Source organism: Onychostoma macrolepis, chromosome 07 (assembly GCF_012432095.1).
Source record: "Onychostoma macrolepis isolate SWU-2019 chromosome 07, ASM1243209v1, whole genome shotgun sequence".
Classification (NCBI taxonomy): domain Eukaryota; kingdom Metazoa; phylum Chordata; class Actinopteri; order Cypriniformes; family Cyprinidae; genus Onychostoma; species Onychostoma macrolepis.
The window spans coordinates 7,875,186-8,015,599 of NC_081161.1; the positions used below are offsets into that span (position 1 = coordinate 7,875,186).

The window sequence follows — 140,414 nt, forward strand, 5'->3', positions numbered from 1 at the left end:
GCATTCAGTTTGCACTTATAGTCCAAATCCAAGAATGTTAAAAATGGTATTATAACCTTTCCAACTTCTTTTCTCTGCAGTTACGGCATTTCCTTTAACTGAGACATTATCTAGAAGTTTTGAATTGAGCAGCATATAAAGCTTCCATATACCGTATGTCCAGTTTTAACTCAACTGAACATCCCCTTTTTCGTGAACAGTTTACAATTTGTGAATAGAACAGTAATATTATTTTCCCAACCTCTTCTCAATAGTCTCTCAATTTGTTTTTAAACAAATTTAATTTACTAGCCAAACCAGGCACCCAGAGCTCAATGACAGTCTGTTGAGTCCACAGCCTTTTCTGAGACACAAGAGGCCAGTATTGTCTCTAGGGCACCACATACTTCAGTTGCAGCGATTAGACTTCACTTTTCAGTATTAGGCATTGGTCCATGTCCTTCCTGACACCATCCTTTGTTACAGCATCGCTATTCAGCCTCCCAGTTTGAGTGGGCTTAGCGCTAATGAAGGTCCTCTCCCATTGGCCACAGGTCAAAGCAGCAGCCTGTTGTCTTATAGCCTGCAGACAACTTAAAAACAGTATAATGTCTCTTCCTGGTGGCTTTGTCATATTTAGTTTTCATTATAGGTATAATTAATGAAAAGATACTTCAGAGGATGATTACTTGAAATGAGATTCCAGGGTATATTAAGTTAATATAAATATTCAATGAGCTAATTCAACAAACCCCTCTGAACAAAACAAAACAAAACAAAACAGAAAAACTTAAGAATATAGATAGGAATAAAACTGAAATGTTTGGTATGAGTGCAACTGAATTTTAGACTTTGAAAGGTAACACTTAAAAAAAAAAAAAAATAAAAAAAACTTTACAAACAATTTACAAAAAATGTCTCATTAGAGTTAATGCATTAATGCATTTACGAACATGAACAAATAGTGAACAATATATGCATTTTCAACTGCATTTTCAACCTTTGTCAAAGTTAGTTAATAAAAAAGTTCATGTTAGTTCACAGTGCATTAACTAATGTTAACAGATACAACTTTTGATTTTAATAACGTACGGAATATGATATCAATGAGGAACTATAACAATATCAATAAACATTTTCGTTATTTTTTTATTTTTTTAAAGTTTGTTGCCTCATTGTACCACAACGGAAAAATGTAAACATTTGACATTTTCATGCAGAAAAAAAGAAATATATTCATTGAAAACATCAATTTCTTTAAGCAAACACTTGAACAAACAGAATTATCTAGTTTTTAATGTATTGCACATCTCATATTTAATAAAAAGTAACATTTCATATCCAGCTGTTGCTCTCAGGCAACATTGGACCATTGTGGATCACAAGTATTAACTAACTAAACTGTAACTAAACTTTCATATCTGCTGTCATACCAAAATATTATAATCAGTGTTGTTTCAAAGTAAAAAATTAAAAATCATCATAACCTTATACTAATATGCACTTTATCCTTACAAGCATGCACATAAACACACAAGCACATGCATGTAAAATCTCTTACTTCACTAATGACACCTCGTTGCTTGTGAAAGCTGAGGAAACAATTAAACTCTACAGAAAAATCATAATATGTGCAGATATAGTATGATAATTACTATTCTTACAAATGCATTACAAAATCATGCAAAAATTCTAATACATTTAGATAATTTGAACTCTTTTCCTTACAAAGATCATATACTTGTATTATAACCTAATATGCCTGCATGGCCTTATGCGATTCTATTACGGTACAATGTTGCAAAGTTTTTGAAAATACTTCTTTACTTTCCAGTGAAGGTGACTAAGATTTTCTGTAGGCAATTACATGTATGGAAATTGATGAAAAATGCACTTTTCATTGGACAAAATACAGAGTCATGTGACATGTGCACATGTCCTGAAAGTGGAAACAAAATGGACCCCTGTGGGTCATGTGACCACTTTTTTGTATGTTCATTTATTAGTACTTGACTTCTACTTCCTGGAGACAGCATTAATCAATTAAATGAGTGTCTCATTTTATTAAAAAAAAAAAAAAAAAAATGTGTGATTTTTGCCTGGAGGCAACACGGTACCATAGAGGGTTAATAAATGTTCAACATACATTAACTAAGAATAATACAGTAAATGCTGTATTGTTCATGTTAACTAATATAGTAAACTGATTTTAACAAATGAAACTTTACCTTGTTACCCAATAAAAATGATCATAATTAATCCACGTTTATAAAATGTTTTTTCCATCCTTTTTATGACTTTCTTCTTAAAAACACAAACATTTTGAAGAACTCTGAAGCTTGTTTTCTTAAGCAGTAACAATGGATTTAAGGCATAAAATATAAAGATCTGAAGCCTTATGATCTGAAAAATGATCTGAAAGCTGTAAAACCATGAATTCATGAACTTATGAACTACATCAACCAATGAAAGATTGTTCAAACAATGCTGCCTTATATAGGGAAAATCCATTTTTGGCTTTAAAAGACTTGTAAAGCTTGAAGTCTTCATTACAAGGTTAACAAGTGAAATCTTCAAAATTTCTTCTTCTGCATTCCACAAAAGAAAAAAGTCATACCGTTTTGGACCGAGATTGACTAAATGCAGACAGAATTCTTCGTTTAGGGTGAACAAATTCTTTAAATTAAAATCATTAGTTTAGTTTTAAATCAAGGTTGTTTAAGATCTAACGCCTTAAAAGAATTGCTGCATCACTGCAGACAAAACAGCAAAAACTGTGGGGAAATGTTGAAATGTTATTGTTCCTCCCCTTGCCAGAATAAACCTCTTCATATGCTATCTAGTTTTATATTTATCTTAAGGGCAGCATATCTTGAATCAGGCTGGGTCTGGGTAGGAGGCATGTTCATTTTATTCATTACTGCATCAGAATGGCTCTCCATGCCCTCCAGATACAAGCACACAGACAATACTGAGGCTGACTCACTGTGTGCTTTGAGCCAATCTGATGAGAAGGCTTTCTTTGGGGTTTTTCTGCAATGTGGGTCCCACATACTCCTTACACATTGTGTCAAGCTTCAGTGTGATTATTTTCATTTCAGAGATGTGATGCATAGACGGTGTGTGTATGGGTGTGCGCTTAACAATTAAGTAACTGTGTAAGTGAGAGAGTCTATTCAATAACAGAGCAGTCGTGAATTATCTACTGAGATTGTCTAGACAGATAAAGATGAATTCATACCACAAATCATAACACAAACCTTTGTTATACACAAATAATGTGTTATATGATGTATTACTGTACACAAATGTCATAATGTCAATACCATTTATCATCACTTTGGAACTGAACTACTGTTCTATGCTTGCACGTCTGCTCTTGCAGTACGCTTTCATGACTGTTTCTTAACACACTTAAGTACACTTTTAAAATTGCACTTTTGTGAATTTAACATTTTTAAGAATGTTAAATTAAAAGTTATACATTAAAGTACATATTAAATCTTTGTCGTGCTTTAAAGAAGTTTACTTATTTTAATGTGTTGACTAACATATTAAAGCACACATAAATACTTAATTGTACTAGTGTGATATTCGCTAGTACATTTTAAGTTATTATATTTTATAATATATAATAAATAAGTCTGATTTCACTGGGTAAAACAGTGTTGTAATTGTCAGCTAACTGAAATTAATATAAATGTAAACTACAATTTTTTTTTTTTTTTTTTTTTTTAATTTAACACACAGTTAAGGTTTCGAGAACATTACATTCAGTTAGCACTTAAGAATATTCTTTTTCACATGGGATATACCTGCACTGGGACAAACTACTAGAATTGATCATAAATTCATCCTCTTCTGTATTGCAAGGGACTGTGGGGCAATATTAGCCAAAAAATACAAAATGTGCGCATTTCAAACTTTTGCCATACTATTTATAATGCAGTATGTTTTGCACAAATACTAATCTTACATACTATTTAGGACAACTAATGAAATGCATCCTGAGATCATAAAATTTTAAAGCATTTAATGTAATATTTTCTCATTGCTTTCTATGGAAGCTTGTTTCCAACACAGGATAAAATAAAATAAAATAAAATAAAATAAAATAAAATAAAATAAAATAAAATAAAATAAAATAAAATAAAATAAAATAAAATAAAATAAAATAAAATAAAATAAAATAAAATAAAATAAAATAAAATAAAATAAAATAAAATAAAATAAAATAAAATACAATACAATACAATACAATACAATACAATACAATACAATACAATACAATAAAATAAAATAAATTTATAAAATTGATTGATTGATTGATTGATTGATTGATTGATTGATTGATTGATTGATTTTGCCTTTTTATCATAATCATGACTTTATATCTCACAATTTGGACATCTTTCTAGCATTTTTGAGTTTATATCTCACAATGTGGACTTAAGTTATAAAGTCAGTTATAATATTCATTATTTATAATAATAGTTATTAATAGGAGTTATAAAATCTTAAACTTTATATCTCGCACTTTTGGGAAGAAAAGTTGGATTTGTGAAATATTAACTTGCAATTGAAAGAAAAAAAAGTCAGAATTCTGAGGTAAAAAAGTCAGAATTTTGACATACTGTATATCGACTATATAAACTAGTAATAAGTTTATATATGAAGAAGAAAATGACAGAGTTCTATGTTTATGTATTGTAATTTATATCTCCAAAGTATTTGTAAAATACATTTTGCAGAATTGTAAAATAAAAAGTCACACTTACATTGTTTATTTTTCATTGTGGAAACGGGCTTCCATAGTTTTGTCTTTCTCCAATTTTTTTTCTTGCCAACATTTTAAAAGCATATCCCGTGGAAGCAGAACAATGTGTGAGCACTGATGCTATCTGAGTAACAGAAGGATGCGGCTCTAGGCAGATGAAAGGCAGTATTGTGTGTGTTGTCCACAGGTCTGCTGCAGTGAAAAGCCGCTCTCAGAGGCTGAGAAAGTGAGCAGGCACTCGAGGCTGCCAAAGCCACCATGATTGCAGCACTGCAAGCACTGCCTTTCAACACTCAAGTTTCTCATGGAGGTAAAGTTGAAAAAAAAAAAAAAGAAGAAGAAGAAGAAAATTCAAAACATCAAGGCCATTATGTCAAGTGCAGAAATCTATGAGAGCTGAAGACTACCTTTATTTAAACACCTAAGGAAACTGTGTAGACTGTGAAATAGATCTCGTATATGCATACATCCTTCTCAAAATACATCAAAACAATCTCATTTCATTGAACCTGTGCTTTGAGCTTTGAGCTTTTTGCATACAAATGCAAACATAGAGGCAGCTTTGTACGTCCCTCCCGTGAGAGCATGTCCAAAAGGCCTTGACAACTCTCTAAGAGAATTCAGCCATCTAAAGCACTGAATAGAGTTTATTGAATGTCCATCTTGACTCTGTGGACATCTGCTAAAGGATGAGGCGTGGACGACAGACAACGTCTCCCCTTACACATGTCAGACATTAACACTTGACCCTCAATCTGCTACAGATGGATCTGGTTTCACTCACTGTAGTGTTTGTGTGTGCAACACAACCTGCTGTGAGCGTACAGAGGAATACAGGCCTCAGATAACTACTACCTGAGCAGATTAACTTTCCCTCCATTCACCGTGATACCGGATAGTGTTCACACATACAAAGTATGTGGCTGCATGCAGTCTGCATGAACATTCTACAATTGGTCTTTGAGCAATGCAAGAAGTGCAGTATATGTGCCAACATTAATTACATCTTTAAAGTAGTTCTGCTCAAGAAATAGTTAAAAAATTTCTAGTTTAATCAAAGGTCAGCATGTACAACAGATGAATTAAAGGGCTCAAATCATCAAGAATTGTATTTTTTAGATCTTTTGAAATGCATTTTAATTTAAACAAGGTCCTTGATTCCTTCAGTCTGACCTTTAACGTTTGATTAGTTCATTTAAAGTCAGCATGAAGTAAAAATTCACTCTGTTTGTTTTCCAAATATATGCTATAGAATGTTTCAACCTTGCATATGTTTAATTTCCCTCACAGCCTTATTCTCATTCATGACAAATAAAATAATGTCAGTTCAGAAATGAATACAGACTTTCTAAAGAAGCTACTACTGCTGAAAAATGGGGCAGAACCAAATATGCCGGATATATCCAAACCTGCAACACCTGAGTAAGCACTGACACTCGTTAGCTTTGCTTAGACAGTTATAATACAGGGACATAAAGGTCTTATATACATAAAGGTCTTAAAGGTAACGCAGCGTAAATAAATATATAAATAAATGTACACATGTACACACACAACTCTTTTGCCACCGTTTTATATGTGGACTTCAGAAATAAGACACTGTTTTGTTACTGTTTTAATATGATAGTTAGGATTCTTTTGTGCTTCTCTACTGCATACAATCAAAAGGAGCTTATATGTAATGGTAAGGACCGGGATCAAAATCAAAACTGTATTTCATGGATATGAAAGTGTTTATGTATTTGGTCTTGGCAACTGCTGCAGCGCAAGTATGGACTTGTTATTGCCAATAGATACACAGATGTGTTGCTGAATAGACATACATAAATTTACATTTACATTTACGCATTTTATCCAAAGCGACTTACATTGCATTCAAGTTACAGTTTTTACATTTTATCAGCTCTTGCTTTCCCTGGGAATCGAACCCATGATCTTGGCGTTGCTAGCGCCATGCTCTACTATTTGAGCTACAGGAAATCCCATAGAATATCTAGACAGGTGGTGCTGGGGGAGGTGGAGAGTCTATTTATGAACAAGGCTATATAAATGTTGAGAAAGCAATATTTAGGCTGCAGAGGCCAATCATTTTAATATATCCTGTTGTCAGAAATCCAGATTTTTTAAATATATATATATATATATATATATATATATCACTAGAGACACTGACAAATTTAGTAATATTAAAGCTTCTCTGTGGATGGCTTTTATACTCAGCTAAACCAATTTTGCCTAATATGACTGGAAACATTTTGAGACATTTGAGCATATGGACAACGGTCTTATGATCCACATTATTTATTGTGCCTTAGCCTGACTGAATAAGACAATTAGTGATTGCGCACTAGTGAAATACAAGGTCATCATCTGCTGTGAATATGGCATCTGAATTTAACAAACTTTTCCACATCAAATCCCTATCAACTCCCTGACCTGATTTCATACAAAAAGTTTCTACTTAATCCCAGCTATCATCTCTGCTGATCCAGTATGGCTATATTTATTAGTTTTTATGCCCTGGTTGCCTTTAGAAACATCAGTCAAGAAAGAGATTCACTCTGTGTGTGGGTGTTGGAAGAGAGATATGACCACTTTAGCTCGCAGGTTTGAAACTGAATCCCATGTTTTAAAAGAGGAATCCATTTAACCATCATATTTCTGACTGCTATTTCTCTGAAGCACTGCCAGAATTCCCATTCCTAGTCACTGCTGTATGTCGTATCCACAGAAGTACGCTTCAAGGTGACATACATGGGCATTCCATCCAAACAACCTGAAGGAAGTTATAAATGATTTACACAGTGTTATGAAAACCCACGACACTATGTGCTGTTGTAAGATGAACTAATTCAGAAACACTTAGAGCTCATAAAGCAAATGGTTCAAATGAAGTGATATATCAACAAGAACACAGTTATTAGTCATTTTGCATGGCTAAGTACTCTCAGGAAAAGAGATACAGTTCATGCAGTTCACAAGTTGTCACAATGGCAACCTACCATTTATTCACACTAATTTGAAAATACCCTTTTGTATAATATTGGAATATTATCTAAAGTGAAAAAACTACTACTACTCTTTATTATTATTATTATCAAATGGAATGGGAATCATCATACTGTACATACATACATATATATATATATATATATGTGTGTGTGTGTGTGTGTGTGTGATTGCTTATACAATTTTACATTTTACTCAAAACCTATGAGTCTTGTTATTGAGATAACTTGTGACAACTTTCCCATGTGGCACGGAACCTCAAGCTCTGCTCCTTAAACCCAAAGCTGAAATTATATGTCTCAAGGGATCTAAACATATTACATAAAACCCACAGCTTTACACATGACATGTGCTGTAATCACGCAGAGACAGGTACACATTAAATAAACATGATTTACGGTTTACTACCATTGTATTCGGTGACAGAGATAAGTACTGCAACAATTTTACTCAGGCTTTCCAACACAGGAAACTGACAAGGCATGAGTTAATGAATGATGCATAACATTGCATTTGCAACAGTAAACATTTCGTTTGTGGTCTGATCCCAAAACTGGAACCCAACATGAACATCTGCAGTAGAAAATGCAGAAACAATCTAAGAGCGTTTGTGAGGGTGAAGACCACTAACTTTGTTAGAGACCCATCCCTCAGGAAGTAAACAGATGCCTAATAGGAACTAAGAAGTACTTATGTTAGCATTTAGTTCAATGAAGCATGACTGACATGCTTGGATGTACAGCCTTTGTTCTAAATCAATTTAAGGTGGCTCAGTGGCTTTCAGCTGGGGGGCGACCAAATTAGCTGCCTGATCGAGACACATTAGCAGAACACAGCATGCTTGTAAATCTCTTTTCAGAATAGGCCATGTTTGAGATGTCATTAAAATATGTGAAAGAAGAATCAAGTTAGAAAATGCAGCATCAAATATTAAACTAGTTTTTGTTACATTTTCTGAAATTAATTTTGAATGATGCTCGTCTGTGCAAAATTCACCACTATGCTGCTAAGTTGAATGGTTGCTGAGATATTTACATAAGGCTATGCAGCTGCTTGGGTGTTCTTGGTATTAGCCAGGGTGTTGCTAGGGTCTTTAAGGGGTGTTACTTGCTGGTTCAAATTAAATAATGGTACAATGGCCCCTGAATATGGTTCAGGTTGTACTTAGAAACTAATAGCATCCATAGATACCAGCTAACAAAAAAAAATGTTCATCAGACAGCTTTTGCTAACATTCCAATTCAATTATGAAAAATGTTATTTCTGAATGTTCTCTGAGTTCTACAATTTGGCTGTTTTTTTGAGAACTTTATATGACCTAAGATGGGATTCAAAAAAACGACGTTCTGTTAATGTAACTGGACATGGGAAAATTTTGAGAGAACCTTCCCAGAACATTAGCAAAGGTTCTGAGAATGTTCCCATGATTATGCACACGATATGATCTATCATCATGTCCAGAGTAGGATTGGTATGACAAGTGACACGCCAAAGTTTAATACTAAGTGTAAGGAGTGTTGCAGGATGAAAAATGACAGTGGGTGTGGTGTGGTGTCAGACCTGGGAGAGGCGTTTAAACATAAAACAAACAAAAAAAAGTGTTCATGGGGATGAAAGTGTACAAAAGAATAGGGTATCTGATGTCCTTGCCATTTCAGGAAATAGTGAAGGCATGGAGTGTCAAAGGGATTCAGGCCAAGTAAAAAGGGGCAAGGTCCTGGCAGCCGCACAAGCTTCAGTCCAGGGTCCGTGGGGTCGTGTCTTTGTAGCGGTTGTGCTTCTCTGGGACTGTCAATTCCAGCCCAAAGGTGGCAATGCATGCTGCACAGGACCATAGGTCCGGCAACTTGTGGATTGCCTCCTCCTGGATCTACGAGGACATCAGCATTCATGAACGGAGGGAAAGACACCAGTCTCTCGAGGAGAGGCACATTCTGCATTTACCAGCAGGGGAGAGGAGCGGGCCAGAACAGGGACAGAGAAACCCAGTTTTAGTTGACAGCCTCAACAAAACCACAGGATAATTGATAATATAAGAAACATCACTTCCCCCTATTGTGGTCGGGAGGCCGTTTTCATTGACTATCCATCCAAGTTCAGATTTTTACGAATATCCACGAGCAAACATCCTACGAACATTCACGAAATTAGCTGGTGCCCAACTGCACTGTCTAAGCTCGTCCTTTGCCCGCATTTTCCATCACTGTGGTGGGCTGAGCAATGACAGACACAGTGGGTGTGGCATCAGGTCTCAGAGAGGCTTTTTATTGAACATAAAAAAAAACAAAATAAAGTTGCAAACGTATAGGTTTGGGAGGAACCCAATCATTCAGTCCTGTCAATCATCATTATGTTGCTATATAAGCAGCAGTCATTGCGCTGACAGGGGTGGCCCTGATAATAGGGGTAGGGGTCACAGGAGTTTGTTCTATCCCTAAGTACAGAATGAGCAATATAGCAACAGTGATGCTTGCCTTAGCAAACACCACTAATGAGGTTGCTGTGGGCTAGAGTAAATTTTAATGAGATGACAAAGCACAGCCACATTAATTAATGTCAAGGAGATGAGTGTTGATAAATAAGAAATTTCTCATTTCACTTCTGCTTCATCATGAGGTTCTTTTTTCTTGACAAGACAGAACTTGTCGTTTAGCTCAGCATCAGTGGAGATACTGCATACTGCACAATGGGAGTGGAAGCTAATTGCAAAGAGTCTTATCTCTGCCTCATTGACCAGGAAAATAAAGGTCTGGCAGTTTCATTTGAGCAGCATACCATCTGTATCTCAACATTCATAATCATCCATTATGATTTGTTTACCTAATGTGCATAGAGATCTCACCGAGTGGAACCAGGTATGCAGCAGGCTCACATTTAGTGTGTTTGTGTGTGAATATGTGTGTGTTTGTAACCCACCCTGTGTAGTGACCACAGCTGGCTCCCACACTCCTCTTACGCTTCACTTCCTTCACTTCATCCATACAATACGGCCCACCTCAAATACTCTCCCCACACACATACACTCCGACCACAGCTGCCCTGCAGAGAGAAGGCCACAAGGCACAATGAATGACAGCTTGACCTGCCGTCTCCTCTGCATGCTTCCCTTGAAGCACCTTTACAGCCTGACCCATGAAATTTCATTTGAATGCTGCTCTCCCCCTCATTGCTCACCATTAATAACAATCCAAATGGAGGAATGCTGGGTAACTGAGCGAGAGTGTTTTTACAAATAACTATGTAAAAGATTCATCAATTCAGTATTGCCTGTATATCAGTGTTTCCTGAACTGCTGTTCACCACCACTGCTGTAGTGACATCAAAAGAAATCATTTTATTTATGTTTTTTAGTTGTGAGGATTGTGATGAAATAAAAAAAGAGCTTAAGTCTAAATTGAATGTGATGATGAAGAAAGAAATTATCTTTGCTGGCACAGACAGCATGACCACAATGTCTGATTTGCAAACTAATGACTCTTATGAGCCTTTATGTTCTTTAAATGAAATTCGTGAGTCAGCAGACTGAATCAGTCTAACAAATCCTTCACTGAATGAATCATTGAATCTGTCTGGCTGGTTACTGAATTAACACCTGACTGAGTTGAACGTGAACTGAAAGTATTGTCATTTCAGTTATGTATGACTCAGAATAAATTAAGATGTGTTTTGACTGATTGTTCATATAAGATGACAATTTATGGGGACATCTTCAGTAAGAGTATGGAGTTCAAATGTATGGCTCAGATAATTTTTTTGAGAAATATTTGTGTTGATATTGACATGTCTTTTGTAAAAGGTTGAGATAAGTGAGACAAGTAAGATTACTAGGCTTTTTTTTCTCTGGAAAATTTAAGAAATATGTCATTTTAGTACAAATCTTCAGTTGACCCCACAGCATATGAGATCATGACAGATATTAAAGAGATATTAAAGAGATATTTTTTTCTTTCCTACAGGTATTTAGCCCTCTGAGGGTGTAAATGTGCAAATTATGATGGTTACATTCCTTTCCACTTCATTACACTCAGACTCACAGAACCTGTGTGGGCATCTTTAAATCTGGAACCCCTTCCTTAAGATGTGGAAATACTCTAGTGTCCTCTGAAAGCAAGAGTACTAAAAGGTGAAAAGAGCACAAGCGTTTATTCATTTCCAAAAAGAAAAAAAAAAAAAGATTTAACAGATAGTATTCACCAAAATATTTGTAACAGTGGAACAGAACAACAATGTAACAGCAATGGATACACACAAAAACTTTTTCAGAAAACTAGTAAACTTACACTGTAAAAAGTGAAACTTAAAAAAATTTAGGAAACCTGTTGCCTTAAAATTATTAAGTACATAATTAAAAAAAAAAAAAAAAAAGTTAAGTGAACTTGACTATTCAATTAACTTATTTTTTTAATTATCATTTACTTAAAAATTTTAAGGCAATGGGTATCCTCAATTTTTTAAAGTTAAGTCAACTAATGACTTTTTACAGTGTATATAAAGATGTGTTTCATATAATCTGACTGAAAATGAGTTTTGTGGGGAAACCACAAAAAGGGAACAGAAGGTTCATTAGAAGGTAACCTTAAAAAAAGATACTACGATGTGTACCATTAGGTATTATATGTACATTTTAGGTAAAAATATGTACCTTTAAGATACTACACTGTAAAAAGTGGTTAACTTAACTTTAAAAAATTGAGCAAAAACCCATTGCCTTAATAAGTAAATAATAATTGAAAAAAATAAGTTAAGTGAATTGTCAAGTTCACTTAAGTTTTTTTTTTATTATTATTATTTAATTAATCACTTTTTACAGTGTAATAGGCACCATTTAGAGGTAAATAAGGTACAACAGTGTACCTTTTGAAAAAATACTGTCCAAATGACAGCTTTTGTGCATAGAGTTTGCACCTTTTTTTTCTGAGAGTGCACGTCAGTATTGCTCAATATGCCAGTAAAAGTTTGCAGTGACAGATATTTAGCTGGCACAAACACTATGCAATTATGTCAACTGCAATGAAGTAATTAAAGTGTTTTGTGAAATTAGAATGTACTGTGTACATGGGAAACTGAACATTGAACATTTACACCATTGTCCAGGCAAAAAGATATAGTTAAAGGGATAGTTTATTGAAAAATGAAAATTCTCATGTTTACTCATGTCATTCCAAACCTGTATGATTTTCTTTCTTCTTTCTCATAAAAAAGAAATACGGTATTTTGAGAATTAGGCCACCTAAGTGTTTGTTTGTCCATACAATAGAAGCCAAAACTGTCTGGTTACCAGCACTCTTCAAAATATCTTTTGTGTTCTGCAGAAGAAAGAAAGTCTTACAAGTATGGAAATACATGAGGATAGAATTCTCACTTTTGTGTGAACTTTCCCTACAAATTTTATGAAAACCATTACTGTCTCTCACATGAAACTATATTAATATAGCCACAAAAACTTGTTTGTAAATACTTCTGCAGCAGTTTACACCGACAATTACCTTTGAAAAACAGCTGAGGTGAACATTTTCTTCGTTATGTCACCAAGCAGATTTACTACAACCTAATCGTATTGCATAAAGTTGAAGCACAAAGGCCTCCAGCATCTCAGAGTGAATGAATGTGCCCTCAGGCTTATGCTTCAGGGAGAAAACCACTGGCACTTGAAACTGTGGGAACACACAACTGGTTGAACAGTGTGTGCTCAAGTGTATGTTGGAGCACAGGTGTTTGTACACAACTCATGACACGTCTCTACCCTCACGCATCACGGGACGAATCAACAATATGTCCGCATTTCAGAGTTTCGCAATTTGCCTCAACAAACACAAAGGTATCTAGCCAGATGAGGCCTGTGTGCCAGGTCCTCTGTGATATGAGGGCTTCATGGTTTTATCTTTAACTGCACTCCTTCCTGCTGCAGTTTAACAGCACTTGACTTTAGGACGCTCACACTGTACTGCCAATGATTCCCTCACAGACATTAGTGAGGAATTAACAGCCTGTACCATCTTCTGTGTGGTCTTCTGATAGTTTGATTGGTTGCGATGGATGGATTCATCTAATTCAGCTTTTATGAGTATTTTTGTGAAACCTTTTTTGGAAACCCTGGTGAAAAAAGAAGAAGAAGTACACTGTAGCATGCTTTTAAAAAGGAAATAATATGGAAATAATATACTACTTTAAAAGATTATACATAAGTGCAAAATGCATGTAATGCATGGGGTCTTGTCTGTTTCTGGGGTCCTTTGTGTCCTTAGATGTGAGCACGTGAGAGGAGGTTATCTGGGTTGCGTTATGTAAATGTCCTGCTTTCACAATGGTTGCGCTCTGTGAAAACCTGTGTAAAATATATAGCTCACCTTCCCAATTGTGCTCTGCCTGCTTTTCCTCTGGGACGGAGGATTGCGTAACGCTTTATGCCACCAGCATCTCGCCTCCCCAGTTCACACAACACTCACAATTATTTTACCATGCACGTTTCCTTTCTTTACCTTGTAGTCTGAACAACATTTAGAGCTTTGTAATTATACAAGCAGTGAAACATCTGTGTTATTCCTCAATTAAACATCAGAAAAAAAGAGTTACATTTACATGATGTGTCAGGTGCAGATGTAATTGTTTTATAACACCTAATACTCCTATTAAAATCCACCCTAAGCTCATGAACACACATGTGACATTTTTTTACTGAACACAGACAAATAATGAGCATTATTTTCACTCTGCAACACTGCTGAAAAAGTTAATTTATCGCGGAATGTTGCCTCATACACTTTTGTGTTGTGTGAATTTATGTTGTTAACACTCTGGTGAATCTCACAAAATAATAATAACAAAACGTAGGACCATTATTATTACTATTATTATTATTATTATTATTATGACAATTAAGCCCATTTCTCTCAGCATTAGAGTAAAAACAATTATTGTAAAAAATGTTTATTATGATTATTTAAATCGGCATATAATAAAAAAAAACTCCATTAAAACAGCATTGTACTATATATTGTATTATAGTAGTTTTGTTCAAGAATTTTGTGAGATGATGGTGTGTTTCAAAATCAATAAATGAAGCATTCTTCGGTATTTCAGTTTATAAGACAACATTGTGTTATGATAGATTCTCATATTACACAAATTTTACATTTGTACATTTCTAAATACATGGATTCTCTGTTAAAAACAGTATAATAATAATAAAAAAAAAAACTAAAAAAAAAATTATATATATATATATATATATATATATATATATATATTCTGTATCATCAAGCTCTTCAGATGTCCACCACTTGCTCACGTTTACTGAAAAAAAAAAAAATATATATATATATATATATATCTCTTGCGGTCATTCAAATTAGTTTTCCCACATACATAACTATACTGCACCTTTCTTGAGCTCAAGCAATCCTTAATGCAACTTAAAGCTGAAGTGTGCTTCTTTTATGCTAAAATGCTTTCTCTCAAGGAAGTATATAATACAGAGATGATGTTATAATCCCTGTCATCTCAAAAAGACTATTGTTTGGCTTGCCACTATTTCACCAGAAGTGCATAATTTAATATAATTTCTGCCATCAGTTCCGCTCATGGGTTCCGCAAGCAGATTTTTGAGCCAATTACCTGAGTTGTAAACATGTGACAAACAACTCTGGAGCACTAAAAATGTCACAACAATGCAGATTGGCAGCAGACAGGTACATTTTGTTTCATGTTTATTTCATGCTTTTGCACTGCCAAAACATCTATTAAAATATCATTAAATATTTAAACACTGAAATCAGTCTGATTTAAAATTCCATTTGGTTATGCACAGAAATCACACACTTCAGCTTTAAATAGCTTATCGTAATGCATAATCCATACTGTATTGTAAAATTGATCTGCAAAGCACATCCTACATAATGTTGGAAATGATGCCTCGTGCAGGAAAATACAACCACCCTGATTTCAATCCTGAATGTTTTTCTCAAAATAACAGTGCTATAATCACAAATACATGAAGTTAACACTGATTATTGGAAGCTTATTTCTACCACGGAACAAAAATATAAAAAATAAGACTGTGACTTTTTATCTCAAAATTCTTACTTTTTTCGCACAATTGCACGTTTACATCTCTGCAATTTTGACTTTTTTCCTTCAAAATTCTGTTTATATCTCACGATTCAGATTTCTTCAGAATTGAGTTTCCATCAAGAAATTCAGATTTTGTTATATATAATTTTGAATTTACATCTCACAAATCAGACTTTTTTCTCAGAATTTTCAAGTCTTCATTTCATGTTTTTTTCTCGGAATTCTGAGTTTACATCTCACAATTTTCTTAGAATTCTGAATGCATCTCACAATTCTGTTTTTTTTTTTTTTTTTTTTTAATTTCCATACTTTGCGGTTTTTATTCTTTTTATTCAATGGTAGAGAAAAAGCTACCATAAATTCTTATAAACATCAACATGAAAAAAGAAATGACTAAAAATGCTCAGTAAGTGCATAGTTGTGTTCTTAATGTGATTTGATAATGTAATTTCACTTTGATTTGCAGGAAAGTACCTTTTTTCCCAATTACTTCTGTTTGTCTCTGCTTTATGCTTGTTTACTGTATGCAAATGTAAAATGTGTTAAATTAAGACATACATCGTTCAATTGAACTATCCAGCAAGGGATAACATGAACGTAGGCCAACATGTTTACACCAACGATTCGCAGATGGGTGTGATATCTGAGTCTTGACTATGCATTGAGCTGAGTCCTGTATCTGAGTCGTCATCATTCACATCACATGTTTTTGAAAGCCCTCTTGCCTGCTCCACCCACACACTTTCCCCCTTGAGAGGCATCAATCTGTCTGTTTCTATTGTGTTTTCCTCTTTCAACTCAGCTTCGGCCTCACTGTCCTCCTCAAAATCCAAAGAGTTGACTTTCTCCATTAAATCCCTCAGTTCTTTCTCTTTTGCTCCCCATATCTCCTGGGTCAAGTCCAAATCATTCCTTATGGCCTCCAAATCAGTGTTGAGCCGCAGACCGATGTACAAACTGGTGTCGAGTTGGGTTCTGATCCTCTCTTCTTCCAGAAGTAACTCATTGTCAGACGATACATCCACCACTGAAGGTCCATCGTCTTTTTCTTGAGTTGTGACTCTGAGAGACGTCTCGCCGGACGTGGCTTCAGAGTCTTTATTCGCAAGTTCCTCGTGTCTTCTCTTCATCCACCTCTGGTTGAGTTCCTCTTGAATCTCAGTTGTAATGCTCTCCATGAGGGCCTCGTGGTTCGCCAGCTCTTCCTGCAGTTTGATGACCTCCTCGCATCTCTGAGAATATTCCTCAAACTGGGCGAGAGCTGTTTCTGGGCTCGGTTTGTCCCCCTCACCAACTTTATCTGGGTTGGCGTCCACTAAATACGTATCCTGGACATAGTTGATCCCATGCATCTTCATTCTGTCAAAATGAACTTTGGCCTCATACCTTTCGATTTCCCTGTCGAGCTCTTTTATCCTCTGAATCTGCTGGCGGATAGTGTGATCTTGAGAAATGACCAGGTGCACAAGGGTCTCCATCTTCTCCATAGATGAGCCATCTTTAGACACAGCCTGCGCCCGTTTCTTATTGATTTTATCCAACTTTCTGAACGCTTTCCTGACTATCCGTCTTTGTTTCTCCTGTGACAGAGCCATGGTCACTCTTGCGGTCCCCTTGTAGATACAAGGGCTCTCCTTGCTGAGAACGACGCGCGCCTCTGCGCTCCGCGGCCCGTTGCTGGGTAAAGACGCCTCGTTTTTCACCAACACAAACCGGACGTTTTCCTGTTCCTCTCCCCACGCGCTCCACAGTCGCAGAATCTTGGTTTTGTTCGGTAAAATCCGTTCAAATCCTCTCCATTTCTCCACGATGCAGTAGGACTGAGGAGAGCCCGGGAGAGAGACGCGCTGCTCCAGGTTCTGCTCCTCCAGTAAAACCCGGATCACATCCGCGCAGGTCGTGCGCTTGGACAAGCCCGACACCAGCTTCTCTTCGCGACAAACCCACACTGAAATTTTATTCTCCTCTGCCTCCATCTCTCAGCAAGTCACTGTCCCAGCAAGTCTCTAAAAGTTTCCTGGTGCAGGGAATTATTCAGGTGAAGTAAAGAATATGATAAAAACAGAAATATTCTATGAAAGGTTATGGGTTAGTCCTCAGTCATAAAGATAAATCAGACTCGTCCCGTCTGAGAATGAAAGAGTTCGTCATAGTCCAGTGTTGGCAGGTTTGTTGTGTGTGTCTCAGTCTCTGTGAGTGAATGAGCGCAGACGGGACAGCGCTGCTGCTGCGAGCACACTACACTGATCACGTGACCTACAACACTCTCCTTAGATCACAACTTATATGATAGTGCACTTCTGTTTAGAAATAAATATTTAATTTTATTTAAAATGTAAAGTGTTTAGTATAAACAGAAAAGAAAAAAAAAGTTCTAATGTTTTTTTTGTTTGTCTACTAAATAGATAAATGCATAAACAAAAATAAAAAAGATGGTGATAAATGCATGTCTATTTAAAATATTTAATAATGATAATCATCATCATCATCATCATCCATCCATAAAAAAAGAACAAGGACCTGACATGTTGTTTTGGTTGTTTACACACACACAAAATGACAATGACAAATCATCTCAGATAATCATATTAATTTATTACATACATAATATTGTCTTTTATGGGTTTGATTTTAATTTTAAAATAAAGGAACAAACAAATGCCATGATAAGCTTTTTACACAAACTTTCTTATGACATGTTTGCTTGTTTATTTACAATGCTTCAAAAAAATTACAAACAAACAAGGTATAAAGTTAAATCACTAATGACAAATCCTTTTATATTTATGTTGCAATGACAAATATTGTTTTGCACTAAACCCTGTGGATGCAGCATTGCACAAAAGAAAAACTTCTCAGGCTACTTATGATGCTATACAGTCAGACATCATTCATTTATTTGAGACAAAATCAGTAGTATTTTGCTGGTCGTGTGATATCAGTATGTCAGCCCCCTATAAGGTCCCCCTCCATAAATCATCTTTTATCAGGCGACTGATATGACAGAGTCCACTGCTTAACATTTAAAGAATGTTTTGCAAAAGCACTATTCACCTTTAACCCGAGTGCATCTTTAACCTGATGTTGCCGAGACAAAAGTAGCCTCTCCCAACCCATGGTAAACTGGGACTGCCCTCTGAACAGAGTCCACTGCTTAACATGCCTGAAACACACCTTGTGATGGACACAGTATGACTAAAGTTATTTTAATAGTAGCATTTTTGTGTTGTTTTAGTTTTGAAAGCCAAAATTAAGTAGATTTACTTCTTCAGGCTTATAGGGTATAAAAGTGCTTCATTAGAAGTATTGCATGTTATTAAGAAATTGTGCATCACAAATCAAACACTTATGCCTATCTGCACTAGAGTTTATATGCTATTTTATGGAAAAATAAATTCTAATTGCATGGTCAGAAGAGATCCAATTTAGGTTAAAACACCATAATCCTTGAAATTAATAAAACTGCATGATCAGTGTAAAAGCATGGTTTCAAACTTCATCAGTCACTAAAACAAAGGGATATGCAATGACACAACAGTCTAGCTCTCTCTCTCTCTATTAAATTAATTATATTTTTCATATATTCTATTTTGCTCTTCAACATTTTTTTTAAAGCCTTCGAGTAATAAAACGCTCATGGTTCGCCACTTTCTGAGAATAATCCTGCAGTGACCCCTGCTGTCCACCTTCATTAATGCTACATTCACAAATAATAGAGGAACAATCACGCCCCCTAGTGTTCAGTGCTATTACTGTAACTACATGTAGCGTACGAGAGGATCTACATTACCAATAAACCATAAATATTAAAGGAATAGTTCGCCCAAGAATGAAAATTTGCTGAAAATGTACTCACCTTCAATTTGTGAGTTTGATATGTTTGCTTCTTCATTTGAACAGATGTGGAGAAATTTTGCATCACACCACTTGCTTACGACTGGAACCTCTACAGTGAATGGGTGCCGTCAGAATGGGAGTTCAAAATGTAACAGTATATTTATTTAGAACAGTTTTGATGCTTATAAACTGTGCATATTTCTCTTCTGGTTTGGATGAGACAATTTTTTCACTGAAGAAAGCAATATTACTGATAAAGGACTCATATTTGAGCCAGAAGCAACAGTATGAAATTTAAAAATGTCTTAATGATGAATTTGTTTATAACAAACATGCAGCTTTTTACTTCACAAGACATTAATTGATGGACTGAAGTAGTGTGGGTTACTTGTGGATTATTGTGATGTTTTTATCAGCTGTTTGGTCTCTCATTCTGACGGCACCCATTCACTGCAGAGGATCCACTGGTGAGCAAGTGATGTAATGCACAATTTCTCCAAATCTGTTCCAATGACGAAAAAAACAGTTCCTTTAAACACTCTCATTTATATCTTTAATGGCCTGAGGGTGAATACAAGACATTTTTATTTATTATTATGACGAAATTATGCATTAAAATGTGTTTATTGCCTCCATAAAGTTCAGAACACGTTATTAAACAGCTGTACTAGAGTAAATAGTAATTTTGTGGATAAAACATTTAGTTTCAATGAGCTTGCACAACAATGTGTGTCATACATGCTTATAAATAAAACTGGAGAAAAAAAAATGCATTGGGGGAAAAAAACTTAATTCGATTAAACTGTTTTCAAAGTCTGTTCCTAGAAGTGACAACAGATGGCGCTGCAGATTTGAATCAGAATCAGAATCAGAATGAGCTTTATTGCCAGGTATGTTTACACATACGAGGAATTTGGTTTTTGTGACAAAAGCTTCCATAGTGCAACAGAATGACAGCGACAGAACAAAAAAAAAAACAGATAAAAAAAAAAACAAGAGTAAATAAGGTACAGGTAAATAAGGAATAAAAATACACAAATTGACAATTGCATGTACAGGTATATAACAATAGACAGTTGTATGTACAGGTATAACATGTGCAAATTGAAATGTAGACTTAAGTATGTGTGTGTGTTAGATAAATAAGTGTATAAATAGTGTGTGTTCCACAATTATTGTCAGGTGTTCATGAGATGGATTGCCTGAGGGAAGAAACCGTTTCTGTGCCTGGTCGTTCTAGTGCTCAGAGCTCTGTAGCGTCGACCAGACGGCAGCAGTTCAAAGAGGGAGTGTGCTGGATCTGAGGGGTCCAGAGTGATTTTGCTAGCCGTTTTGCTCACTCTGGATGAGTACAGTTCTTGGAGAGTGGGGAGGGTTGTACCAATGATTCGCTCAGCAGTCCGGACTACCCTCTGTAGTCTTCTGAGGTCAGATTTGGTAGCTGAGCTGAACCAGACAGTTATTGAAGTGCAGAGGACGGATTCAATGATGGCGGAGTAGAACTGTTTCAGCAGCTCCTGTGGCAGGTTGAACTTCCTCAGCTGGTAAAGGAAGTACAATCTCTGCTGGGCCTTTTTAACAATGGCGTCTATAGCCGCTTTTCCACTATCGGGCCGAACGGTTCTAAGAACTGTCAGGCACGGTTCCAGTTGTATTTCCACGTGAGCCTGGTACGGTAGCTTGCTAAGCGCGCTATTTTGAGCAATGTAAACACAAATTAGTAATAAAATCGAAAGAAATTTCTGATCATCCTCCATAACGCGGTGGCTATTTACACCTCATATCATATGTAAACACTTGTGTTACCACGGCAATGACTGACACATTTGAATTGCATTCCAAAGAGATCCGTTATCAGCCCTGCAGTGGAAAATGAAACCATAACCGTACCGGCCGGCTAGGATTGGCACGGAATGGAACGGTTATGCAAAGAGAACCGTTCGGCGCGATGGTGGAAAAGCGGCTTATGTGAATTTCCCACTTTAGGTCCTGGGAGATGGTTGTGCCCAGGAACCTGAATGACTCCACTGCAGTCACAGTGCTGTTCATGATGGTGAGTGGGGGGAGAGCAGGGGGGTTTCTCCTGAAGTCCACGATCATCTCCACTGTTTTGAGCGTGTTGAGCTCCAGGTTGTTAAGACTGCACCAGACAGCCAGCTCCTTAGCTTGACAGAGGGGTCTTTAGATGTGCAGTCATTGGTGTACAGGGAGAAGAGCAGTGGGGAGAGGACGCAACCCTGAGGAGCTCCAGTGCTGATTATGAGGGTGCTGGATGTGTATTTTCCCAGCCTCACTAGCTGCTGCCTGTCTGTCAGGAAGCTGGTGATCCACTGACAGACGGAGGTGGGCACAGAGAGCTGTGTGAGTTTGGGCAGGAGGAGGTTTGGAATGATCGTGTTAAAAGCTGAGCTGAAGTCCACAAACAGAATACTCACATAAGTCTCTGGTCTGTCTAGATGTTGCAGAACATAATGCAGTCCCATGTTGACTGTATCGTCCACAGACCTGTTTGCTCTGTAGGCAAACTGCAGAGGATCCAGTAAGGGTCCAGTAATGTCCTTCAGGTGGGCCAGCACCAGTTTTTCAAAAGACTTCATGACCACAGACGTTGGAGCCACAGGCCTGTAGCCATTTAGTCCTGTAATTTTAGATTTCTTTGGGATGGGGATGATGGTGGAGTGTTTGAAGCATGAAGGGACTTCGCACAGCTCCAGTGATCTGTTGAAGATCTGTGTGAAGATGGGGGCCAGCTGGTCAGCACAGGATTTCAGACAGACTGGTGTAATACAATCTGGGCCTGGTGCTTTTTTCCTTTTCTGCTTCCGGAAGACCTGGCGCACCTCGTCTTCGCTGATCTGAATTGCAGGGGTGGGAGAGGGGGTGGGGGGTGGGTTTCCTGGAGGTGTTAATGGTTGTGTGGAGAGGTGTTCAGGGCAGGTGTGGGGTGTTTTTTCAAACCTGCAGTAGAACTCATTCAGATCGTCTGCCAGTTGTTGATTTTCCACAGTGCTGAGGGATGGTGTCTTGTAGTTGGTGAACTCTTTCAGACCGTTCCACACTGATGCTGAGTCACTGGAAGAGAACTGAATCCTTATTTTTTCAGAATAATTCCTCTTTGCCTCTCTGATCTCCTTTTCCAGTGTGCATTTGCCCTATTTATACAAGACTTTGTCCCCCTTCCTGTAAGCATCTTCTTTGGCCTGACGGAGCTGTCTGAGTTTTGCAGTGAACCACGGTCTGTCGTTGTTGTAGGTTAAATGAGTCCTGGTAGGAATGCACATATCTTCACAGAAACTGATATAAGATGTTACAGTCTCTGTGAGCTCGTCCAGATCGGTGGCAGCAGCTTCAAAAACACACCAATCAGTGAGGTGGAAATATATATATATATATATATATATATATATATTTTTTTTTTTTTTTTTTTAAACAGTTTGGTGACCATCATTCTGGTGTTCTCAAGAAGAAAGTCAGTCGGTCATACAGGTGCATCCTTTTCAATGAAACATGAAGAAAACAACACATGACCAGACAAGCTGTTTTAATTACTTATTTTATTCAATATTGTATACATACAAAGTATCTAGAAAGCTACAAAATATCTACCACTTTATCAAGAAGGCATCAAAATGTTACGGAGCAAAGACAAGACCATATGCGATAAAGAACACACACATAATAGTTTTTTTCTTTTCTCTCTCAGCCTTGCTCCAATGCTTTTTTTCCATCATCAGGGATATTAAAAGATATCACACCTTTGTACCAAGAAAAGCCAGAATATATAATTTTATACAAAGCACCTTTTTACAAAAAAATCTCTGCACACAAACCCAATATCTTTTTATGATACTATCTGAACTAGAGAAAAGTTCACTTTAAAGCCAACATCTTAAATGGTAATGAACATAGGAGGTACCAGTACCTACACATAGACAAAATACAAACATATAGATCAAAAAACAGAAGCTAAACTGCTGACATACTGTAGTCCGGATTCCGCTCAAATCCGTGCTTAGTGTCCGTTACTAGCAAAATAATGTCCGTTTAACATTCATCATATTAAAGGCATTAGTTCTCAGATCCCTGGAGAAGTAAAGGGGACTGATAAGGAGGAACTGACGTAGCAGATGCACCAGCAGCGCAGCAGTAACAGTATCACCACCCAAACGGGCTCTGAATATACTGACGTCGTCACAAAACCATCGCGTACATGTAGAACAATACAGGAAGATCTCTATATGAAACGTGAACAAGAACAAAGGGGCGAAGGTACGGCAAACACGAAACAATCAACATCGTCTGCCGTTTTGATATCGCGCGTACTTAATAACTCCACAGTTTACTTGAAACGCTACAACATACACAGCTGTAAATCTAACTTAGTCTCTCACGCTTTGAGGGTTCAATCCACTTAAATGAACAACATGAATAAATTATGCAGTGAAGATGATATGGTTTGGTGAAGCCAGCTTTGTCCGTAAAGGACTTACATGTGACTCTGCGGTTAATATCCTTGACTATCTTTAAGGTCTGAGGAGCAACACACTTTGACGTCACTTCATATAGAGTTTCTATATTCAAAATAAGACATTGAAATGGCTTGAAAAAAGGAAAAGCAAACACCATTCAGCAATCATAATCTCCACGGTGCTGTGAGGTTTTCCGCTTTTACAATTCGATTATGCACTAGAAAAGTAGCTAAAGCTCTATGTCAAATAAATCTCTCACAGAATGGAACCGAAGTTCATAGCTCGAAAGAAAAATAATAAAATATGACAGTTTGCCACATCCACCAAATCAAATGCTGATAGAAGTTTGTTATTTATAATTATTACATAAATTTATTTCCACTCACTAGCCCATGTTGATTTTTCTATAAAATTCTTATGAAGGCAATGTGGTGAATATTTGACCTACATCCACTTTTTTTTTTTTTTTGGTTTTCGATCATCTTAAGAACGCAAAAAAAAAAAAAACACATCAGTCTTTTCTAAGCTGGAAAAATCAGAACCAAAGGCACTTTCATGCTACAGTGCAGGAAATAAAGAGGAGCTCTATGCGTCTCCTTCAACTTTTTGGTCTTTTCGGATAAGAAAGGCAAGATCTGTATGTCTAAATATGTCTTCCGTCTCTGAGAGTGAAAGGTCAACCGAATGGCCAGTGCTCTTTTATAAAGATGACACGTAGGATCTTAAGGTGCGGTCACATTTGTGAAACTGCGGCAAAATTTAGTGGGCAAAAAGTCCATTGTTTCTCATCAACAGTGTAGCGATGTGTAAAGCACAGCTCACACAGAAGTCACTTTCAAACCAAGAATCTCTCAGCTGGTCAGTGCGGCAAACTCACTTGAAACAACTTAAAAAACGAGCAAAATTTCTGCCTTATCGCGAAACTCCCAGTCAAACAAATTCCTATTGGAATGACGGATTCATCTGCACTAATTTCTCCGCCTAGCAACAGTAAATGTGACCGCACCTTTTTCACGAAAATCGACTGCGCTCGTCCATGTTCGCTTCATACACTAAGGCACTGTGCTGTATATTGTTACACTTTGGCAGGTTTGTACTGTACAATTCCTACAACATGTGACAATAAGAAAGTCTTCCAGCTTAGGAAAGAGTTCACAGCTTTAGTGGCATCTTTTGGAGTTCACACAACCATTATTAAGGCTTGCAGTCGTAGAAATCGATTAGGCCACAGAGACATGGGCTGTGTGGGGATGTCAAAGGCAGCGAGGAACTCTGGGACAGATTCTTACAGATGATGAAGGAGTGCTCCGTGACGTACGGGCGTACAGCACGTTCAGGGATGGGCTTCGTGAAAAGTGTGGCTTTCCCAGCGGCAAACACGCTCTAAGGCTTGTCCGACGAGTGGATCCAAGTGCTCGGGTCAATCTGATGGATAATCCATCAAGCCCTGGTAGTTAATGCAGTGCTTCTTGTTTCTAGAGTTACCTTTTACACAAGCTGTACAGTCAACAGTAAGGGGTCGATTCTCTGCGTTTTCTTATTGCAGGTGATGACACATGACAACAGACACAGGTTGGTATAAACGTCTCGTATCACAGTGCAGTAATTCCTCAACGAAAAAGAAAAAAAAGTAGTGTGTACAAAGTAATTGTTTTCAAGGGCTGGGCTTCAGAATTCCCTGAATTCTCGGAATGCAGGAACGTTTTGTTTTCCGATGGCCACAAGATTCTTTTTTTTTTTTTTTTAAACACCTACAGTAGCTTTCTTTTTAATAAATCAATGTTACAGAATGAAATTTCTCAAATACTTTTTCTTTGGGAAAAATACCTACGTACAGTATGTGAGAATGTATATACATCTGTACACCTACATCCTACTCACACACACATTTATGGCTGCACCCATACGCTTTCAGATGTGTGCGCTTCCGAGATTAAAAAAAAAAAAAAAAATTGAAATGAGGTCGTTTTCAGATTCATTCTAACTCAACCTAACCTTTAAGTTGAATGATACTGTCACTTTATATGTATAGTCTACGAATGAATGTTGATTCGGCATTCTTTGACATTCTTTCCCGTATTAAAACATAATACAACTGTACCGCAATTCACAGCTGCAGTTAAACGTCAAACACATATTAATAAAGAAAAAAAATATATATATATAATTATAAGCATCACCCAAATGTGACGGAAAATCATCTTGAGTGAGTGTTGAGCTAGAGGCACTGCCACTGTACTGAGGTCCAGAGTCTGTGTGAAAGAGCTGCTTCATTCCTTCACTAGTCTGTAGATGTGATGCTGGGCTCCGTGCTCGCTGTTTGACACTTCGAACACACAGGCCATGCACAGCAGGGTCTCCTGTGTGTCTCTGTTTGTTACCACCTGAAACAGAGAGACAGACAGAGAGATTGCATTATTGTACAGTTCACGTCTGGGCCTAAATCTCACAAACTTGTCAAAAAATGTCCAGGTCATATTTTCACAAAAGGTTTAGATAAATTAAGCCTACCGCCCCTCAATTCTCATTACTATGATGCAAAAAACATAATTCAGTAGTGGGCAAAAAAGAGAGAAGAATTTATACACTACCGTTCAATTTATTTTTTTATTTTTTTAAATAGATACTTTATTCAGCATGGACACAATAAATTGATTAAAGATGACAGAAAAGAAAGACATTTTTAATGTTACAAAAATGTCTTTTGTAATCTTAGATCTTTTGAACTTTCTATTCAAAGAATTTTGGGAAAAAATATGAATTTGTAAAAATATGAAGCAGCATAAACTGTTTTTAACATTGATGAGAATAAGAAATGCTTTTTGAGCACCAAATTAGAATGATTTCTAAAGGATCATGTGACACTGAAGACTGGAGTAATGATGCTGATAATTCAGCTTTGCCCTCATAGAAATAAATAATATTTTGTATTTTACATATTTTATAATATCTTCAAATAGAAAAGTTATTTTAAATTCCACAGTATTGCCGTTTGTACTGTATTTAACTATAAACATTAAAAAAACAGTATGTCTAACTTGCAAATTGTACTGTACAGCATGGTAATATGTTGAACTGACATTACCTAGGCTGACTTAAAATAAAACATTACAATAAATGTATTTATAATTTAATATAAAAAATGACCCATGAGAAGTGAAATAAAATAATATTTAAAAATAAAAGTGCAGATCATTATATTTATTTTTCTTTTGTTATTATTAATATTTATGGACTTCACAAGTTAGCAGAGCACAGTGATTTGTATCTTTCATTAAAAAATTTTTTATTTTATTATTATTATTATTTATTATAGTAAAAAATATTGTACAGCAATAACAATGTAATGAGAATCACATCTACACATAACAGTAATGAAAATTTGATGCGAGGAAATGTGCTTAACTGTCTTAAAATTTATGGTACAATGCAAACAATATTTAAAGTTCAAAAACACTTAAAGGGCAGATTTTCATGGGCATTCTTTTTTTTTTTTTTTTTTTGGAATTTTGGATGTATTTTGTGAGATTTACCTGTGTACTGATTTGATTTGTGAAAAGATATCATCCAAAGGAAGATTTTTGATTTTTGACTGCATACATCATTTTATGTCAGTGTCAAACTGCATGTCGATTTCAGGCACATTAAAGTTTTTTATTAAGTCTTGTGCATTTATATTGGGCTTTTCCCCCCAGAGTCAATCTGCAATGCATCAAGACAAGGTAGTGTTTAAAAACTGAATGATCGGATCATTTTTAACATATTGGATCCTGTTTTTTAATCCAATATTAAAAATGCAGTGCTGTATGTGATCGGATCACCTGAGATGGATGTTAATACCAATGCCACCACCCTTCAACAACATATACTGAACACAAGCATTCACTATAAACACACACACACATCCTCCCTCAGTCTATAATAACAACTAAAACCACCATGGCAGGTGAGAGTCGCAACCCAGGAGAGCAGGTTTACAGATGCACAGCACCAGGATGTGAGGGATTTGAAGGAAGGGAGCAGGGAAAGTGCATTAGTAAGACCCTCACTATAGGAGAGAATAGGGCTCTAATCCTTGTGTGTATGAAGGTTAGAGAAAGGGGTTCCTCCCCCTTTGCAGGAGATTATCAGGCTTTGCACAGCGCCACAGGAATGCCAGGAATGCTGGGTCGTCTCTGCTCAGAGGCCACAGGCTCCGCCCTGCACTGAAATCTCTCACTGATAGGTTAAAACATCACTGACGCACATGTAGACTCACCAATAAGATGGTGAAGTTCTCCAGGACGCTGTTCATCATGTATTTCTCAGGCAGGTGTTTGAGTTTGTGGATGAAGTTGATCATGTATTCACACATGGGAGATCGACTTATCCGGTAAACAAAGCGTCCATTCTCAAAGCGAGCATACTCCGTCTGAGAGGACAGATGAGAGAGTTTTTGTTTTTTTATTCAATTCAATTCAACTTTATTTGTATAGCGCAATTCATGATAGAAATCGTTGCAAACCAGCTTTACAGAAAATGTTAAGTTTCTACATTATATTTAGGAGTAGGTTATTAGTGGTGACTATGACAGAAATGTACAGCAGAAATCATGCAGTTAGTTACAAATTGCATGTAATCAAACAGACGGTGAACACTATTAACTGCAATGATTATATGTTGCGATTAAACTTGTAGCAAAATTTGGTAGATTTGTATGTTGTTCCAGAGTTAGCATCATCTGAGTGAAATTAAGTTTGTTTTTAAAAGAAATATCTTATGTTCACCAATGCACTGTAACAGCAATATTTGGAAATATTATTACAATTTAAAACAACTGTTTTCTATTTTAATATATTTTAAAATGTAATTTCTTCCCCTGATGACAAAGCTGGTTTTTATATGTACATTACTGGTCACAAGTTTGGAATCATTCAGATTTTTAAATGCTTTTGAAAGACCAAGGCTGCATTTTTTTTTATCCCAAATACAGTAAAAACAGTAATACTGTGAACTATTATTACAGTTTAAAATAACTGTATTGTTCTAATATATATATATAATTGTGATGTTAATGCTGAATTTTTTGCAGCCATTATTTCATTCTTCAGTGTCACACGATCCTTCAGAAATCATTCTGAATATGCTGATTTGGTGCCCAAGAAACATTTATTGTCAATGTTGAAAGCAGTTCTGCTGCTTAATATTTTTGAGGAAACAGTGATACACTACTACTCAAAGTACGGGGTAAGTAAAAAAAAAAAAAAAGGAATAAAAAGAAAGAAAGAAATACTTATATTTAGCATGGACCCATTAAATTGTTCAGAAGTGTCATTAAAGACATTTAGAATGTTACAACAAATGTTTCAAAGAATCCAGAAAAACATGTTTCCACAAAAAATATTAAACATTATTTATTAGCTTGTTTTCAAAAGTAAGTATATACCATTATTAATAATTGAGCAGCAATTCAGCATATGAATGATTTCTGAAGGATCATGTAACACTGAAGACTGGAGTAATGATGCTGAAAATCTACAATGATACCACCATTTAGTACAGACTTTTTTTGCATGATTTAACATTTTAAAATGTTTAAATTCACATCACTGATCACAAAATCTCAATGTCTCAAATTGTGCTTAGATGAAGATATCATAGTCTTCGATTAAAATTTTGAGACTTCATTAAATTCTCTCAAGACGATGTGTACTAACAACTAAGAACTCCATTAAGTGTCCTGAATAATAAAAGAGCAATTACATTTTCCTCTGGGAAACTCATATTAGAGGAAGAACATTTATTGCTCCATTTATACAATACAACTGTACTCAAAAACGAACGCTTGAAATGTACCTCCACTTTCTCAACAACCTGTTTGCCAAACGAGCAAACCTTTGTGGAGCAGGTGATGGTCATGTTCTCCGGGCTCTCGTACTGACTGCTCACTCCATAGAAAGCCCCAGTTTCATCCTGAATGTTGCAGTTCAAGTCAGCCTATGAAGCAATGAGATTGCAGCTTTAATTCTCAATTTAACTGTCAAATACTTCTATTACAGAGAAATCTACAGCAGAACAAATGGATAGATCAATCAACATATAACATTCAATACAAAACTGCCATCTAGTGGACACTGTAAGCACAGCTTAAAAAAAAAAAAAACTATATGGAGGATTTTGAATGAAGACTGACCCCTGATGTACACTGCACGCGTAAACAGGGCGTATTTTTTCGGCGCCCATGTTAACAGATTAGAGCATTCACACCGCAGGCAGAGGCGGCGCGGCAGCGCGTAGCAGGAGCAGAGCAGAAGCGGCAGTGCCGCGATAGTTTCGGCGCCGAGTCTATTTCTGCTGCGCCGCTTACGCTGAATTAAAGCCACAGTGCATTTTTCTTGATCAAAATTGACACATTTCAAGTAAAATCATGTGAGGTGTTTCTTGTTTCACAATCACGGGGTAAAAGGCACACTGCTACTTTAGCTAAAAAAAAAAAAAAAATGTATACTAATGTTAATACTTGTTCAAATCAATCAATTTAGCAAAGTTAGGCTATTTTCTGCTTATTTTGATAAATAATGCTCAATAAATATGTCATTAACATGTTAATATAAAATATATATTTTAAAATACAGAAACAAAATAAAAAGTAAAGATTCTGAAAGCATTGAAGGAGATCCCATAATAAGATAATATAGATTTACAGTAGTAACAACAAATTTTATTTTATTATATGATATGATTAATATCATGTTTTTAAATATGATGGCTTCATTATAAACATGGTGATTATCTCTAAGGTGGACACCCAACATAATAGGCTATATGATACCATATGAACCATGTCATGTCAGCAATTGGAAAAGTCAGCCATCTATTAAATATCATGTTAATTATTGTGCCTTTCGCCCCAACAGCAGGGGCGCTTTTTACCCCAAATACAATGCTTTTACATATTCTTCTAGTTATTGAAAAACTGTTGCTTTAATTATCTTAAACCAAACTGGTAATCATTAAGAAGACCTTTGTCTCAAAATATATTCAATAATTTTAGTGATTCTCATTTTCTACTTAAACCTACAACATTAAAAAAAAAAAAAAAAAAAAACATCAAATATTAGATTTAGCATAGAATCAACTACACAAAAACACATCACTGCCAGGAGTTATTGCCCATTTCAAAGGCCTGTTTAAATTATTAAAACTAGAGGCATTTATTAACTTTAAGATTACTTTTTATCATGTAAACTATATATACAGCATGTTATACACCACGTGACAGAGGGGAACACGGCACTGCCCATATCAAAGCACATGCCAGACAGCTGTAGGAGAACACCTGAAAAGCGTGACCGAATGAACGATACTCGTCTGTATTTGCAGTACACAAGCCGCGCGGTTCACGCTCTGCATACGCGCCGCTTCTGCGCTGCCTCTGCTCTGCTTACGCGTGCGGTGTGAAACCGGCGTTACACTTCAGTTTGTTCCTCACATAGACATGAAACTTGTATGAAACTTTTAAAATGCTTCTATAGTGCTTTTTTGTCATCCATTCACATTATGAAAAGACCACTGTGGACCTTCTGCAGTATATTGGTGTTACATGTAAGAAAAAAGTCAGTTATGGAAGACCATGAGGGTGAGTAAATGTTCATTTATGGAAACTATTCCTTTTAGCTTGCATTATACCTACACAAAACTACCAACCACTGTCAATTCTACATTTTAGTCTATTCGTGTATTAAAGAAAAAGGCTGTGTCTAAGGTTAGAAAGAATAGATTAAATAACTTTGAGTAAAAAGGCACTCAAAAAAATTCTGAAAAAGAGTGGAAAAAAGAACAGCTCGCTCTCCGCTCTCTCAGTAAGCTAACACGATGTTCATTACCGAGAAAGCTCAAATATTCATTTCTGGCATACTCTCTTTTCATTAAGACAAGCCTGTTACATTTTCACATCATATTCAAGAGAGGCATTATTGTGCAGATCCAGAGTTTCATTTGAAATTCAGATCCCTCTGTCACTTCAAACGGAATTCGAACAGCCTCGCTCCAACCACGATGAGGCCCACTTTGTTGGTTGCCGCTAGTTAGCATTTCACAAAATGCATGCAATGTTTGAATAGCTATTAGAGGAGCAACCAGGTCATCCAATTGTTTGGCGATATTAAACGGAATAAGTGCGAGCTTTGATCATGGACACTTCAGCTATGCCATGCCAAATATAGCGGCGGCGGCGGTTTGGACGCGTAAACAGAGACGGCTGTCTTTAAAACTAAAGTGGCCCAGTGTCTTTAGGGAAATGCACGATTATTCATGCATGTAATCACTCGGTGGATAAATATTTGCGTTAAATAGGCAGTTGTATGGGTGGTAAACATGAACTGTGGTAATTTCGCTCTCATTAATGTAGAAACCTTGGCACAGGCTGGGCATACATTACACAGCATACTACATTTATGTTTATTTTTAAGCCTAAATAAAAAAAAAATACTAAGTTTTTCTTGCACTAATTGTGTGCTATGATGTCTTCTTTTGTGGATAATTGTCCCGTGCATGTTGGGGGGGAGGGGTCTGTGAATTGCTAAACAGATGCTCATTCTTTGCAGAGATTCACTCACCCAGAACTTTATGAGAAAGAATGAATTCTGAGGACCCTTGCCAAACAATTCTTTCAGCCCTCCTTTCTTCTCAGGAAATTTGTCGTAAATCTGACGAATGTCCACTGACTCGAGCAAGGCATCATTGTAAGAGTGATTTGTCTGACCGATGTGCACGAAAAGATGCTTGTTATACTGCACAGAAAAAAGAGAGAAAACAAGTTAGAAACTTGTCAAAATGACTGAAAGCACTTGATTTTTTAGTTTTAACTTAGTACTATCCATCTATTCACAACTGTTAATTTATAAATTTCATGATATGTTGATTAATAATGCTAATTATTCACAATTAATGACATATATCAATATTATATTTGGTGAGAAAATTCACATTTGTACATTTTATTATTTTGGCAGACAAACAAATGACTGAATAAACATGACAAAGGGTTAATGATCATTTATTTAAAAAAAATAATCTTGCTTAATGGCACTAAATTATGCATACTATTGTTCATTGATACTTCATGCTTGTTCAAAATATAAAAAATAATGATATATCCCCAGACATATTAAAAATGTATTAACATATGTAGAAATTAACATGACATAAAGTGTTCATTGGTAGTTCATGATATTTAAGGTATAATTCTGAGATATTCACAAATGTACCACAGCATATAAAAGAACTATAACACATATTAGCGATGGTACTTTAATATAGTAGAGAAACAATGCTTTTTTATGTAAGCATGATAACATCTGAATTATGCTATAAATTTAAAAATTAAATTAAAACAGGACACTGTATTTTGACAGTCCTCAAAGTCAACAGAAAATGTTATTCACAACTAATTTTCACTGCATTACAGTTATATTAGGGTATGATCATATTTCTAAGTAAAACATTTATTTGAGATATTCAAAGAGCCAAAAATGTAGGGCGGGTATTTTTCCCCATTGGAAAGAGATTGAATTGTGAGAAGTACGTGTTGCATACTAGAATGTGCGTTTTCAGTCAACTGTGGCGGACTTCTTTCTAAAAACACTCGCTTTTAAGGAGGTTTTTTGACTAGTAGGCTAAAGGTTAATGATGACTCATGTGCAATAAGACCAGGAATGTGTATTAGTGTATAAGTTAATTTCATTTTGACTTATAGTGACATAAAGAAGCGACTCACGGAATCTGGATCTCTCTGGTGCTCAAGAAAAGCGGAGAACTCCACCAGTCTGAGTTTAGATGTGCCGATAGATCGGCCCTGCCAGGCGGGCACTGTGGGAGCCGGCGCTGTCGGGGGATCATAACCTACACACACATACACACACTGAATATTAGCTCTTCTAAACAAACAGAATGTTAAATCTGAATGTGAACTGGAAAAAAAAAAACATGGCAAGCGGCGACCGACATACTTGAGATTGTAGTCGTGACTGCTGGCTGGATAGGGTACGCTTGCTGAGCAAATGGCTTGATGCTAAAACATAGACAAAGGAGAATTAAGAACAGGAAAACGAGCAGCCTGAAGTTTAGCGGCACTACATACTGAAGAGATTAAGAGGGTTACACAGCAAAGAAGAAACAAAGCTGCACAAAGTATTCAAACTTGGAATCAACCCATCCCTGTTTCTGGAAAGGCTTCCTCTATCTCTGATCCCTCTGAGGAAAAGAGAGAAAGCTGGAAGGGACGGGGAAAATGCAGACATCAAGAAGAGGAGAACGACAATAAAGCAGACAAAACAGAGACAGGAGGAATAAAGAAGATCTGCATTTCCTGAAGGAAATGCCAGTGCTTTCAAGGCAGCAAAAGAAACACATTAAAGTTTTGGGCTATAAATTTAGTTCTGTGAAAATTAAATGCTGAATCAGATCATAGTCATGACAAAAATATGAATGATTTCCCTCCTGCTCTCACATTCTCTTAATTTCATTGGATATTGCAACTTTATTGCTAGTCAGGACTGTGTGCACACCTGACAACTTGCTGACTAAATTTCAAATAAGCTCACTAATTTACAAGTGCGCATACTAGACAGCATTGGCAGCATGCATACACTATAAATTGGCCATAATCCAGGGCTTTTTGCTGCACACTAGTTGTGGAATTAAAGAATTTGTCTTGTAGTGTACACTTGTCTTAAAGCAGTGGTAGATGCTTTAAACCAAACCATCTATATATATATATAATGCAAACTATATTAAATAATTATAATTATACATAATTAAACTTATAATTTTGTAATATTAAATTAGACAAAAGACCTAAGCATGAAATTAAGAGCATTAAAGTTTGAGTATAACCACCCCATTATGGTAAGAATAAGCAGTTAATTCATTGCAGAAGAAGAAGGAGAATATGTAGAAGGATGTGCAGAAGAAGGTGAAGATGGTGGTGAAGAAGAAGGTGCAGGAGATGCAAAAGAAAGTGCAGAAGAAGGTGAGGAAGGTAAAGACGGTGGTGGTGGTGGTGAAGAAGAAGAAGAAGAAGGTGCAGAACAAGTGGAAAGTGAAGAAGAAGGTGGTGAAGACAGAGTTGCATAAGAAAGGGAGGAAGCTAAAGACTGGTGAAAAAGAAAGTGCAGAAGGTGAAGTGGTAGAGAAGAACAAGAAGGAGGAGGTGCAGGAAAAGGTGAAGGCGGTGGTGAAGAATAAAAAAAAGGTGAAGAAAAAGGTGAAGAGGGTGGTGGTGAAGACAGCAACGGTGAAGAAGATGCAAAAGAAGAAGGTGGTGAAAAAGTGGGTGAATACAATGATGAAGGCACAGAAGAAGAAGAAGAATGTCTGACTAAAGAAAGCTTTAGTGGGCCAATGGGAGCAGAACTTCTAGTAGATATACTCACTCTTGTGAGGATCCAGGCTGGCCCGTGGATATCATGCCCTGCCAAAACTAGAGAATTAGATAAATAAATAGACAACAAAACACAGCCTATCCACAGGCACACACACGTCTGTGCACTCTTGATACATCAGTTATCACATGTCCATTGAAAAATGAGGTGGACTATGTGCCATGCAGTCTAGTTATCTTGAGTGTGGCATTAGTGGGCTTATCTGATGAAGGCAGGTGATGTGGGTGTGTAATGGGATTGGAGCTGACGCAGGCAGCCCGATGGCCAGCCGTGTGGCTGAAGTAAGTGTACTGATAGGTGGGTGCCAGAGGGCGGTCTTACCCCTGCTGCTCCGGGGAAGGCAGGACGCGGGATGCCCGGAAGACCCAGCTTGTTGTGGATGGCGGTGGCAGAGACGATCTGGGCCGAGGACATGGAGGCCATACTCTGAAGAGCTTTGTCCTTCACGCTCTGATCCTTCAATAGCATTTAGAGAAGAAATTAGGATCCAGAAAGGATATAGACATAGTGAGCTAGGAGTTAAATGGTTTCTGTTAACAACACGGTTCGGGATACACGTTTGTACCATTGTTTTATCTCAATGCCAGAAGTATGACACCACTAGTGTATATGCTTCTTGAACTGTTCTCTAATTTATAACAAAAATGTGCACTACCAGTCATAAGAAAGAAGTATTTTATGCTCACCAAGGATGCATTTATTTAAAACAGACATACAGCAAAATGAGTAATATTATTAGAGTTTTTAGCAGCCATTACTCCAGTCTTCAGAGTCACATGATCCTTCAGGAATCATTTTAATATGCTCATTGGGTGCTCAAAAGACATTACAATTAATGCTGAAAACAGATTTAGCTGCTTAATATTTTTGTGGAAACGGTAATACACTACCATTCAAAATGTTGGGGTAAGAAACGAAATAACTTAAAATAAATCAATATATAAGCAAGCAGGCAAACCAATCAATCAATAAATAAAACTTTTATTCAGCAAGGACACATTATTTTGATCTCAAGTGAATGATATATTGGATTTCTGTTTCCAATAAATTATTTTCATTTGAACTTTTTATTTACATAAGAGTCCTGAAAAAGGTATCACAGTTTTCCCCAAAATATTAAGCAGCAAAAATGGTTTTCAAAATGTATATAATAATAAGAACCATTATCTGGTTTTCTATTATCTAACCATTACCAACTGAGACTCAATACAGAACCGTGATACAGTCCGAACCGTGAGACATTCGAAACCATCACCCCCCTGCAGTGTACACAGAACAGGACAATAAAGCAGCCCACACCCTCACACACAAAGATCCACAGACAGAAAGCATGTTAAGAGAATCTTCAGAGATATAAAGCCGTTGATCTTAAGAGGAATGTGCTAGCATTAAAGACGAAAAGTCTGAAAAGAGCGAAAGCCTCCAGCACAGAGCACGGGAGATGATAATGTTTAATATCGAGCGCAGAGCTGAAAGAGAACTAAATCCAATGAGAAGTGACATTGATGTTATATATTATCTAGCTCCTATATGTCTAATAAAATGCATTGTGTCTGTCGGGAACAAGGGTTAAGTAATACTAACTTTCCTTTTCCGCAGTGTGTAATGTTCTCATTCTAAAAGCTCCTATCAAGGTCATCAAACCGAGCCGAAACAGTACAGATGAACGCGTCAAAGAAAAGGGCCTGAAAGACACGCTTTCTCCTTTACACAACCTCCTTGTTATTTTCACAAGAAGGCTAAAGACGATTTCTCAATATAGACTTTTAATAGCACAAAGAATGTCCGTGCATAGATGGATTTCTAAAACCGGTCATTTAATTAATCGAGCTAAAGTGTGTAAGCCTGAACGCTACAAAGACAAACATTCCCCATGCAGATTGTATAGCATGCACGACCGTAACAGGATGGAAGTCCTGCCTCTAAACACTTGAAACAGCCAGAGAATGAAGCACAACTGCATTGAAAAGACAGTGAAAAGCGGGCACGGGTTGAGGATAAACATGCTGGGAGCAGCGGCTCACGTATGGCTTAGAGAGAGGCAGAGAGGCTCAGAGCTCAAGCAGGTGTTTAGCAGCTGCTATACTGCGACGGCGACACGTCGATGCACGGTCAAGAGCACTGAGAACTCGTACTTACCATGCTTGTCACCTAAACGCAAACAAACAAGGTTGCATTGTCAATGTTCAATTTGCACTTTTTGCCAAGTTTAATTCAAACAGTCTACATGAATGCTGAGAGATTTGAGGCAAGTCCACACATTTATACATCTGATACAGATTTATTCCTGTTGAAAAGACCAGCATATGGTGTGTTTTGGATGCTCAATTATATATATATATATATATATATATATATATATATATATATATAAAAACTTTTGGCTTTTCGGCTTGTGACCACTTTTATACGCAAACAGTTTTAGTTTAATTTTATACAAAAGTCTCGAGCTGGGGTGTGTTTCTCAAATGCATCAGAAGCCAAATATGATCACATATTTTATCATTACTAACGAAACATTTGCAAACAGTTTGGAACTACAGCTCTCAACTTTGTCTTTTGAAGCATAGCTTCTTGTTAGTATGATGTGAATTTACATAGACAATTCTCTTGAGCAAAATGACATGCTAACATGCAGTACATTCTGCACACTTTACTCCATTTTAATTATATTATACACATTTCAATTTATGTATTTTTTGCATGTCAACAATCAGCACTGTTTATGTGCATAAATTAATATGGGAACCCCAGGGTATTACATAAGAGGGACCCTGCAATGAATCAAACATCAAATAAAGCAAAACTACAGGGATTAATATTGAAGTATCTTCAGATGCCATGTTTCTATACAGCAGCATCTTGGAGAAATGACATTGTGGAGAAAGCTGATGGCTTAATGAACCACATTTATATGGGAATAAAGGATACTCCATTTACATACTGCATGTTAACATTATTTTAAAAAATCAATTGCTTTCTTTTTTTATACCAATAACCTATATACTCCGCCATTAATTGTGAATCGATTAATTAGCAGAAGGCGACCATGTTACTATACAGTTTCAGGAAACGGTCATGACTAGTTAAAGGCAGGGTAGGTGATTTGGTTCAAAAATATTTTTGTTATGCTGGTTAAAAGTCTTTTTACATCCCAATAGCAATTACTAAGTTAAGTGGTCTAAATGTATTTATATCGTCTGTGGAAGGCGTAGGACCATAAAATGTTCGTCCAAACATCATATCCCTCGGTCCGAGGGCTACGAGAGGCTGCATTTACCTGCCTGTCAGCATATGTATTTGCATACCTTTGCGCAGACGTGATACGCCATCAGTGCTTTCCATTAAGCTGTTGCAGACAGAGCGAGAATAAAAGGTTATTGTTGTAATATTATGCGCTCTGTACTGTAATGTTTTCTCTGTGTTGAATGAGATGAGATATGACGTTGGTCTGCCTCATGTGTTTTGGAGGAGGTGTGGCTTTGGAGAGTGATTATGCAGGGAGGGTGAGATCTTACGCATTCAAAGCTAGCTTGCTATTGCTAGCCTCTCCGAAATCACCAACCCTACCTTTATTTTCCTACCTACCTTATTTTCTTCAACAGTGCATCGTTGTATGGTAGTTAATCAGTGTGTTTTGCCATTGTACTGGAAACGTATCTCTGATTGGTCCATGGTTTGGTCATGTGTAACTAGTGTACCCGCTGGTGAACAGGGTGCCGACCAGTGCAGAACTAGTCCTAACCAGCATAAACTAGAAATTAAATATTGGTCCATGCTGGTCTTTTCAGCAGTGATATAACACAGTGACTGAAATGTCGACTTAGATAACACCGCTTTCAAGGACTTCGTGAATATTACTAATTTTGAATATGACCAAATTGTGAATTCAGTAATGAAAAAGTCATTTTTATTTCATAAATATGCTTTTAGTCATATCCTCCCCATGATATGCTAAGCCCTCTGAAGTCCCACTGCACATGCTAATAGTAAAACCAAGATTAAGGGCTCAGTGTGAGCGCTGGTCAAGCAGATGAACTGCAGAAAGCATCTTTAGGGAAGATTTATAGCTGATAATATGGCAGTTTGAGATCACTGTGGCTAGGGTTTCATTACAGACCAGCTCAAAGAGTGGCACCATAATGACAGTCATTTCAGTCAACATGTCTCAGATAAGAGCACACTGGGCAGGTTTACTATAATGCTACGCTGCAAATGGCAGGAGGGAGCTCAAATTCTTCCCCGCTCCTGATTTCTAATTTGCTTTAGATGAGAGTAGACAGAGACCCATACAAAAGCTGGCTGTTTTTACTCAGGCAGCCGCCAGTGTCCCTGAAAGACCAGCCATTCATGGCGGAAATGCACACAGACGCTCCACTAGGCACACACACACACACACACACACATACAAGCACGCACACAAATGGGGGAGTCATTAATCTATCTGAGTAAACTGGGAACTGTGGAAAAGTGTGCTGGTCAAAAGGAGTTAGTCATCACCTTACAAAAAGAAAGAGAAAGAAACAGAGAAGTCAGACCAACCTCAAGGTCTTTTCAGTAAACACAGACATTAGGAAACGACCCTTGCAGATGTATCTTAAATGACAGGTCAATTTATTATCAGATTATCCCTTCCACAAAAGGCCCCTTTTTTGTAAGCTGCAGCCTTTGTGGATGAGATGCATTTGATGTAAGGTGATTATATGCAGCACACTTTGCTGTTTATATGACTGAATCACACAAGGGGGACGATTGGACATAGTGGGAGAGAATGGGTGGGGGGGTGATTTCAGTAGTTTCATTAATGCGGCATGAGGAAAGCGTTTGACGGCCAGTGGGTTATTGAAAAAAAAAGCCAAGAGAAAGAGCCAGGAGAGAGGGGAACGCCACAAAAAGCATCTGAGCGATGGCCCTAATGGGCCTCTTTGGTCCAGACTTCTTGTGCAGAGCGTTTGGGAAGAACAGATGACCTCATTAAACTCCAGGAGAGATAAAGGCAAAGCAGCGCTGGTTTTACTCTAGGCTGTGCTCTTCTTGCAGTCGTGTGGCTGCTCGTGTTGTTTAAGCAGTGACCAGAATCCCGCTGAACTCTGACCTCCAGCTCTCAGCCACTCTCACCAGCTGAAGCGTACTGCCAGCACGAGACAACACTCCACACACGACACACACATGCAAACACGGCACACAGAAAGGCATTCATGTGACCAGCAAAGTGCATTGTGCTTCTGAGGCTTTGTTTCATCATATAATGGTTTCAAATTTTTATAGCATACATCTTTAAATGACTTCTTTTCATGGTCTCATGATGCATTTGCAGAGGCAACTAGAAGCTATTTGAAGGCTGATTTACCCGAAAGGGGTGTAAACACTGTGTCTGTCACTATCAAAACATTCTTCTGTGTTTAGAGCATCCTGACACTCAACCAACAGAGTAGGTTTGGGGGCGGGGATATTTGTTTGCCTGACCAATGGATCAATAATTAATATTTTTACAGTTATTTTATTGCATGCATCTCTCTATGTCAGATCTCACAATTAATTTGGTGAAGATAGCACCATAGAAATTACACTTCACCTTTCATATTAAACTTGGAATCAAATTAGAAATGATAGTTAACTAAAATTAAAACTATAAAAATATTGCTGTTACTTGAGAACATTTTAATTTTTCACTTCATGTACTAAAATATGTAAAATTTAAATAAAATAATAAAAAAAATACATAGACTTATAACAAAAACTTTTAAATAAACAACAAAATAACAACAAAAATGTTTTGTACTAACTAACATTAAAATGAAAATACAAAATACAAAAATAAAAAATAATTGAAAATATTAATAAATACTATAATAGTATCTCAATAAAACTAAAATCCCACTGTTACAGATGTAAAAAAAATTATATAAAAATAGATTTATCATTGAGCAGTAAACTTATTTTAATAGCTGCACTGTTTAGAAAAAAAAGTTTTTATTTAGTCCACAATACAATCTTCCGATATATGTACATATGTGTGTGTGTGACTCTGGAGCACAAAACCAGTCAATAGCCAACAATACATTGTATGGGTCAAAATTATCGATTTTTCTTTTATGCCAAAAATCATCAGGATATTAAGTATAGATCATGTTCCATGAAGATATTTTGTACATTTCCTACTGTAAATATATCAAAACTTAATTTTTGATTAGTAATATGCATTGCTAAGAACTTCATTTGGATAACTTTAAAGGTGATTTTCTCAATATTTTGATTTTTTTCTCAGCCAAATATTGTTCTATCCCAACAAGCTTAATTATTAAGCTTCCAAATTATATATAAATCTCAATTTCAAAAAATGTACCTGTATGACTGGTTTTGTGGTCCAAGGTCATATATATATATATATATATATATATATATATATATTCCTATATCTGAATGTGAGTGGATTTAAACCATTTAGTAATTTATTAACTTATAGAATATTTCTGTTTCCCACAAAGATGGAACCTACAGATTTAGTTTGTGAACTTCTAAAAATTCCATCTTGAAAATTACAGGGATAGAAAACTGGGATTTATAAAACCTCGGTTCCAAATCGGTGAGCAGCAAAATTGTGCTGCATTATGGAACAAACTTAATAGTTGCCTTTGCTCTCCAGAGCTATTGAATTTCACATCCATATTAATTTCCAAAGCATATGCTGCTTTTCAGGTTTGCGGCATGTGCCGACAGTTCCTGCGCTCCTGCTATATTTAACCAGCAGCCGCTGTGGGACCTATAGCGTTCGACTCAGAGCACACACACTTAGCAGTCAATGAGAGACAGAGGCCAAAGCGGCCAGGAAAACAGACGTCCACTGACAAGCGTGAAAGGAGGATGCACATCGGGGACGGGGTAGAGGCGCTGAATTATGTATGCTAAACAGGCCGTCGCATGCAAGGGATCTAGGTTACAGGAATTAGAGCAACAAGGCATTCACAGGAAACAGGAAGTGAGACGCATGGCAACCACAAGCCCAAAAGCAGAAAAGCGCATACCTTTAGCTTGGAATGAAATTCGCGAGATTTCCTTCTGGCAAGAACCTGAATGTGACTAGACACCTGCGGGGTAGGGGAGGGGAGGAAAACAAAGGAACAGCCTGTAACCATGGCGATGAAAAGCCCCCCCTGCAACTGGGCAGAGCCAGACGTACCTTGATGGCAGCTTGGATTTCTCGAACTTTCTTTCTTGCTAAGACCTGTATGTGACTAGACACCTCCGTTTTTCAAAACGAAACAAGAAAAGCAAAAAGAAAAAGCAATAAAGAATTACAGACATTTTATACAAGCAAAACATTCGAGGAGGGCCTCCATAAAAAGGAAAGCGTGGCCAAGCCGACGGCCGCCCAGCGCACCGGCCCGCTCACCTCCTCACTTAAGTGAGCTGATTAAGGAGAATGCAGGCTTCTTAAGCACATTAAGAGAGCGCAGATGTGATCTTCTGTGTGCTGAATGAGAATGGCCACGTCTAGTATTCTTCGGGGAGGAGAGCCAGAGCGGCCGCGCGGGCCCCGGGGCCCTTTAACCGCCGCTCTGCATATTCCGCCAGGTTGGAGTTGTGTTTGTGAATTATGTACTAATGGCGCATTAATAGTGATGTGAGGTGGGAGGTTGTGTGATGTTGTAACGAGGCTCTGCTCCGAGGGGTTACGTGGAGAGCGTTCCTCGTCTTAATCAGGCCAATCACGCACAAGTGGCTGTTGAGCGGGCCTCGCGCTCGACGCCGTGTGTTAATGAGGTCGGCGGTCTCCGGAGGCCCGCCGCTCTCGACTCTCCAGCCTGGCAAAGTCACATTTACACATATCTCAGCAGCACAAGTGGTCCTTTGACCTTTCCAAATTAATTACAACAATCACTTCAATGGTTCAGGCTTAGCCAAATGAAATTACAATGGGATTGTTGTGATGTTTCAGCGTTTGGGTCGATTTCTGAACTTTTCGCTTTGCTGTGAGTTTGAGAGGTGTCAATCTTTTATATTAGTGTCCATGTAGGTTTATGTCAATTTTTTCCATCACAGATAGTTAGGGAATCATGCATGATCTTGGTTAAATGCAATTTAAGCTCTGTGGCATGCTGCCGATTACAAAAGCTAATAATTAAAAATCAGGCCTCAGCTTGTATATCAAATTTCATAAAGTGTTTACTGCACTTTGCACATTAATTGGTTGTAGCAAATATTTATGCTCATTTATACGGTCCTGTGCAATGGTTATTATTCAAAAATATTTGAGTAACACTTTATAATATGGTTTTATTAGTCAACTTTAACATTTAACATTGTAACTTGAGCATGCATTACAGCAATAAAATACATTTGTTACAGTGTTTATTAATATTTGTTAACATTATTTAATAACAATACAACTGTTCATTCCTAGTTCATGTTACCTATCAATACCTATTTAATTTAATATTAAATTATCATTAATATTAAAGAGAGAGTTCACCCAAAAATGAATGTTTTGTCATCATTTACTCACCCTCTTGACGTTCCAAAACTGTTTGAGTTTCTTTCTTTTATGTTGAACATAAAAGAAGATTTTTTTCCCCTACTATGGAGGTCAATGGGGACCACCAACTGATTGGTTCTTCAAAAGGGTGAGTAAATGATGACAAATCATCATTTTTGGGTGAACTATTCCTTTCAGTACTTTTTAATGATTAATTCATTTTAGCTCAGGTCCATTAAAAATATCAACAGATACAATTTTTGATTTTAATAATGTATTAGTAAGTAATACAATTTTCATTAATATGAAGTACTTTTTCATTGTTAGTTCATGTGACTAATGTTAACAAATGAAACCTTATTTTACAGTGTTACCAATATTTGATTTTGCTGTATGCTGTAATTGACCAATCAGAATCAATTATTTTAGACAGTAACAAAATCTTATTCTAACACGTAAAGTTTAATTATGTTATTTAACACACCTAAATTAGCGTGATAATTTAGATATTGTGCTGCTAAATTACTTTAAGTGATTTACTCTAAGCACCCTTCTTGATTGTTTGAGGGATCAGAGAGTGGCCTGGATCCTATGTAACCTGGAATATTCATATAATTTAAAACAAAAGGATGTCTACATTTACATTTATGCATTTAGCAGACACTTTTATACAAAGCGACTTACAGTGCATTCAGGTTATACATTTATTTTTTTATCAGTATGTCTAGTATTATGTTTCCTGTCTGCTGTAGTAAATCTGTCTGATAAGAGCTTTGAGACGGAGCCGTCTAAGCACAGCCCACTGAAGTGTTACAGCTGCACCAGCACATACAGATCACCATAACAAATTACATTACAGTCAAATGGAAAAAAACAGATTCATGGATTTAAACAGACATTTCGGTTCTGAACAGGTCATCTGTGTAAAAACATGTCTATTTGAATTTTTCTTTAATAATAAGCCTTTTAAAAAAGTGATGCTTTGTGTTTGCTAATGATTGAGTGAGTGTCTTGGCCTGAGCGGCGTGTTCTCATACAGCTGAACGAAACATCTGCCGGCTGAGCCCAGCGTTCAGGGTCCGTCTCTCCTACAATCGCATTAGCGTTCTTGCACCCAGCCTGAACATGCTGCAAAGCTCCATGCTCCTGCATGAGTGGCTATGTGTGTGTGTGTGTGTGTGTGTGTGCGTGCTTGCACCAACCTATGTCTATGTGTGTATGAGCAGGGGTGGGCGATATACCAGTAAACAATAAACCGGTAAAAATTTGTCAAGAGAACTGGTATTACAATGACCCCAACCACTGCACAGTAAAAGATGGAAGATGAAGGTTGTCTCAAATGCTCCACTTGCTAAAATAATGCTTGTTTCACACCGCAAGCCAAAGCAGTACATATTTTTCATAGCGTGCTGAACTTTCATCTATTTCCAACACATGTTTTAGGTTTTTCTGTTTAGGTGTTTTAGAACAAAATACTGGAGCAAACTATTCCTTCATTGTTTGAAAAACACATCAGTCAGGTTTTACAAGGCAAATACACTTTCTATTCAGTAAATCTGACTGAATACAGACATTTTTAGCAGTTTATGGTTACAGTTTGGGTTGGGGTTTAAGTTTTTGATTTTATAATATTTTTTATAATATATTTGTATTAGTGCTGTCAAACGATTAATCGCGATTAATTGCATCCAAGGTAAAAGTTTTTATTTACATAATATATCTGTGTACTGTGTATATTTATTATGTATATATAAATACACACACATACAGTATATATTTTGAAAATATGTACGTTTTTACATGTATATATTTATATTCATATAATTTATATTATATATAAATATATTTAATATATAAACGTAAAATGTTTTTCTTAAATATATACATGCATGGGTGTGTATTTATATACATAATAAATATACACACACAGTGCACACAGATATACTATGTAAACAAAAAACGTTATTTTGGATGCGATTAATCGCTTGACAGCACTAATTTTTATATATTAACTACTATACTTATAGAATTATTTATTAATAATTTAGTTATTTAAATTTATATATTTATTTTGTAAATTAATAGCAGATAATATATGTAAAAATTGTAATTTGGATCACTGAACATTAAAATAAAAAATAAGATTTCTTTTTTTTTTTTAATCTAAATCTTCGATATTCAGTATTATTAATCATTACTTTTGTAATATCTTTTTTGTAAAAATATATACATTATGTATAGAACATCATTAAAAAATTATTTTAAGAACACTGTAATAGACATTTTACCTTATATCGCCCACCCCTAATTGCGAATATCTTTTTATTTCTGCTGTTCATTGTGTGAGCTGCAAGTTTTTATCCTGCGAAAGCTCAGATAGCAGGTGCACTCAACAGTACTGGCCTTCCTGTTTAGTGGCATACATGCAAGAACACGGATTCTCTTACCTGTTTCCGTGTCCTTGTCTTCCCAGTTCTGAGTTTAATGTATCTGGCAATCAGCTCATTCCGACCTATGGAAAGACAACAGATGAGATGTGTTAATGTAAAAACTTTGGAAATTTAATACTTTAAATTGAATTAACCTAATCAAAGCAGGAATGCATGGCCTTGAGTTCGTATGCATGAGCCAAAATTTCTATAGCCTCAATTGTTCCCACCATGTCAGCAACATGTAGCAATCTTAACTCCAGCGAATGAACAAACACGCCTAATTTAAATGAAAACTTGGCCATGTGTGCTATTACCATGAAAATAGCCCAACAACTCTATGGCCTTTCAATTTAATCTAATTTAATCCCAATTTCTTCAAAGCCTCACGCTATGAAAAGAAACAGATCCAGACATTCATATGGTTACAGCACGTAATGGCAGAGGAAACATATTCATTTAACACACTACTGTTCTCACTAAATAATAATTAAAGCATGGTTTTGTAGTGATCTCCAATTAATGGCAGCTCTACACATTCTTGCGCCCTCGGCACCGCTCTAATTACTGATGCTAGGCACAATGACCCCTGCTTAGCCTTTTCATATGTTAATAACATACCGCCACCCCAAAACTATTACGCAAATTATAGGAAAGGAGCCACTCTAATTATGTGTCCAGCTGTAGCCAACGGTTACCATAGAGCCCTTGTTTTTTTTTTTTTTGTTGTTTTTTTTTTTTCAGGGCTGTGTAATAAAACTAGCTTTTTAAACAGGCAACCGCAGAATTAATGTAGCTACAATTTAACATGTGTCCACCCACTTTACTTTGGAACAACAATGAATTGTATTTACTTCAAAATATAATTAGCATAAAAAAAAAGAATATTGAATAGACACACATGTTGCTTTGGGTACATATACATGTAGTATATGAAAAATGCTGAGAGATTGATTATGTTGGTCAAAAGAGTATCATTGTATTAGAAACACTCACACAGCAGCATTAACCAGTTTTCTGTAAATAAATTCCAAGTTAATTAAATACAAAGTACAGTCTTAAAAAAAGTTTGGAAAAATCACGATTGTTAAATATTTTGAATATAGTCTCTTCTGCTCACCAAGGGTGCATTTATGTGCTCAAAATACAGTAAAAACACTAATATTTAAAATATTTTTTTTTTCTATTGCAATATATTTTTAAAATGTGATGCAAAGTTTCATTTTCAGCATCATTACTCCAGTCTTCAGTCTCACAAGATCCTTCAGAAATCATTCTAATATGCTGATTTGGTCCTCAAGAAACATTTATTATTATTATCAATGATGAAAACAGTTGTGCTGCTACATATTTATGCAGAAACCATGATATACTACCATTCAAATGTTTGAGGTGTGTGGCAAATATGCATTCAGTTGATTAAAAGTGACAGTAAAAACATTTATAATGTTACAAAATATTCTATTTCAAACAAATTATGTTCCTTTGAACTTTCTATTTCTCAAAGAATCCCGAAAGATGTTTCCAAAATATTAAGCAGCAAAATTTGTATTATATTATTTCACAATATTACTGTTTTTGGTGTATTTTTGAAAAAATAAAAGCAAGCATTGTGAGCACAGGAGACCTCATTAAAAACTTCAAAAAATCTAACATTTCCCAAACCTTTGAAAAGTACTGTATTTAAAATAAATGAATAAATATTCGAACTGTTGCCGTCTGGTCGACGCAACAGAGCACTGAGACACTACAGAGAACAGCCAGGCACAGAAACAGTTTCTTCCCTCAGGCAATCCATCTCATGAACACTAAATAAACGTGGAACACACAACACTATTTATACACTTATTTATCTAACATACATACTTAGTTTACACTTCGAATTTGCACATAATATACCTGTACATACTTGTTCTTTAGTTTAATTTACTTGTTATATTTTTAATTCTTCTTTTTATTATCTGTGTTTTTTGTTCTGTCGCTGTCATTCTGTTGCACTGTGGAAGCTTCTGTCACGAAAACAAATTCCTCGTATGTGTAAACATACCTGGCAATAAAGCTCATTCTGATTCTGATTCTGATAAATAAATAAAAACTTCTCTTAATCTGTCACGTGTGTGTTCCTGTTTGCCCTTATTTGGTTTTTCCTGTTTCCTGTCCTCGTTTAGTTTGATTTGACTCCAGGTGTGTCCCTTTAGTCTCCTCATTATGTTTATTATAAAAGCCTTGGTTTTCCCCATGTCTTTCCCCCGTGCTCCATGTGTCCCTGTGTTTGTGCTTCATTAAAAGAAGGTTTGATTGTGCTCCTCGACTCCTGCGTTCTCCTTGCTCCAGCGTAGATGTGACATAATCAATGTTGAAATGACAGTCTGTAAAAAGTGTCCATAAAGAAATGACCTGAACTTTTAAGCAGCCATATAAACACCAGAGCTCAACATGCAACTAACCACCAAGCCATGGGTCTTATAAATCACACATGAAAAGTAAAGGTAGATTTGTCGATAACAGAAAAAAAGCAGCAGATGTGTTCTGGGTGCGGAGTGGGGTGACTGGCCGTGGCGGCGGCTGGGCTGAGGTCTGTTGTTTGTCAAATGGGCACACACTGAGATGGCAAAGCCGCATCATCCACCTGCTGTGCGCTGGGCTCGCTGTGTTCAGGTGGGCTGGGTAATCTCCTGAGCTTCTGCTATTAGGCACACCTGTCGTGTGAAAGGGAATCTCTTTCTCACTCACCTCCTCTCTCGTACATACCAGTCATTTTCCTTTCTGTCAGTAAAATCTGCACGACTTTTAAAACAAAGGGGAATCATAAAGAATTAATTGCACCTGCTGTTATCAGTTTTTCTTTGCACATCCTGTTTTAGAGCTCAATTCACTAAGCAAATGAGGTAATGATGCAAACACGCCCACAAAATCAGTGCTAAACACAATTCGTATGCCACTATTCCCAATATTTCTAGATAGTAGAATATGCAGCAGACCAAAACAATCTGCAATATTTTACTGAGACTATACTACAGCATCACCACACCTAAATCATCTGGATATGATCGATTACAATTCTGCTGCCTTGATCAACAGAAAAATGTTTTTTACTGCCTTTTTTGTTTTGTTTTTTAGCATGAAGTTTTTAGCAGACAATTTACTAGAGATGTGAATAATGTGTAAATAAAGTATATTACCAAGATTCTGAAGTGCGCATCAAACAGACACTTTAGTATCCCATCAGGACATGGGAGAGGATTTGAAGCTGCCCAACTGATGCTGCTAGGTCAAATGACAATGACAATATGATGGATATCGTACTTCTATACTTCATTCATATTTCACACATATAGAATACACTTTTTTAATGGTTGAAGTAATTACTTAGTAACTACAAAGTAATTACTATTCAGAACAAGCATTTCAGACTTTTTAGTTCTGATATAACAATATAACGTAACAACAGATTTTTCTTCTATTGTGACCTGCATCCAAGTGTAACAGATTATCAAAAAAAAAAAAAAAAAGTCTCTGTTTATCAGTTGTTAACTGAATTTGGGTATGTGGGCACTGCACTAAAAAGTGTAGGGAGATGAGCATGAGCTTGCTGAGGCAAGTTCAAGTGGATTAAATGATTGGAGAAGTCCTGCATCCTTATTAAGATCTATAACTTGCATTTAGAAAATAGATAGGGTGAATTTTCTTTTAATGCCTTTAACTATAAGGTCATCAGCAATGTCAAAGTGTCCACATAAGTCTGAAAAGCCCCAGTTGGGCACTAGATCCTTTGAAAACCAAATTCTGGCAATATTGAGATGTCTATATGGAACAGTACAAACCTCCTCTTCGAAGACCCTGTCCTAACAAGTGTTTAGCGCTCCCCAACACAGCCTGAGGCCAATGAGCGTGCGATTCCAACATGCGTGCTTGATGCATGTGCGGGCTGAATGGAGGGGCAGTGCTCTTTCTTCACGTAGGCCATTCTGTTAAGGCTTTAACAACGGCGGGAGATCATGTGACCTCCAGGACAAATAAATAGCATCTGGGGATTTTCAGTTCCAGCCCACCTCCCCAGCATGCCAACACTGTAATCTCTCCCAGATGAAGCCAGGGCCTCGCCACTTTCAATAATTCACACACTGTGTACACATAACATGACAATAAGGGCATTCATGCAGACGCCTGATTCCTAGATCAAAGCTCACAAACGGCCAGCTGTAAGCATGCTTACTGCTGAATAATTCATTCTTTTCACCGCCTTGAAAAAAACCCTGCTCAGCGGGACTTGGCCAGCACGCTTTCTTTCCTGTGTTTGCCGTGCAAAACAAGGCTGGCAGAGAGAAACTGAGTCAAAAAAGGGGGTAAGGACACACTGGAGGTCCTGAAACCCTAGGAAACAAGCCCCCACCCTCAATGACAATAATAAGAGAAAATACTTTTTTAAAGTAATATGTGTTCCAGTTTTTATTCTAAAAGAGTGTGAACAGGTGCCGTGTATGAAGCTGGACTGTGAAGCCCTAATTCTGTGTCAACACATACAAATTCACATACAGATGTTAAAATAAAGTATTAGTAGTTCTGGTTACTGAAACTCATATGCAGTAGGGCTGCACAAATTTTCCCCAAAATCTAATTGTAATTGTTTTGTCATATATTGCATTAATGAGTCGAGTCATTAATAATATTAAATTATGAATAATAATAAAAAATAATAAAGTAAAAAAGTTAATCTGGCATATTTCGCTTTGTGTGAACAGGTCCATAGGAATGCACCGATTCAATTTAAAGTCTAGTTTGTGGTGGATCATGGTGAATGTATTCATTTTGCAATATGGTATACATGAGGAAGACAGCAGAGCAGTGGGTGGGAATGGGCAGGATGTGAACTCTTGCAAGAGTTCTCCAGTTGTCAATCAAAACAGCAGGGAAAGGATTAGGTATTTATGGCCCGACTAAAAAGCAGAATACCAGGGCAAAGAAGAAATCTGTCCTCTTGAGTAGGAAAAGGCTTCCCTTAATTTCAAAGACACCAGAGTCCATATCAATAGCTCCTAAAACAGCAGAAGCCACTCAGTGGGGCCTGCCGGCACCCCTCTTTCTAGGATTGTCCCCCAGCTGACTCTTCATTCAATTAGGAATGCATCTCCGCCCTTTGCACCAACTCCCTCAGAGGAAAGAGGAGCGGACTCCCTCCCCGCTCCCTACTGAGAGCTGTCAGCACTCCCACCTCAATTTAGACACTAACTCATCCTCCCCTGCTCAGGCTTCACAGATATGCACCGACAGACTCTGGCCATTGAAGGCTTCCCTGAATAGGGTGTGTCTTTGATAATTTCACAGTCTGGAGCCGAAGTGTGACTGTAGCTGGACGTTAGCTAAGCTTGAGAACAATTAACAGTCCCGGAACAAGAGTTCACCCTCTCGTTGCATCCGTCCATCCCATGGTTTCTGCATCCCCTTTTTGAACTAAGGAGGTTTGCACAGCTGCTGCATTGGCCGCTATTCCCCCCCACGACCCCCTGCTGCGGCCCACTTTATCACACATTCACTCTCACCTCACAATGCTGCATCAAACTTCTTTAATTTGGATGGGGATTCATTACCTCAACTGGGCTGCTCTCAAACGGCTCGACACAGCAAGCATTTTCTTGGTGTTTTATGGCTGTTTCTCAGAGTTGCCAAAATGCCCAAGCAGGATTGGACTTTCAAATTACTAATCACCATTAATGTGTCAAGACTCAATATCTTTTCTCGGCTCACAATGACACCTTTCAACTTGAAATGTTCATAAATTATAATGTCATTATGAAAAAAAAAACTATATCAAATGTGCTTTGTACATTGTCTGCTTTGTGCAATTACCTCACTACTGTTGCTTTAGAAGATCAATGCTGGGACTTGATATAAAGCTCTGTTCAACAAATCAGTTGGTCCAAGCTGATCTAGTTGATCAAGCTGGTCAGTCCAGCTGGTTAGGACCATGTTAGAACACCAAAATTCAGTTACCATGTCCAAAAAAATCAGCTTGACCACCTTAAGTAGGTAAGAGCCTATTCATAGTCATTAGCTGGTTGATCAACTGGACAAGAAATGGTAGAACATCTTGGTCAAGCTGGTTAGAGCAGGCAGACCACCTTGGAACAGCAAAAACCAGCTGCTAAGTTCAGCAGCTCCCATCTCCTCCTCTTCGCAGTTTAACTGGGATGAATCTTCATCAGCCTTTACATTAGCATCCGCTGAACCCTACAGAAGGCTCAAACTGGTCAAGATTATTGATTAACTGGATTATCATTTGTTGGACCAGTTTTCAACATGGTAGACCACCCTGGTCAAGCTGGTTAGGGCTGGTAGACCACCTTGGAACAGCAATAAATCAGCTGCTATGTTACAAAAACCAGCAACAAACCAGCTATCAAGTCCCAAAAATAAGCTTGACCACCTTAAGACAGCATGAGCTGTTTGTTTTTTTTATTTTTATTTTTTTTAAGCAACATGTGGCAGTGTCCTCATACTTGCAGGTCTAACTAGAATAAAACCATCATCTCCAGTCCTTCCATTAGCATCCTTTTAGTCCTACAGCAATTTCAATCTGGTAAAGATGGTTGATTTAATGGACTATCATTTGGTGGACCTGTTTTTAACCTTGTAGATCATCTTGATTAAGCTGGTTAGAGTCGGTAAAACACCTTAGTGCAGCAACTAACTAGCATTTTGAGTCCCAAAAAATTAGCATGACCAGCTTGCATGAGCAACATACGTCAGTGTTCTGATCTTTACAGGTCTATCTATGCATAATCACCAGTCCTTCCATTAGCATCCTCCCAGTCCTACAGCAATTTTAATCTGGTCAAGATGGTTGATTAACTGGACCATTATTTGGCAGACCTGTTCTCGACCTAGTAGATCATCTTGATTAAGCTGGTTAGAGCTTGTATAGAACACCTCAGAGCAGCAACTAACCAGCATTTCAAGTCCCAAAAATTACCACCTTAAGCTGGTATGAGCTGTTCTTTTCTAGCAACATGTGGCAGCGTCCTCCTCCTTACAGGTATAACTGGGACGAAACCATCAACACCAGACCTTCCATTAGCATCCTCTCAGCCTCTCACAGATAGCACTCCACAGGAGCCAAAGAGCCTCTACAGCAGGAGTGTGTTATATCATTTAAAAAGACAGCATAAAATTGCCATTGATTCCACACCGAGGGGGTGAAGCAAATAAAGCCCCATCATCCTTCCTGCCAGCATGTCATAGCAAAGATGATTTAATCAAAGCAAAATCCTGCAGCTCGGCTCAGACCCCATGCCATAAACATTGTCCTCATTTATAGTTATAGCATATTAAAGCCTTTTAATGGCTTTGGTTATGTTCTTTGATTGCTAAAAACACATCACATTTTTTTTCTCAGAGCTTTTTAAAGGACTCATTTCCTGTTGTACCACATTTGTTTAACGCAGGCCTGACCGCACTCACATCTGGCCGGTTGGACAACTATGATGTCAGTGGATGCTGGATCGCAGCCATACAGCCAGTAAGCAGTGAGAGATTTCTCACATAAAGGCTCACTTCAACGGGTTCACCCCATCCAAATCTAGCATTAATCCTCAATTGGCCACAAATTGAATCTGTCGGTTGTCACAGAAGAAAGGAACTAAAATATGAAGTTTGATAATTTTTAACATTCATTGCTGTGAGATTTCAAACTTGTATTGTTGTTCATCTTCTGAACAAATGACTTTCATGAGGCACCTCTTTTAATCAACTGGTCAAAAAAATGCAAACCGACTGAGCAATGTTATTAAATATATTGCTAGTTAAAACCATCAAAGACAAACTGTTAATGTTAAATGGTATGAATTGTGCATTAGCATATATGGTATTTTGGGGAGCACATTTTAAGAAAGAAGGCTCGTAATTTGGGAGAGTGTAATTATTGAGTAGTACTACTTCTACAGTCACTATGGACAATCTATCACAAAAGCATGAATTCTTTGGGTTTGATATTCTCCCGGGTAGACCTGTGGAAACAGCAGCCCTTCTCCTGTGTGCAGTACAAGACACAATGCCCCTGCTTCCCTGTCACGCGTGATAGATGACTCGAGGGTCTCCGGCTTCCATTAGCATCACAATAGACTAAACCAACAATATGGAGGCATTCACTCCAAGGGTCCCTGGCTCGGTTGGGCTGGGGGAAGGGCAAGAGTGGGGCAAAGGGAGGCAGGCAGGAAGCCTTTTACTCCCAAGAACAACGGCATTCAAGGAACACTGCTTGCTAGGAGAGGAACCCACATAGACAGGAGACAAAGAGCGAGATTTGTGCCTTGGAAGTTGAGCAGGTGACACAGAACTAGATTCAAGTGCGCAAAATGAGGCACAAGAAAGGTTCATGCAATAGTTTCTCTGGCAAAACCTGAAAAGACTTTCAGGATTGTGACTAACTTCAAAAGCTAATTTTCAAGAACATTTACAACTGAAAATAACTGAGCACGCAAACTACACAAATTGCTCATAACTATTCTGCTTCAAGTGAAATCAGGTTAGCAAATGTGACCATGTATTTGAACTTGAACTTGCATCAGGACAAAAGAGAAAAAAGTGCATAACCTTAATCTAGCTACTGAAATCTATTTAGAAAGACTGTTTATAAACATCTGACTCATACAAACCAGCTGCCTATTTCAGGGGCTTATGTTTCCTCATTACAGGGCCCCTCGCTTTAGAGAGAAGATAAACATTTCTTTACTGGCATTATTGTTTCATGAAGAACTTTTTACATCAATTGCACAAAAAGTCCTTTGCAAATTCTTAAGATTCTTAAAATGTTCTTCACACTAACAAAATGTTTCTTTTAAGTACCTTTCATTGAATGGTTCTTTGGGCAACCAAAAAAGTGGTTTATCCAGCACCAAACTTTGTCACGCGCTTAGCGGTACCCTGGCCTTTTTAGGGTCAAAACACTGGCCTCTCACCCACCCTTTGACTTGAACAAGCTTAGAGTTCAAGACCATGCATTTTTCCCCCGTGACCTAATGAGTGTGTGTGCACGTGTCTGGGGTTAGGCTATTCGGACGGGTCCTCTGTGCCATCTGCCACCTGCTGAGAAGACCTCACTCACACATACACACACACACAATCACATACATTTATGCATCACCCACTTACCCCACTCAGAAAGCCCCTTCATGGGAGAATGGAACAAGAAACAAGCTTTTCAAACCACATGTCATGTCCATTTATTAGTGATGTTTGCCAAGACAGGATTCGCTATTATTATTACGCAGATATGAACAAACCACTAATCCAAATTATTAAAATTTGGCTACTGACTATTTTCAAAGCATGCTATTTTAGACTGACGGACAATAAAACAAGTAAAAAAAATGTACTAGACTTTGAAGGTGGGACTAAAGTCAGAACCACCAAGCAACCACAGTGAATGAACGACTGAAGACCCAAGTATGCTTCATTTTCTGCGTTCAGCTCTGTCTTGAGCAAAACTGAGTGCACAAGGCATTCAATGCATACTCCATTGACCATAAGCATGGATGGATGTGTGGAAATTAGCGGACTGTGCTGCTGATGAAAATTACATCATGTCGACTATCAACAAACCAGAGCAGAAAGTGAAGAAGTGAAGTAGACTTTTGTCTATACACTATCAGAAAACGGTACAAAAGCTGTCACTAGGGAGGTACCCTTTTAATAGGTACTGATATGTACAATTAAGGAACTAATATGTACCCTTTAAGGTTAAATTAGGTACAAAGGTCTATCTTTTGAATGGTAGCTTTTTCCTGAGAGTGTAGCAAAGCTGATAATGTAAGTATTGCATAAGCAATACTAATTGTGAAACTAACTGACTTGCATGATAAAAAGCTATAGTGAGACTCATCAAAACCTTTAAACAATGTTCATACAAGGAACTTTAATGTGAAGCTTTTACAGCTGCTGACACCATATTTTTTATTAATACATATTTTAGTGTTTTTTTCCTCTTTCGGACAACATTCTCATCATCACAAGGGTGCCTGCTAGTCATGTTCAAGCAAAAAATCAGGCTGATTTTAGGGATATCAGGTAAATGGAAGTACTTGTCCTAATATGCGTCCTATGCACATTTTCAGAGCTCAAAAACAAGACTGGACAACACATTTAACTAATGTTATATAAAACTCTTTATGCACTAATATTATATTAAATAAACATACTGAGAAATCCTTTAAATGCACTAGATAATACAGTTTTGGAGAAGCATTTAAACCCATCTTGTAAGGAGGCATTCATTTTGTCAATAATGCACAACATCTCTCATCAGGACACAGGAACACTGATGGTCGTCTTTAATCTTTCAGATACTCGATTAAATCTAATCTTCACAAGCTTTCGTTTTTTCCAATCCACACTTGAGCCAAGGATTTCTGGCTTTGTCTCACAGCCTTCATATCTATATGCCTATACTTCATGAGCCATTTCTCAATGCACATAAAAATCGTTAAAAGCATTTAACCTTAATGTACAAAAAGCAGCTTCTGTTTAAGCCAATCACTTATCAGAAGCTCATGGGTGACGGCGAATGATGATGGATTAGTGCACTGTAACACACGACCGTATTCAATGGCCACACTTGTTTTTGTGGTCTGCAAAGGATGAAAAAACAAATCTGCAGGCCTGAAAACTTCATGTTCCTTATTCAGCTATTACGTCTTACTGAAAATTCCCCCACTCCATCACTGTCATGCAGTGCACTGCTGGTCTAAAGTGAGTGGGATTCTGGTATGTAACCAGGATCTACAAGCAGACGTTGGTAATAGACCATCACTTCCATCCAAAGGACTGCCAGAGACTGGAGCACACCTGAGAAAAACTATAGCTAGGACAATTTTTCAAGGGCCAAAGTAACATTGGTCTACTTTAAAAAATTTAAAAAAAAAAAAACATCTCTGTGAGTACATTTTTTTCAGCATGGTTGTGATTAGCTTATTTAGACTGTAAAAAAATTTTTTTTATTATTATAGTGATAGCTCTTTTGGCCAGTATGGCCAATTTTTGAATATTTTAAGGTGTCAGTAACACTTTATTTTAGGGGTCAATTCTTACAGTTCACTACCTGCTTATTGGCATGAATTTTACAAGAATAATGGTTGTTCATTAGTATTTATAAAGCACATATTACTGCTTTAATCTGCATGACCATATTCTATATCCCTCATTAACTTTACTATTAATAAATATTAATAAGCAGCAAATTACTAAAAAAAACTAAACTAACCTAAATTAGGAGTTGATTGACTCAAAAAGTCATAGTTAATAGTGAGAATTGGTCCCCAAAATAAAGCATGACCAAGATGTCTATAACCTGGCCAGGCTGGCCAATTAACAAATTAACATTTTGCGTTCTGTCAGCCTCAATATTATCAAAAAAACATATATCTGTTCTATTTTTTTAATAGAGAAAAAACTAGAATATAGCTACCACATCATTTATCTGCATTTTTCAATTGATCGTAATTGTTATGTGCATTATTGCATAAAATTAGTTAAGGTTTATCAATGTTAACATTAATTTATGTTAATTTGAAATGTGTAGTAAATTCTGTTTCAGACCGCACACATAAATCTCCTGTAATGTCTAATTATTCAGATACATTGGTTATAACTCCTTAAGCTTTCATTCTCTGTTTTTCAAGGACCATCTTAATCAGCATCCCAGAGGTCCCTCCTCTATTAATATGAACATAGTTTGTTTTTTAGTAGGTTTCAGAATTAATATTTATCCATCCTTCATCCTGTACATTATAAATATGCCTAAATATGCCTACATAACCTTTTGGCATACAATTTATGATTTAATTTATGAAATAATATAGATTTAAAATAGTGACAATTTATCAGTGTAACGTGTCTGCCCTGTCTGAAGTCCCCGTTGTCCTTATTTGGTTTCGTTCCGGTCCCGATTAGTTAATCATCTGTCATTGTCCCCACCTGAGTTGAATTAAGTTGTTTGCTCTTTTGTTTTCTCCCTTTGTGTTTGTCCGTTCTTATAAGTTAATAAATGGGAAAAAGTGCGTTGAAGCCGTTTCGTTCTCCCGTCTTTCATTTTCATTGTTACTACAACCACAACCCGTGACAGAAGAACGGACCGAACAGAAATGGAGTTTGTGGATGCTGTCACCGCCCTAGCCCTCCTGGATATCCCCTTTTATAAATTCACCTGGGAGTTTTGTGAGCTCGCCGCGACAACTACGTTGGCTGACTCCACCATCATCGAGATGTTCCGGCTCGGGGCCACTTTCCACCGTCCCGTGGACCTCCCAGACACCACGGGTTTGAGTTGGAGAGAGGCCATTCTTCGGTGTCTGGGAAGCGTCCGGACCCGAGCCGGAACCGCGGCTCTCCCTCGTCCGCCATCATCCCCGACTCCTCCTCACCAGTCGCCCATGAATTCCCGCCACCGTCCGCGACCACGGCAAGCCCGCCGACACGGAATACGGCAAACCCGCCGACACGGAATACGGCAAGCCCGCCAAGTAGTACGGCAAGCCCGCCGACATGGAATATGGCAAGCCCGCCAAGAAGTATGGCAAGTCCGCTGGTCCCGTCCAGCTCTCCTGTGCCTCCACTGGTTCCGTCCAGCTCCGCGCTCCAAGAGCGCCCCCCAGTGCCTGCGCCACGAAGGCGCCTCCCTAGTTCCGCGCTGCCAGAGCGTATCCAAGAGCCCGCGCTTCAAGAGCGCCCCCCTGTGCCTGCGCCACGAAGGCGCCTCCCTGTCTCCGCGCTTCCAGAGCGCCCCCAAGTGTCCGCGCTGCCAGAGCGCCCTCAAGAATCTCCGCTGGTTCCGCCCAGCTCTGCGCTGCCAGAGCGCCGCCAAGAATCCGCTCTGCCCGAGCGCTCCCTAGTGTCCGCGCTGCCAGAGCAACCCCAAATTTCCATGCAAAGTCAAAGGGGGGGGGGGGCTATTCCCCTGTGAACCTTACTCCGTCTTGGGCGCCCAAGCTCCCGGATCCACCATGGTCGCTCAAGCTCTCTGCTCCACCCTGGCCTCCCAAGTTCCCTGCTCCGCCATGGCCCTCGGAGTCCACTGACCCGCCATGGTCACTAAAAGTCTCCTGTTCCACCATGGATGCCTCCTTAGTATCCCAGTCCTGCACCGGCATCCAGGGCGCCCACCCCCCCTCCCCGGTTGTACTGTTACGGCGCGGGACGCGCCTACCGGGAGGGGGAGGTACTGTAACGTGTCTGCCCTGTCTGAAGTCCCCGTTGTCCTTATTTGGTTTCGTTCCGGTCCCGATTAGTTAATCATCTGTCATTGTCCCCACCTGAGTTGAATTAAGTTGTTTGCTCTTTTGTTCCCTTTCCTTTAAAAGTCCTCAGTTCTCCCTTTGTGTTTGTCCGTTCTTATAAGTTAATAAATGGGGAAAAGTGTGTTGAAGCCGTTTCGTTCTCCCGTCTTTCATTTTCATTGTTACTACAACCACAACCCGTGACAATCAGTTTATTTTATAACTTATCAGTATCAGCAAGACAATATTATTGCATCAGCATTTATATTAAAAAAAAAGTAGCATCGATAGCCCACTAGTTTATATTTCCAACATTTTACTTTTACTCTCAAAAATGTCTCACAAAAATTGAGTAATCTAATCCAACATCCAAGTTATTACAAAGAAACAATGATTCATTCACAAAACTGAACATCACTAGTAGGGCTGGGTGATATGGGCAAAAATTCATTATCTCTGTATTTTTGGGCTGATTTGCGATATGCAATATATATCTCGGTATTTTCGTTTTTGTATTCGTATTTTTAAAAAATCTGTATTTAATATATATATATTTCACTTACCGCCCAATGTTGTCCAACAAAACAATACATATTAAAGGCTATGAAAACAAATAAAGTGAATGTAACCATGTAAGCCTTTATATTGTGCAAAAAAGGGTTAAAATCACATTTCATTCTAACTTTGCAATCTAAAAACAAAAATAAGGCTTTTAAAGCAGAAGTTAAATTTACTAAACTAAAAATTAAAATAAATAAGAAAAAAAGCACAGAGTTGTGTCAGGCTATTTTGATTACCCCATTACAGTGCTGTCGTAAAAATAGACATACTTGTAGGTTTAAAATTCTACATGTCACATTTATAGTCCAACTACAAATATTTTAGTCAGAATTATTGCGCTCATATTTAATTGAGAATGCATGCGGCGGCGCTCGTTCACTGAAGTCGCGGAGAATCGCAAAGCAGAAGGCTCATGCACTTCTGAAAGCAAAATGGAAATATTTACATAACTTTCTAACATTTACAGATGGAGAATATACCTGTGAAATGCAAGTTATGCAATATGCATTAAGGGAAACAGCACATCTCACACACAGCGGCACACGCAGCCTTTCTGTCAAGAGCATCGGGCCGTGCCGCTTAAACTATGCAAAACTATAAACTATACCATGTCTTACCAGTTTTAAAGGTGTTAAAATAAAGCTTGTCACATATTTAGAACAAATTGGATTATGCACTTTCTCCGCAGCAGCTCGGCCTGTCCTCCGCTATATTTTTCAGATGCGCTCGTATCAAATTAGCCTACTGTTTATCGATATAAACGGTATTGCCTCATATCGTATCACTTATAAAGAAAACATTGATATATCGTACAAACTTGATATACCGCCCAGCCCTAATCACTAGGACAAAGGCCACCAAACATCGGTCAGTATGACTTAAGAATACAATTTGGTAATGCAGTATTTAACACTGACTAATAGACGATCAGTCTTACCACAAGTACATCGACATGACAACCAATCAATTAATTCCTCATAATACTGTCTTTAAAAATAATAAATACCACTTTAAAAATCAATTGAAAGTGTATGAACACAAAATGAGATCGATAGATAACTCCTGATGACCTGCGAGAAGTCTGAAAGCTGTGGTCAGGGCTTTAGGTCATGAGTCAGAAAACCACGGAAGGATTAACGGTGGGCATCCATTGTGGGAACAGACAAGCCACCGGCAGAAAGCTGTGGGTCGCAACCTTGAGGCTTCACCGAGACAGAGAGGATTACGCTAGACGACCCCTCGTAAATCCTCACGGCGAGGCGGCAGGTGAGGGGGAAGAGGAGGCCTGGGCAGCTTTCCTCATCTAGTCTTCTGTGTTTCCCAGCAGGCAGACAAACGCCCTCCCTCCCAGGGTCTGCTTGTGCTCCCATAGGACCAATTATTACAGTGAGTCCTCCACTGAATCACTCTATCAATTAGGAGGTGGTGAGTACATCATCACATATATTACTGCTGAGGCAGGCCTGGCTGTGGGGTTAGGAGAGAGAGAGAGAGCGGCAGAGACGGATGGATGGACAGTAGACTGATATGCTAGAGTCGGTCGCCATCATCAGAGCTCCCCAGAGGTGCGGGACAGCTCCACCTCCAGCCCTGCGGATGTGTGAACAAACTGGCGGCTGGCACCTCCCAGCAAGCGCACGTTCAGAGCAAGAAAGAGGGTTAAATCAATATTTTCAATCTCTCAGGATCAATCCCACATCTGAACATGAAGAGAAACCTGTTAGCAGTCACCAATATGTGTAAATGAAAAGCCAAACTTCATGGCCTTGATAGTTCTCGTCTTTAAGTTCCCTGCTCCATCTCCTGCAATGCAGCTTTCTAACAAGCCCAAACTCAGCTGAAATGTTTCATGTTTCGTATGAACTGGGCTACCGTGTCACACCACCTTCTAGAAGTGTTTGACCAAAGACAAATTATTTGATAAGAGTTAGCAAAGCTCCTTAATGTTTTATATTTGTATTTTATATAATAATATATTTATTTTATATAATTTTATTTTTAGAATAAATTATTAATTAATTAATTAATTTATTTATTTATTTAATAAGAACATGCAGATAATTTAATTAAGGCATTTATTTATTTATTTGTACTATAACATTTACGAGCAAAAAAAAACAATGTAGGATGTGGCTAAATCTAGAATTAATTGGTTTTGATTGAGATGAAACATTATATTATTTTCCCCACTCATGCATTCTTCAGAACAGTCACTTCAGGTCAGAGTTATCACATTATGAAGAAAAAATGACAACTGATGCACACAACACCAGAGACATTTGGGAAGACATTAAATAAGGATAATTTCATGTTGCATAACCAGAGATGAGAAATGTTTACATCACGACTATTACTATGTCTGCACTATAAATTACGCAAATTGTGAATCACAACATTTTTTACATTTTCCAAAATGTGCCGTACGCAATAGAACACACTGCATGCATCCCACAATGCAAACCACTCTTTATTGACTATACATTTCCAATATGATAAATAAATCTGAAAATCATCACAATTTAAATTTTTCTTTAACAATGTCTTTCTTGACCCTTTATTAGATCAGATTGCTAAAAGTTAAGTTTTTAACCACCAAATTTGACCACAAAATATCCCTTTACATTTCTGAGATAATAACTGGATACCAGGTAATAAGATCATGTGATAAAAGTACTATATTTTACTGTTTAACAGCATTTATCACTGCGTAAGTTTCAAATACTATTTTCTTAAAAACAGAAAGCAGTATTCAGTATAAGCAGCAAGTAGTTTGCCATTACCACAATATGTTAACAAATGAATGCTGCTGCTTCTTTAAATGGAGCAGAATGTCCTGCTTCACTCATACAACAGCAGCCAATTGGAGAGATGAAATACGAGACCAGCCTCAGCACTGGCTGATTCTGCTGGATCCGTTCTTCAGCAGTGAAGAAGACAGCTCACATGATCACCACAAATCTCTGCAGTCACATCCAAAAAATGCAGTCAAATCCGTTGAGCCGGCACATTCATTCTTTACAGGACGCTTTAAATACCTTAATTATTGATATGATATTAAACTTAAAATTTATGTGAAAAAGAAATGGAAACTGAACTGAAAACAAAAATTAGACCACTGGATTTAAGTGAATTTTTGACATTCCAGACTTATTCTTCTTATTTTGATATTCTTGAGATTCACAAAGTCATTTTCTTTCATATTAAAGATGAAATTGTTAAAATTGACCACAACATTTTACATGCCCTCATGGTCTCTGAACTTCAAAACAAGCTCTTTGTGCAATCAGAGAAGCTGTCAATAGTATCATGTCACATGGTCAACAAATAGCAAACATGAAATGCCTTGGGCGTTTTGCTTTCAGACTTGGCCAACCAAGCATGGGATAGACTAGACAACCCAAAGCACTCTGGGTCGCACTTCTTTCCACCTGGCAGGCCTGGAGAATGTCTGACCAGTGGGGACATGCAGCATGGGACCCCAGGGTCATTTAAACAACTCAGAAGGTCAACACCCTGGCCAAGAACACTAGAGATAAACGAAGAAATCTGAAACCTCCATTGAAAAACAGCCTGCGTCAATACAAACAAAATTAAATTGGTTCTCTGACAGGTCCATATGTTTACAATGTCTAGGTCCAAAAGAACGCGAAATTCCTTTTCATTCATTGTTGGCACAAAACATCAGGTGCTGACAAGCCCTAACAAGGCCGTCAAGACTAAGCTTTGTTAAGTGTGACACGACCAGGAGGCGTAAGATAAAGTCCACGTCCATCACTCTGAAAACACGGCTAAATAGCTTGTGATCTGACAGATTTTGCTGCAGCTTTTGTGTTTTCGGGATCAAACACATGCATATTTTTGTCACTGCACTGCAAAGCCCCTCTCTCTTATTTTGCAGTCAGACAGACAGCAGTAATATGAATTTTAGGGCACACAATCAATGATAACTCAATATGCTTTGTTAGAAACCACTCCAAGTATTTCAGCAAAATGAAAAAAAATCCCACAAGGCACAAAGAAAGAGGCACTGTTAGTTTGCCGGTTTGTATTATCCATACAGAAAATTAATGCAGCTGTTCCCCTCAGGAACACGTTATTCAGGGTGCGGCGTTCAGCTGATTTTTGCGCAAAACAAGACGATGGCGAAAAAAGACTAATCATCATTATGTTGCAAGAAAAAGGCCGACAGCGGCTTTATACTCTGTTTACTGCATGAAAACAACCCTGGTGGTATTTCTGACTCATTTTGCCAGCATAAAACGTAATCATTTTCTAATCGGAAATGTGTTTCTTGCAGGTGTAAAATCACTGCGGCGTGTCAAAGCTACAATTGCGCACAAACAAAAGCGAGGGATTATATTGGAGGTGTGTGTTAGACTAAAGTTCTCCAGACTCCATTCTAAGCGAATGCAGAAAGCAGGGGCCTGAGCGGATCCCAGAATTCCTCATTATCCTCACAGCGGGTAGCTAGGGTGCGCCAGCGGTGCGAGCGCGAAGCGGGCCGCTGCTGAGGCAGGTCTGGGAACAACGCTCTGGCAGCCCCACGGGGGAGGCCAGGCTCGCTCATTAGGCCTAAATGATCCACGGCAGCCCTGCAAACCAAGTGCCACTTAGTGCCCGTCGGAGACGCCAGTCCGGCCCTGATGAGATTGCTGAGCACACTGCATATCTGTAATAACACAGTGAACAAAAAAGGCCTCACAATGGCTGACGGTAACTCCGGCAAATGGGTCCAGCCAACGTCTGGGCGATAACGTGGCAGCGCACTCCCCGCAAATGTCTTTCATCCTTTGGTCGGGGTTGAAATGACACAATATGATAAATGTTTGCCACCTTCAAAGCAAACAGATGCGCTGTGGGAACCACTCTGGTGGCGAAAACCTGATATCAGCAAGTGCGACTGGCGCTAAAAGCAGCTCGTGGCTCCTGAGACAGATGGTCGTTTCACACGTAATAATTACAGCAGCCTCATGTATTCTCACGCTCCTGTCACATTGTGATATTTACAGTGCTTTATGGTAATAATCTGACTGATTATACTAATAAATGTCACGAAAACTTTCTCAACACGCATGTCTGAAATGCAATGCATTCTACTTCTATTTCGTAACCAGCTATTTTGTCTTCTTTTCAAGCAAAAATATCCAAACATCCTTAAAGCAATAAGATAAATTTATTCGAAAACCTAAACTATGTGTGATATTAAGATTTGAGCATGTATCTTAAATTCATTTTTTAATTCACCTTAGAAAACTAAGCAATACTACTGTTTTAGAAAATGATTTATTGCATTAAAGACACTGTTGGACTGACCCAAATCTCTAAGAAAACCTTTAAAGGGATAGTACACCCATACATTTTGTCAACATTTACTCTCACAACACTCCATGACACAAAGGAAGATATTTTGAAAAATTTTAGTAACCAAACACTAACATTTCTCAAAATATCTCCTTTTATGACCCACAGAAGAAAGACATTTGGGTGAGTAAATAAAGGCAGAATTTTCTTTTTTCAGGGGTTTAACTACCCTTTTAAGATGGTGTACTTCAGGGTTAAGGCTAGATGGTATACAGAATCGTCTACTGGGCATGCACACATCAATATAGCAGAATTGTTGTTACACTGTACAACAATAATTATTGCTTTTGCCTTATTGTAAGGGGTAGATTTAGGGTTGGGGTAGGTGTAGACGTTAATAAAACACAATCTAATAGGTTGAAAATTAAATTTACTGTTAGCCTCTGGTTTTAGCTGTATCTCTTCTAGCCAAAACTGTACTTCAGTCCAATGAGACTTCAGTATGGGCGGGGCCACCCAGTGCGACGACCAACCAAATGTCGCGGCCATGGCTCGTTAGGACAAAAAAATCACGCAACATGGAAGATATAAATGTGGTGCTTTATGCAATCAATTAAATTTTTTTCAACGTCATTTTTTCTCCAAAAATCTGTTGGAAACACAGATGAAGTTTTGGCAAACGAAACTCCAAACGAGTTTCTACATATTACGCGTTACAGTCAGCATCGTGCTGTGGTGCATTATTCCTAACAATTTGACTTAAGGCTCTGCTGCGTGCACAATAACACCCATTAAATGCAATTTCTGGGAACTGAATGTCCCATTGTGCGTTTCTTGCCATATTTCACATCTGGTCATGTGTTCATTTATATACTCCGGAGGGTATGTAATCACGCAGGGCGTGCTGAATGGAGGCTCGCAAAGCAGGTGAATTATGTAAGTGCCGCGTCTTCGTTTCTTTCTGCTGAAGGGGACCGCCACTTTCTTCCACCCCTTTTCATGCTCCTCTCATCACAAAGCAGCTGTTGTGATGTTTTTCACCGCGGTCACAATTAACCTCTGAGGCTGGGCAGGGAGCCAGCCCCGGCACAACTCAGGGCGCTAGAGAGCCCATCAGGTAAACAGTATGATAAGCTTTGCTGCAAAAATTAGACATTGTTTTGAAGTGAGAGGCAGTTGCTATAGTGACTGTTGCTAATTAACTGCATTCAGCCAGGGGAACAAAGGGCTTAAGGGTACTCAGGACGGCGTCTCTCGCAAAGAGCTATGCGCAGTGAATATGTGCGATCCCGCGGGTCTCTCTGCACCAAAATACCTGCGCCTCTGCTTCTCTTCTCCTCATGAACGAGCCAGGAGACACTCAGTGGTCGGTTTATCGAGGCTAAAGGCTGCTGGACACCAATTAGAGAACTGTGTGAATCTTGATGCCGTCGGGTTCGAAGCTGCCGTAAAACAAAAATAATCATCCAATCCCCAGCCAATCAGGGTGCTTCATCAGCATGGAGGACCTCTCGAAGGAGATCTCATCAGCTCCTGTGGCATTCTGGAGAGTGGCCTGCCATCCAGTGCATTTCATTAAAGGGATGGTACACAATGGAGAAGTAACATAGAAACACGAGTCACAATGTTGTAAGGTCAATGTTCCGATTTGTGCTTTAAGAAAATGGTGACCTGACAGGGTTAAGAAAGGTTTACTTGATCATTAGATTTTAAAAAAGATTTGCAGAAAAGACTAAAAGATCAATGGGTAGTCACTACTGAAAAAGGATATAAGATGTGGTCAAACGACTAATTTACAAAGCAGGAAACCGGGATTTACGGGGATAAATGTACACATGCAACTCCCCTGAGAAAGCTTAACTGTAATAACAGTCTAACATTTAAAAACCGCTTGCTACTATTGTACTGCTATAAAAATATCAAACATTTAGAGAAAATATCAAACTATTAAGAGAAGAAAAATCTACTCAGTATCCCTAATCACCAGTCAGTTTTCAGATGACTAGATCATTGAATGTGTTGTGTTTTACATGGGATAGTGGTGCTTTTACCACACTATAAAAATTACACCGTGTCGACGCGACAGTTGTCGTGTCACGCAACAGCTAAAGACTGTCTACACTGGACGCGACAGAGTGACCGTTAAAAATCATTTGAACTTTTACGCATCCAGTGTAGACAGCATCACTAATTATAATGGGTTCAATAGTATTTTGTTGTGTCGCGCCGCACCGCTCGCGTCCAGTGTAGACATGGTGTGATTGTAATTTTAGCTGTAAAATCTTAATGGCAAGTTTCTTTACCAAATACAGGGGGAAAACTCTAAAAGAGCTAACCAAAAATTGTATGTAATTTTACAGCAAAATACAGTTAAATGTACCCTTTTTGAAGGTACAAAGAACAAATAATCTAATAATTTACTTTAAACTGCCTTCCTTCTGTTTTTTTGTTTTGTAAACATGTTTTACTGTATTTTTACAGAACTATTCTGGCAACAACAGCATTAAAACAAAATGTTTTTTCCAGTGCAGTCTTCTTAACAAACTTAAGTAGCAAGGCTTCCTTGGGCCAGTTAACTAACATAACTAACAACCAGCCATAACTAACATAAACCAGCCTGGATTAGCTTTAGGTTCAAATTTTGGGTAAGATTTTTTGGAGGGGGGTCAAACTGACATAATTGGATTCATTGCAATTTACCAAAAGTCACACTATAAAAGAAAAATCTGGTAAAAACTGTAAACTTTTATCAATTACTACTTCACACATTGCAAAAAAAATAAATACATTTTTAAAACCGTTAATATCACCTATATTTTAAGCATTTTTGAAATGCTGAACATTATAAACCATACTGAAACTATATAATGATCATCTTGACATTTTAAAGAGAAGTTATTATTTTGGGTCTGTGCAGCTACCTTCAGCCACTATGTGGATCAAATTAACCCGCAAACATCATTAGCATAATATAAATTTCATACATACATTCCACAACACATCAGAGTGTCAACACTTTGCAGGCATGTTCAAGATGCTAAATGAGAAAAAGTCACAAAACTTCAAGAGAAACTTCATCAAAAATCAATGCATGTCAGACTGACAAGCAACATAATGTAAGGGTTAAGTATAGCTTTACAAAGGAGTGTTGTCAGAAAGGTCAGAAAATGATGTTAGTTTAATGCAATTAGGCATGAATGTAAAATAAGTAGTGCTGTCAAACGATTAATCGTGATTAATCGCATCCAAAATAAAAGTTTTACATAATATATGTGTGTATACTGTGTTTATTTATTATGTATATATAAATACAAACACATGCATGTATATATTTAAGAAAAATGTATTATGTTTATATATTAAATATGTGTATATATAATATAAAATAGAAGAATATGAATATCTAAATGCATAAACGTAAATATTTTCAAAATATATACTGTATGTGTGCCTATTTATATATACATAATAAATATACACAGTACACATACATACATAATGTAAACAAAAACTTGGAAAATTTTTTTGGATATGATTAATCGTGATTAATCGTTTTACAGTCCTAAAAATAAGTGTAAATTATTTATTAGTTATTAAGTATTTGCAGAATGACAACAAATGAATTTCATCTGATCAATTTTCTAGATTTCAAGGGTAAAGCCTGTTATGTCTATTTTGTATATGGGCCACAACAGACTTGCACAACAACCCAAGAGTCAAAATAACCCTGTATAGAAAAACGGCCCATTAACCACATTCAATTCACCAAAAATGCCAATCAAGTCTGTTTCTCTAATTTGTCCCGGAACCCCACTGACAGACGCACCCTCTTGTTTTGACAGTTGTAACGGCCCTCGTTAATGGTTGAGTGAGTGAGCGGGTCACAGTTCACGGTGTGATGCCTTTGGCACTAGGACCCAGTGACAGCTGCAGAGCTGAAAGACGAGACTATACAACGACTCTACGCTCAAAGAGAGGGCAGCCACAATCTGCTGCCTTCAGTGTCCCGCCAAACTTTGTAAAAGCCCAAACACTGCCTTTCAGAGCTTTCTACTCTAGATACAATTCTCAAATAAATTAGAAAAAAAGTTTATATTGCCAAAACATACACATGTACTATATTTTCTGGAATATACTGTAAATCATGTTTTTTCATCATTTGAAAAGTGCTGCAACATAATCCAAAGCAATGTATATAATGCACGAATATAAACACCAAGCATACAAAACATGCACAAAACGCACATTTGGATTCATTTTGTTTTGCTTTAATTATTTTTTTTTTTTAGTTTTTGTCAGTTATAATGAATTATAACTCATTATAATTCATTAATTATAATGAATTCATTCCTACTCTGTTCTGAATACACTGTAAAAAATGATATGATCAGCAAGTCATGGCAACTTCATCAAAAAAGTTGAGCAATTTCAACTTTTTTTAGAATTTATATGAAATTCAACTTGAATTTTTAAGTCATTTTAATGTAATTTCAGTTTAAATGACTTGTACAACGAAGTTGATTATGCTCAAAAAATGTTATGTAGCAACTGAACTTAAGTTTTTAAGTTGAAATAGGGATCTTTAGTGGATTTTGTTTTACAGTGTACAGTTAAATTTAAAGGACTGTTGTGGAGTGAGAGGGACTAAAATACATGTTTATAGTGTTTGTTTGTGATCATTTCATTTTATTTGACAGTATTTTACATTATTTTTGAATTAAACAATAATATGTGGCTTATACACCAATTATCTGTGTTTTTTTTTTTTTTTCTTTCTCTCAACAATGCAATTTTAACCCAGAGTGACATAGGCAGGTCCGACTTATTTTACGGAAAATATAGTGCACACATTTATTGAACATAGTAAAGGTATCATTATTTGTCATTCTATCATTGTATAATTCTATTTTGTATAACGACTTTTGACATTCATTGTGATGATTTGCAAAATGGGGAAATTTTGACATTAATTAGCTAATTTATGCATGGACATGCTGCTGGCGGTCTCACTGTTGTAAAAATAAAAGTCCCGCTTCTGACACGACAGCCAGACAGAAAAACTGACAGAAAAATATCAGCCAATGCTGATCATTAAAAATGCCAACTGCAAATATATCGGATGACTACTACAAATGATAACCTTTTTCATGTTTTGTCTTAAAGGGATAGTTCACCCAAAAATGAAAATCCTGTCATTAATTACTCACCCTCATGTCGTTACAAACCCATAAGATGTCACATAGACTATTTTACCGATGTTACTCTGTTTCTGGGCCTGTGAATATTTCAGGTACATTGCTGTCTATGGAGGGTCAGAAAGCTCTCGGATTTCTTCGGATTTCAAATAAATTTGTGTTCCAAAGATGAACAAAGGTCTTACGGGTTTGGAACGACATGAGGGTGAGTAATTAATGACAGAATTTTCATTTTTGAGTGAACTATCCCTTTAACCATCAGTTCAAATTGATTCAAATTTGCTGTTGCTGAAATTTGTATTACTTTGTTAGGACATGGTGTAGAATATGAAGGGAAGGCCTCTCATCCAGACTGTCTCTTTGGCTTCAGCAGAATTTAACATACCTTTTCTAGAGCCAATCCCTGTCTGCAGGAGCCATTTGTTATTTTATTCTGAATTAGGACTTCCGGCTGCAGTCTTTCTCTCTATCCTCACCATGAATGCCACATACAGCCTCCTATTTGCTCGGTTACTTGTCTTTTCTTCCAATAACTTGCACCATTCTGTAACAGATTATGAGCACAACCAAAAATCTCCCAAACAAACAATCATGGGGTCTTCATTATAACGGAGTCAATATGCTTTTATAGCATCAAGTCTAAACTTTGCTGGCAGTGATTTGTTTACAAATCTGATTTGTCTACAGTATGCGATCATCTGCTTGTAATACGTATTACATGTGTAACAATGCGGCCCGTGACACTGTGCTGCTTTCTTGTTGCCTCTGCCTGTGGTCTGGAGGACTGTGAAACATTACTCCTGAGGCTATGATGGACATCGCTGTTGAGTAAACATGCAACCGGACACCCTGAACAGCTGCTAAAGCTGACCTCTGGTCAATCTCTGCACTCTCAGACAGGTCAGCAACCCCACCGCTGCACACCAGCTCTCTACTGGTTACGCTGTCAGGTGATTTTGTCATTAAGATTTCCTGTTCGTTCTATATTGGCTCACATATTACTTCTTCAGTACTAAGGATATACAGCAAATGGTAATAGAAAATGCAGGACTGTTTGTGCTACTGTACAAAATTCTGTTCACGAATGCAAAAACTCCTGTTCTTAATCTGTATCCTTTTTTCCACTAAAAATACCTACATTTAAAACCATATTCATTTATGTGAGAGGCACAATGACTCCTTTTTAAAGAATTATCTTGAAAGTTATATAAGAGTTTCAAGCATAAACCTTGAAAAAGTGCATTTAATTCATATGGTTTATGCTAAAAGCAGTGACAAATCTGAAAATGCAACAAAAAAAACTTTATATAATACATTTAAATATTCAAATACGTAAATACTGTTTTTCATACTCCCAAAAATAATAAGCAGCAAAAACAGTTTTAATTAATAAGAAGAAAAATAATTCTTGAGAATTAAATCAGCATATTATAATGATTTCTGAAGGGTAATACAGATTTGCCATTATCACAAAAATAAATTACAATTAATATTATAATATAATATAAAAACAGAAACCAGGCATTTTAAATAGTCACAATATTTCACAATTACTGTTTTTATAGTTAGGGCCTTTGAGAGCATAAGATACTTCATTGGAAATCTTAAAGATTCCAAACTTTTGAATTGTAATGTAAATTATTTGTTGTAAACTCGATATAAACCCTCGATATAAACCCTCTTTATATCAGTCTGAGCACTGCTGAATCTTGCACTAGGACTTGATCATTTAAAACTGGTCAGCCAAACCTATTTTCATGCTTTAATCCTGAACAGAGGGAGTGAATGAGAGCGAGTTTGAGAGCAGAGGCTGTGTAGGGTGTTTCGGTGGCAGTGTGGCCCGAAACGCTTTTTGTAATGGCAGCTGAGAGGCTTTGCTGCCACTCCTAAACTTTACATTTAATTTGGCCGGAGGGGTCACATGACAGCTGCAAACGAATGCCCCGAGGGCCTTCTGCTTTCACTTGACACTGACAAGCTGTGAGGGACTCCAACACCACAGAAAGAAAATATTCCCTCTTTCCATGACATCACCCAGCCAGGAATGGAGGAAAGGGGGAGGACGGCAGGAGCAGGAGAGGAGGAGGGGTGGCACAGCTGGTGACAGCCGCAGTACCATCTGCTCCTGACTAATAGTTCATGCTGCTTTACTTACACTCCCACTACTCAACAACAACTGAACGAATGGAAAGCCTGCTGCAGAGGCCCGCCAAGACTTCAGAGATTCCTGATTGACAATTGCTCTCATCTTCTCCACCGCTTCACTCTCATGTGATTCCTCAGAGCCCTCCGTTTCACTTCTCACCTCCAGCGATCACCTCTGGGACGATCCAAGAGCCCTGAACGCTGAGGCTACATCGTAGTGGATTCGTTTTGTTACTTTGTCATGTGACATTGACGACATGTCTTAACCAGACGCAAGTTACCAGCAACAAGTAATATCTCTGTCCACAGTAAAAATTAAATATTTCAACATACTTAACATGAAAACATTTTATTTCAATAATGGAATGTGAAACTGGACTGTCAATAAGAAAAATATTTTTTTCCACCTGTAATGGGTTGGTTCTTAAAAAATGGCAGGAGAGAAAAATAATAGGGCTTGTCGCCGTCTGTCGAAAAGGAAAGTTGTTTCAGAAATTTGAAAAAGGATTATGAAAGAAGCAATGCATGCACCAATAATAACATTTTGTCCAATACCGATAAGACAATAATTATTCATTTGTGGTGCTAAAATGTGACACTATTTTGTAGAAATATATTAAATAAACCAGGTAAGCACTTATTGTAAAAGAATATACCATTCATCAGTTCTGCACAATATAGGCAGGTTTTTTGAAAAATCAAATTATGATTTTTCTCATAAAAATTACAATAGCGATTTAAAATGAGATTTAAAAAAAAATATATCAGGTTTGCTGTGCTTGTTTGTAGGGAGAATTTGGCCATAACTCTGTGATTATGTCAATATGGCTATATAATAATAATTATTATTATTATTCTTATTATTATAAAAAAAATTACTAAATCAAACTTTCATTGCAAAATAAATAAGTAAAATATAATAATAATAATAATTTTATACTACTACTGTAAAAACAGTTTGTTTGTTTTTTTGAATGACCTGAATTGCGGCCAACAAGGCCAGGAACATGTATTACAAAACCAGGTCAATATTGATTTCCTGTTGATTTAACAAACAGCCATTGAGCAAGATGTCCGGGGGCCGCCCAGTGAGACAAAAATTGGAAACCAAGTGATCCTTAGTGACCAGTTGTCGTGATCAATGGTTGTGCTTAGGACAAAACCTCAGATGACCATTAAAGAGATTTAGCGCTTGCAAAACAGAAAAATCTGTTATTTGCCACATTATAATTCAACACCTTGCATTTTTCTCTCTCCTGTTGATTGGGTTTCCAAAGAAACAGATAAACTGATTTGGGCCGTATCCTGTAGTGAACACTTTGGAAGAGCCACTGAGTTCTTACCATACATCTTGCCCTCATCTGAGAGGATAATTTTGCGGCGTCCACAGGGCGGGTAGATAGCCAGTGCCTCCTGGAAGCTCTGTTCTATGTCAGGACTCCACACCCCCTCAGCATCGTTGTCAATGGGCTTGTCTGCCGAGTCGCTCATCCTCTCAATATCCTCGGCAGAGCTTTCACTGCCACTCCAGCTGCTGGGATCAATGGTGGCGGTTGGGACCTCCAAGCCGAAGCCTGGAGAAGACTAGGGTGAATCCTGAAAGTGACAATAAACAAAGACAGAGTTGTGGTTACTCTCTCCAGAACAGATGTCTGTCACTGAGATATCAGGTGATGCAGTTGCTCGGTGGCAGGATCATTTTCAGTTCATGCCACTGGTTGAGGCAAAACATTTCCAAGCATTCATAAAAATAGAGCTAAGTTTTAAAGAGGTAGCCCTCTTTGGTGAATTCAGTGAATGGCTTTCTCATAGTTGTCTCTGCACATTAAACTGGTATTAGAGAAAGTATTTTAACATTGAAAAAATGACACACTTCAGCTTTAACTACATAGCACTGTTAAATTGAATTTGCTCATTTCGTTAAAATGACAGTCAAAGTGGGAATACTGACATGAATGTAGTGCTCCCTAAATTACTTTAATTTTCTCATATGGAGAATTATGACTGTATGAATTTTGAAGACATGCTTGTAAGATTATTGTAACTGAAATCCAATTGCCTGAGGAAATTAAGTTTCTGGCTGGAAGTTTTAACCTTCAAACATTTCCTAAAACCGCCTGGCATCTCCATAAAATTGCATAAAAACCATAAAACTCCTCTGACGAAAGAATAACAATATCAACCCCAGCTGCCTGGTCTCGGGTTTGCCCCTGCTTGTCAACATCCAGGGCAATACTGTTGTCATATTCCAATGAAACTGAATAATGACCTAACATCTATTCTGTAATCCGAATAACCTGAGAAACATACAATAGTGAACTCTAATTAAAAATAAATAAAATCTCACGGGAAGTTGAAAAACAAATGGCCTTCCAAATACATATGCATGTGGGCACATTTGTGATACTGCACTTTTTAAAAGGTCATTTACACAGTTTGCAACCATTTTACTTCAGTATCTACATTTACATTTTACATTTATTCATTTGCAGACACTTTTATCCAAAGCGACTTGACAAGAGCTTCACCTGACATATTTCAAACTGAAACTTGGGGTGATATTTGATTTTATGGTAGTTGGAGTTCAAAAAATGTTTTGGCAGTTGTTTTTTATGGTAGCTGGATTTGTGATGTGAGCTGAAAAGGAAAGTCATATGATTTTTGAACTTTTTTTTTCTTTCTTGGGAATAACATGAACCATTAAGCAGGGTTATTATAGTTATTATAAACTGAAACCATTAGAAAATTACTTGAAATAAAATAAATATTATACAGAAATACATCAAAAACTCATTTTTATTTACTTAAAATAATTTTTTAACTAGCTGCCAAGGCAACATTTCTCATTTTAAATTTAAAATAACTAAAACTAAAATAAAATAAATAAAAATTATATAGACATATTTACAAAAAAAAAAAGAAAAAAGAAAAATTACAAAAGCACAACAAAACTAAAATTAAAATGGAAACAGAAAAAAAACTCATTCAAAATAAAAATAAAAACTATTAAAGATACTAAAAAAAACTGCCAGTGAGTAATGTAGGAACATGTATTGGGAAAGTCAATTGTCCATTTTTAAATCATGTTGACTTTAGAAGACTCAACTTTCAAGCAACTTTCCGGTTACCAGCACTGAGTTTCGGCAACTACTCCAAATCACCCCATAAACCAGGGTCATAAACCATAAGAATGCAATTTCCTCCTGAAATTTTTTTATTCTCCACCCAACTTCACATGAACCGCCGAGGATGTCCAACACACAACACCTCCGATGACTTTCATTCTTAGCGACTTTCCCTGTTACTCCGTGTGCCACTCCACCTCTTCCCCCACCCTCCCGACAGCTTCCTCTCTCCGTGCCTGCTTCCATTCAGCCAGCACAAGCTGTTGTGATGTGGGACTAGCAGCATATGTTTCTTCTAGAATGTCAGTTCACGAGGGGGGAAGGGAGCAGGCTGTTGGAAAAAAAAGGGGGAAAAAACGCTCTGGGAGAGTGGAGGGAGCTTTTACTGAATTCTGTGTTTGTGTGCTGAATGCTGACACTGCAGAACAGACTCACAGACTGATGAGAGAGGAAAAAAAGCCTCCCCTTTCTGACCACTAAATGGTTTGGGCCTTCATGCTCCCCCCCTCCAACCTAACTGAATAATGAACTACACTGGTAATCACTTCCAGCGCTGCTGCAAACATAATGTGGTTGTTCAGAGCAGTACCTCATCTTGGAACCGCATTCTCCCCCCACTGTCAGATATACAAACTGTTTAAAGATGGCCAGTTTGAGGGGAACGCTCAGGAGTTCAGCGTAGATAAACATGTTTACTTCAGCTATCCTTGCAGTGCTGGCTCCCATTTGCTAACAGAAAGCCTTCTTGAAAAATGGCTGCCACTGGTCCCTCGGCCACGCGTGGCCTACTTGAGAGAGGGAGCTAAGGCCAATGTCTCAACACGTCTGTTTCGCCTGATGGAGTCTGACTTCCCTATAGAAAAATACCAGCGACAAGAGGGTGCGGTTTCAAAGTGACATGAGCTATCCAACTTCAACAGGTAGATTTAGTTAAGCGATAGCTAGACCAGCCTGAAAAAAAGTTTTGTGTGAGTGATTTGAGCTAAAGTAGTATAATTTTTGATAAAATTGTCGAATTTTATTCCCGATTTGAAATATCAAGGAGATACTGTATATTTGCATGACTGACAATACCTGCCTTGGGACATTGACTTTCATATGTCGTTTTCCAATTTTTATGCTATCCATTGTTTAGTATGCAAGATAAAATGTATTAGTGCATTGAAAGTAGTTAGCCAAAGTTGGGTGGAAATGTATTTACTGAAGTGAGTTTTTACTCTGTAAAAAAATAATAAAGTAGTAGGGATGGAACGATTATTCTGTCATCAACGCATTGATACGCTGTTTCCTTTCAAATCACAGCGTAAATAAACGTACAATACGTATCCATGCGTTACTGATGACAGAGAATAGCGTACGCACTTTGCTTCCATCGGATGCTCTCCAAAATGGCGCTACGCTGACACAGAGAGACAGAGAGGAAACGAATTGCTGAATAAATGTCGTTATTTTTATTTGCGTACAAAACGTATTCTCGTTGCTTCATAAAACTCAGATTGAACCATTGATGGCAGATGGACTATTTTGGCGATGTTTTTTATACTTTTCTGTGCCTTGACAGAGTAATTTACTTGGCAGTCAATGGGACAGTCACAAGCCTCCCGGTTTTCATCCAAAATATCGTAAATTGTGTTCCGAGGATGAACGAAGCTTTTAAGGGTTTGGAACGACATGGGGGTAAGTGATTAATGACAAAATTTGCATTTTGGGGTGGAGTATCCTTTTAATTTTATGAAGCTGCGAGAATACTTTTTGTGCGCAAAGAAAACAAAAATAATGATTTTATTCAACAATTTCTTCTCTTCTCGCAGATTCATAAAATTAAGGTTGAACCACTGATGTCACATGGACTACTTTAAAGATGTTCTCACTATGTTTCTACTACGTTTCTTGAACGTGGTAGTTACGCTGCTGTCTATGGAGGGCCAGAATGCTCTCGAATTTCATCCAGAAAATCTTTATTTTGTGTTCTGAAGATGAACGAAGGTCTTACAGGTTTGGAACGACATGAGGGTGAGTAATTAATGACAGAATTTTCATTCTTGGCTTTAGCTCAATGGTTCAAACTTTAGAAACTGCCATGGCAGTTTCAGCCTTCGTCGTCACTTTTACAAGTATAAACCAAGGAGTTAAGAATGACATGTCAAGAATTGTTAACAGTACAAGACTGATTGCAAGATTCAGTTTCATGATGTGGCAGTATGTCCCACTTCTGTATTACAAACAATGTATTACTACATGTATGCCAGGTATGCCTGAATAAAAGCACATACTGCACTTTTACTAAACACTAAGTGAACAAACTGGGATTTGTGGAAACATGAGCACCTGTAACAATGCCACAAAGTCACATACTGCAGTCAAGTGTCACATATTCATTAGCGACCAAAATTACAGCAACTTGGTGACCTGTAGAGAATTGTTCCGCATTATATGCATTTTACATAGCATTGGGGTGTAAAATCAAGATAATTTGAAAAACAGACAGCATTTTTGATAATATTACAAACCCTACTGACAAAGCACAGTCATTTGTCTATCCTAAACGACATATGACATTTAGCAAATGACCATATTTTCAAAAGATTATTTAAGCCTTCGTAGTAAAATGTGATAGCAATTAAAGCTTAATTTGCACAAGATGAATGCCAAGCTTAAACTGCACGAGATGGATGCTCAGAATAATACTAGACCATGGCAATTTCTAACCACTCACTGCTCTGAGTTCTATCATCAGACCAAATGGATCTACTCTGAATTTACATTTCCACTTACATTAATTGGAGGTTATTCTGCCTTTGATGGTAATGGAAAGTGTAGTAGCTGGTTCTAGATAGGCAGGGGCTCTTTAGTGAAGAGAAACAGTCGACCTGATGCAGCGGATCCCTGTCGCTGGTCATATGCTTGGGTAAATGTTAGAGACCAGGCCATGGGTTGTAGGCCGGGTACTTCTAAATGTAAGATTTGCATTTTCAAGTAAAAACAAGCAATGTTTGCTGTTGCAGATCAAATATGAAGTTAACACGCATTTACAGAAACTAGTGTTAAATAAAAAAATAATCAATAGCCTAAAAACAGCCTAATCACGCTACATGGCTGAAGTCCCTCGATGATCATTTAGCCTTCGATACATCAACGTAACTGATTCACCTCTGCCACTATTTCATGCAACATCTCTCATGGGAGACCCAGATCAATGCCGCCTAAAAGATAATGATAATTTCCGCCTAGTTCGAGAGCGCTGCATTATTGGATTACTTCAACATGCACAATAAATGGGAGTATGATTAAAGCAGGATTTTATCTTTTAGCCTTTTCCCCTGCAATTGATAATAAAGCAGTCATTCATCAGATGGGACCAAGAAAATCCTTTGCAAGACTTACAGCAATGTAAAAGGAAAACAAAATGTGCTCACTATTTTGCAAAAGTGAACATCATTTAGGAAGACAACTCTATCAGGTCACTGTCTTATTGTGAGCGCTCCCAGAAAAATTTCACAGCAAACTGTCAGTTCTTACATGTCTTGTCTAAATAGAGACAAACAGTAGTTAAATGTTTGCTGGGACCATTTCTTTACTTCTAGGAGGAAGCTTATTAAATTTACGCGTGAGAGAAAAGTACAGCTTTCAAAAGAATTAAAAGCAATGAAAGTAATTATTCGAAACTAACACTTTACTATTATCTAAACTAATGTTGTCACAATACTAAAATCTGAGAGGTTGACACCAATATCAGTGGAATTTCACGATAGACACCAAAGCAAAAATATGGTATTAAAGAAGCTCCTTCATTACAAAAAAAGTTAACTGATATAAAAAAAAAAAATCAATTAAATGAAAACAATGTCACGTAGCCTTCAAGTATTTCACTTACATTTTTGGCATCATTTTCACTTCATGGCATGAACGATTATTTTATATACTACTTTCATACAGACTTAATGCTGTTGGAATTTGTAATTAAAATTTGTTCAAAAGTTTCTTTTTTCTGTGTTTTTATAAGCATTAAGGATGTACCAATACTGAACCTTGCAATATTGCTGATGATGATTTATTTTAATGCTTTGGCCAATAACCAATAAATATTGCAAAATTTTAACCATGTACTATTTAAAATTTTTTTATTAAAATTAAAAGCTAAAATGAATTTATTGTACTCTAAAAGTGAATTTAAATATATTAAAATGAATAGATATTTCTTTTGAAATGTATATGATGTATTAATACCTCAGCAAGATGGCATTTTGACCATGAAGTTCATTTAATTCGCACATGCAGCCATTACGACAGTGACTGGTATAGTCACATTTAATATATAAACTTGGAACTTTCACCTCCAAAATGCAAAGATTTTGGTCTTACCTAATGAAACATCTTGAAATATGTAATAAACTACCACAAAGATTACAGAAAGGCAGTCAAAGTGAGATTTTCTTATGGCACAGCAGCTCACAGGCACACACAGCCAAAAAGCCTTGACAAATGCATTTTGGCAAGAGTGAAAAAGGATGTAGCTGGAAGCCTCTCCATTTTGATTCATTAAAAATTACACTATAATGGAGAAACAAGTGCTGCTCTGTGCTCAGACAATGTGAGCACCTGCGTGTTACATGGAGCGCACGCTTACACATAATACCTACAGGAAAAAAATAAATACAATTTTCGCTAATTTTCCTTTTGAATATCTTACCAAATTCTGTTTCCGGCCTAAAATTAATTCTCAGAACAAAGTATATCACATTAAAATTTCAACATTATCTATGAAAATGTGATGAGATGTATAATCTTTCATCTGAATGTCTACTTTTTGTATTGATCTTGCTGAGGTATGTAAAACCATTGTGAATAAACAACAGATTAAATATATATAAAAAAAGATTACTTAACCGGGAAATAGAATATCATATTGCCTTGAACTGTATCAGGCCTGGCCTGGCAGGGTTTATGGATACGATAACACTGCTTCTTATAATCATCATATTGCCTGATTTTAGGAAGCAACCCAATAAATATAATTTTATTCCTTTGTTTAAAACTTGCATAGGATGAATAATCATGATTATGATCATGCAAGCCCGCAGTATCGTACAGAATGGACTGTTATTTTTATTTTCATATATGGCGGCTGCCAATCAAGCAGTAATTCCCTGTATTAGCCCGAGGCACCAAACCAAACACCGTTAACCTTCTGCACACATTAGAGACGTCCACACTCGTTCACTTCTATACCTCTCTATGCATGCATATGTGTGAGCATACATGCAAGCTTTTGTGTTTGTGTGCTCAAGTGTGTCAGCACATTTGTGTTGCATTATACGTGTGGCGCTGATAATACACCAGCAGATCAGAGCCAGGATGTGCCTGAACATGCCTCCCTCACAACTCGATGCTAGTCTCTCCCACAACAACTCCAGAGCTCGGGATACGGAAGAGAGGAAACGTAAGCGAGGTGACATGGAGAGCTCTGAACATGTCTGTGGGGGCGTTTCATCATTGTCATTAAACTGAACACATGCCTGCATGGTCCGATTATTTTGATTATTTAAAACCAGGCAAAGTGAGTCACGTGTGGAAGAGAACAAGTTATTAGTGAAGCACTATAAATGTGCACAGTAACTACTGTGAGTACATAGATTTGATGCTTTTCCGCTGTGATATAATGAATATATTACATTATTGACATAATTTTTATGCTAATTCATATATTGGTTAGGAGGCTCAAACAAGGTTTATAAATGTGCTCTTTAAGAGGTTACTCTTTTGTGGTGGGAATTTGCATTTCAATAGCATATTTGTGTTTGCACATCTCTTGTTGCAGTGGTGTACGCTCTGCTCCGGGTCTCATAAGGCATCACGGTTTATGTGTTATAGCAGTTTAAATCATTTCACAATGTCTAATACTGAAAACACCAATTTGCATGTTCATTAACTTGTCATTATTATATCAAACTATTCTGGATAATTATAATATACAAGCAACTGTGTAAAAGATCGTAAGTAGAGCCATGTGGATCTGGGTACTTTTTTCTATTTTCTGTGGAAGAAATTTAAATATGGTAAAATGCATTGAATGAGGGTGAGAGGACTCACATTATTGCATATTATTCAGCATTATATGATCATCTAAAATATTTATGAACATGCAAGTGGTAATGGACATGTAGAATTTTGTCAATGGCCAGCTTTTGAATTCTGTGGGAAGTCTTCTTGTGGGATGCTTGCTGGGAATTGCAAGCCACTAATCACTATAAAGATGCTTTGGAATAATACCAAATTCATATTCTGAGAAGTTCTATACAAATATGTTAAATTTAATTTAATAAACAGGAATTTAATGAATTGATAGTTTTTGTTTGTTTGTTGGCGGGGGGTTCTCCAAAAAGGTTTCATTTAATTTCAGCATTAGTGAATGTTATTGCTTTTTTGCTCTTCAAGACATTTGGGAATTCTTAGAGATGTTTGAAGCAGTGTTTTTATTGTTAACTAGAACTAAAACTATTAAAAAATCTTTTTTTTCTTAAATTGAAAAAGCTAAAATAAAGTATAAATATTGCAAGAATATTGGAATTTAACAAAAATATTGGAAGAATTACACTTAAAAAACTTGTATGAAAATGAAATTAGAAATGCTGAAGTTTAAGTATTAAAATTGCTAAAACTAAAATTGAAATAAAAAATAAATTAAAGCCAAACAGATATTTAAAATAAATAAAAAAATTAAAATGTTTTAGGAATTAAACTTTTAAGAAAATTTTGAAACTGCTGATGCACAGTAAGATCTACTAAATTAATATTGACACCATAGCTCAAATAATTTGGTCTTAAAAAAATCCAAGGAGAAATATATCAAGCTCATATTGAAATCTGACTTTTGATTGCTGAATAAAAAGTGAAAAGGTGCATTTGTTAAACAGTACATTTCGACAATAAACCCAGAAACAGACCAATTATACATGGCTTCTAATTAGGACTGATTAGTCAAATAGTCATTCAGGCAACCCGCGGATTGGTCAGCCTTGAAACTATGAAGTTTTGTGCATTGCTTTGAGCTTGAACTTGAACTAGGCGAAAGCAACAGCGCCGAACATTCATAGGTGCGAGATAAGTGGCTGTCCACTAACTTTAGAGAGAACGGCTTTCTACATTTCTGGCTCTGGTCACAAGCCTGTCAAAGCCAAAGTCTAGTGTGCCACAGCCTGTTAGAACACTAATTATCACAGCTTCTAAGAGGCAGGAATGTCACCTGTGGAAACAGTTGCAGCCTTAACAAATAATTGCATGTTCCTATCTGCCCGTCTCTAGCACCATGGAAATGGTCTTATTAGCGAGATAAAGGAGGAAGCAGGCAACAAGTGAATGCCATGGTGAGAGCGGCCCGTGGCTGTGACACGGCATGATGGGAGATGACACTTATCGACAGATTACATAAACCACTCAGGTTCTAGCTAAGCAGGAATGTGGCTCCCTAAATGAAGAGAACCAATTTCAGCCATCGCACAGGGCTGAGGTAATGAAATAGAAGATGAGAGGTCTGAAATGTAATTTTCCGTGCGGACTCCTTTTGTGCCGTTATCTCTGAAGGTGCAATAATGGTTCGGTGAACGACTTTCACTGACCCCATAATGACCCACAGTGGTTGAGGTCCCTGAATGAAGAACTATAATTACCATATAATTACTAAATACCTCATATTGTGCATTATTTGCTGCGGGAAATTATTTCAGTCATGTCTGAAGTATTTCAAAGTATGCTTGTTTGGAACAAGCTGCATCAAGTTATGCATATTCATAGCAGCGAGACATAACTGAGATTCCACAAGCCGCATCCGTCCGCCTAACAAATTCATTATCGCTGGAATGTTTGAAACGACTTTAGTACAACGCATGAACCTTGAGAGCCAATTTTACTAATTTTTAAGTCGAAATTGAAAGGGACCATTCAAATTTCATTAACATTGTTTGCATATTAACATATTTTCATAGTCTACAATGACTGAAACGAAATCAAAATGCTTCATCAAAATGCCTTGTCAGCCAATTATCAGTTTTTATGCCGAATGTAACTTTCTAGGTCTTGCCATATCTCTTTCTTTAAATATTTAAACTTTTCTTATTTGATTCCAAAACATTTTTGAATTAAACTGGTATGTAACCATTATTAGGAATGCTTTTCGAGTTTTTTCCCCAAGTCTATGAACTCTCCAAGAATCTCTGTTTGCACGGAAAGAGAAAATCAATTGATCTGTTTTGTACTGGATCTTTCTGCTGGTTTCATGAATAAATCTAAAGTCCCAGAGCGCTGATGAATCAATGATTGAGTCTCTCACGACCAATCACGTAAAGCAGACAGCAAAGGTCCAGTGGAGTGGACGGCCACCGGCGCTCTCCTGCTGGCAAGACCCAAGCGTTTATTTCATGCCTCTTTAAACCGATGGGGTTAGATGCGGTGAAACCGTCTGATAGCATCCAACTCAAACCTGAGGCCCGAAGCTTACCGCCCGGTGCTGCAACTCCGGGCCGCTTTGGGATCAATTTCTCTTGGCCAGAGAGCTGGATTGATTTACAGGGCCTGTCAAAACAACTTTCTCCACCTGCCTCCAATGCGCCACAATCATGTGCAATGTTTGGCCCATCACACCCATGGCACATGGAAGGGCAGAGGCATTAGTCCCATTTCCTGCCTGAGGCTCAAAGTAATATTTTGCACAAACATGAAAATGTTTTCATCATTTACTCACCCTCACGTCATTCTAAACCCGCACAAATTTCGTTCTTCTGTTGCTTTGAAGAATGTTCATTCATGCTTTTTTCCATACAATGAAAGTGAATGGTGAACAAATGAATGACTGAAAAAAGTCTATACTGCTCACGCACTACATTCCAAGTCTTCCGAAGCCTTATAATAGCTTTGTGTGAGGAACACAGGAAAATTTAGGCTATAATCTTATTTGTGCAACATGAATAGGCACATATTACGAGAAAAATGAAATTCGATGGAGCAATTTTGAATAGAGATCAATGTAATAATCAAGAACACACAAGGTAAATTTGATTGCACAGAAACGACCTACATGAAAATTCTGCTCTATGTGTTCGAAAACAGAAAACAATCAGGATTGGAATGAAATGAATGTATTTCTTTAAATAACAATAAAGAATTTAATTATACTTCAATATCGTTGACCTTATCCACGCTTCTTTAGGATGCATTAGTTGACCTTATTAAAAAAGCATGTCTATCACAATATGCATCAAATTCCACCATCCCAACTTGCGTAGATGTTAAACAAGTGTGGAAATAGTGCATATAAAACAAGTAATAAAAGCTGTGAGTAAATCCTGTCTGTGATAAGATATTTCCCAGCCAGAGCCGAGGACACGGGCCGAGCGACATGCGGTGAGGCATGAGGAATGAAATGGCAGTGATGAGCAGAGAGGCCATCTGCATTTCACAAGTCCCAGCATGTCAAAGACAGCGTCTGTTTGGAGTGCACCTCCATCTGTCATAAATCACTTCTTCCCACCACAGCACTAATGGCGGAAAGGTCACATGGAATTTTCTGACACGCTGTTTGTTTGTCATCCATCGGCAAAGAGATGCGCCTGTGTTTATTGGTGCCTCATGAGCAGCGGCGACCAGATGAGACCCATCCACCGGGCTCTGCGCTAACATGCTAGTAAAACTGCCCAGCTGGTCAGGTTGAGCAATGCTATTTAAAAATATTATTTTGAAAGAACATCGGTTCAAAAAGTTCAATGACAATCAATCCTGACCGTATTACAAAATGTTACAGTTTCTTAAAACCTCTAATACAAGTTCAAAATCAAAATAGTTTCCTTAAAGGGACAGTTCGCAAACATTTACTCATCCTCATGCTGTTACAAGCCTGTATGAATTTCTTCTGTTGAACACAAAAGAAAATATTTTGAAGAAAGTTGCCGGTAGCCATTGATTTCCATAGTGGCTACCAGCAACTGTTTGGTTACCCACATTCTTCAAAATATCTTCTTTTATGTTCAACAGAAGAGAGAAATTCACAGGTTTGGAACAACGTGAGGGTGAGTAAATGATGAACTATATCTTTAAGAAGCCATTTCTGCCAGATCAGGAACACCTTGGATGTGGTTTTGTTAGTGTAATTTTGTTTGTTTTGAATATTTTTGACTTGAATTTAGATTTTACCACATTTTAGGTTAACATTTTTAGTGTAATTCCTATAAATTAAATACAAAAAAATACTAAAAAATAAATACATGCTGTTGTAATCTTAATACTGAGACTCTCTAGTAGCCTATATTCAGCATAAACCAACAAAAAACCAATTGCAAAAATAGTGTTTGTCTGAGTATTTATATGATAAAAATGAAGTGTTTATATGATAAAAATCATGTAGAAAATAGATCATTGAGGATCATTTGCCACTTTTTTCATACTCGCCTGTTTTTAGTATAAAGTTTAAAGAATAAACCATTTAGCTGGAATGTGTAATTTGTTCACTACAGTGGCTTTTGTTAAAAGGATAATTTAACCAAAAAAGAGAATTATGTCATCATTTACTCATCCTCATGTAGTTCCAAACTTGTATGGATTTCTTTTTTTCTTTTTTTTTCTCAGAACACAAAAGAAGACATTTTAAGAACTTCGGGAACCAAATAACATTGGAGCCTACTGACTCGAGACACAGAGACATTTCTCACAATATCTTACTTTATGTTCCACAAAAGAAAGAATTTTGCGTGGAGTATCCCTTTAACATTAAAAATGATTCACTTCACCTTTAAATCAGTGGGTGAATAACATAGTAAATGTTTGCAGCAACTGCAACATTTATATATATATATATTTTTTTTTAAAAAGCCAAACCCCTGGAACTTAGTATTTGCATAAGGCATTGGAGAGGTTAAGCTGTGTTTACAAAGCTGAAGGCCGCACTGTAGCAAGATTTCAAACTCATTGAGCATGCCCACTTTGCATACTAATGTCCAGAGGTAGCTTAAAGTCTGTATCTTCCCCCTGTAAATCCAGGCCAGCTCCAGGGCAGAGGGAATCTGCCCGGGCTCCACCGCTCATGATAACAATACAGCAGCAATTAATGAAAGGCCTGCTAGGGATTTATTACGACGGAGGAGAACAGAATACGGTGCCAGAGATCCTGGACGCTCGACATTTGAATACAGGCCACAAATTATAAACAGTTTCAGTAAATGAAGTGACTGAGTGTCTTTGTTCCACAGGCGTACATCTTCCTATTGCTAGCAAGGAACAGGGCGCTCTAACCACTAGCGTGGCCAGCTCTGGGAAAGGAAGTTATTGAAGCCTGGATTTCCTGCTTTCAGCTGTGGCCAAGAACTTGGAGGTTTATGGCGGTTTCAGGAACTGACTCATCTAATGATTCATGGATCAGAGATTGCTTTTCACATGTGTCTGGTCATGGAAAAACTTGCTTGAGTAAGAACATACAACATTACAGTATGCCATAGACGGCTGATGGGAAGGATATTATTAGATATAAAGCACAAGTTCTTAGGAATAACTGTTTTTAAGTAGTTCAGACGCCATTTGTATCAACATTAATTTCTTCCTCTGAACTGACTAAGCCCTCCATCTGGTTTGAGTTACAAGGCAATAACTTTGAAGTGTTGGAACTGGTCTCGCTAGTCTTTTCAGGTTTAACAACAAGCAAAAATGCTCTTGAATTCACAGAAAATCTCTTCTATCAGGAATGTTTACTTTGAGAACACTCCAAAATCAGGCGACAATTAAACTTCAAACTAAAGTGGTCTCTGTGTTTTAAACAGCGTGCATGTAAAAATAGCTCCAAAGCATATTAGCGCATCATAATCACTACCGCAGCTGATAGGCCAAGTCAGAATTTTTTTTACATTTTTTAAAATATTGCCAGTGGGGGGTAAAACATGAACAGCACTTGCAGGAATGGTCGTCGGGACCAAAGTGCGCTCTGTACCTGGCAGTCATTTTATGGCAGTTGTCCTGAAGCACATTTACTTACATGACGTCAGTGGCTAAGAGCCAGCTTTTCATTTTGGTGGCAATTTACCTCAGCTTCTTTAAGGGCTTGTTGTTACAACTAAACAGCAGACCACACTCAGTTATTCCCTTGGAGAATCAATTTACCGTGGGTCGTGCTCAGACTCCAGGCTACCGGTTTCTGTTTGTAACACAAGATTAAACAACCACACATTTTTAAAAGTAGCGAATTAACATTTGATTTAGCCTACGTTAGATTAGTAAACATTAAATAAACATCACTCAATTTAAAAATGGAGGCAAAATCAATTTCACAAAATAAAAGAGCCTGACCAACTGCAAAATCTGAGATATGAAAAATGCATTGTGTCATAATGAACGCTTCACAATTTAAGCAGGACTGTATTCTTCCTCCACCACAAGGTGATTCAAATCCAACCTGAAATTTTCAGAGTAACGTGAAAACAAAAAAGTGGACCTTGTCCTATGATACACATTTGAAAGAAATGTAAGGATTTGGGGAAAAATAAGGAATTGTCTGTGCATAATACACTAAACTATTTATTTTACAATTACTTACAAAGAAATGGCAAGTGACACATTGTAGAAAAATGTGACATTTTGAAGTAGAAAAGTTTTAGAAACATTACTTTTCAAATTAAAAATTCAAAAGTTATTTATTTATTGTTTTAAACTACTGTTTACTTAAATCATTTAACTGATTTTGAGAACTTGAGAAAGTGTCATTTTTATAATAATTTTAGCAGTAATTTTTGTAATCATTTATAAAAATGTTGGGTAACACTTTAGAATAGGTAACACTTGTTAACTATTAACTACGACTTTTCCCTCAATAAATTCCTAATTTGCTGCTTATTAATAGTTAGTAAGGTGGTTGTTAAGTTTAGGTACTGGGTAGGATTAGGGATGTAGACTAAGGTCATGTAGAATAAGGCATTAATATGTGCATAATTAGCACTAATACATGGCTAATATTCTAGTAATATGCATGCTAATAAGCAACTAATAGGTGTAACCGTAAAATAAAGTGTTACCAAATGTTGGTATACCATTGTGTTATTAATTTATTTAACATTATATAAAAAATGGTTATAAGCATTCATTTTTGTATAGCATCAAATATTAAGAAACGCTAAGTATTAGCATCATCAGTACAAGTTATTCAAATTGTGGTATTTGGTATATTCGGTTTTGTGGATTCTTTTAGTGGAGTGGTTCGGCTCCCTACAAACACGAATGTAAACAACAGCATTTGTGCTGTAGTATTTGTGATAAAATACAGCAGTATTTGTGATATAACTGATGGTGAAGTAAACCAGACAGCTTGTTGAAAATACTTCTTGGTATAGTCTGAGAAAACAGGGCTAAGGCAGTTTAGTTTACACTGTTTAGCCGTTATTAACAAATGCAATTTAAATCAGCTTATGTGAGTTAATATAAACAATTCCAGTAGAAAAACATAGTGGCGGCACTTTTCATCCCCTAAATTCATAACTTAATTTAAACGTTAGTTTAAACATGAGTTGAGTGAACAGTGAACAATACATGACGGACGTTGATTAGTTTTAAAATGTCATTATAGCAGCTGCGATTTTGATGCTCGCGGTAGCAAGAGCTGCAGAATAGTCAATCTTTGGTAAGTTTGATGTTAATAACCAACTTTCAACCAATTCTGACACATTTCTTTTTTCTCTCCGTCCAATGTATGTAATTCATTTTCTTCAAAACATCGCATTGTGTTACAAACAAAAACAGAGGCTCCATCCAAAGATCATAAATACATCTGTTGAGTTCATCAATCAGGAAAGGGTGACTAATTCTTGGGTTTGTACAAAACGGCATCTGATCGGTTCAGCTCTTTATTTATAACAGCTGTTTCCATTACATGAAGAAAGCTCTTGTGAGAAGACTCAGAAGAGACAAGAATATTGCTGCAAAATATAACCATCCTCGTATAATACGAAATACAGTACTCCTTCTTAACGTTCGCCTGCTATTATGTCAATCATTAAAAGCAGGACCTTCCAAGGACCTCATATTTTCCATGGCTTTGATTTGTTTTCCCCCCTCCCGGCGATAATCTTGATTCCTGTTCGACCACGGATAGATTCTAATAGGAAATGATGCCTATGAAGAGTAAAACACACAGGACGTGGCTGTTTGTGTTGGTCTGTCTCCCAGCAGAGTTTAGTAGTTCACATTACCCCTGACCACAGAGCACAGCAAAGTGAGTTAGCTGCTTCTAGAAGTGGCAAAGGCACTTTTGTGCGGTTCATTCATATCTGTTGGAGCCTTGTTGAGGTAAACCCTATTTCATAGTGTATCGCCATTATAAACCTATTTGTTCCACGCAGCCCACCGAGTGAACATAAATCACATGCAGTCAATAAAAACATCAACATGTGAGAGAACATACGCCTAGCGAGGCCGAGCGCATTTCTGAATACCTATTGCTTGTTTTTAATGTGCCAGGTGTTAATTCAAGAAAACCGCTCATTAGGGCATTATTCAAAACAACTCTTTAAATGATTCACTAGAATGATGCAATGTTTCCAGCAGGGGGTACAAAAGCAGATCGACAGCAGGTGGACCATTTTGGAAACCATATAGTAGATTTTGATTGAACAGTTTGTTGTAGTACTACTAAAAACTTGCATATGCCTCGTATTCCAACTCCATATGATTTCCATCAGTCATTCATTCATACACAAATTTCAAAACGGACTGTTAGCAAACATCCCACACGGGAACATAAAAAATACAAACCGAGGAAATGCTATTGTTTAGCATGCAGGATGTCAGTCAGACGAGAATATTCTCCGAATTTAGTTCGACTTTTTGAAACAGAAAGTTGGCGACTCAAATATGAAGCGATTTAAAATGCCATTGGGAACAGATATCTTATCTGAAGCATACATGGGCCATATGGTGCCACGGCCACTGCCGCCTGTTGCTGGCATAACAATAGCCCAGCCTGGACAGCGAACGGTGGACATGGTATTAGCTTGGATTCCCTGAGCAGTAAACGCAAGAGCGTACTTTCATATGTCCATTTTTTCCCTTACAGGTGCAGAAAGGGTCTAAACCAGAGCACAACACTGTTTGCCTTCTACAATTCAACAGCCTCACACACACACTCCTCCCCGGCTCAGCAACAGAAAAAACAATAGGTTCTCTCTGTGTGCTCCCATTCCCCCACAATCCTCCATTCCCAGAGGTAACCCAATCCACTATGTCTGAGCAATGCACCTATTCTCTTCTCATTTCACAACTGAAAGACTGCTTTCTTCCTGAGCCACACCGGAGAGCACCACTGAAACAGAAAGTATTGAAATTAATGTTTTTTTCCCCTCCCGATTCAAATTCATTATTTATGGTCAGTGACATGCGATTTTCCTTAACAGAGATTGTAGCCCTATTATTGAAAAGGGCAATGCGGTACTTTTGGAAGCTAAACACAGCTTCAAACAGCCTCATTTGAAAAGGAAGCAGTAGGAAAATCAGCTTCAAAAGTTTTTCCGGATGTGTTTTGGGCAATAAATAACTATTTAAAATTCCATTTTATGTAATACATACTCAAAACACATTTTATATCTACACAAATAATGAAAGGTGCAGTATGCGAAATTAAGATCGCCGGCAGCCTGCGTGTATCTAACAATGCTGTGAGCAACATTTAAAGTTCATAGAGAATCTATTTATCATTCATAAATAATAATAATAATAATATATTAATAACACAGTAACGGCACATAACTTACAACAAAATCACTCAGACAGATTAATTAGCTATACCTCCAAACAGCACGCTAAACTAAAGGTTAAGTTTGAAACTATTTAATCATTGCATCAAAAATATTTCTACTCCGACTGCATGGTTTCTTTTTTATATGCCATCAGATGTAGCTAATGAGTACTTTGATAAGGTTCCTCTGTTTTCGAACCATCTGATCAAGAGTCAGATGTTCAACATCAAGTGATGGGTTCAGTGCGAGACAATGTTTCATTCTCTCACTTGAAAATGTCAAGCAAGCGTGTATTCAACAGGTCTATGTGTGAGCACAAAGCACTTATTGCTATGCCTATTTTACACAACAAGCAGATTTGCTTCTCATCGCTGTGATACTGTATGTCAGGGGTTACATCTGATAGAAGTCAATCTGTTTACTGTAGTACATGATAATGGCCCAGTTAGAGGACACAAACAACACATTGTGTCACTCGGACCCTTCTTTATAAAAGAGCCAATGTGAAATATAAGACAATAATTAACTGCAAGAAAAGAGGGCTTTTCCCCAAAACACACAATAGAGGAACTTGTTTCCTGTTAAGAAATAAAGTCCAGAACAGGGTAAGGGAGAGCAGTGTTAAAGTTCTGCATTAGAAAGACAAGAAATACATAATAAAACAGCTACTGTTCTTACAGTAGCTACACTGTAAAAAGTGAAAAAGTGCTACTTCTACCTGCGCTGTAATCAGTTTGTTTCCATCCATTCGCAATCATTTTTGTCATTTCTACAAAGTATGTTGTGAACTCAAATTTCATTAAAGATGACATTTCATTTGGTCGAAACAGTCAAATGGACTGCAGACTTTGCCATCACTGATTTACTATAAACTGTTTCCACCAAAATAAGTTTCTAAAACTGTAATAAATCATTAGGGCTCTAATTTAAAGAAGCTTTCAAGTGACTAATGCTAAGTTACAGTTTTATTACAACGGCAGTAACAGTAAGGTTGTATAATGGGTGAATCATAATTAGCTTGATTATATAGAATTCGTGAGCTAAAAGTGAATCTCACAGTTCGTTTTATTTTGGGGTTTTTGCAGCTGGAGGTGTGAATGAGGAACAGAGGCAAGTGTGATTTCATAATGAATGAATTCACAAAAGGACAGTGAAACGGTTAAAAAGACTGAAGAATAATCATCTTTACGCCATTAGGTAATAGACTGGATAGTTAGTGGAGTTGGTGTTAAAGCTAGTCACTGATGAAGTGCTAGGCTAAGCTACGCCGTCCCGCTGTTACTATCGTTACGTTCATAGTTTCGTTCCTTGTGATGAAACGGCGTTTCTAGATAAGTCGCTTTAAAACACACACAGTAACTGTGTTTTAACCTGCGTTGTCGTTTATAAAGCCCAAATACGACGCGCCGAAGCACGACGTTACTCCATAAGAAACAGGGCGGGCAAATCCCAACAAAGGAAATGACAGAGGAATAGCAGCCAGATTCTCCCATGTAATCTTTCTGAAACAAGCTGATACATTTAAACAATGTCAACAACTGCTAGAATTGTATCTAGCAGCTCTGGACAAACAAAAGGGATACTTTTACAATTGCACAACAACAGTGAAGTAACGTTAAAGTTTCTCCCAAGTCTGGGAAGTTCAGTGCGAAGTACGCAGGGTTGCTGTTGTTGTTTTTAAAATAAAAGACGCAAATATTAAAGCTCACGGATGTGAGGTATTTTCCGCGTCGTTCTGTTGCGTGTGTTAAATAACGAAGCCACCACTGTGATATAAGTCAATAAAGATGCCAAGAGTTTACGTAAGTCGGTTAAATAAAGAGAAGAAAAGTCAAATGTGTACTTACGGGTGAGATGTGAACAGAAGCTGGTGAATAAACGCCAAAGATACGCGAGCAACAAGTCTCTCCGCGCTATATTTGTGCTCCGCTCCGAAATGTGCAGCGTAGCCAACTATGGAGGAGAAAACAGCAACATTTGGATCCGTCATCTTGTCCAAAATTCTTTTCATGCAATAATCAATGTCCAAAAAAATGTTCCCCCAAAACGACGCGTATTGTTTCTGGTGTAAATGTACAGGACTTACTGCAGAGCACGAGCGCGCAAGGTCAGCTTCTTTAGCAAAAATGTGAAAAATGTCAAAGATTTTCGTGCTATGTCAGACTGAGTCAGTGGACAAAGTGAAAGCACCCTGTTGCTGCTGCAGCGTCGAACTAAATCCCATTGAAAAGATACTTTGAGCCCGACCCCTCTTGTTACATGCCTATCAATAATCATAATCGCGCAAAACAGTTTTGCATTTGCTCGTCTGCTTTAACTTAATCCATAAAATCGCTTGCTCTTAAGCCGTCAAGGGCTAATTACCTTAAAACTTACCTTAACGTCCGCTTTATTTATATCAAAATTTAAGTTCGGCCCCTTTGTTTTGTTCTAGTGTGGGTTTGTATAGTTTTTTTGCAAACTGTGTAAAGTTATTCTTGTGTTTTGGGGCCGGCCGGGAATGTGAACGGGAATCTCCGCCGCACCGATAGAGATGCGAAGAATGCTCGGAATGAGAGCAGGAATGAAATGAACGCGAGCCGCGTCGAGTTTGCAGCAGGGCGGAGCCAGAGGGTGGCGTCATCCCGCAGCTTCTCCCACATCCATGGGGATGACCTCACAGGACACGTCCGAGCCCTCCTCCAATGGGAGACGGCGCTGGCTTGTTTATACTTTCTTCTAACCCACTTGTTTGCAACCTATTGATTCGGATGAATGCAATAATAGCACTTTCGAGGTTTTAATGGCTCGCTGTCTTTACTGTATATGCCTTTATTTAGGTCAAATGAATGTAATAAACTAGTTCATCGTATTAAAATACTGAATTGCATTATTCTAAAAATGGAGAATTATTGTAAAAATATAGCCTGTGTAACATTTATCACAGTGCTTTTATTAGACGTGCAGGCATCAATGGCCCATTCTCCAGTTGGAGAGGCAGAATTTTGTATGTTTGTACCTATGCTTCTGGTGCGATCTATCTACTTATACAGCATGTCTGCAAGACCACAGACAAGAGATTAGAGTAAAATATGCAAACACCTGTAAATTACTAGCATAACATCACAAACTGTAATTGAGTGTGGCACATGAAATTGCCAAAAGGTTAGCTAAAATTACGAAAACACCTGCACACCTCAGATCAATCATAATATCCTGAAATTACTTTTAGACACAGAGAGTATATAAAATTTCCCACTTTTCTTAACCCTTGTGTGGTGTTCAGGTCTGTGGGGCCCATTTTCAGTTTTGATCAAAATAAGAATGATATGATTAATTATTAGACATTGCATCAATTGCATGTGGCCCATTCTCCAATTGGAGAGGCAGAATTGTGTACGCTTGTATGTATGCTTATGAGCACTGGTGTCATCTACTTACAGCATGTCTGCATGACCACAGACAAATTACAGACTATATTTTTTAGAATATTAGATTAAAATATGTAAACACCTGTAAGTAATCAGCATAACAACACAAACTGTAATAAAGTGTGGCACATGCAATTGCCAAAAATTTAGACAAATGTATGAAAGAAAGAAAGAATGAACTCATTAAGCACACCTCAGATCAACCTTAATAACCTGAAAGTAGTCCAAATATATTTCCCACTTTTCTTAAGGGGGCGAAATCCACTGTGCATATTCAACACCAGCTATATAATGAATGAAGAAATATACAGTTCCGGTCAAAAGTTTGGAAAAATTACGATTTTCTAATGTATTTGAAAAAATGCTCACCAAGGCTGCGTTTATTTGCAACATTATTATGATTTATTTATACAATATCCTTTTAAATGTCTTTACTGTCACTTTTGATAAATTTAATGTATCCTTTCTAAATTAAAGTATACATTTCTTCTTCTTCTTCTTCTTCTTTTAAATCTTATGTACCCCAAATGTTTGAATGGTAGTGTATTGCAGCTTCCACTAAAATATTTAGCAGCACTATTGTTGTCAACAGTGATAATAATAAGAAATTTGTGTTGAGCACCAAACCAGCATATTAGAATGATTTCAGATTTTTGAATTACATTTTAAAATATATCAAAACAGATAACAGCTACTTTAATAATTGTAATAATACTTCACAATATTACTGTTTTTTTTCTGTATTACTGTAAAAACATTAAAAAAAAATGTAAAAAATCTTTTGACCTGTAGTGTATTTTTGGGATTGGGGGACCCTTCACAATGTATATGCAATGTATATACTGTTCATGTGATTCACACCTTCTTAAGTGTTACTGTGGACGTTGACAGCAATGCATTAGATCCTCTCTGAGAGTCACAGGCTTCTCTTTGATCATGTCAAAGCAACACCATAAAAGTACAACGTACATAAAATAGCCTCCTTGAAGCCCCTAAAGTTTAATTACTAGTGAATAATGACTTTTGCTTAAGTGCAGCACTTCCCCTTCCCCTGCTATATCTGCAATATCAGCACCACGTCTGCTTTCCAGGGCTGTCTTATCTTATCTGCCGCTTCTCATCCTTGCGAATGGTGTCTGTTCCTTCAATACCGAACTATTAAGCATCAAAAGGGAAGGCTTATCTATGCAAATCCAGCTAGCCCTGGAGGAGCCAGCCTGCCCCTTCGGCTCTCTGCACAGAGCTCCAGCACCTGAGTGCAGTCACAGCAGTGATTCATTCACCGTCATGGGTCATCTGCCAGAAGGGTTTCACAAGCTCCTTGTTAAACATTAGCTCTGTGTATCCAGGAAGCCTCAGCGAAGGATCCCGGCATAATAGAGGACTGTAAATGGCTTCATAGCCTTACATCAGAGCCTGTTTTCATTGCCTTATCTAAGAGCTGAGCTGCCCTAACAGATTGGATTGGTGGAAAGCAGCCATATGAAAATCCCTCCATGTCTGTGAACCCAGGTGGAAATGTCGTTCGCGAAAAACAATGCCAAAGCAAATGGCTACCGTTAAGCACAGAAGGCGTACTGTAGGTCTTTGAGCCGCCATGCTCAGCTAGCAACATTAAAGGCCGCGTTTGGCTCTTTGAGGAACAAGTACATCAGTCAATAATGCATTTACAGATTTTTGGCAACACAAAATCCGAGTAAATCAATGCCGCTGTTGGCTAAAGTAGCTTTAAATCGTCTCGCCGTAGTTCAGGACATGGATCTGCGGATGTCACAGACAATTTAAGAATCACACACGGCCTGTAAACGTATGGATGAGATTACATTTTTCACGATGGCACGGTTGAGGTGCACACAGATAAAATGATAAAGTGGCTCATTTGAGAAACCAATAAGCACTCCAGCTTCATGCAGCATTCTGCACTCTGATTCAATCAATTTCATACAAGGTACAATTGAGCAATATTCTCGCAATCCCTACCAATGCCCGAGGCTGATCATTCAACCGCAGTTTGATGTATTACAAACAATATGAGAACTTACGCAATTTGGCGGTGCCTTGGCCTAGTTAAGAAACTACGTTATGCATTTGATGACTCACTGTAACACTGAGTTTGTAAACTTACACCTGACATTTGTTATAAAAAGACACGATTATACAGTAGCTCAACCAAAGAATATTATTAAATAAACAATTATCTAATACTGCCGTCTAATATCTTGGTAGTGGCTCACACCGGCAGAGACCCTCAGGCAGAAAAAAGAGGGAGCTGTGGACAAATCAGAGGCCGGATGATGTTTACCATAAAACACGCTCTCGGGTGTCTACCTCCATGTGTCACATACACTTAACACACTCACACACACACACACACACACACACACACACACACACACACACACACACACACAGCCCTCTCCATATGCTCAAACAGCCAGTGCACGCAAACAGAGCTCACCTGAATTAACACTGGGTGTGGCTAGAGAACAAAGCGCCTGATGCACAGCGGAAACCTGAGAGTGCCTGTGTCAGACAGGAGCTGCTGGTAAAACAGGGGTAAATAACATGCTAAACTCAGGACATTCAATGCAGATTCTGCTTTTCAAAAAAAAATGGATGTAGTTGTTCAAATAAAGCAGTGAAATTGCTTCTCTGTTGGATGCATTTTGGAGGAAGTACCTAAATTAGATTTTTACAATTTCTGAAGTAAACATGAACTGTGCTTTCCTGTATAAAACTCTGCACCATAATTCTAGGGTGTTCTGCATGTCTTTTTAGCATGTTGCTATGCAGTTTCTAAAGGGTGTTTGGAATAGTTGCTTGGTCTCTACACTGAAAAAAAAAAATTCACATAAAAAAATTACAAACTCTAATTACTCTAATTTGTTACAGCCAATGTTTAGTTCTTTTCAAATTATACTTATGCTTTGATTTGTAACTTTAATTTTTGATTTAATATTAATAAAAACTTTTCTCAAAGAAAAAAAACATTAATACAAAGTAAAAAGATTAGCATACCTTTCTTAATGTATAATATATATTTTCTTCAGACATACAAAAAAATGTTACTCAACTAAAGTTAATATAACAATTTCTGAGATTTTTACAACTTGATTTCACCATAAACAAAAGCTAAATTAGCTAAAATATGAAATTTTCACTTAAAGATTTTGTTAATCAATGTTTCATTTAGTTTACTTACTACACAAAAAAGACAGCCTTGGAAGACTTTAAATGTTTATTGTGATGTCTTTTGAAAATATGCACCACATTTTCAGTTATTTACAAAAACAAAACAGATAGAGACGATTCAATAAAACAGAAAAATGAATAAAACCACACTTTTAAAAATGCACTCTGAATAAATGACATTGTCATCTCATTTTTGTCAGTGTAGGTTGAGATTACATGCACATTAATAATTTCAGTCTATAATTAGTTTTTTAAAATGTAATGCAAGTGCTCAAGTATGACTAAAATCCCACCAGTCCAGTTTTTCTGAAGTTGGGTGTTGATATTTGTGCACTTGCTCTGGAACACTTCCCTTTGGCCTAATATATTTACTTGAAGTACCTGCAATGACTGAGATTTGAAGTTTATATTTCACATATTGATAGATTTCTTGTATCAGTTAATGGTCACAACATGGGCACACAAAAAATTCTAATGAATTATAATTAATTCAAATAAAATGCATAGTATGTTTAATATTTTATTTGCTCGTATTGTTAAATAGTTTAATTTAATGTTACATTTTTATGATTGATTTATTCATTTTTATCATTCCGTCAATGCACAAACCCCAGTTTGGAAAATCCTGCTCTGAAAGAAAATTTGTATTTAATCCTTCAAATATGTGATCCTGGACCACAAAACCAGTCATAAGGGTCAATTTTTTGAAATTGAGATTTATACATCATCTGAAAGCTGCATAAATAAGCTTATACAGGACAATATTTGGCCAAGTTACAACTATTTGAAAATCTGGAATCTGAGGGTGCAAATAATAAAAAAAATTGAAGGTTGTCCAAATGAAGTCCTTAGCAATGCATATTGCTAATCAAAAATTAAGTTTTGATATTTACGGTAGGACATTTACAAAATATCTTCATGGAACATGATCTTTAATTAATATCCTAATGATTTTTGGCATAAAAGAAAGGTCATTTTGGCTATTGCTACAAATACACCTGTGCTACCTATGACTGGTTTTGTGCTCTTGGACTGAGGAATAAAGACTGCAACTCAGCTGTAACTTTATGATGTTCTGGTCCCCAGATATACTTCTTGGTCCCTTCTTCAATGTAAATTTATAGGATGTTTCCACCAGGCAAAAAATATTAACACCCCTTTCCTCAACAATCTGCACGATTTGAGGTGTCATTCACAACGGCAGGAAACACAAACCATGCGGGAAGAATTACCTGCCAAAAGTCTAATACTTAAAGTGATAGTTCACTTAAACATGAAAATTCTGTCATCATTCACACACCTGTTTCTAAAAAAGAATGAGAATGTGTTGTGTTCCGCAGAAGAAAGAAATTCACACGGGTTTGGAACAACATGAGGGTGACCAAACAATTGAATTTCAATTCTTAGACAAACCATAAGGTTAAGCGGTTTGTTCACATAATAAAGCAAGCTTATTTACAAAGATACTCTTTAGATAATTAGATACAAGGCACAATGTTTAGTTGCGGGGGGCTTAAACGGACATTAACAAACACGTGAAACAAGCTGTAGCTCCTTTGCTTGATTGAGCGTCTTTTCCATGTCCATTATCAGCGGTGTAATCTGATGTGGGCAGATAAAGCCCCAAAGGCCTCGTTCGTGTGTGTGCGTGCACTCTGAAGGCTGGAGTGTGTCAGCCTTTTTGCTCCAGGGGGCTAGAGGTGGAGCAAGGTGGTACGGCTCTGGTTTAGTTTACTTCGCTGTTGCCCTGTGACCTCACGTAATCAGGGGCCCCTGCGAGGCCAGGTGCAGAGCAGACCCAGCCACAGAGCTCTACTCTGCCTATTCAGAGCCTCTCTACAGAGCTTTACCAAGAGATAAGGGCCACGTCAGCCAGAACCATTCACTGATAACAACACAGAGCTTCATTTCAATCAAAGCATGGAGCGACGGGGGGAAAGAGGTCCTGGTTAAATCAAAGCCACCACATAGGGCTTTTTCATCAGATTTTGCTATGTGTCTTTAATGGTAATGACTTTGAAATTAAGCACTTTCAATTAAATGAAAGCACAGAAGCAACTTAAAGAAGATGCCAGCATGGAAAATTCGTTTTAAACTGCGTCCAGCTGGGAACGAATTGCACGTTGAATTAAAATGGGTTTTGATAACATGCCTGCGTGGACAAAAGAGCTTCAGTATTATGCTGGACGCATTCCAGTTGTGGTTAAAATATGAGATGGAATACAGTATATATATATGGAGTCGCCACCTTGTGGTCAGTGCTGGGGCCTCACACAGGTCAAACTGTATGCCCTACTCAAAAACATGTTTTAAAAGCACACATTTTTAACACTATTTTGTAGAATAATAAACTAGAAAATAAAAAGGCAGAAGGAGCAAAAGTATTTGAAATCACCGAGGGAATGTGTTTGGCACTGGTCAACAAATAAAAGAATTAATCAGAGGGACGGGAAGCAGTGAACGCATGCCGTTACTTTAAACAAAGAATTAATTACTGAGAAATGTTGATTAAATGCCTGATATTGTTGATGTTGCTTTTCATCGGATTCCTCTGTTGAACGGCAGAGTAATAACTGACATGCAACATTGCCGTGGAAATAATGTTATCAAAATTTAATTAAAATCATTTTGATGACAAACAAAAGAAGCAAATATCTTGGTGCCTGACAGCTTATTTAGATTTTGCGGTATGGGAATTCGGTGTTACATGGCATAATAGAACCTATTCATAAACAAATAGTCACTTCAAAAGAAATCAGATTTTAATATTTACTGAAGTAAATATGAGCAAGACGGCCTCGAGATGTTAATTTGCTCTGAAATAGGGACTCCCTAATTTTTTTTGTCAGCTGAATCCTTTTGGCCTTATATCTTTACTTGAAATAGGCCTACCTGAGATGGCTGGGATTCACATACACACATGTTCCTCAGACGTAGTGAGTTTTACTGTACAAACTGTATTTTCTATCCTCTTACCCTAAACCTACCCCTCACACGAAACTACAGACATTTTTAGATTTTCAAAAAATTTCATTCTGTATGATTTATAAGCTTGTTTCCTCATGGGGACCAAACAAATGTCCCAACATGATCAACATTTTCTGGTATTACTATCCTTGTAATGTAGGAATTACCAGGTACACACACACATACACACACACGCGCATGCGTGTGCATGGTTTTTATGATGTCAGTTAATGACATGCAATTTAAAAAAAAAAAAAATTACAATTGAAATAAATATATTTAAATATACTGAAACATATTGTAATATATATTTTTAGAAAGTGTAGTATTTTGATTTTATTTTTATTTTTCAATAATTTATTTAATTTTACATTTTTATGATTTGTTAATTGTTGGCTCTTCTTGCTTAACTCACAAACCCCAGTTTGGAAACAAACGCATTAAATATCTTGACACCTGACAGCTTATTTAAATTTTGGGGTATGGAAATTTGGGGTGTGACATATAATTGTATAACCTATTCATAAACAAATAATCACTCTAAAAGAAACCAGAATTGGTTGTGAATGTGAGCAAGTTGTCCTTGATATTGTGCACTTGCTCTGAAACAGGGATTCCATAAAGTTTTTGACAGATGAATTCCTTTGGCCTAAAATATTTACGTGAAGTACCTGAGATGACTGAGATTTGAAGTTAATATTTCAATAACAAATCATTTACACACACACACACACACACATTCACATGTTCATGGTTTTCTGATGTCAGTAATTAAAAAAGTTTTTATTTATTTATTTTTAAATATATGCGATTATAATATAAAAATTGCTTCTTTTAGAGTGATTATTTGTTTATGAATAGGTCCTTTCATTCTATGTTACAGTGAATTCCTATACCGTAAAAAAAATCAGGCGTCAAGATGTTTGCTTCTTTTGTTTGTCATCAAAATGATTTTAATTCATTTTGATAACATTATTTCCACAGCAATTTTGCATGTCAATTATTACTCTGGCGTTCAACATGAATTGAACAACAGGAATCTGATGAAAACCAGCATCAACAATATCAGGCATTTAATCAACATTTGAATTCTTTGTTTGAAGTAACAGCATGTTTACACAGCTTCCTGTCCCTCTGATTGATTCTTTTATTTGTTGACCAGTGCCAAACACATTCCCTCAGTGATTTCAACTACTATACACTCCTTCAGCCTTTTTATTTTTAGTTTATTATTCTCTAAAATCTTGAATTGCTTTATTTTCATTTTAAAATAATTAATTTTAATATTGCACTTTTAGAATTGATTAATCATTAGCTTTTCATCAACTCACAAACCCATGGGGAAAAATTCTTAATTTCAGCTTACTTCAATTTTACGGTATGGTAAAGTATTGTTGTATTTATTCGCAAGCGACATCTCTAGATCTTTACATTTTCTAACATAAATGTGGGCAGTCCTCATGCAAAACTCGCCGTCCCAATATCCAGATGTTCTGGATGGTTGCCAAAGCCTTTGCAATGCGGTTGCTAGGATGTACTGGTTGGTTGCTAGGGCGCTCCGGGTGGTGTCTAGAAGGTTGCTTACTGGTTCAAGTAAAAACAGCTCATCTGCCAGCACTTGAGATGCACACCTCTCCTTTTTGTGGTATAATACATGCTGATAATAAAGCATTTAATAGTGCATATGCACTGTGACAGCGGCATAAGGAATCCATCTATGTTCTGTGAGGTTTTGAGATGTCACTGTGTTACAGTAACACCACTCGCTGCTGTGCTCTGGCTGAGAACCAGGAAGAGCACTAGTCTCCAGGCAACAGCTGAGGTTTTTGATGTCCAAATGTTTGTGGACTAAATGTCTCTTTAATTCAATTCTGTAATGCAGTGTTTGAAGATATGGATCAATGGCTACTGCCTTTGATGGTCCTCCTGGTACTCAGAGGCATGTCATTGTGACAATCCCACACTGCGGGGACGCAACAAATAAAGCTATGATCATATTCTGCTGCTGATGTTGCTCTAAGAGAGAAAGGAGGGGGGTTTAATAGCCAATCCTTGCCAGAAAAGGATTAGCCACACATGCTATACGACAGACCAGCACACTGAAAGGGGCACATCATATTGTTCTTTTGTGTCCTCCCTATTTCTGAGAGCATGCTATTAGGTTAATGTAAGAGGAACACAGTGAAATGTGGAAGAGTGAGGTTTCTAATGATGACAGTCCATTCATCATTGTCACTTTACACTTATTTAAACATCATCGCAAGTCTCTATTAAGGCATGCATTTGGCGAGAAATGATTTAATTAAGCAACTTATTTCCATTTTATACTAGCAAAAACCCTGAATGGTGAGGCTCAACAAGACTTTTCATAAACAAACAGGACCTGTCAAAGCTGTCTTAAATTGGAAATAGCTTCTGGCATAACTTATCCATTAAATATGATTAAAACCAGATGTGAGGGCTGATTAGATCAGTGACACAAGGCTACAAAGATGGCACAAAGTGGGTTTTAGCGACTACATTAGCCACAGCAGGAGCAAAATGATCAAAATGTTTTCTTACCAGTTCATAAAACTGTTTTTAAAGCAACATATTTTACGTTTAAGCGATAACGTACAAGAGGTTGTGCTATATTGTGAATATAGTTATGGTTAGGTATGATTTGCAGCTGAATGTCTGCATTCCCTTTAGCCATGACTATATTCACAAGCAGTTACTTCATAATAAAACCAAAATCACCAAAATATTTGATCAAAGTGGTCATATGATGATAAATCATTTTTCTTTGATGTTTTTAGATAAAATATCAAAAAGCTTTATGTGTTATTATGCTGTAGCTCAAAACTGCCTCCCCAATTCAAAAAGAGCTGTAAAACTGTGTAAAATAGCCTATACATAATGCAAATATATAGAGTGAAATACATATTACAGATTTACAGGAAAAAGAATTAGGCATTTTGTTTTCAACATTTGTAATGTTTATAATTTGATTTGCAAATTAATCAAGCTCATACAAAAAAAAAGCTATTTATCTAAACCTTATAACATGTTTTCATCAAAATGTGGACCTTTTTGAATTCTGAGAAGTTTCTGAGAACTGCAAAGAACACTTCAGAGGTGCAACTAAACTATAAATTTAAAAACTTTAAGCCATGTTAGACTTACATTTACATTTAGTCATTTAGCAGACGCTTTTATCTAAAGAGGCTTACAAATGAGGACAATGGAAGCAAACAAAATCAGCAAAAGAGCAATGATATGCAAGTGCTATAACAAGTCACAGTTAGCTTAATGCAGTACACGTAGCAAGGTTTTTTTTATTATTATATAATAAATAAAAAGAAAACAGATAGAATAGAAAAAAAGAATAGAGCAAGCTAGTCTTAGAGGCCTTTTTGCTTTTGTTAACTGTATAATAAATAAAAAGAAAAGGAATAGATAGAATAGAAAAAGAATAGAGAAGCTAGTGTAAGGTTTTTTGTTGTTGTTGTTGTTGTTGTTTTTTAAAGAAAACAAGCAGTTAGTAAATGAATAGAGTACAAGTCTAAAAGGGGCAAGGTTTTTTTTTTTTCAAGATTAGAATTAGAATAGAGAGTGCTAGAGTTAGAGGGTCAAATAAAGATGGAAGAGATGTGTTTTTAGCCGATTCTTGAAGATGGCTAAGGACTCAGCTGCTGGGATTGAGTTGGGCAGGTCATTCCACCAGGAGGGAACAGTTAATGAAAAAGTCTGTGAAAGTTATTTTGTACCTCTTTGGGATTAACAATAAAGCAATGTTCACTTGCAGAACGCAAGCTTCTAGAGGCACATAAGTCTGAAGTAATGAATTTAGGTGAAGGGGTGCAGAGCCAGTGGAGGTTTTGTAGGCAAACATCAATGCCTTGAGTTAAGGCCCATTCGCACCAAGGAGGGTAACTGTAATGACAACAATAAAAAATATAGCGCTAATTTAAGAAAAAATCACTCTAATTCTATGTTAATCCCACTTTAAAGAACATGAGCATTAAAAGTGACAGAAGACAAAATTTGGTCATTTGGTGTGGACATTAATATTGTTACAGTTATCGGTCTAGTTATCTAGTGAATGGACCTTTACACTTTACACTGAATTTAAAAGAGATTGGTTTGCACCAATGGTATAAGGTGAAAATATTATTTACCAGCACATAAAAGAATTCCTGAGTGATCCCATTTTATTAGCTGTGTCCTCTCACGTCTATAATGGAAGATCAGGTGAAGTAAGATATCCACGGCATATGTAGGTAAACATGAAAGTAACGATTGTCTGTTATTGTAGTGAGATTTACCTGCTCCTAAACACAGTATTAAACAACACAAACTGTGACGAGACAATTTACATGTCCGTCAGACGGACATTGGGCAGTCCTTGGCAAACTGCAGCAGCTAGAGCAATAAGACCAATAAAAGTTTGATTCTTAAATACAATCGCCAGAAGTAATAATCTAAACTTAGGCGATCAATGGACTATACCATGATCACATGACTTCAACATCACCACCGACTCTTTCAGTCTTTCTTCAGTACATCATGCCTATGGACCTTCTTCAGACAAAGGTCTTGTTACACAAGGCTACCTAAACCTTTACGTCATGATTTTAGCTGAACGCTGTATTAACCAATCAGCATACATTTCATTAAAAAAGGGGTTTAAACACACTAGCCCATTGCAATTTCTGTCCTACCTGCACAAGCCCCTACCTGCTAATATAATTTAACCCGAAAAAAGCTTCAAAAGCACTCTCTGGTGGGAATAAATGCCAGAGGCCTTCTAATAATCCTCTAAAGACACTGCTTAGATGCTGGAATCAATTACTCGTAATGACCAGGATCTTTAGTACAAATCAATAGAAGCTCAGATCAGATGCTTGGCCAGTGAGAGTCAAGCATTTAGCAGCTATTTCAGTGGCTCCTCGCCTCACCCTTTTGTATTTGTGAGTAAACAGCGGTTCTGGCTCGGTGAAGCTGAAACGAGCTTGTGGTCTTGTTTGATATTATGAAGGGAGGGATCAGAAGGAAACTCAGGGGAAGGTAATTGCAGCAGGCCGCTAATGGTGGGGACATCACTATTCAGGACACCTTCGCGCAGGACGCTCGATTGCACAGGTGTTCTTCTCTGTTATTTCTGCTCTCAAAGGCGCTTCTCTGATGAAGACACACTCGCCACTTAATCCCCTACCTCTAGTGATAATGGGGCGGCAGAAAATGCGTCAGAACAAAGGTTTATTGAAAGGCAATTGTGGCAGACTCTCCTAAACACATGCTTCGTATTTAACACCAGCACTTTACACCAGCCAAAGTATATGATAGGAGTACATTATTTTTCAAAACACTTCATATGCCGGACAGGCTGCAATGCGGTTCTGCAATTTTGAAGCTTCAAGGGGAAAAAAAGACTTACAGACAGACAACCTTCAATTTTTTAGGACTGCTCCGATACTTCTGTGCTTCTCAATGAGATTTTCTGTGGAATTACTAAAGAAAACAGCTTTTTACACTGGATTACACTGTTCCTTTTTGTGTCACAATAAGTAGTAACTTTAAACAACTACCACCCATTAAAGTGAATTTAGTTTTGGCAAAATAGTTACTAATGCAGATTTTGTGCATGGTCAAATTTGCTGTGCTGATCGACAGAAAGCTGCTTGGTTTGAAAATGACTACTGAGTGAGCTGGGATTTACATACGCTACACTATTGACAATGGACCTTTTTTTTCCCTCAGAAATATTGCTATAGAAACATTATGACTTTTAGACTGAATGTACTGTGTATAGATGAATACTCACAAAAACCTTGAAATGAGTGAAATGTGTCTAAATAAACAGAATAGGCCTCAAACATACATTTACGAAACATGAGCAAATTCAGCTAAATTAATTTGTGTAACCCATAAAACCATTTTTGCATAACCATAGCATTCCGTTTGATATGTAAGAATGTATTTATGAATGATAGTCACAGAAATTTGTGGCCCAATGCCACAATCACCTTGTCAGGTGACCGCCGCGCGTTCACGGATTTCATAAAAAATATCTTAATTTCTGTTTGGAACGACACGAGAGTGAGTAATTAATGTCAGAATTTCCATTTTCATTCATTTTTTAAGCAAACTATCCGTTTAAGCTAATAAATGTATATGGTTTTATGAACATCTGTAAACTTTTTTCACCAATTTGCTAAAAAACGACTTTTTCTAACTCCTCCTTGGACATCTGTCAGATCTTCACCAAACTTTGCACACGTCAGCTCTAGACCATGCTGGTAAATTAAATTAATTTTAGAATCGAAAGAACTTTGATGTCTTATACAAATAGACCAATCCATTTCGAGTGAAACATGAAGGCTTTAACACCAATCATCTACATGGGCCACTGGTGCTTGAACCCCGATGATTGTCACTTGCTTTTTATAACTTGCTATGCTTATTATATACAACTTTTAGAAATAGTGGTGATTTCATAGGGAGTTCATTTTCTAATCATGCTGGCTTAAACCTCTACAGTGAAAAAACGATTTCAGCAACCTTCAAATTAAAACATTTAACAAAATCTCTTTTAATTGAATGTACATGTTAATTTTTTAATATAGAAACCATCTTTTGCACCAATAGGCAATAATTCTCCCACAGTCTGACTGTTCTCAATCCACTTTAAGAATGATAGGTGTTTTCTGCTGTCATAAAAATATATTATATACATTTATGCATTTGGTAGACAAATCCAAAGAATCTAAGTGACTTACATTACATTTAGGTAGACAATTTATCAGTTCATGCACTCCCTGGAACTCAAACCCAAGAGTTTGGCATTGCTAGTCCATCGATAAAGCTGTTCTAAGACAGAGTGAACACCACTGTAGCAAACATAGCAAGAGTGACCAAAGTGATTTGGAAAAATGTACATGAACACTCATATCACAACACATTGATAACACAATATATTCCACATATTTTCATATTTCCATAACTATATTCATCATAAAATAATACTATTTTTAAATCATCTTGCAGATTGAATAAATATACATACTCAATTTCAAACAAAAAATATAGCAGATAATACTGATAAGAATGTGATGTCTTTGTAATGAGCATTTCGGTAGTTTGATTAAATCAAGACATTTCTGTCTGGTAGAGCTTCTCTGTCACTCCACATTCCTGTACTTGGTGAACAGGTTGTAGAGGACCCTCAAAGTGGACTTGAGGTCACAGTTGACAATGTCTGAGGAGACACACAAAATATACGATCATGATCATGGTATGTAATACAGACTGTTCATTTCAATATGAAACATTATCTTTCCTCTCTCAGCACCTGGCATCTCAACTGCTTACCTATGTCAAGTGCTGCTTCTAAAACATTTTTTTGAATTTCAATAGTTGATATTAAATGCTTTGAGAAAGTTGAAAGCGTGATAAGTTATACCGAATCTGGTCACACTTTAGTTTGGGGACCAATTCTCACTATTAACCAACTATTAACTTCGACCTCTGCCTCAATAAACTCTTAATTTGCTGCTTATTAATAGTTAGTAAGGTAGCTGTTAAGTTTATGTATTAGGTTAAGGGATCTAGAATATGGTCATGTAGCAGTAATAGGTGCTTGTAGGGCTGTCAAATCGATTAATCACGATTAATTGCAATTAATCGCATCCAAAATAAAAGTTTATGTTTACATAATATAAGTGTGTGTACTGTGTATACTTACATGCATATATAAATACGCACACATACATGCATATATTTAAGAAGAATATGTAATATGTAATATAAATCATATATATATATATATACACACACACACACACACATGTGAATATTTCTTAATCATGATTAATCGATTTGACAGCCCTATTTATACATACTAATAAACAGCCAATATGCTACTAATATGCCTGCTAATAAGCAACTATTAGAATGAGAATTGGTCCCCAAACTAAAGTGTTACCCTGAATCTAAAACTATTTAAACAGTACTGTTTTGTATGTTGTGCTTTTTCTTTATTTTAGACAGACTACACAGAATAGAATAAGATTAAACATTAAAAAATAACATTAAAAAAAGCAAACTGGCCCAAGTAAGACGAGTAATGTCTCTAGCCATGTTAAAATCCTTCACCCTGCAACGAGTAATAATATTGATGCTTGCCTTAGAAATCACTACTAATAATAAACAGCAACATATTTGATGGTTTCAGTGTATTTTGCATTAAACCTCATTTAGTGAGAACCGCCCATGAGGCTTATTCTCTGTTAGATCATGTGCGCCAAATTAACCAGATGTTGTTTAAGCCTTGTGATTGCACAGAGAAACTCTGCTGCAATAAATGAAATGCAATTGTACATGCAGCATGCATTCGGGACATTCGCCAAGCCTTTTGGGTAAAGCAACGACAACCCCATCTGGTGATTAACCTCACATTCATTTACTTTCAACAGCAACAGGACAAGAGGCAATGAAGAGATCAATTACACTGATATACATGGCAACTCCTCTTAACTACAATAAACTACTGCAATCAAGCAACATGCCATGACTGTTCCTTAGAAATCAAGCACTGTGAAGCCTACTACACAAAACACAAGCACACTTGATCTCCAGTCGAAGTAGAGCAAGAACGTTTACCTTCTGGCCTGGGCTTTGGCTTCTCCATATTGCCATCTTGCATCAGCTCAAAGGAAAATGAAACATTGTGCACCTAATGCATACAATGCAAAACAACACTGTGATGAGAAATTAACAACAATTTTACATAATACAAATAGTGGTGCTAAAATTTAATTTATATAATGTATAACATATCAGTCCATGAAACCCCAGGCATCTGTGAAGATACATGGACAGATAAATAAAATACTGTATATAGGATTTTCTTTAGAAAATATTTACATTAATGATGTATTAAAGTAAGGATAAAATAAAAATGTATGCATATTAGGGGTCTTGACTTTGTTCTTACATGTCACACAAGCAAGTTTGAACATACATCTGACAAGTTTCATAAAAAAATATCTTTTGGAAGGTAAATGAAAGAGGGTGAGTATGATGACAATTTTCATTTTTGGATGAATTATATTCCAGCCTCACTTTTCACATCCAATTAATAATCGATTAATAAAATTCTAGATTTATTTTTTCCTGTGAAAGGTTATTATGTCTACATTTACAGTACCTTATGATCAAAATTTTCAGGGATGAGGAAGAAGTTATAGAGGGGCACAAAGTATCCTTCTAGGAGTCCCATCAGTAAGACCAGGTACACACCATCAGCAAACTACAGGGAAACACAGACACTGACATCTCAGTTTTTGGACATCTCTCTACTGATATTCAGCTCATGGTCGAGTCATTGTCATGTTACCTGAGTTTCCAGCTCTGACACCTCCAGGTTCAACTTGTTTAAGTGCTTGTTCACAAATGTAATAAGAGTCTGATAAAAAAGACCAAGAGATCAGAGTCAAAGAGTCAAATGCTCTCCATTTGTAAAACTTCTTAAGAAATAGAATGAAATCCGCACTTGCCTTTTTCACCACATTCAGTTTATCTGGCGCATGGTCAAAAAGGGTATCAAAGGCGTCTCGCTCTGTGAAATAAGACATGATTTCTCACATGCAAGGCAGCACTAGAGAATATTTTATTTTTATCACTTTACAAAGCATGTTAAGATGTACAGTGGCCGCAAAACAGATTTGAACACTAAAGCTAAAATGTGGACACTAAAATACAAAAATGTCAGAAATTATAAGATATTAAACCAAGTGGTACCTGCAAAAAATGCAGATGTTAAACCTTTTTTCAGATTAATTGCAAGGTCTTAGCCAGTTTTAAGAGATTAACTACAGGTGTATTAACTAAAAACATGATCCACTAAGTCTGACAACCATAAAGTCTGTATAATTTTGTCTCAATGTTGATAAGTATATCCATCGGTTTATTTAACCAATATTTCTGATCCAGAGCCATTATTTTACAAAATAATATTTTTCTAATTTTGCTGCACTGCACTACATATTTTTCCTGTCCACGTTTATTTTGATATATTTTTTCATATAATTAAATAACTACAGTATATATTTAATATTACTTAAATATTTAATTTATATATTAAATAATGATATGATTATATTATATGGTTATTATATAATTATTAGATAGATAGATAGATAGATAGATAGATAGATAGATAGATAGATAGATAGATAGATAGATAGATAGATAGATAGATAGATAGATAGATAGATAGATAGATAGATATCTGTCTGAATATCTAATGTATTAGCATTAGTGAAGCTTAATTGTGAAAATGTTTTTCTGGCCACTGTAATTGAATTTAAGATGTGCAAATTATATGTAATACATACCATATCTTCCAGACAATGCCCTATGGGCAAGGAAAAGAGCATTATTATTTCAATATCAATTTGGGTAACAAAAGAGATCAACAATCTATTTATGTCTGAATGAAAGGGTTTTACAAACAGTCTAAATGGCAAAATAATAACCAAATTCAGAGGGACATATCAAGAGTGCCAAGATGAAAGGCAAACAAAAAGATTAGGGGGGAAGGGAATGCTCCGGTCCCAAGAGCGGGCCGATCAAACAGAACTGGGTTCCAGGATATTGGCCTAGTGGACGTGTGCCCAGCAGCGGCTCGTCTCCACACAGTCAATTCTGCCCCGGCAGAGGCATGTCTCAGCAGCTGCTGCCCGAGTCCACATCAGCAGCCAAGGAGCTGCTCTCTGCCTTATCTCCCAAGCTGATTTGAGCCCGCTGGACCGCTGTTAATCAGCAGCAGCAGTGGAGAGCTGGCAGAGCAACAGCTCCAGTGCTCAACCTCTAGAACCACTGCAAAGCTGCTCAGAAGCAGGAGGATCCAGCTCACAACCGACACACACACACACACACACACACACCCTGTACACCACAGCTCCATGACTGGCATGTCACTGCACGTTCCAGCCACTGAATCCCTGTTTACTTCATAAACCAAACACACATTATACTATAATATTAAACAATATCTTCTTTATACTCCCGTTCTCTGTCAGGCTTATTGTTCATAATCATGCATTTCCTCCAAAAGGATCTGTTTTTGTTTTGCAAAAGGTATATATGGCATAGATTGACATTAGTGCATTCCCTTGTGAAAAAGAATGTTAACTTCTTAACTGCTTTTAAAAGAGGAACTTATTAAGGAAATAATATACTTTAAAAGAAAATACTTAAGTGCAATCTAAATGTAACACTTAATTGTATGTTATTTGCACTTACATGGCAATGTATTATAGTTTACATTTATATTAAATGCAATTAGTTGACCTTAGGAGGGTATTTAAAAATAAAGATGTAATTAAACATTTGTAATGATAAATTGAATTTATAATTTAGTACATACAGTATGATAAATTGAATTTATAATTTAGTACATACAGTATGTACTAAATTATAAATTCAATTTATCATTACAAATGTTTAATTACATCTTTATTTTTAAATACCCTCCTAAGGTCAACTAATTGCATTTAATATAAATGTAAACTATAATATAAATGTAAAACTAACTATTAGCAAATGGCTGCAATATAACAAAGAGAGAAAATTTTAAAGGGGTCTGAATACTTTCCGTACCCACTGTATATATTAATATGTTAACTTTACATCTAATATCAAATAAGATACTACAACTCAAATTAATAATAATTTTACTAGTACTTTACATGTGCTTTAGTATGTTAATAACACATCACAATAAGTGTACTTCTTTCAAGTGCAACAAAAGATTAAAACATAATGATTTAAAATGAACTTTAAAGTAAAACATCATTACAAAACACACTTTTCAAAAGTGCACTTAAGAAACATAGTCATGAAAGTGTGCACTCTTTAAGTACATTTAAGTGACCTTTTCATTAATATCCTACTATCTGCAAATACTTTTTTTTTTTTAAATATATATTTTTAAGGTTTGAAATACACTACAAAGGTTCTTTATCATGAACTAACAATGAAGAGCCTTTTTTTTACAGAATTTATTCATCTTGGTTTATTTAAATGTAATGTTTATTTATAATTTACATTGCTGGTCATTGTTAGTTCGTGATAGTGTATCAACTAATGCTGTCTATAGTGTTAATGTATGCAATCATATTGTAAATGTTTATTATTTTCTTTGCAATACTGTAATTGATTAAAAAAAAAAAAAACATACCCTATATTGCCTGTAATTTCCTCCTGAATCTGCCGAGACTGAAGTATTCCCTCTCGTTTCTGTTGGGATAGAGAAACATTTTTCTAAATAACGTGAAAAGGGCAAGACACAATTTACAATCTTCTAAAATATTATGTTTATAATCTAATATCAGAAAATCATGATAAAGTTTCTGCATTTGTTACTATTGTACACAATCAAAATGAATATCAGTGTAAATGTAAAATCGTTCTTACGTTAATTGCCACATTGCGACGAATTACATTAGAATGGATTTATGACCATTTACACAGAAATTAATTCTACTCAAGTTTCACAATTAAAGCACACTGTGACAAAACCGTAGTGATGTACGGTTATAATGCTGTAACTGAGAAGCATAAAGCAAATGAATAAGCTATATATTATGAACAGAAAATAAAAGCACCTGAACCACTACAACTTGAATGGACACATGGTCTGGCAGTCTGATAGGGGCCCGGAAATGCTGAGAAAGAGCCACCAGCAGGTGAAGAATGGCCACAATGTTCTTAGCATGAACAGCTGAGAAATACACAGAGGAATAAACAGCAGGAGCAAAAGCTGAAATGCCTTCTGAATGTATACAAATGTTACATATTGTACATTCAGTGAAAAGAAAGGTCAGCAATGAAACATGCTAAATGTTATTTCCATCAGTGATTTTCAAATGGTAGATTGCAACCCAGTTATTATTGGCAGCAAGGAAAAGTATTTATAAATGCAGTTTATAACACAAACAGTGGATCCTGCTGTTAAAGGAATAGTTCACCCAAAAATGTTAATTTTAAATTTAAAAAAATTTTAACCAATGAATCCTCTGTCAGAATGAGAATCCAAACAGCTGATAAAAACATCAAAATAATCCACAAGTAATCCACACCACTGCAGTCCATCAATTAACATGAAAAGCTGCATGATTGTGAAATTATTTGTTAAGAACATATTTGTTTAGAACTGTTTGGGACTGTTCTCACTTGTAAACAGCGCATGATCTGTGCATATGTCTCTCCTAACTTAAGACAAGACTACATTTTCACTGCAAAGCAATATTATAGATCAATGAGGTTTGAGGTTAAGACTTTCATGATTGTGATGTTTTTATCAGCTGTTAACGGCACCCATTCACTGCAGAAGATCCATTGTGAGTAAGTGATTTAATGCTAAATTTCTCCAAATCTGCTCTGAAGACAACACAAACACCTTGGATTGCCTGAGGGTGAGTAAATCGCCAGTAAATTTTCATTTTTGGGTGAATTATTCCTTTAATGAAATTTCAAAATCATTAGTGACAAATTTTGCATATTCCTATTTCTTACATATTTTTGTTTTTACTTTTGTACAATAAACTGTATGGGTCTTCATTTCTAATGTAAAATTAGAACCATTGATCAACCCATTGACCACAATTAGCATTAAAAAGTTAAAAAAAAAAAAAAAAAAAAGAACTGTTGCAAAAGGGAGAGATGCTTGGCAATGAACATTTATACAGTGTGTAAAATATGTCATGCAATGAAAAAAAGAGGCCAAAGCTACATACAGTCAACATTCCATTTAATGTTCCTGGAGGAAACTTTGAGAGTGTCATTGATCTTTTCCAGAACCGTCTGCAGCTTCTGTTTCTGACCGATCTCACACTGTGTCACCTCAGCCACATTCAGCTTCTCTCCCTCCAGGTTCTCTGGGAATACATACACAATTTATAGGTCACGCAATAGAATACTGGGTCTTACTGGAACAACAATACAGGCTCTTTTCCAGAACAGATTCCTCACCAAAGAGTTTTTGAAGAACCTGCCCATCATAGAGGTCCTCAGCTAGATCCTTAACAATGATTCTCTCTCCCACCAACACGTCATTGATCCAGTCAATGAGCACCTGTCATTAAAGACCAGAGAAGTGGAGATGCTTGGGATGTTTGAAAAATTACTAACTGAAAATGCATGAACAAAACAATTGTACTGCAAAACTACATTTATGAGTTACAAGTTAGCCATCATTGTTTCCTTTTGTTGTTCTATTATTAGACAGTAAAAGTCTCAACATTCAAATATTGTTTCCTGTTATTCCAAGTATTATATATATTATATATAGTGCAGTACGTATGGTGGAGGATTTACTTTGAAAATGTTCACTTAGAAATTGATAGTAAATTTCACAAATAATTAAAAAAGTGGCAGGTAACACATTAAATGAAATGAAGACTAAAATAGTATTTTCTTGTAAAATATATTTATTTACACTGTGCAATTTGAGTTTTATTTTTTGGTTGACAGTGATCTTTTCAGTCAGTATTTTACATTGTATATTTAACCTTAGATCAGAATTTGAACGTGGGTCCCTTTGCAGGATAGATGACAACAGTAACGCTAGACTAACTTGTATTATACTTCAGAGTTGAAAGATGAAGCTCTGAGTGAATCTATCACCAAAATACCAAAACTAGTGAAGAAGATTGAATAAGGAGTTGTATTACAGTCATGTTGGAGCTGATATACCTTCAATAGCTCTTGGAGTTTGGGATCATTCCTTGAGTTGGGATCAACCATGGTACGGACTTCATTCTCATCTTTTGAGAGAGAAATGGGAAATGCAGTAGCTTTTAGTATGACAGAGTCATACTATCATCATATATCATCATAATCATCAGTTGAGAAATTTTACCAAGCATGGTGTCTTCAGGGTCCAGCTCAAAGGGAGTTGGGCTGAGGGGCAGGTTAATCGCATTCATTCCCTCCTCCTGGAGCTCAGATACTATAAAAAGAAGAAATGCATCACTATATCAGTAATACTCTTCAGTAACTACTAGATAGATAGATAGATAGATAGATAGATAGATAGATAGATAGATAGATAGATAGATAGATAGATAGATAGATAGATAGATTCTCAAACAGCTGTCAGAGCTGTGTCTTTTTAAGCTGTGCCTCTCATCGCTGGAGGTCAGTTATTCAGTATTGGCCTCAGTGGGGAGGGGGCTGCTCAAAGAGTCTCATTTAATGCTATGCATTCATCCCTGAACACGTTCAGCTTAACAAAAGAACTACAACTCAGACCTTCAATCAATAAATTGTGCAATATTCATCAAAACAGAGAATGTTCAGAAACCGTTTCATCATTGCCAAAGGTGAAGAGTGTATTTTTATACTAAATATTTTATATAATTTTTATATAAAATATTTTTGTATTAATATTCTTTGTATTATTATTATTATTATTATTATTATGATTATTTTAAATATAAGCATTTTAAGTATTGCAGAACATATGTATAATATGCAGACAACTATACTGTATTTTGCAGATTACAAATCCAATGTGAAAAAGAAAGATACTTTATCATAATTAAACAAAATAATAATAATTACATATAAATAAAAAAAATGTAATTATATACTTAGGTGCAAACTCAATGTAATTTATTCAGACATGTAATTGTTATTTACCATTAAGTTAAAATTTATACTAAATGCATTTAGCTCAAATTTAAAGTTGTTTTATATAAGTCGCACTTAAGTAGGACTTAAGTAAATCTAGTTAATTTTATAATAATTTTTATGGTCTTTAAATATATGGAGTACTGCCAAATATACTAACAAGCTGTTATGGTAAAATAAAATATAGCCTACTTTACTGTCATTTCTATTGAAACATGTATGTCATGTATTTAAATATATTTCTGTCATGAGTTTACCATGGTAATATACACAGCAATATTAATGTGTTTGGTCTTGGCGGAATAGATCTGCTATGCTGTTGCTGCTGCTGTGGCAGAGCAAGTACCGAGAATTGCTTCTGCCAATACATCCACAGACATGCTGCTGTGAGCATGTAAGAAATACTGCTGCTGCAAATATAACATATATGAAATAACCCCATATAATCAGCTGTGCAATGCGATTAATGATGTGTTTATATCAAAGTGAGTTATCGGCCTGCGCCAATCTAGAGTTTCATGACAGAACTTTGTATTTGTAATTGCATATTTCTAATAATGAAATAATTTAGCATATTTACTTTAAACTGTATGTAATGTCAAATAGCAACCTACTTTCAATTACTTTACATGTGCTTTAGTATGTTAGTCAACACAAAAATAAGTGTACTTTTTTAAAGCATGACAAAAGATTATTAAAACACAATGCTGCTTTAAAGTAAAACTGTTAATTTTACATTAAAAGTGATTAAAAGTGTTTGCATGCTAAGAAACATATGAAAGTGTATTCTCTTTAAGTACACTTAAGTGACCTTTTATTCAGTCAATAAATTTTCTGCAAGTACTATCTTTAAAAATATATTTTTTTAAATTTAAAGAACACTATAAGTGCACATTCAATACAAGTGCACTTTTTTTTCTCAAGGGATTGTTATTCACTTTATTGACATGAATATGCTGTCAGTGGGAAATGTGTCATTAGTTAGCTTTCTACTGCTATAGTGGACATTGGACATGCAACTCTCAAACCTGTTAACAGATTAGTGATAGTTAATACTTATAGATTAAGCCTCTAAATCTTGCTGTTCCATTGAATCTCTCATTTAATTGACCCTGTCTGCCATCCTGTGAATCAGTACATGTGGCGTCTCAACCAGCCCTCATGCAGGTGATCTTCTAAACACCCGCTCTGTCTCCATCTGCCCAGTGGCCCCATCAATACTGGCCAATCACTAAAGCAATGCTGCAGTACATCTCTGTAAGAGGCAGTCCAGAAGAAGAATCGGTACAGATCCCTAGAGATATCGACATCCTGTTTTTAATCAACACAGAATCCTGTCGTAGCTGCTTCTAACATGCTTTAAACACGGTCAGTTGAGGGCAAGGGAAGCAGCTTCCTGGCTTCTGAATAAACCTGCAGGTTTAGAACACATGCATGAAAGCTGATTTACAGCTTGTAAATGAACTTTTAACATTTTTAATTTCTCTTGGGGTGCCAGTTTGTATTTCCTGTTGTGGCATGAGGTTCTTTCTCTCTTCTTTTAGTCGGTGAATGTCTAAACCCACAAATAAACACAGCAAACTAAATATGTCTCTTGTCACATGGGACCAAAAAAACAAAGCCAAGCAATTTGATCACTTCTACACTAGCCTCTATGAGTGGCAAAGGATCAGCAGTGAAAGAATAAGAATAAAGAATAAGTCCGAAAATGTTAATGTTATTATATTGGACTAAAATTTACTGACTTTGCTTACACAGGGTATAATAGCTTCCCTTAAAAAAAAAAAAAAAAGTTTTTTTTTTTGTTTGTTTTTTTTGCACTGAGGAACTGAAGTGCATGAACTCTGTTTAACAAAGTCTGATCAGTCATTTCCAGCCTGTGCTAATTGAAAAGAAAACAAATTGACAAAAAGACTGAATCTCATTTGAGATTTACAAGCAATGTTTAGAATTTTAAAATAGGTAAAGGATTTTTAGCACAGCGCAGGGTTAAATCTTTAAATATTTGAATTTCGTTAAAGAAAAACTGAATGCATTGAAACTCTGAAATATCACTCTCTCCAAAAGAAATTATTCTGAATCAAGTTAAATGGTGGTGTTATAACAAAATGATGAAATGTTTCTCATAGGGTAGAAAATAGAAAATATAGGAAATAATATTTTCTTATTATTTACCCGACCTCTCACAATGAGTATCTGACAGGCACTTCTCTTCCTTATATGGTCACTCACAGGACAGACGTGCAGCCTTTTGTAAACACTCACATAGTTGAGTCTACTGCATATCAGCAGCAGTGCAACTGTACTTACACTTTACATTGTTATAAAAAATACAAAATGAAGAAAGAATTTATTTTTTCTGAGATTAAAAGCACTTTTCAAGATGTCATAGCATAACTTACAGTAGTAATTACTATACAGTATGTTAAATTTGTATTTTTATGAGACTTTGTTTCTGTATTACGTACTACACTGTAAAAAATAAAATGAGACACAAATATACTGTAGGCTTCAAGTGTTCAGAACTATATCTGACAGATAGATGCCTAAACTTCAATGAGCTTAAAGGAGCAGAGAGATTTGTCTGTCATGCATATAGAGTCAAACATAAGACAGCCTATAGTAACATCGGCTATCCATGGATTTAAGCTGAATTCACACCTTCTTTTGCCTTTTTCCTTCTTGCTAAAGTTCCTCCAAGTTTTCCAAGAAAAGTCTCATCTTTTTTCCTGGAGGAAGGCGACTTCGGAGTGGGAGATTTCGGTGAGGACGGTGATTTCTGCGGCGAAGAAGCCATTTGATAAGCAACACAATAAATGCGGCTCTTATCTAGACGTGCAGAGCAAATAGCTGATTTAAAGTTGTGGAGACTTCTTGAATTCCACCAAACGGAAATGGAATTCCAAACATTCGTGTAATGACTCTCTCTTGCTTCCCTTCTGCACGAGCGTTTGCCAGTCTAGTCCCGCCCTGACTGACCGAACGCTACTTTCGCTTTATTGTCTTTTCTTATCAGAGTCTGTTTTTCTTTATAATCTCATATCTCCGTTATATGGAGTACTATACTGTGAAGGTTAAAGTCGTAGCAGTTAGTTTTCTTTGACCACCAGCTCACAATATGAAATGGGAACATGGAAAAAAAAAAAAAAGTTGATTTATTAAGAGTTTATCAATAGCATTCTAAATGCCTTTAACTACAAGAACTGACATTGTTCTGCGGGAAATGACATCATTTTGGTGGGAAACCGTAAATATTAGCAGCGAATTCCATGCATTCCGTGTGATGTTGGTGTTTTTAGTTGGTTTGTATCACTTTAAAGCACTCCATCCCGTTTGATAAAATTGCAATAAATGAATACGACAATATTAACAATTCAAAAGATGGTTAAAAATGTAAAAAATGAATTTCAAGTTGACAGCAATTCTTCACTGAGCAATGGTAAGCTAATTTTCTCATGAAGTGTAAATAAAGTTATAATGAATAAAGTTAAAGCCTCACCAGATCATATTTCAAAACGTTTTATGTATATACCTATAGATATTTTAAAATGTTTAATAAATTTTTCAACTAGACTTATTTTATTCTGTTTCGTTCTGTGACATTTGTCGATAGCAGGACAAAAATAGCAATATGCAAGTCTATGCATTGAAAAAACAAGATGCATGAACAAGAAGAACATTAGTGACTATACAGGAACTACACGTTTTTCATGTAGGTTGTCATTTAGGTTCACTTAGGTTGTTTTTATTTCTTTAACTTGATCACTACTATTGCAAATATTACGCTTCTATGACCAGGGTAATGAAAATTCAGAACCTTCTGCAAGATTGTTAAGAAAGATGCAAAAGCTGTTTTCAGCAACTGTCCGTGACCTGTGCTGCTACCTCAAAACACCTAATAATTCATTTACACTGATTAACCACCAGGTATGTTATTTATTTATTTACCATCTTACTGAAGGGCTATACTTCTTGCTGTTATTTTGTATTAGACCATTTGTTTCTTTATAACTGTGGTTCTATAACACCTTAAAGGAAGCAATCATTACGCTTTTTACTCATCATTTAGCCATGACTTGCTACTTAAGCCTCTAAAACTCATTTAGTACAATGAGAAGCTTGGCCTGACAAAGACCCCATTCAGTTCGTAAGCCTTTTCTCCTTCCCTCTGATACAATTATCTCCACAAAGCCATGTAAACAAGCAGCACAATGGACACAGCCTTGCCCTGGGCTGTCATTAGAGCAGATTTTCCATGCAGTTATGCTCTAAAATCTTATGCACGGTCTTTTTGGAGACTGGGAGGAGCCAGTGTATAACTCTTTCATCACAAAACAAGACCACCGCTCTGCCTTGACACATAGCTTTTATCACAGAGCCATGAATTTGAATAGATAAAGTCTGATATGAATGCACAATAAAAGAATCTGTAGAGTTTGTGCTATGAGCAAATATAGTGTTCTTATTCAGTCGTTCAGTGCTAAAATAATCTGTAGTGCTGTTTTAAGGACTAGCAGGGGATAAAAAAAAAGAAAGAAAAAGTTTCATATTAAATGACGATTGTGTGTTTTTTTCTGGTGTTTTTCAAGTCATTATGTCCGCCTCATCGTTCAATGCAATTTCTACTTCATTTTATTTTTGAATGCTAATAGTTGTGTTGTGCATGTCGGTATACATTTTCGATTAAGACTATTCAAATGAAAACATGAAATCTCCCAGGTTCAATCTTTACTATACAAGAAAGGACAAAAGCAAGGAAACAACCAGGACTATTGACCTCTGGAACAGCTTCTGGTTTACACTACACAACAAGCCCCCCTCGCTATTTTCAATTCGCCGAATGACAGCGTGGGGTCAGACTGTGAGCTCTTGACACCTTCACTGTGAGGTCAATACTTCTGTCTTCCACATGCCATTTTCTGCCAGAGAAGAGCCTGAAAGAAGCCTTATGAACACTTTCATATCATACATACTCCATATGTTATGAGTCACACTTCTCTCTGAGGATGTGATGAAGATATTGTTGCACAAACAGACTCGTGGAGGATGCCATAACTATACATATGGAATCCACACCTGGACAAACACAACACAGATGTCAGGATGTTGTTTATAACCATTCGTTCTCATTTAACTTTAATTCCATTCAAGCAGGTCTTAATGCTGCTTTATCCTCCAACTGGAGTTGTGATATCCAGAAATAAGCAGAGACATGATTCAGAAAACAAATGACTGATTGGGTACCTGGATTATTTAATTCTTTAATCATTTTTATTTGTAGCTAAACTGCTTGTGGTTTTTAAATCAAAATGCAAAAATATTTTTTGATGCACATTAAAACTCATTTGGCATAAACCATCAGGAAAGTTGAAATGCACATACATAGAGCCCATCAAATATAGTAAACATAAGTTTAAATGAGTTTGTTTGATGTGGGACAACCAATGAGGTTTGTGCTTGCTATTTTACGCAAATTGAGGTTTGTTATTGTGCGTCAAGCAATACGGTTGAGTTTCCATTTATTCCATTATTGATGTGCTTTATCTATACTGGAAACAAATTGGTATTCTAAAATAGTAACATTTTATTAACTGGTTTTATTTAAGTCTAATTCAACTTAAATACACTCATTATCAACAAAAGTACATTTTATGGGTAGAAATGGGCCTTTACAGAAACAATTGCAGGTTACCATTTTTACAGTGTATGTAAGTTGATCAATGTGTACATAAAAGCCTAAATTATATCTGTTTCTCATATATTTATCATGTTTCACATTTAGATTAAACTGCTTGATTGATACATATTTATTTAATTAGTTTTGAAGATTAATGAAGTCTGAAGTGAAGTCTTGTGGGCCGTCATGAAATGACATAACAAAAGAGTTTTTAACTTAACATTACTTGGTAACACTTTACAATAAGGTTCATTAGTTAACTACATTAGTTAACATTAACTAATAATAAATTGCACTTATACAGGGTTTATTAATCTTTGTTAATGTTAATTTCAACATTTACTAATACATTATTAAAATCTTGTTAACATTAGTTAATGCACTGTGAACTAACATGAACTAACAATGAACATCTGTATTTTTATTAACTAACGTTAGCGAAGATTAGTAAATACAGTAACAAATGTATTGCTCATGGTTAGTTCATGTTAGTTAATACATTAACTAATGTTTAACTAATGAACCTTATTGTAAAGTGTTACCCATTACTTCACAAAGAAACATAGTATATTAATAAATGATGTAGAAAAATGTCATTCATTTTTATTTCATGATACCTAATGTCTTTATGAATAAATGCATGATAATAAAATGAACCTTATTTTAAGAGGTTACTGATGAATGAGTGATGTAACCAGACCTGCAATTTTCACCTGACAGACAATAAAAAATAAAAAAATCCCATAGATTTATCCTAGAAACCACTTACCCTAGAAACCACAAAACAACACCCTAGCAACCACTCTGAATCACATACAGTATGCAAGTGTTGATATTTCATCAGATATGTTAGCGAATATCCTTACCAGTTTTTCATAACAACCTTTCAGGAGAATCATTGTTTATAATTTGATAAGACGAAGCGCACCTTAAAGAACGAGGTTAGCCCATTGAAAAGTCCAGTCTTTGAGAGTGCTGTATGATTGGTATGTTTGAAACATTGTATTTTTGTTCCTCCAGAGGCCTTTGTAGATGTGTTTGATCTGTTATTTTCTCCCTCCACTTCAGTGGGACCCTGCAGAGGTGCGCAGTCAGAGCAGCACACTAGAGAGAGGAGGGTTAGCTCTCTCGCCTCCCCCCTCTCATCTGCCTCACTCACATCCTGGCTTATGGCTTCCGGCCGCCGCAGAGCCTCTCACAGCATCCCTGCTGAGGTCACTCTGGCCCAGGTCAGGAACAGAAAAATACCCCCCTCCTTTACCTCCTGACACTACAGCCTCTCTCTCTTTCTCTTTGGGTCTGTGCCATCTACGCCTGCTGTGGAAAAGCACTACACGGAAATATCCACTGGGCCTCAAGGTCAACTCTGGAGTTCCCAGACAAAGCCCCTGAATGCTGAGCTAACAGCAGGTTCCTGTGCAGCGTATGAACAGAGTGTTCAGATCAGATCAGATATCTGACAACCTAAAGAAAGAATTCATCCAAAAGTAAAAATTCGGATGAAAAATAGGTCATTTCAAACACATATGACTTTAATTCTTCTGTGGAACATAAAAATTAGGCAGAATGTTCATGCTGCTCTTTCCATGCATTGAAATCGAAAAGGAATTGATGCTGTTGAGCCCCAAAAATGCATAAATGTACCATAAATATAGTCAGTTAGACTCATGCATCATATTCCAAGACTTCTGAAGTCATACAGCAGCTTTTTGTAAGAAACAGGCCCAAACTTCACTGATTATTCACTGAAATCCCTTCCACCATATCTGTCAAATCTCATTTGTGTTCATGTTGAAAATGCAAAGATGTAAATGAGATTTCAAATATTGAGAAAATCGCCTTTAAAATTGTCCAAATGAAGTTCTTAGCAATGCATATTTCTAATCAAAAATTAGGTTTTGATACATTTACGGTAATTTACAAAATATCTTCATGGAACATGATCTTTACTTAATATCCTAATGATTTTTGGCATAAAAGAAAAATCTATAATTTTGACCCATACAATGTATTTTTGGCTATTGCTACAAATATACCCCAGCGACTTAAGACTGGTTTTGTGCTCCAGGGTCACATTTTAACTTGTTTAGTGGTGTTCATGTTTGTCCTGTGTTTGACAGAACACCATGATCTGCTCAACATTCACAATACCTCTAAATACCTGCAATATACAGCAGTATATTATTTCCAGTATATTTGTATATATGAGTGTGTATATATACATGTATATACATACACATATACATACATATGCACATACATATACAGTACATATATATATATGTATGTGTGTATATATACAGTATATATATAATTTATATATCAAAACAACAAAAACACACACAGAAAAATGAAACTTTTTAAATAAAATGAAAATGGAAAAACTGATTTAAAAAAATTGATAAAAACCATAATTAATATCTCATGTTGATATGATACCAAAAATAACACTGGTCTGTTTCTCAAGCTATCTTAAGATTTCAGAAGACTTGTAGGCCTATTTTATTTTAACGACTTATGTTAATATATGCCATTGTCTAAGACTAATAATATTATATTTCATGAGTGATTTAGATTTTGTTTTATTTTATATTTTACTATTTGGTCATTGTTAAAGTTGTGCAGCATAGATCAATCAATCAATCAATAAAAATTGTCATTTTGTGTTTCACTGAAAAGGAAAATATCCACGGTTGGAATTACACAAGGATGAGAGAATATTTTTCATTTTTGGGTGAATTGCTTTAAATGGGTGATCTGGATGTGAAGGACAGCCGTGTGGATGGTCGCTGCTTCACACACACACACACACACACACACACAAATATACACGCACACAATTCACAAATACACACATAGTCATAAAAGTTCACAGAGCCTGTATAATTCTATATTGTTGACCTTTTTTCTCTCCAGTCTCCAGGCATGTAATGCTGCACGACTCACACACCACTTATCCAAAGCAGAAGAGATCATCTGCCCAACATTATTGGGCTAAATGCTTTTCAACTGGATATCTATTTTCAGGAATTGCGTAAGCAAAGAGTGTTCTGTTTAAAATGGTTTTGTAACGTATGCCCCTATATCACATAATTGAATTGACTAGCACATGTTGGTGGAAAGACATGAAACCAATCCACACTGTACGCAATCTGCTGTGGAGAGCCAAGCCTGGGCAAGATTACATAAGAAACGGAGTCATCAAAATGAAAAGAAAGAAAGAATGAATTAGATGACTAGAAAACAAAGAAGCAGAAAAGGGGAGTATTAAGAAAAGAAGAATGCTGAACCAAAACAATCGTTTTAGTTTTGACATTTTGACATGTCTATATTCATATGTTGACAAGGAACATCAGAAGTGAGATGTTCATGAACAACCTTAACCTTTTCATTCTGTGGATGGCATAAAGAGATAACCTTCTGCTTTGGAACGTCTGCTTCTTCTCTGTCTTATCTGCTCGGAGGAGATAGTAGTTCAGAAAGGGCTGTAGATATGCTTCAGCTGCCATACACTTTCAATTTTTTCACTTTTATTTGTTTTGTCAGTTTCCTGAAGGGATATAAGAACACGTAGGCCTAGTCTAATATTTATTTTGTGATATGGATAAATGCTTCACAGACAGAGATTTAAAACTGACACAAATTTATAGGCTATTTGGAAAGCGTAAAGTAGTAGGCCTAGTCTTGTGCATTGTATCACCGTTTTCCATTTTATTTTTGTAATAGCCTACAGATTGTTGTTTTTGTTTAATAATGCAGAAACCAGTCTCAAGAAAGCGTTCATGGCATTTACTGAAGATTTCAAGCTGAACAGCGGCAAAAACAAATAATACAGGCAAATAAGTAAAGACCTCAAATACAATATTAAACAACATTTTGTAGTTTATGATGATCAATATCGCCCTCTGGTGGTCATAAACTGTTCACAGACTCTCGCGTGAACATAACTACTGATTCATGTTTATAAAGGCTTATTTTAGAAATATATTATGTTTTGTAATGATTCAAACAACAATAAGATTCGCAATAGAAAATAAAGATGAGAGTTAACTTATATCTGTACTAATTCTACTATGCAATTAAGAACTTACAAAGAGATGTTAAATGTAAAGGCAGGGAAGCCCATAAGGCAAAAAAATAAATAAATACTAAAATGCATACTAGAGATCAAAACTATATTTATATTCATTTAATAATGTTTAATTCATGTATATTGTAATATTTTTTTATTGTTTGTTTTTCCCAAATGTTAGGCCTACATGTGAATTAATTTTTTTGGACTGAAACATTATGGAGGGCAAAATATATTTTTAAGTGCTAAATATACATATATTGGTAGAACACATATTGACAAAATATACTTTTTGACCAAATTTGAAATATACTGTAATTAAAAGTTTATATTTTTTTTCTGTTTATATTAATATTTTTTGCCTTTAGCTATATTTTGCATAAAGTCAGTGTGATAATCTATAGACAAATATGTACTGAAAAAAATATACTGCTGTATATTGCAGCTATTTAGAGGTGTTGTGAATGCTGAGCAGATCGTGGTGTTCTGTCAAACACAGGACAAACATGAACACCACTAAACAAGTTACAATGTTCCCCTATCAAAAGCTACTCTCGATGCTGCGCTGAAAGCGCTATGGGAGAACATTCTTTGTTCGACCGGTTGTGAAGCACGTGTGTCAAACACGCCAAGAATTGGCCTAAATAACCTCGGTTGGTGACGTCATGATCACATGCACCTGCGAGGTTATAAATAGACGTGACACGGAAACATCCTCAGGTTTCTTTGTCTTCAAGGACCGCATTGTGTGTGTGCGTGTGTTGTGAGAGAGAGAGAAAGAAAAAAAAAAAAGGATATATAATATATAAGATATATATATTAGTAAGATGGCAGAGTCTGTTAGGAGATGCGTGCCTCCGTGTCAGAGGCTCATCTCGGAGGACGATCCTCACAGATTCTGTTTTGAGTGTTTGGGGGAAGAGCACGCTGCCCTCGGGCTCGAGGGAGAATGCGAGCACTGCGATGTTCTGCCTATCAAAGTGCTTCGCGCGCGGCTCGCTTTTTTCAAAGACGAGCGAGCCGCCGCTCCCTCGGGAAAATCCTGGGGGTCGCGTGTTGATCTGGCTGAGGCGCGTGAGACGGGTCCGCCCCTTTCTCTCGCGCTCTCGCCGGATCACGAGGTCCTCGCGTCCGCTTCTGAAGCGCGCTTCGGCGCTTCTTCTGAACGGGCCGAGGATTCTTCATCTCATGCTTCTGTGGAGATGGAGAGTGCCACCTCAGAGCGCTCCTCTCGCGATGATAAAGCGTATGAGGAGTTACTCGAGGTGGTAACTCGAGCAGTCGATCGTTTACAACTAGACTGGCCACAGGAGCACGAGACCCCCAAGCGCTCAAAATTAGATGACAGGTTTCTGTCAGGTGGTCGGGGGGAGGGGCCTCAGCGACGGTCTCTCCCCTTCTTTGGCGATCTCCATGATGAGCTAGTTCGGTCATGGAGTAAGCCCTATTCGTCCCGTGTCTTCGTGCCATCGACGTCGATTTATTCGACTATCGTGGATGCAAAGGCACGGGGCTACAGCATGATGCCCCAGGTGGAAGAGACGCTTGCGGGCTATCTCTCCCCTGGGACTTCATCCTCCCTGAAAAAGCCTATGCTCCCCACCAAGCCTTGTAGAATGACATCCTCGCTGGTGGGGAAAGCTTTTCAGGCAGCGGGTCAGGCTGGTGCTGCCCTGCACACCATGGCGGTTCTGCAGGCGTACCAGGCTGACCTGCTCAAAGACTTGAGCACAGGCGGCACCATCGATGAGGAGGCGTTTTCAGAGCTTCGCCGGGCCACAGATCTGTCTCTCCGTGCGACCAAGCAGACGGCCCGTGCCATCGGCCGTTCTATGGCTGCCATGGTTTCCACGGAGAGACATCTGTGGCTTAACCTCACGGGCATCAAGGAGAGGGATCGATCTTTCCTTCTTGATGCCCCGTCTTGCCTTCCGGCCTATTTGGCGAGGCTGTCAACACGGTCGCCACTAGGTTTCGGGAGGCGGCGCTCTGGCGTTTGTGAGGTTCCTCCCGCCGTGCTCAGCGTCGGGACTGTCGGCCACCAGTCCCGACCAGGTCCGGTTCTTCTGAGGCGAGAAGCCCAGAAGGAGAGTGTGGCGAGTCGTCGCCCCCTCGTAGAGACTGGGAGGCGGCTCGCCGCACTTCTCAATCTGCCTCGAGACCGGACCTGCGGAGCATCATCTCCGCCAAAAGAAGTCTTGAGGCTGGTGCGCCCAGGACCGTGGGGTGTGTCCCCAGGGAGGCGCGTACAATTCCAACAGAGAATAGAGGCTCCTTCCTGGCACCCTCAGGGGCCGCTGTACAATCTCCGCCGCCACTGGCGTTCGGGGACCAGCGGTCTCCAGCGAAATGTTAGGTGTTCGGTTTCCTCCTGCCACGTTTCAGGATGCCAGACATCTAACATCCCCCCATCAAAGCGAAGTGTCAAAACTAGTGCCCCTTTCAGAGAAGCTGGCAGCGTGGAAGCTACTGCCAAATATCTCTCCGTGGGTAGAAAGGACTGTTGAGAGAGGCTACAGGGTTCAGTTTACATATCGTCCTCCGCGTTTCAACGGCGTGGTCTCCACTTCCGTGAAACCGGAACGAGCGCATTTGTTGACACAGGAGTTGCAAACTCTGCTGGACAAAGGGGCCATAGAACGTGTTCCCCTGCCAGACAGACAGTCAGGCTATTACAGCCGGTATTTTCTTGTTCCCAAGAAAGATGGGGGGTTGCGTCCGATTTTAGATCTTCGCGGGTTGAACCGCTACCTCAGAACATACAAGTTCAAAATGCTGACAATCAAGATGATTGTTTCTCACATCCAATCAGAGGATTGGTTTGTGACTATCGATCTAAAGGACGCTTATTTTCATATAGAAATATTGCCACAACACAGGAAGTTCCTGAGGTTCGCTTTCGGGGGCGAAGCCTACCAGTATCGGGTTCTTCCGTTCGGCCTAGCCTTGTCACCCCGCACTTACACCAAATGCATGGATGCAGCTCTGGCTCCTCTACGACTCCAGGGCATCCGCATTTTAAACTACATAGACGACTGGCTGATTCTGGCTCAGTCTCAGGAGCTAGCGCTTCGACATCGGGATGTCGTCCTAGCTCATCTCGAATCTCTGGGGTTGAGACTCAACGCCAAGAAAAGCGTTCTCTCTCCTGCTCAGAGGACAACGTATTTGGGGGTCGTATGGGATTCGATCACGATGCGGGCACAGCTGTCTCCTGCACGCGTCGAATCCATTCTAAACGCCCTAAAGAACATCAAGCTAGGCCAGAAGATTACTGTTCATTACCTTCAGAGGGTTCTAGGTCTCATGGCAGCTGCATCCACGGTGATACCCTTGGGTCTCCTGCACATGAGATCGTTTCAGTTGTGGCTCAGAGCCAGGGGATTTCATCCAAGGGCCAATCCCCAGAGGCAAATAAGGGTTACGCGCCAGGGGCTTCGTACCCTTTCTATGTGGTTCAGACCCCGGTTTCTGACTTTGGGTCCCACTCTAGGTCCGTGCTGTCGTCGCAAGATGCTAACGACAGACGCATCCCTCACGGGCTGGGGAGCGGTCTTAGATGGCCGTCCAGCCCAAGGGATCTGGAGAGGTCATCTTCTCGAATGGCACATCAATTGCCTCGAAATGAAGGCTGTATTTCTGGCCCTGAAATACTTCCTCCAGCAGTTAAGAGGCTACCATGTCCTAGTGCGGGTGGACAACACGGCGGTAGTCTCTTACATAAATCGTCAGGGTGGACTGCGGTCGCGCCGCTTGAACGAGCTAGCGCACCAGGTTCTGCTTTGGGCACAGGACAAGTTCCTGTCCCTCAGGGCGATTTACATCCCCGGACATATGAATGTGGGAGCAGACTTGCTGTCCAGACAAGCTGTGATACACGGGGAATGGAAACTCCACCCCGAAGTAGTCAGTCAAATCTGGGAAAGATTTTACGAAGCAGAGGTGGACCTCTTTGCTTCACAGGAGACAGCACAATGTCCCCTCTACTTCTCTCTGACTCATCCAGCTCCCCTGGGTCTGGACGCGATGGCCACGTGTGGCCCAGACTGCGTCTTTACGCATTTCCCCCGGTCGCTCTGCTCCCAGGAGTCCTGGCCAAGGTCCGTCAAGAGGGGTCTCGCGAGGGCTCCCTCCACTAGAAGAACTTATGCCAGTAAATGGCGCGTTTTCGAAAGTTGGTGTACGACACACCATGCAGACCCAGCTCACTGCCAGATTGTTTCAGTACTGGAGTTTCTGCAAGAGAAACTGTCCTCAGGAACATGTCCTAATACTCTCAGAACTTACGTGGCCGCCATCTCGGCTTGCCATGCTCTGATTGATGGGGTTTCGTTGGGGAAACACCCTCTAGTTGCCCGCTTCATTCGAGGAGCTAAGCGGTTGAGGCCGCCCGCTAGAGCAACAGTTCCTTCATGGGACCTAGCTATAGTGCTTGAGGGCTTAGTGGACACCCTTCGAACCACTAGAGTCAGCGCCTGTCAGGCTTCTGACCCTAAAGATGGTTTTTCTAACAGCTATTACTTCTCTGAAGAGAATTGGGGATTTGCAGGCTCTGTCAGTCTCGTCATCCTGCCTAGATTTTGCCCCTGGGCTGGTCAAAGCTATTTTGCATCCTCACCCTAGTTATCTTCCGAAGGTTCCATTCTCGACCATAAATCTGGTCGTTCTCGAAGCCTTCTGCCCTCCGCCGTTCACGACACCGGAGCAGGAGAAACTTCACTTACTGTGTCCAGTACGTGCTCTCCAGATTTACGTCCACCGCACTAGCCAGTGGCGTAAGTCGGAGCAACTTTCGTATGTTTTGGAGGCCGCAACCGGGCGGCTGCCACTCGACAGACTATGTCACATTGGGTGAGGGATGCTATTGCCCTAGCCTATGAGGCGCGTGGTCAAGCTTCGCCTCTAGGTGTAAGGGCCCATTCAACCAGGGGGATTGCATCTTCAATGGCTTTGGCAAGAGGTGTCCCCTTGCAGCAAGTTTGTGATGCGGCAGGTTGGTCCTCTCCGCACACATTTGTTAGATTCTATAGTTTGGATGTTCATGTTACTCCGGCTCGCATGTCCTTGAGTCGACATCCCAGAGTCGTGTCTGAGACCTCTTTCATGTTTGTGCGCACACACTACACAACGGTGGGGGTCCAGACACTTCCAGTGCGGCGTGGGTATTCTCGTTCCCATAGCGCTTTCAGCGCAGCATCGAGAGTAGCTTTTGATAGGGGAACGTCCGGGTTACTTGACTGTAACCCTGTTCCCAGCGGAACGAGATGCTGCGCCTCAATGCCGCACTGTAGTCGTGCCTGGACGTCCTTTCAGACAAAGGTATAACCTGAGGATGTTTCCGTGTCACGTCTATTTATAACCTCGCAGGTGCATGTGATCATGACGTCACCAACCGAGGTTATTTAGGCCAATTCTTGGCGTGTTTGACACACGTGCTTCACAACCGGTCGAACAAAGAATGTTCTCCCATAGCGCTTTCAGCGCAGCATCTCGTTCCCGCTTTTTCGGGGAACAGGGTTACAGTCAAGTAACCCGGGACGATCTCTGCAGAAACAAGCAATAAACTAAGAGCACAGCCTCTTCCTACGTCTAAACAGAAAGTATAAAATCCTATAGGGTCATAGACCCTGTCTGAGTAAATAATGCCACACATACAAGGATCAAATATAATGGCTGGATTTAAAACAAATGATGAACTGATAAAGTAATATCAATAATATAAACAAAATAATAAGGAAGAAAGTAAATGCAAAGTACACGTTCAAGCCTTCATTGTTGCAGCAATGTGGAACAAGGAGAATACGTTTTTAGGCCTTCATTTCATATGTCATATGTAAAAAAGATATAGCTGTTAGGACTATCAGATGTCTTGTTCCTCACAAATACAAACAGACAAATCACTGAATGACACACATGTGGTTTAACACGCATGTGATTTAAGCTTAGATGTAGATTAAGGAGTTGATGCTGAAGAGGATGGGATGTCCCGGGTCTGGAGTCGAGCAGCGATGTCTGAGGCCCAAAGCTTCGATCACATCAACTTGGAAGACAGGCAGAGGTAGAGTGTCAATCAATTTAGCACAAAGCACTGCGAGGATACCAGGGTCGCCTGGAAAGATTTTAAGTTCAGAGCTCTTCCAAAAGACACAGTCAGTCAATTCAGCGCTTGAGTGTATATGCATCCGAAGAGCATCTACTCCTTCCTATTTAGATTATAGAAGAGGAAAAATAACGGGAAAAAACAAGAGCAATAACACAATAACATCATCTCCTTATCAGGTCAGCATTACATCAGCAGCAGAAGGCAACCTGTAAGAGAGCAGACTTTTGTGAAGCCATCCTGTAAAGAAAATGAGAGTGTAAGTTATAAAGCAACATTTTATGTCATTTTAGCTTATCATGAGATTGCCCAGGTGAAAAACAAGTACACTTCCATAATGTACTTAAAGTGCTCTATTTTCACGCACTACTTTTGTACTTAATATACTAAAAATGATCTTTTAGTACTTCTTAAGATAATCTTAAGAACGTCTAAGTGTACTCAACTGTGCTATTTTGAGACACCATGAATATGAACTAATATGCACTTTTAACATACTATCTTTGTATTTAAAAAATGCATTTAGTTACCACTTGTAGTACACTTAGATGTTCTTAAGTTGACCTTAAGAAGTACTAATGGATCATTTTTAGTATATTAAGTACAAAATTAGTGCGCAAAAATAGAGCACTTTAAGTACATTTTGTACTTAATAAAAGTTTTGTTTGTGTGAGATGTGTCCATGGAGTCAAGCCGAGGTTGGGGTTGTCAACAACACTGAATAATGGCCATCATATTGTAAAGACAAATTTCTACTTTCTCAGTTAAAACTTTGTCCCTCACTTGTGCTGGATTCTGTAATGCTGTATGTGTCGGATATTTTTTGTTCTGAGTACTGCAGGCAGAGTAATTGAGAGAATTTATTAAAAATTTGTGACCCTGGAGCACAAAACCAGTCTTAAGTCGCTGGGGTATATTTGTAGCAATAGCCAAAAATACACTGTATGGGTCAAAATTATAGATTTTTTTTTTATGCCAAAAATCATTAGTATATTAAGTAAAGATCATGTTCCATGAAGATATTTTGTAAATTTACTACTGTAATATATCAAAACACCATTTTTGATTAGTAATATGCATTTGTAAGAATTTATTTGGACAACTTTAAAGGTGATTTTCTCAATATTTTGATTTTTTTCGTTGAGATCAGATAAGCGAAGGGTACGCTCCTATAATTGTGCTTAGTCATACTTAGCTAGGCATAAGGTATTAAGTGCTTTTTGTGAAACGCTCAGTATAAGCAACAAAAGACTCATCCGGGCGCTGTTTATAGTTGTGACATTGGTTTGCACACCAGACCCCACAATATGCTGAACTGCTTTACGCAGCTCAATGTATTGGCGGGTGTAATCATTCGAATTCGAGGATGCATTGGTTGGTTGAACTAAATTGACCATCTGTCCAGAAAAGTTAGGTGGTGCAAGCTCTTTGATGGTCAATCCATTTGCTTTTGCAGATATCCATAAACGATCCCAGAAATAACAATTTGGATCTTTCGGACAATTTGGAGAGATGACATTATACAGGTGCATCTCAATAAATTAGAATGTCGTGAAAAAGTTCATTTATTTCAGTAATTCAACTCAAATTGTGAAACTCGTGTATTAAATAAATTCAATGCACACAGACTGAAGTAGTTTAAGTCTTTGGTTCTTTTAATTGTGATGATTTTGCTCACATTTAACAAAAACCCACCAATTCACTCTCTCAACAAATTAGAATATGGTGACATGCCAATCAGCTAATCAACTCAAAACACCTGCAAAGGTTTCCTGAGCCTTCAAAATGGTCTCTCAGTTTGGTTCTCTAGGCTACACAATCATGGGGAAGACTGCTGATCTGACAGTTGTCCAGAAGACAATCATTGACACCTTCACAAGGAGGGTAAGCCACAAGCATTCATTGCCAAAGAAGCTGGCTGTTCACAGAGTGCTGTATCCAAGCATGTTAACAGAAAGTTGAGTGGAAGGAAAAAGTGTGGAAGAAAAAGATGCACAACCAACCGAGAGAACCGCAGCCTTATGAGGATTGTCAAGCAAAATCAATTCAAGAATTTGGGTGAACTTCACAAGGAATGGACTGAGGCTGGGGTCAAGGCATCAAGAGCCACCACACACAGACGTGTCAAGGAATTTGGCTACAGTTGTCGTATTTTTCTTGTTAAGCCACTCCTGAACCACAGACAACGTCAGAGGCGTCTTACCTGGGCTAAGGAGAAGAAGAACTGGACTATTGCCCAGTGCTCCAAAGTTTCAGATGAGAGCAAGTTTTGTATTTCATTTGGAATCCAAGGTCCTAGAGTCTGGAGGAAGAGTGGAGAAGCTCATAGCCCAAGTTGCTTGAAGTCCAGTGTTAAGTTTCCACAGTCTGTGATGATTTGGGGTGCAATGTCATCTGCTGGTGTTGGTCCATTCTGTTTTTTGAAAACCAAAGTCACTGCACCCGTTTACCAATAAATTTTGGAGCACTTCATGCTTCCTTCTGCTGACCAGCTTTTTAAAGATGCTGATTTCATTTTTCAGCAGGATTTGGCACCTGCCCACACTGCCAAAAGCACCAAAAGTTGTTTAAATGACCATGGTGTTGGTGTGCTTGACTGGCCAGCAAACTCACCAGACCTGAACCCCAGAGAGAATCTATGGGGTATTGTCAAGAGGAAAATGAGAAACAAGAGACCAATAAATGCAGATGAGCTGAAGGCCACTGTCAAAGAAACCTGGGCTTCCATACCACCTCAGCAGTGCCACAAACTGATCACCTTCATGCCACGCCGAATTGAGGCAGTAATTAAAGCAAAAGGAGCCCAACAGTAAATGAACATACTTTCCAGAAGCCCAACAATTCACTAAAAATGTTTTTTTTTTATTGGTCTTATGAAGTATTCTAATTTGTTGAGAGAGTGAATTGGTGGGTTTTTGTTAAATGTGAGCCAAAATCATCACAATTAAAATAACCAAAGACTTAAACTACTTCAGTCTGTGTGCACTGAATTTATTTAATTCACGAGTTTCACAATTTGAGTTGAATTACTGAAATAAATTAACTTTTCCACGACATTCTAATTTATTGAGATGCACCTGTACTACTCATATATTTCACAGGTATCGCTCTGGAAAAACCGATTTGACCTGTAGCTTCTGGAAAAACAAGAACCAAAGGTGCAAAAGAAGCATTTTTCTTGTCCTTCTCACAGCTCCTTCCATCACACTTAGAAACTTCAGTGGGTTTATCATGAACATCTTTAAGTGTTTATGTATATTTTGTCTACGCGGACCCCATGTATCTTGAAATCAGTCTTCATCATCTGCTGTCTCACTTTGGTTTTCTCGTTCAGAAATAATTCAGCTACTTGGACAGTCAAAGAAGAATAACTTCCCTGGACAACTGTATGAGCCATTATTTGGTGTTGTGCCAATACCAAACAACAAAGTTACTAAGACTAGATAAAACAAATGAAACTGTGCGTCAAAGTTTAAGGATTCGTTTTCTTCTACTTTATGGTAGTAGCTACTTTGAACTTCTTAATGTCTGCTTCTACTGGATCACAATTTTAAATTTAGAGAATTTATGCAAGGTTCTGTGTTATTTGATTGTGGAGTCTTTCATATCTTTCCTAAGAATTGAAAATACACCTGATAAAAAAAAAAAAAAACTCCTAAGTTTCAACAGTGACTTACGAGTGGCTGTGTACTTTAAAGCAATAAGTTGCCTCAGGAACTCGCAAAGCAAGCACTAAAACAACACTCGACTATGAAACAAATGTCTGCTAATTAGAAATGCGTTACATTTTTAAGATAAATGTAGGCTATCTCACAAATATCTTCACATTAACAGATTGTCTTGATCTTCTAACTTCTTTCTTTGTGTATTCTCAAATAAGAAAAGGAGCTTCAGGATGTTTCCCACACGACTCGACAATAAACAAAATAGAGGAGATGATGTCTTTACTCACCTCACTATTTCAAACCTTGCAGCGTATCACCAGTTCAGTAAATCAACCAACATCCAAAACTGATGAAAATGTTACAATAAAGACTAAATCTTGCAATTAAATGGGAACATAAACCCGTATACTAACTCACATATGCGAATAAATATTGCCTAGGCCTATAAGAGATGAAGTTCAAAGTAGAGACAGGAAAGGCATAGAGGTAAAGGTAAACCAGAGGCGCATGAGAGATGTGAAATCCATGCAGAATGCAAGAAGTCCGCCTTGCATGAGGTCAGCTGATGTTTAGCCAAGCAACGTGACAGGAAAGTACGTACTGAAAATCTGTATTGTACACCATGTACATTTTATTAAAATGTGTAATTTGATCTTTACAATGTGATGCAGTGTAATCCAGATGAGCAAAGATTATGTCAGAGGTCGAATTTGAATAAGGAATAACACATTTTAATAAAGGTAAATTGAGTAAAATGATTATAAATCATAAAGAATAACTGAATGATGTAAAAGCAAATAACTTTAAACACAATCAAAATTTGAATACTCAGTCTAAAATATAATCAAATCCAACTTTATTACAGCTACTACAGTAACTAGAGCATTTACGAATCTTAATTCATTAGATCAGTTCAATTTTAATATAATAAAGCAATACAATAATTGAATTGTTAATAAATCTGAGAACATTGATAAAGACAAATAACTGAGTGGATTACGAAATATACAGTGGATATAAAAACTCCACACACCCCTGTTAAAATGCCAGGTTTCTGTGATGAGACCAAGATAAATCATTTCAGAACTTTTTCCACCTTTAATGGAAACTATAACCTGAACAAACTGAAATATTTTAGGAAAGGTGGAGTAAAAATAAAAAACTAAAATAATGTGGTTGCATAAGTGGGCACACCCTCTTATAACTAAGGATGTGACTGTGTTCAGCATTAAGCAATCACATTCAAACTCATGTTAAATAAGAGTGATAAGAGTGTACACACCTGCCATCATTTAAAGTGCCTCTGATTAAACCTAAATAAAGTTTAGCTGTTCTAGTAGGCTTTTCCTGACATTTTCTGAGTCGCATCTTACAGCAAAAGACATGGTCCGCAAAAAGCTTCCAAAGCATCAGAGGGATCTCATTGTTAACAGGTATCAGTCAGGAGAAGGGTACAAAAGAATTTCCAAAGCATTAGATATACTATGAATCACAGTGAAGACAGTCATCATCAAGTGGAGAAAATATGGTGCAACAGTGATATTACCAAGCACTGGATGTCCCTCCAAAATTGATGAAAAGATGAGAAGAAAACTGGTCAGGGAGGCTGCCAAGAGGCCTACAGCAACATTAAAGGAGCTGCAGGAATTTCTGGCTGTGTAGTACATGTGACAACAATCTCCCATATTCTTCATATGTCTAGGCTATGGGGTAGGGTGGCAAGAAAAACATCCAAGCCCGGCTAAATTTAGCAAAAAAATACATTATAAGTCTCCCAAAAGCATGTGGGAAAATGTGTTATGGTCTGATGAAACCAAAGTTGAACTTTTTGGTCATAATTCTGAAAGGTATGTTTGGTGAAAAAACAACAGTGCACATTACTAAAGGAACACCACACCCACAGTGAAGCATGGTGGTGGCAGCTCTTTTCACGCTTTGGGGCTGTTTTTCTTCAGCTGGAACTGGGGCATTAGTCAAGGTGGAGGGAGTTATAAACAGTTCCAAATACCAGTCAATATTGGCACAAAACCTTCAGGCTTCTGCTAGAAAGCAGAAGATGAAGAGGAACTTCATCTTTCAGCATGACAACAATCCAAAGCATACATTCAAATCAACAAAAGAAAGGCTTCAGCAGAAGAAGACTGAAGTTTTGGAATGGCCCAGCCAGAGCCCAGACCTGAATCCGATTGAAAATCTGTGGGGTGATCTGAAGAGGGCTGTGCACAGGAGATGCTCATGCAATCTGACAGATTTGGAGCATTTTTGCAAAGAAAAGTGGGAAAACATTGCGAAGTCAAGATGTGCCATGCTGATAGACTCGTAATCAAAAAGACTGAGCGGTATAATAAAATCAAAAGGTGCTTCAACAAAGTATTAGTTTAAGAGTGTGTACACTTCTGCAACCACTTTTTTTTTCTTTTTTTTTTTTTTTTAAAGAGAAAATATTTGCTAAAATATTTCAGTTTGTTTTTTAATTTAGTTGAACAGGTTATAGTTTCCATTAAAGGTGGAAAAAGTTCTGAAATTATTTATCTTGGTCTCAATTTTTTTACATAACAGAAACCTGGCATTTTAACAGGGGTGTGTAGACTTTTTATATCCACTGTAAATTCAACTGAGTGTAAGAGTAATGTTTATGATCTGAGTAAAAAATAAAGTAATCAGCAGGCCATGAAAGATGCAGAATTATGAAAGTCTAGCTCCATACTTTTTTAAGAAGCACCTACAAGCCCAAGAGAGACAGTTTATGTTTTCAGGCTCCTCTGAGCTCAAAGGTCATAAGGTGATGTTGACAGTTTACAGCAGTTCTGAGCAGACAGGCTTGTTTGGACACCCTTGATAGAAGATAATGCATTATCTGCATGTGTCTCTTGCACTTATGGTACGCCATGTGTTCAGCTCCTAAGAAAACTCAATTACAAATTGTACAGAAGAGGCACAGAAGATCTTACACTGAACACAGGAGTACAATATAATCTTAAAATGTGTGTGTGTGTGTGTGTGTGTGTGTGTGTGTGTGTGTGTGTGTGTGTGTCTGTGTGTGTGCGTGTGTAATAAATGTGAATGATGAAAGCATGAAGAGTAATAAAAATAGATATTAATAAAAGGAAGACAAGTAGAAATTTGAGATACAGATAGATTAATAGAAATGAAAGTATGTTTTAGTTTACCATAAATGCTTGACAGTACATTCGACAGCATACTATTTCACCATATTTAACCATATTTCAATGAATATGAACATAAATCTATTCAATTCACATTTATTTGTATAGCGCTTTTCGTGATACAAATTGTTGCAAAGCAGTTTCACAAAAAAATTTTAGTTTCTACATTATATTTAGGAGTAGCTTATCAGTGGTTACTGTGTAAGGGGGATGTCCATATGGCATAAATGTACAGTAAAAATCATGTAGTCTTTGCTATCAACAGCAATGATTATATGTTGTGATCAAATTTATAGCAAACTTTGGTAGTTTTGTATGTTGGTTCAGGGTTGGCATCACCTGAGGTCCTCTGGGGGGTTGGCATCATCTCTTCTCAGGTGTTCGGTCATCTCAGGTCTTTTAAGGGTTGGATCCAGACTGAAGCTTGTGTAATTCCTAGTTACCTCGGGATGCCCATCCCATGGCAGAAACAGAGAAACAAATAGAAAACAATTAGTGTAGCTGCTGTTCAGACCATGCAAAAAATGATGTGTTCAATCCAAGTAAAAATATGATAATGTGCATTTGATCAGATTTAACTGGAGTACAAGGTTATGAGATACATTATGTGAATTGGCTAAAGAGATGTGTCTTTAATCTAGATTTAAACAGAGAGAGTGTGTCTGAA

At 37.3% G+C, this 140,414-nt stretch overlaps 3 protein-coding genes across 9 annotated transcripts; all 3 read right to left on the reverse strand.

The window, feature by feature from the left end:
* Window positions 1–15,035: 15,035 nt before the first annotated feature.
* rassf10b (Ras association domain family member 10b) lies at window positions 15,036–18,022 on the reverse strand. The gene has a single exon (XM_058782358.1). It carries the CDS (start codon window positions 17,809–17,811, stop codon window positions 16,447–16,449), a length of 1,365 nt encoding a protein of 454 aa, XP_058638341.1. The 5' UTR covers window positions 17,812–18,022; the 3' UTR covers window positions 15,036–16,446.
* Window positions 18,023–23,209: 5,187 nt separating this feature from the next.
* On the reverse strand, window positions 23,210–94,387 carry tead1b (TEA domain family member 1b). Of its 7 annotated transcripts, XM_058781404.1 has the most exons (15): window positions 94,193–94,386; window positions 93,903–94,029; window positions 93,664–93,769; window positions 74,280–74,532; window positions 46,488–46,552; window positions 42,745–42,807; window positions 42,590–42,652; window positions 35,886–36,020; window positions 35,556–35,602; window positions 34,131–34,192; window positions 33,899–34,023; window positions 32,739–32,912; window positions 29,977–30,117; window positions 28,400–28,552; window positions 23,210–26,525 (listed from the first exon to the last, which is right to left on the reverse strand). In XM_058781404.1, exons 4-15 carry the CDS (start codon window positions 74,425–74,427, stop codon window positions 26,412–26,414), a joined length of 1,290 nt encoding a protein of 429 aa, XP_058637387.1. In that variant the 5' UTR covers window positions 74,428–74,532; window positions 93,664–93,769; window positions 93,903–94,029; window positions 94,193–94,386; the 3' UTR covers window positions 23,210–26,411. The 7 variants fall into 7 exon arrangements, with proteins under 7 accessions (XP_058637387.1, XP_058637388.1, XP_058637389.1 ...); XM_058781405.1 differs by lacking the exon at window positions 93,903–94,029 and having other exon boundaries at window positions 35,556–35,593; window positions 94,193–94,387; XM_058781406.1 differs by lacking the exons at window positions 42,590–42,652; window positions 93,903–94,029 and adding an exon at window positions 37,704–37,715.
* A 13,548-nt stretch (window positions 94,388–107,935) lies between these two features.
* parvab (parvin, alpha b) lies at window positions 107,936–120,026 on the reverse strand. The gene is made up of 13 exons (XM_058783676.1): window positions 119,728–120,026; window positions 116,294–116,383; window positions 116,128–116,198; window positions 115,405–115,507; window positions 115,170–115,310; window positions 114,039–114,154; window positions 113,612–113,670; window positions 111,765–111,784; window positions 110,925–110,986; window positions 110,765–110,833; window positions 110,576–110,677; window positions 110,029–110,101; window positions 107,936–108,625 (listed from the first exon to the last, which is right to left on the reverse strand). Exons 1-13 carry the CDS (start codon window positions 119,861–119,863, stop codon window positions 108,549–108,551), a joined length of 1,119 nt encoding a protein of 372 aa, XP_058639659.1. The 5' UTR covers window positions 119,864–120,026; the 3' UTR covers window positions 107,936–108,548.
* Window positions 120,027–140,414: the final 20,388 nt, after the last annotated feature.

Bases quoted from the DNA above. Each gene is read 5' to 3' on its own strand.
- rassf10b (XM_058782358.1), bottom strand. From the start codon at position 17,811: ATGGAGGCAGAGGAGAATAAAATTTCAGTGTGGGTTTGTCGCGAAGAG.
- tead1b (XM_058781402.1), bottom strand. From the start codon at position 74,427: ATGAGCGACTCGGCAGACAAGCCCATTGACAACGATGCTGAGGGGGTG. The intron at 34,193-35,555 runs GTGAGTATATCT...TCTATGTTTTAG, and splicing joins CAGCCTGGATCCTCACAAGA to CATCAAGCCATTTGCTCAGC. The intron at 30,118-32,738 runs GTGAGTGAATCT...ATTGCTTCATAG, and splicing joins TCTTTCTCATAAAGTTCTGG to GCTGACTTGAACTGCAACAT.
- parvab (XM_058783676.1), bottom strand. From the start codon at position 119,863: ATGGCTTCTTCGCCGCAGAAATCACCGTCCTCACCGAAATCTCCCACT. The intron at 116,384-119,727 runs GTGTGAATTCAG...TTCTTTTTATAG, and splicing joins AAGGAAAAAGGCAAAAGAAG to TATCTGAGCTCCAGGAGGAG. The intron at 110,678-110,764 runs GTAACATGACAA...GTTTCCCTGTAG, and splicing joins TGTCAGAGCTGGAAACTCAG to TTTGCTGATGGTGTGTACCT.